The 144179-nt window shown below is 42.7% G+C and overlaps 1 protein-coding gene across 9 annotated transcripts; it reads left to right on the top strand.

Moving 5' to 3' along the window:
- Positions 1–31265: 31265 nt before the first annotated feature.
- LOC118391082 (G protein-activated inward rectifier potassium channel 2-like) lies at positions 31266–134492 on the top strand. 9 transcript variants are annotated; one of them, XR_004827080.1, is made up of 5 exons: positions 31266–31607; positions 37803–37878; positions 38138–38245; positions 38390–38512; positions 38798–39195. XR_004827080.1 is itself a non-coding variant. In XM_035782084.2 (3 exons), exons 1-3 carry the CDS (start codon positions 31580–31582, stop codon positions 131959–131961), a joined length of 1311 nt encoding a protein of 436 aa, XP_035637977.1. In that variant the 5' UTR covers positions 31266–31579; the 3' UTR covers positions 131962–134491. The 9 variants fall into 9 exon arrangements, 2 of the variants coding, with proteins under 2 accessions (XP_035637977.1, XP_035637978.1); XR_004827079.1 differs by having other exon boundaries at positions 38138–38240; positions 38390–39195; XR_004827078.1 differs by having other exon boundaries at positions 38390–39195.
- The last annotated feature ends 9687 nt before the right edge of the window (positions 134493–144179 follow it).

Genomic DNA, 144179 nt, shown 5'->3' with positions numbered 1-144179 from the left:
ACCTTCCCACAAAGAAAGGGAAAAAGGGCTACCTAAGTATGGTTCCCAATCAGTGACAACGATAGACAGCTGTCCCTGATTGAGAACCATACCCGGCCAAAACATAGAAACACCAAATCATAGAAAACAAAACATAGAATAGAATGCCCACCCCAAATCACACCCTGACCAAACCAAATAGAGACATTAAAAGGCTCTCTACGGTCAGGGCGTGACAGTCTATATACAGTGTGTGCAAATGGTGTGAGGAGGTAAGGCAATAAATAGGCCATAGTAGAAAGTAATTACAATTTAACAAAATTAACACTGGAGTGAAAGATGTGCAGATGATGATGTGCAAGTAGACATGCTGGTGTGCAAAAGAGCAGAAAAGTAAAATAAAAACAATATGGGGATGAGGTAGGTAGATTGGATGGGCTATTTACAGATGGGCTATGTACAGCTGCAGAGATCGCTTAGCTCTCGGATAGCTGATGTTTAAAGTTAGTGAGGGAAATATATGTCTCCAGCTTCAGCCATTTTTGCAATTCGTTCTAGTCATTGGCAGCAGAGAACTGGAAGGAAAGGTGGCCAAAGGGGGTGTTGGCTTTGGGGATGACCAGTGAGATATACCTGCTGGAGCGTGTGCTACGGGTGGGTGTTATCATGACCAGTGATCTGAGATAAGGCAGAGCTTTACCTAGCAAAGACTTATAGATGACCTGGAGCCAGTGGGTCTGGCGATTAATATGTAGTGAGAGGCCAGCCAATTAGAGCATACAGATCGCAGTGGTGGGTGGTATATGGGGCTTTGGTGACAAAACAGATGGCACTGTGATAGACTGCGTCCAGTTTGCTGAGTAGAGTGTTGGAGGCTATTTTGTAAATGACATCGCTGAAGTTGAGGATCAGTAGGATGGTCAGTTTTACTAGGGTATGTTTGGCGATGTGAGTGAAGGAGGCTTTGTTGCAGATTAGAAAGCCGATTCTAGATTTAATTTTGGATTGGAGATGTTTAATTTGAGTCTGGAAGGAGAATTTACAGTCTAGCCAGACACCTAGGTATTTGTAGCTGTCCACATATACAAGTCAGAACCGTCCAGAGTAGTGATGCTAGTCAGGCGGGCGGATGGGGGCAGCGAACGGTTGAAGAGCATGCATTTAGCTTAACTAGCATTTAAGAGCAGTTGGAGGCCACGGAAGAAGTGTTGTATGGGATTGAAGCTCGTTTGGAGGTTTGTTAACACAGTGTCCAAAGAAGGGCCAGATGTATACAGAATGGTGTCATCTGCATAGAGGTGGATCAGGGAATCACCCGCAGCAAGAGCAACTTCGTTAATATATACAGAGAAAAGAGCCGGCCCGAGAATTGAACCCTGTGGCAACCCCATAGAGACTGCCAGAGGTCCGGACAACAGGCCCTCCGATTTGACACACTGAACTCTGTCTGAGAAGTAGTTGGTGAACCAAGCGAGGCAGTCATTTGAGAAACCAAGGCTGTTGAGTCTGCCGATAAGAATACGGTAATTGACAGAGTCGAAAGCCTTAGCCAGGTCCATGAAGACGGCTGCACAGTACAATCTTTTATCGATGGCGGTATAATATCATTTAGTACCTTGAGTGTGGCTGAGGTGCACCCGTTACCAGCTCGGAAACCGGATTTCACAGTGGAGAAGGTATGGTGGGATTCGAAACGGTCAGTGATCTGTTTATTAACCTCTTGCTCCTACCTGACACGCAGGCGTCCCATCTAGACATCTGGAAATGCAAATGCGCTACGCTAAATGCTAATAGCACTCGTTAAAACTCAAACGTTCATTAAAATACACATGCAGGGTACTGAATTAAAGCTACACTCGTTATGAATCCAGGCAACAAGTCAGATTTTTAAAATGCTTTTCGGCGAAAGCATGAGAAGCTATTATCTGATAGCATGTAACACCCCAAAAGACCCGCAGGGGACGTAAACAAAATAATTGGCATAGTCGGCGCTACACAAAACGCACAAATAAAATATAAAACATTCATTACCTTTGACCATCTTCTTTGTTGGCACTCCTAGATGTCCCATAAACATCACTATTGGGTCTTTTTTTCGATTAAATCGGTCCATATATAGCCTAGATATCGATCTATGAAGACAGTGTGATCAACGGAAAAAATAGCGTTTTATAACGTAACGTCATTTTTTTAAATTAAAAAAGTCGACGATAAACTTTCACAAAACACTTCGAAATACTTTTGTAATGCAATTTTAGGTATTAGTAAACGTTAATAAGCGATCAAATTGATCACGAGGCGATGTATATTCGATAGCTGTACGTCTGGAAATAATGTCCGGGTAAATCTCAACCAAAATATCCGGTCGGAGACCGGAAGAACTGCGCTGCCTTGTGTCTGTTTGACCAAGAAACAAATCGTAGGCAAATGACAAGACTGTTGACATCGTGTGGAAGCTGTAGGTATTGCAACCTCGGCCCCATTTAATGTGGATCACGTTTAACAATGGGTTGAAGTGGCGCATGGATATATTTTCCCATTTTCAGTGATCAGGGTAGGAGTAACAGGTTAACTTGGCTTTCGAAGACTTTAGAAAGGCAGGGCAGGATAGATATAGGTCTTTAACAGTTTGTGTCTAGAGTATCACCCCCTTTGAAGAGGGGGATGACCGTGACAGCTTTCCAATCTTTCGGGATCTCGGACTATACGAAAGAGAGGTTGAACAGGCTGGTAATAAGGTTTGCAACAACAGCGGCGGATAATTTTAGATAGAGAGAGTCCAGATTATCTAGCCCAGCTGATTTGTTTGGGTCCAGGTTTTGCAGCTCTTTCAGAACATCTGCTATTTGGATTTGGGTGAAGGAGAAATGGGGAGACTTTGGCAAGTAGCTGCGGGGGGTACGGAGCTGTCCGGGGTTGAGGTAGCTAGGAGGAAAGCATGACCAGCCGTAGAGAAATGCTTATTGAAATGATCTATTTTCGTGGATTTATCAATGGTGACAGTGTTACCTCGCCTCAGTGCAGTGGGCAGCTGGGAGGAGGTGCTCTTGTTATCCATGGACTTTACAGTGTCCCAAAACTTTTTGGAGTTAGAGCTATAGGATGCAAATTACTGTTTGAAAAAGCTAGCCTTTGCTTTCCTGACTAACTGCGTGTATTGGTTCCTGACTTCCCTGAACAGTTGCATATTGTGGGGACTATTCGATGCTATTGCAGTCTGCCACAGGATGTTTTTGTGCTGGTCAAGGGCAGTCAGGTCTGGAGTGAACCAAGGGCTATATTTGTTCTTAGTTCTACAGTTTTTGAAAGGGGCATGCTTAATTAAGATGGTGAGGAAATTACTTTTAAAGAATGACCAGGCATCCTCGACTGACGGGATGAGGTCAATATCCTTCCAGGATACCCGGGCCAGGTTGATTAGACAGGCCTGCTCACAGAAGTGTTTTAGGGAGCCTTTGACAATGATGAGGGGTGGTCGTTTGACAGCGGACCCATAGCGGATGCAGGCAATAAGGCAGTGATCGCTGAGATTGTGATTGAAAACAGCAGAGGTGTATTTGGAGGGCAAGTTGGTCAGGATAATATCTATGAGGATTTTGGGTTGTACCTGGTGGGTTCCTTGATAATTTGTGTGAGATTTTGGGCATCGAGCTAAGATTTTAGGACTTCCAGGGTGTTAAGCATATCCCAGTTTAGGTCACCTAACAGAACGAACTATGATGATAGATGAGGGACAATCAATTCACCTATGGTGTCCAGGGCACAGCTGGGAGCTGAGAAAGAAAGTCTATAACAGGCGGCAACAGTGACAGATTTATTTCTGGAGATATTCATTTTTAAAATTAGAAGCTCAAACTGTTTGGGCATGGACCTGGAAAGTATGACAGTAGATTGCAACTCCTCCCCCTTTGGCAGTTCTATCTTGATGGAAAATGTTGTAGTTGGGGATGGAAATCTCAGAATTTTTGGTGGCCTTCCCAAGCCATGATTCAGACATGGGAAGGACATCAGGGTTGGTGGAGTGTGCTAAAGCAGTGAGTAAAACAAACTTAGGGAGGAGGCTTCTGATGTTAACATGCATGAAACCAAGGCTTTTTCGGTTACAGAAGTCAATGAGAGGGCCCGGGGACACGCAGGGCCTGGGTTAACCTCCACATCACCAGAGGAAAAGAGGAGAAGTAGGATGAGGTTACGGCTAAAGGCTATCAAAACTGGTCGTCTAGTGCGTTTGGGACAGAGAATAAAAGGAGCAGATTTCTGGGCATGGTAGAAGAGGTTCAGGGCATAATGTACAGACAGTGGTATGGTGGGGTGCGGGTACAGTGGAGATAAACCCAGGCATTGTGTGACGATAAGAGAGGTTGCATCTCTGGACGTACTAGTAATGCTGGGTGAGGACACCGCATGTATGGGAGGCGGGACAAAGGAGGTGGCTGAGGCATGTTGAGTGGGACTAGGAGCTCCGCAGTAAACTAAAACAATGATAACTATCCTAAACAACAATATACAAGGCATATTGACATTTGAGAGAGACATAAAGCGAGGCATAAAGCAATCACAGGTGTTGATTGGGAGAGCTGGCTAAGACAACGGGTAAGATAATAACAACTAATCAGCTAAGACAACAACAACAGGTAAAATGGCAATGAATGGGCAGAGAGGGTCAGTTAACTACACACAGCGCCTGAGTTCGAGGCTGGGGCCAACAGATAAACAAAAAATAAACAAATTGGAGTACCATGAATAATGAACAGTCCAGCAGGCATCAACTATGTAGCCATGTGATCATAGGGTCCAATATACATCTAGCTGGTTTTTCTTTGCATTGGCAGGACCAAACAGCAGCTTTGGGTAAGCTCAAGGGGGAGGTGTGTGTCTCTTTGTTAACAACAGCCGTTGCAGAATCTGTATATTAAGGACGTCTCGAGGTTCTGCTCGCCTGAGTTAGAATACCTCATAATAAGCTGTAAACCATATTATTTATTTACCACCGCTACTGCTTCTCCTTACATTTTTAAGAAATGAATTTGTTCAACTATTTCCTTTCTATCTCTTTGAGTCAACTACCCACCACATTTTATGCACTGCAGTGCTAGCTTGCTGTAGCTGATGCTTTCAGTACTAGATTCGTTTTCTTATCCTTTCATTGGGTGGACAACATGTCAGTTCATGCTTCAAGAGCTCTGATTGGTTGGAGGATGTCCTCCAGAAGTCGTCATGATAAGTGTGTAAGTCTATGGAAGGGAATGAGAACCATAAGCCTCCTAGGTTTTGTATTGAAGTCAATGTACCCAGAGGATGATGGAAAATAGCTATCCTCTGGCTACACCATGGTGCTACCCCAGATAGTGCTGCTGAGGCTACTGTAGACCTTCATTGGATGTTACAGTCTTCTCCCATCGCTGCAACTCCCTTACAGACTTGGGAGAGGAGAGGGTCGAGAGCCATGCGTCCTCCGAACCACGACCATGCCAAGCTGCCAGAAGCACCAATGTGTCTGTAATGACACCCTAAGCACTGTGAGGATTTGTGTGAGCACTGTTTCAATATTTTTTTCTTCCTGAAATTCACTGAGTAGGATGGTCCTCTGAGGAACCTCCACTGCTCGACACACAGAAATGCATTCAAATCTCTCCCTCGCCCTCCATTTGGCAAATCTGACCATAACTCTATCATCCTCATTCCTGCTTACAAGCAAAAACTCAGGAAGTACCAGTGAAGAACTCAATGCGGGAGTGGTCCGATTAAGTGGATGCTAAACTACAGGTTTTGTTATCAGAGACTGGAATATGATCCGGGATTCATCCGATGGCATTGGAGGAGTTTACCACCTCAGTCACCGGCTTCGTTACTAAGTACATCAACAATGTCGTCCCTACAGTGACCATACATACATATTCCATCCAGAAGCCATGCATTACAGGCAACATCCGCACTGAGCTAAAGGCTACAGCTGCCACTTTCACGGAGCGGGACCCCAATCTGGATACTTATAAGAAACGACCTCAGACAAGCCATCAAACAGTCGACGTGTCAATACAGGACTATGATCGAATCCGCTCTGATGCTTGTTGGATATGGCAGGGCTTGTAAACTATCCCGTATTACAAAAATAAATCCAGCCGCGAGCTGCCCAGTGACGCGAGCCTACTAGACAAGCTAAATTCCTTCTATGCTAACTTCGAGGCAAGCAACACTGAACCATGCAGAATGCGTGTTCCGGACGACTGTGTAATCATGCTCCTTAATCTTTCTCTGACCCAGTCTGTAATACCTTCATGTTTAAATCAGACCACCATATTCCCTGTGCACAAGAACGCCAAGGTAACCTGTCTAAATGATTATCGCCCCGTAGCACTCACATATTTAGCCATGAAATGTTTTGAAAGGCTGGTCATGGCTCACATCAGCACCATCATTCCAGACACCATGGACCAACTCCAATTCGCATACCGCCCCAATAGATAGACAGATGACGCAATCTCTATTACACTCCACACTGCCCTGAGGGTTCGTTCAATCAGTCACTTCCATGAACACAGAAAATGGTTATTAGAAAAGTACAAACATAGAACAAAGAAATGTGTAAATAGAAAATAACCAACATAACATTTTCTATCACATTCTCCAAGCTCATCACTAAGCTAAGTGCCCTGGGACTGAACACCTCCCTCTGCAACTGGATCCTGGTCTTCCTGACAGGCATCCCCCAGGTGGTGAGGGAAGGCAACAACAGATCTGCCACGCTGACCCTCAACACGGGGGCCCCTCAGGCGTGCGTGCTTAGTCTCCTCCTGTACTCCCTGTTCACCAAGATATTGTTACGCATTGTGTATTTATTATTACTTGAATTATTATTTTCTATTATTTCTCTATTTTCTTTCTCTCTGCATTGAGGGGAAGGGCCTGTAAGTAAGTATTTCACTGTTAGTCTACACCTGTTGTTTACAAAGCATGTGACGAATATATATATAAATATCTATTGCTGTGATATGGCTCTATGGCTCTCTCTAAGGGTCCATAGCCTTCCAATGCTTTATCTCTGCCTATCTCTTCACCTCTCAACCAGAAGCTCTCTCCACCGTGGCCTTGGCCCTCATCCTCTGGAGCTGGTCTGGTGGAGTCCGGCTGTTCCCTGGTTCACCCCGCTGCCTTGGCCTGGACTAGTGGTGGATAAAGAGCAGATGCAAAGAAGAGCTCATGGATCGCTCAACTGGGCCATGGCATGTTGACCCAGGGCTAAACTATGTCAAGTCGGTGTGCATGCCTGCATGTGAGTGCTTGTAAGAGTATCTCTGTGTATATGTATTAGCAAGTGTACAATAGTTGTAAACATGTACAGTTGAAGTCGGAAGTTTACATACACTTAGGTTGGAGTCATTAAAACAAATTTTTCAACCACTCCACAAATTTCTTGTTAACAAACTATAGTTTTGGCAAGTCGGTTGGGACATCTCCTTTGTGCATGACACAAAGTAATTTTTCCAACAATTGTTTACAGACAGATTATTTCACTTATAATTCACTGTATCACAATTCCAGTGGGTCAGAAGTTTACATACAGTAAGTTGACTGTGCCTTTAAACAGCATGACAATTTCAGATAATTATGTCATGGCTTTAGAAGCCATGACATCATTTGAGTCAATTGGAGGTGTAGATGTATTTCAAGGCCTACCTTCAAACTCAGTGCCTCTTTGCTTGACATCATGGGAAAATCAAACGAAATCAGCCAAGACCTCAGAAAAATAATTGTAGCCCTCCACAAGTTTGGTTCATCCTTGGGAGCATTTTTTTAACCACGTTCATCTGTACAAACAACAGTACGCAAGTATAAACACCATGGGACCAAGCAGCCATCATACCGCTCAGGAAGGAGACGTGTTCTGTCTCCTAGAGATGAACGTACTTTGGTGCGAAAAGTGCAAATCAATCCAAGAACAACAGCAAAGGACTTTGTGAAGATACTGGAGGAAACTGGTACAAAAGTATCTATATCCGCAGTAAAACAAGTTCTTTATCGACATAACCTGAAAAGCCGCTCAGCAAGAAAGAAGCCACTGCTCCAAAACCGGCCAAAAAAAACAGACTACGGTTTGCAACTGCACATGGGGACCAAGATTGTACTTTTTGGAGAAATGTCCTCTGGTCTGATGAAACAAAAATAGAACTGTTTGGCCATAATGACCATCGTCATGTTTGGAGGAAAAAGGGGGATGCTGGCAAGCCGAAGAACACCATCCCAACCGTGAAGCACGGGGGTGGCAACATCATGTTGTGGGTGTGCTTTACAGCAGGAGGGACTGGTGTACTTCACAAAATAGATGGCATCGTGAGGCAGGAAAATTATGTGGATATATTGAAGCAACATCTCAAGACATCAGTCAGGAAGTTAAAGCTTGGTCGTGAATGTGTCTTCCAAATGGACCATGACCCCAAGCATACTTCCAAAGTTGTGGCAAAATGGCTTAAGGACAACAAAGTCCATGTACTGGAGTGGCCATCACAAAGCCCTGACCTCAATCCAATAGAAATTTGTGGGCAGAACTGAAAAAGTGTGTGTGAGCATGGAGGCCTATAGACCTGACTCAGTTACACCAGCTCTGTCAGGATGAATGAGCCAAAATTCACCCAACTTATTGTGGGAATCTTGTGGAAGACTACCCGAAAAGTTTGACCCAAGTTAAGCAATTTAATGGCAATGCTACCAAATACTAATTGAGTGTATGTAAACTTCTGACCCCCTGGGAATGTGATGAAAGAAATAAAAGCTGAAATAAATAATTATCTTTAATATTAGTCTGACATTGCACATTCTTAAAATTAAGTGGTGATCCTAAACTGAGTTTAAATGTAGTTGGCTAAGGTGTATGATAACTTCCGTCTTCAACTGTATGTGTGGGAATGAGTGATTATTATTATTATTATTTTTAGATATGGACCCAAATAGCTAATTCTGCATAAAGAGCGGCCATCCTGAGACTGTAGCAGCATGAGGAGGAGGGACCACAGTTTGATATCCTGTCTGAAGTTCCGCTCCCCAATAGAAAGGAACACAGCAGCGACTTTGGCTGACTGGCACCATATGGTCTCTGTGTTCTACCAGCTGGGCTCAGTTCTGTGTGGCTGCATTTCAATGCTTAGTCCTCTGAAAACAAAACATGGAGCTACTCAACTGCAGCTAGGATGACATTACATTCTTGGGAGAGAGAACATTTGTATAATAATACAACTCCATTCCCATAAGATTTGCCTTACAGTATGTTTAATTGAGTGGTCTCGTTCTAAAATAAACATTTTACCCATTTCCAATTGGTATGATAACTGCTACAGCACTGCTATAAATGAGCACATTGCTCTAGACATATTTTACAGTACAAGTACAGTGCTCCTATCCGTTCTGTCTTAGTGTGCAGTTTCTTAGCAGTAACACCTGTCCAGTTCTCCTCCTCCCATTAATTAATTTCCACTCACCCGGGCTTCTCCTGGCAGTGACAATCATTAGATCAGTAAACGTCAGTGTTAGATTCCTTTCCTGGCACAAGCTGTCGCTCTGCTCTGCTCTGCTCAGGAAGAACAGCCGGCTGGCCTTTGGTGACGGAACCAGTCATTTCCTCCACTCTAAGTGTCTGGTTAGGGGATATATTTCAGCAGAGAGGTTCGGTGCTTCTCAGTTAGACCCATATGCAGAGATTGAAGGAAATGGAGTGGTACTTTGTGGCATAGATGTGGATGCATGCAACAAGAAGCTGCTGAGGGGAGGATAGCTCATAATATAGCAGGAATGGAGTGAATTGAATGGTATCAAAAACATGGAAACCATGTGTTTGATGTATTTGATACCATTCCACTCATTCCGCTTCAGCCATTACCACGAGCCCGTCCTCCCCAATTAAAATGCCACCAACCTCCTGTGGTATGTGCGGGCTGACACACAGATGTAGGATCTTAATTTGATCACTCACACTTTGAGTTTTAAAAAGGCTTCTAAGGTTTGTAATTTCCACATTGAATTTCAGACTTGCTATGCCTTATTAACGAAAAATGTGTCCAGTAAATTAAAATCCACAAAATAATTTACATTTACTGTTGCTATAGGATTATTTTCCTGCTGTAGAAAACTGACTCAAATTAAGATCCTACATCTGTAGTGTGGGTGTATGAGTGTGTAATGCTAAATGTGTGCAGGCCAACACTGCCTGGTGTGTTTATGTGTTTGCCAACATGGATGCATGTACATGCACTAGCATGTGTGTGTTTGTGTTTACCGGAACAGATGGGTGTTAATCGTGTGTAGGGGACAGAAATAATGGCTCAGGTTAATACTTCTGATTAAGTGCCAGCTTGACAGATGATGCCTGGCTTTGTTGAGCAGTGTTGAGTCAAGGCCCATTTTGCCAGGCAGATTTTTCCAGGGAAGGATGCACATTGACATATCTGTTACGAATATCATTATGTATTTAAGCCATTTAAAATACTGATTGACCTTCATTCAGTGGTTTCATATAATTATTCACCTATCAATGATGAGGACTGCAGTCCCATTAGAGAGCACGTGTGCCAGTAAAATTACTGCTTGAGTGACTGGTTTTAAATGTGCTGAAGTACAGTGGTGAAAAAGTACTCAATTGTCATACTTGAGTAAAAGTAAAAAGTACAAGTAAATGCTATTCATCAAATTCCTTATATTAAGCAAACCTGATGGCACAAGTTCCTTTTTTTGGGGGGGGGGGGCAACCAGGAGCACACTTGCAGAGCACACTTGCACAAAATGCAGTTTTTGTGTTTAGTAAGTCCGACAGATCAGAGGCAGTAGGGATAACAACGCATTATATTAACAGCTGCATGAATTGGACCATATTGCTGTCCTTCCTGAGCATTCAATATGTAACAAGTACTTTTAGGTGTCAAGGGAAAATGTATGGGAGTAAATAGTACATATTTTATTTTGGAATGTATTGGAGTAAAAGTAAAAGTTGTCAAAAATATAAACAGTAAAGTACAGATACCAAAAAACGACTTAAGTAGTACTTCAAAGTATTTTTACTTAATTACTTTACACCACTGGGAAATATCCATGATGTAGTTATTGAACCAATAGTTACAGTACACTTCTCATGTAAACTAAAACATAATGTCACAGACTGGATATGCTTGGATAAGAATAATAAAGTTTAGTAATCGTTGCCACTTTCTTGTCTCTTTCAATATGCATACAAAGTAAATGAGTTTTCAATTATACATGAACCCAATTCAGGTACCATTATTTATCATTGACTGCAAATATGCTGATTTTACATTTTCTCCTTGAATAGGGGAGAGTGGTGTAAGTTTAGTTAAGCCGCCCCTTGTTTCTAGGAAACCATACACTAAATTAGTCAGGTGACCAAATATTTACGAAGAGGTCATCATTTCATGGAGTCTGTGAAGGATGAAAACGTGGAAAAGGTACTTAGCAAGTTAGGTCCAAGAAACAGATTTTCAAGTAAAATGAATTAATTGTGTTATAGGTTTAATGATGCTTGTATCTAAACCAAAGTAGATTGTTTTAAGAATTTTTTATACATCAGTTGGGGTCTCTATCAGCTACAATATGAGGTTTAGCATGAAAGTGTGCTTCCTTATAACTGTGTTGGCTAATGTAGTCAAAAAGTTTTCCTTGGGGTGAATAGAGTCAATGGTCACCATACCCCATACCAAATGATGATTACAAGAGGAGAGAGAGAGGGAGATGCAGGAGAGGAGAGGAGATAGAGATCGGGTGAAAGAGAGTGCAGGAAAATGAAAGACTGAGAAAGAGGGAGAGTGCAGGAGGAGGAGAGAGAAAGAGATTTGTGCTGGATTTGAGCTACTTTGCATATAGGATTTCTCTCATCCCTGGAAGACTCCTACACAGCTGGAGTGAGAGAGTGATGAGAGGGCTTCTTCATGTGAACAACGAAACACAGACATCAACTAAATGCTGGAGAGAAAATAAATGCTTACAGCACAGCAAGTGAAACGGAAGCATACAACAACAATGAGTTTTACCATGTTTATAACCTCCGTATTTGACTGAAACATCCTACAAAATGCATCTCATAGAGGGATACCACCAAGTTGACTCACAATGGAAAGCATCATTGAGCTCTCTGACTAGTTAGTTCAACCTGAATAATAGATAAAAATACAGAGTTACATATACCACAACCTATATACCTTTAACCCTAATCCTAGAAGGAACCTGTAACCCCTTTACTCAAACAGAGAAGTGCCTGTAATCAGCAATTCGACATCAGAAAAGATAGGAAAGATAAACAAGAAACAAGCTATCGCTCTTTTACTTATAATTAGATATTAATCTGTCTGCAAACTCAAACTATTGGCTCGTACGTGATTAGCAAAGTGTAAACCTGCAAATCCAATGAAAAGTGCTAGGGAAGATACATTAACAAACTAATAAAACGTGAACAGGTCTTGGCTCCCAGAAAAGTTGTCCAAGGCAAGACATCAAGCTCCGTAACCACAAAACCTCCTCTTGTATATTCCCATCTTCCCATCTAGGAATATTTTCTCGGCCCCAGCACTGCAGGCAATGCCAGACTCCAATGAGCCACTGTGCTTGAACATTTACATTACATTTAAGTCATTTAGCAGACGCTCTTATCCAGAGCGACTTACAAATTGGTGCATACACCTTATGACATCCAGTGGAACACTGCCAATTTACAATAGTGCATCTAAATCTTTTTAGGGGGGTGAGAAGGATTACTTATCCTATCCTAGGTATTCCTTAAAGAGGTGGGGTTTCAGGTGTCTCCGGAAGGTGCTGATTGACTCCGCTGTCCTGGCGTCGTGAGGGAGTTTGTTCCACCATTGGGGGGCCAGAGCAGCGAACAGTTTTGACTGAACGAGCTCTCTCATTTCTCTCTCCAAGAACCACAAATAGAGAAACTGAAACAGATACTACACTAACTCTCTGATTGAGATGAAGGGTTAATTTCAGGGGCAATGTTTTTCAGTTCTGTAAGATGACCGGGGTTGTTTATGTATACTGTGCATACGAGGCCATTATGGTTGCAAATCACTTGGGAAGTAGGACTCGTTCCCAGTGAGCACAGAGTGTTGAATCAATGATCTGCCTGTGCTGTAATCAATTTCCATAATGGCCCTTGAAGGCCATCAAAACCAAATTGTAATTGAAAAATCCAATAAGATTTCAAGAGACACAATTACTAGAGAAACAGCAGGTGGGAGTAGGGATTAAGTGGAATATAGTACCTGTCTGTCTTTTCTCAATGTACTCTTCACAAAACAGAACTAAGTGAACACAGTAGATGGTCCCTTGGAGAGCTCCCAAGAAAGGAATGAGAAGCCTTCCATTTAAATCTTTTTGGCCACCATTTAGCTTTTGTCCAATGGGAGCAAACACCCCAACAGGACTTATAAACAAATGTTGAGCTCCAGAAGGTGTGAATTAGCCCAGCAGTGTGCCCGTCCCCCCTCCTTCACACCCCCAAACCCACCATTCACAACACACCTCCTCTGGAAACCTCTACAACCTTGGAGTGTGCTAGATCAGCTGCCCTCAGTGAGAGGGAGACACTTAAAGGTAAGACAGGGGCCACAGTGCAGGTGGCCGTGTTAAAACGCTTCTTGCAGGACACTGTCAGTATGATTAGGCTTTAGCCCTGTTGCTGCTGAGTGACAGATGTTTTTATTTTCCAGCAGAAAGCCTTTGGCTCCCGGAGGTGGGCCTCTTGGATATCACACTTCTGTGATATCCAAGAGGTCCCCTTATACATGCCCCTCCTGTCAGATAGGGGGATCATAGTGGATGAATTGTGTGCTCTAGTTAAAGTGACAGCCATCCACTCCCTAATGTTGGTAGCCTAGTGGTTAGCGTGTTGGGCCAGTAACCAAAAGGTTGCTGGAACGAATCCCTGAGCTGACAAGGTAAAAAGCTGTTGTTTTGCCCTTGAGCAAGGCTGTTCCCAGGGCATCAAAGACATGGAGGACGATTAAGGCAGCCCCCCGCACCTCTCTGACTCAGAGGAAGAAGATACATTTCAGTTGAAGGCATTCAGTTGTACAACTGACAAGGTATCCCCATTTCCCTAAGGTGATCAAGAATAGACATAAACGAGGGACAGACTTCACATCAAAAAGGCTCGCCACAGAGGATTGCAATGAAGACGATTTGTTATTGAGACAAGGATCTACGATGGGTTGCGTGCCCACCTTTAATGAAGTATGACAGTGAAGTAGATAGGACTAGAATAGAATGACTGGGGAAATAGAAAGCATTTAGTTAGGCATATAAGGATTACAGCTACAGATAATATTTTACTATGGCCGTAAGACAAACCATTTTGTTGCTGTCACAGTCAAGTTTAAGATGAGTTAGCCTTGTGTAGCCTACCAGCCATGAAAGATTGTTTTTTTAAATGAGATTTTACTGCTCGCTTGAGTTACTTGATGTGGAAGAAAGTTCCATGTAGTCATGGCTCTAGGTAGTACTGTGCATTTCTTGGGGACTGTGAAGAGACCCCTGGTGACATGTCTTGTGGGGTATGTATGGGTATCTGAGGTGTGTGTTAGCTTTAAACGTGTCAATACCTCTCACAGAGACAATAAATCTCTGTATGTCAGAAGAGACTGACATACAGTGCCTTCAGAAAGTATTCAGACCCCTCGACTTTTTCCACAATTTGTTAGGTTACAGTCTAATTTAAAAAAAAGTTTTTTGTCAAATTCCTCATCAATCAAGTATTCAGACCCTTTATTCAGTACTTTGTTGAAGTACCCTTAAGTCTTCTTGGGTATGACGCTACAATACATCCGTATTTAGGGAGTTTCTCCCATTCTTCTCTGCAGATCTTCTTGAGCTCTGTCAGGTTGGAGGGAAAGTGTTGCTACACAGCTATTTTCATGTCTCTCCAGAGATGTTTGATCGGGTTCAAGTCTGGGCTCTGACTGGACCACTCAAAGACATTCAGAGACTGTCCCGAAGCCACTCCTGCGTTGTCTTGGCTGTGTGCTTAGGGTCGTGGCCTGTTGGAAGGTGAACCTTCTCCCAAGTCTGAGGTTCTGAGCGCTCTGGAGCAGGTTTTCATCAAGGATCTCTCTGTACTTTGCTCTGTTCATCTTTCCCTCAAGCCTGACTAGTCTCCCAGTCCCTGCCACTAAAAAACATCCCCACAGCATGATGCTGCCAACAATATGCTTCACCGTAGAGATGTTGCCAGGTTTCCTCCAGATGTGACGCTTGGAATTCAGGACAAAGAGTTCAATCTTGTTTTCATCAGAGAATCCTGTTTCTCATGGTCTGAGCGTCTTTAGATACCTTTTGTCAAACTCCAAGTGGGCTGTCATGTGCCTTTTACTTCGGAGTGGCTTCCGTCTGGCCACTCTACAATAAAGGCCTGATTGGTGGAGTGCTGCGGAGATGGTTGTCCTTCTGGAAGTTTCGCCCATCTCCACAGAGAAGCTCTAGAGCTCTGTCAGAGTGACCAGGCCACTGTATTCTTGGGAACCTTCAATGCTGTAGAAATGTGTTGGCACCCTTCCCCAGATCTGTGCCTCGACACAATCTTGTCTCGGAGCTCTACGGACAATTCCTTCGACCTCTTTGCTTGGTTTTTGCTCTGACATGCACTGCCAAGTGTGGGACCTTATATAGACAGGTGTGTGACAACTCCATTGTGTCCTCCTCCCAGAGCGCTAAGAACCTTGGCGTGATCCTGGACAACATCCTGTCGTTCTCAACTAACATTAAGGCGGTGGCCCGTTCCTGTAGGTTCATGCTCTACAACATCCGCAGAGTACGACCCTGCCTCACACAGGAAGCGGCGCAGGTCCTAATCCAGGCACTTGTTATCTCCCGTCTGGATTACTGCAACTCGCTGTTGGCTGGGCTCCCTGCCTGTGCCATTAAACCCCTACAACTCATCCAGAACGCCGCAGCCCGTCTGGTGTTCAACCTTCCCAAGTTCTCTCACGTCACCCCGCTCCTCCGCTCTCTCCACTGGCTTCCAGTTGAAGCTCGCATCCGCTACAAGACCATGGTGCTTGCCTACGGAGCTGTGAGGGGAACGGCACCTCAGTACCTCCAGGCTCTGATCAGGCCCTACACCCAAACAAGGGCACTGCGTTCATCCACCTCTGGCCTGCTCGCCTCCCTACCACTGAGGAAATACAGTTCCCGCTCAGCCCAGTCAAAACTGTTCGCTGCTCTGGCTCCCCAATGGTGGAACAAACTCCCTCACGACGCCAGGACAGCGGAGTCAATCACCACCTTCCGGAGACACCTGAAACCCCACCTCGTTAAGGAATACCTAGGATAGGATAAAGTAATCCTTCTCACCCCCCTTAAAATATTTAGATGCACTATTGTAAAGTGGCTGTTCCACTGGATGTCATAAGGTGAATGCACCAATTTGTAAGTCGCTCTGGATAAGAGCGTCTGCTAAATGACTTAAATGTAATGTAAATGTGTGTGCCTTTCCAAATCATGTCCGATCAATTGAATTTACCACAGGTGGACTCCAATCAAGTTGTAGAAACATCTCAAGGATTACCAATGGAAACAGGATGCCCCTGAGCTCAATTTCGAGTCTCATAACTGAATACTTCGAGTCTGAATACTTATGTGCCACATTTCATTTGCCTATGTCCTTTCTTTGTGGCAGACCTCTCCCCATCTTAGCTACCGTTGCATCAATATGTTACAATCCAGAGTTACACCAAGCAGTTTAGTTTGTTTACTGTGAAATAGCATTTTATCTGGTCAAAACGGAGGCTGATTGCTCAAATGTTCAACCAGTAAAGGTGCTTTGCTATTCTTGGGTAGCAAAATGACACACTGGGCACACACTTTGGATAGGGTACAGAAAAGGGCAAGCAAGATAGCAACAAAAACCAGATACTCCCCACTGACCCTTCCGCCACTAGAGTCGCGAAGAGAGCAAGCAGCAGTAAGATTGATAACTGGGATGCACCAACCTGACCACCCTCTATGATCTCCTACCACAGAGAAGGGGAGACAGTACTTGCATAGTCCCCCGAAACAAGAACCAACTGCCCAGCATCAACACAAGGACTAATAAACTGAGCAATTCCACCATAGCCACTTCCATCAGACTTTTTAATAACCAAATGTGACTTTTTTAACTGTAATTTCTTGTAAGATAGCATATTTGTTATTTACTGTAATATCTAGCGTTTTTTAACGTATTTCCTAAATGTGCATTCTGCATAATTCAGTCTTGTCGACTGCAAGCATGAAGGCAATAAATCGAATCAAATGATCTGTGTCTTCTGCAGTTGAATGACTTATGTGGTCCCCTTGTCTGGACTTTGACTTGTTTTTTTACCTTCTGGTTCAGCCTGGTCTCATAGACTAGATGTAACATAGTAAAAGTAAAGCCGGGACACTTAAATAAGTATGATATGTTACGTTTGGTATGGTTACATAAGACAGTACAGTACGGTGGTTGGTCAGGGTGGATGGGTGTATTTTATTATAATTTATTTTATTTTATTTTATTTAACCTTTATTTAACTAGGCAAGTCAGTTAAGAACAAATTCTTATTTACAATGACGGCCAACCAAAAGGCAAAAGGCCTCCTGCGGGGGCGGGGGCTGGGAATCAAAATATAAATATATTAAATAAAAATATAGGACAAAACACACATCACGACAAGAGAGACAACACAATACAACATAAAGAGAGACCTCAGACAACAACATAGCATGGCAGCAACACATGACAACACAGCATGGAAGCAACACAACATGGCAACAACATGGTAGCAACACAACATGGCAGCAGCACAACATGGTAGATGCACAAAACAGTGTACAAACATTACTGGGCACAGACAACAGCACAAAGGGCAAGAAGGTAGAGACAACAATACATCACGCAAAGCAGTCACAACTGTCAGTAAGAGTGTCCATGATTGAGTATTTTGAATGAAGAGATTGAGATAAAACTGTCCAGTTTGAGTGTTTGTTGCAGCTCGTTCCAGTCGCTAGCTGCAGATAACTGAAAAGATGAGCGACCCAAGGATGTGTGTGCTTTGGGGACCTTTAGCAGAATGTGACTGGCAGAACGGGTGTTGTATGTGAAGGATGACGGCTGCAATAGATATCTCAGATAGCCTGAAGCTTTGTTATGTGCTGAGAGAAGGACAGTGTACCATCTAGCCATACTCCCTTGTATGAGGTGACTCCTTCATGCTCTAAACCCTCAGAGGTAGGAATCACACCCGTGGGGAGAGGTGCATTCTTCTTACCAAACCACATGACCTTTGTTTTGGAGGTGTTCAGATAAAGGTTAAGGGCAGAGAAAGCTTGTTGGACACTAAGAAAGCTTTGTTGTAGAGCGTTTAACACAAAATCCGGGGAGGTGCCAGATGAGTATAAGACTGTATCATCGGCATATAAATGGATGAGAGAGCTTCCTACTGCCTGAGCTATGTTGTTGATGTAAATTGAGAAAAGCATGGGGCCTAGGATCGAGCCTTTGGGGGTACACCCTTGGTGACAGGCAGTGGCTGAGACAGCAGACTTTATACACTGCACTCTTTGAGAGAGGTAGTTAGCAAACCAGGCCAAAGACCCTTCAGAGACACCAATACTCATTAGCCGGCCCACATGAATGGAATGGTCTACCGTGTCAAAAGCTTGGGCCAAGTCAATAAAAAATAGCAGCACAACATTGCTTAGAATCAAAGGCAATGGTGACATCATTGAGGATCTTTAACCTTTTTACACGTACCAACAAACGGGTGTGATCATTCTATAGTGGTCCCTGTTGCATAAGATCAAACCAGTGTGATTAGAACGCTTGATTAGAATGCCTATTTAGAACATCCATTTTCAATTGATGCAACAATTAGCATTTGAGCTGGCAACAGAAACATTTTGCATAAACACGGTCTTTACAAAGTTATGTCCAGAATGTGATCAGTTTATTTTTGGATGCAATGTTCAGACATTCACAGAAGTAGCTACAGCATAACACAATCATCCAAACCGGAAAATGTAGGTTACATTTGTCCTTGTGCTAACTGAGGAAAGATTGACCTAACACAAAGAGTCATATGTTTATAACTCTCGCATGACAGAAACTACAATGGGAATTATCTAATAGCAATTACTATTTATAAATAATTCACATCATGGGTGAGCTCACCATTGATTGAAATAATTGAGTAAAACACTTTAAAACACTAGAAATCAAAAGTAATCCGTGCCTGGAATGTTGTTTTTTTCGCAACAACCAAAGATAATAAGAGGAGACAAGATGACTTTTGTCTGTTTATAGTATGCATGTTGAAGGGGGTGTGTCGTCTATGATCATCCACTTCCTTTCATTCACTTCTGGAAGTTTACCCGAAAGATGAGTGAACCATTTCTTCACCTCATTACAACATCTTTGGTCTGACAGATTATGCGACACCCAGAATGCATTGTATAATGCACCATGTTTGTTATCTTTGGTTGATGCGAAAAAACAACATTCCAGGCGTGGAATTACTTTTGTGTTCTAGAAAGTGTTTTACTCAATTGTTTCGATCAATGGTAAGCTAGCAAATAGCTTAGCTCATTATAATCAGTACAACCTTTAAAAAAGTATTTTACACACATCATAGGTGTCCATTACAATATATGCAATAATCAGAATTAATTATTTTTCACCAGTACTTGTGAATAAAACTGTAAATAAATTATGATACATACATACATACATACATACATACATACATACATACATTTTTTATTTCACCTTTATTTAACAGATTCTGGGGCGGCAGGGTAGCCTAGTGGTTAGACTAGTAACCGAAAGGTTGCAAGTTCAAATCCCCGAGCTGACAAGGTACAAATCTGTCGTTCTGCCCCTGAACAGGCAGTTAACCCACTGTTCCTAGGCTGTCATTGAAAAAAAGAATTTGTTCTTAACTGACTTGCCTAGTAAAATAAAGGTAAAAAATACAAATTAAATTAACTGTGACCTGGCCAAGATAAAGCATAGCAGTGTGAACAGACAACACAGAGTGAACAATTAACAAGTCAATAACACAGTAGAAAAAAAAGAGAGTCTATATACATTGTGTGCATGAGGAGGTAGGTGAATAATAATCATTGTAATAATAATTAAAATTTTGCAGATTAACACTGGAGTGATAAATGATCAGATGGTCATGTACAGGTAGAGATATTGGTGTGCAAAGGAGCAGAAAAGTAAATAAATATAAACAGTATGGGGATCAGATAGCAGATGTTTGAAGTTGGTGAGGGAGATAAAAGTCTCCAACTTCAGCGATTTTTGCAATTCGTTCCAGTCACAGGCAGCAGAGAACTGGAACGAAAGGCGGCCAAATGAGGTGTTGGCTTTAGGGATGATCAGTGAGATACACCTGCTGGAGCGCGTGCTACGGGTGGGTGTTGCCATCGTGACCAGTGAACTGAGATAAGCCGGAGCTTTACCTAGCATGGACTTGTAGATGACCTGGAGCCAGTGGGTCTGGCGACGAATGTAGCGAGGGCCAGCCGACTAGAGCATACAGGTCGCAGTGGTGGGTGGTATAAGGTGCTTTAGTAACAAAATGGATGGCACTGTGTTAAACTGCATCCAGTTTGCTGAGTAGAGTATTGGAAGCTATTTTGTAGATGACATCGCCGAAGTCGAGGATCGGTAGGATAGTCAGTTTTATGAGGGTAAGTTTGGCGGCGTGAGTGAAGGAGGCTTTGTTGCGGAATAGAAAGCCGACTCTAGATTGGAGATGCTTGATATGACTCTGGAAGGAGAGTTTACAGTCTAGCCAGACACCTAGGTACTTATAGATGTCCACATATTCTAGGTCGGAACCATCCAGGGTGGTGATGCTAGTCGGGTGTGCAGGCAGTGAACGGTTGAAAAGCATGCATTTGGTTTTACTAGCGTTTAAGAGCAGTTGGAGGCCACGGAGTGTTGTATGGCATTGAAGCTCGTTTGGAGGTTAGATAGCACAGTGTCCAAGGACGGGCCAGAAGTATACAGAATGGTGTCGTCTGCGTAGAGGTGGATCAGGGAATCGCCCGCAGCTAGAGCAACATCATTGATATATACAGAGAAAAGAGTCGGCCCGAGAATTGAACCCTGTGGCACCCCCATAGAGACTGCCAGAGGACCGGACAGCATGCCCTCCAATTTGACACTTTTTGACACTGTCTGCAAAGCAGTTGGTGAACCAGGCAAGGCAGTCATCAGAAAAACCGAGGCTACTGAGTCTGCAGATAAGAATATGGTGATTGACAGAGTCGAAAGCCTTGGCAAGGTCGATGAAGACGGCTGCACAGTACTGTCTTTTATCGATGGCGGTTATGATATCGTTTAGTACCTTGAGCGTGGCTGAGGTGCACAAGTGACTGGCTCGGAAACCAGATTGCACAGCGGAGAAGGTACGGTGGGATTCGAGATGTTCAGTGACCTGTTTGTTGACTTGGCTTTCGAAGACCTTAGGCAGGGCAGGATGGATATAGGTCTGTAACAGTTTGGGTCCAGAGTGTCTCCCCCTTTGAAGAGGGGGATGACTACGGCAGCTTTCCAATCCTTGGGGATCTCAGACAATATGAAAGAGAGGTTGAACAGGCTGGTAATAGGGGTTGCGACAATGGCGGCGGATAGTTTCAGAGATAGAGGGTCCAGACTGTCAAGCCCAGCTGATTTGTACGGGTCCAGGTTTTGCAGCTCTTTCAGAACGTCTGCTATCTGGATTTGGGTAAAGGAGAACCTGGAGAGGCTTGGTCGAGTAGCTGTGGGGGGTGGAGATGTTGGCCGAGGTTGGAGTAGCCAGGAGCAAGGCATGGCCAGCCGTTGAGAAATGCTTGTTGAAGTTTTCGATAATCATGGTTTTATCGGTGGTGACCGTGTTACCTAGCCTCAGTGCAGTGGCAGCTGGGAGGAGGTGCTCTTGTCTCCATGGACTTCACAGTGTCCCAGAACTTTTTGGAGTTAGAGCTACAGGATGCACATTTCTGCATGAAGAAGCTGGCCTTTGCTTTCCTGACTGACTGCGTGTATTGGTTCCTGACTTCCCTGAACAGTTGCATATCGCGGGGACTATTCGATGCTATTGCAGTCCGCCACAGGATGTTTTTGTGCTGGTCGAGGGCAGTCAGGTCTGGAGTGAACCAAGGGCTATATCTGTTCTTAGTTCTGCATTTTTTGAACGAAGCATGCTTATCTAAAATGGTGAGAAAGTTACTTTTAAAGAATGACCAGGAATCCTCGACTGACAGGATGAGGTCAATATCCTTCCAGGATACCCGGGCCAGGTCGATTAGAAAGGCCTACTCACAGAAGTGTTTTAGGGAGCGTTTGACAGTGATGAGGGGTGGTCGTTTGACTGCGGATCCGTAGCGGATACAGGCAAAGGGGCAGTGATCGCTGAGATCCTGGTTGAAGACAGCGGAGGTGTATTTGGAGGGCCAGTTGGTCAGGATGACGTCTATGAGGATGCCCTTGTTTACAGATTTAGGGCTGTACCTGGTGGGTTCCTTGATGATTTGTGTGAGATTGAGGGCATCTATCTTAGATTGTAGGACTGCCGGGGTGTTAAGCATATCCCAGTTTAGGTCACCTAACAGAACAAACTCTGAAGCTAGATGGGGGGCGATCAATTCACAAATGGTGTCCAGGGCACAGCTGGGAGCTGAGGGGGGTCGGTAGCAGGCGGCAACAGTGAGAGACTTATTTCAAGAGACAGTCATTTTTGGTGGCCTTCCTGAGCCAGGATTCAGACACGACAAGGACATCAGGGTTAGCAGAGTGTGCTAAAGCAGTGAGTAAAAGAAACTTAGGGAGGAGGCTTCTGATGTTGACATGCATGAAACCAAGGCTTTTTCTATCACAGAAGTCAACAAATGAGGGTGCCTGGGGACATGCAGGGCCTGGGTTTACCTCCACATCACCCGCGGAACAGAGGAGGAGTAGTATGAGGGTGCGGCTAAAGGCTATCAAAACTGGTCGCCTAGAGCGTTGGGGGACAAAGAATAAAAGGAGCAGATTTCTGGGCATGGTAGAAGAGGTTCAGGGCATAATGTACAGACAGTGGTATGGTGGGGTGCGGGTACAGCGGAGGTAAGCCCAGGCACTGGGTGATGATAAGAGAGGTTGTATCTCTGGACATGTTGGTTGTAATGGGTGAGGTCACCGCATGTGTGGGAGGTGGGACAAAGGAGGTATCAGGGGTATGAAGAGTGGAACTAGGGGCTCCATTGTAAACTAAAACAATGATAACTAACCTGAACAACAGTATACAAGGCATATTGACATTTGAGAGAGACATACAGCGAGGCACTAGGGTAGCCTAGTGGTTAGAGCGTTGGACTAGTAACCGGAAGGTTGTGAGTTCAAACCCCCGAGCAGACAAGGTACAAATCTGTCGTTCTGCCCCTGAACAGGCAGTTAACCCACTGTTCCCAGGCCGTCATTGAAAATAAGAATGTGTTCTTAACTGACTTGCCTGGTTAAATAAAGGTAAAAAAAAAAAATTAAATCACAGGTGTTGATTGGGTGAGCTAGCTAAAACAGTAGGTGAGACAACAACAGCTAATCAGCTAGCACAACAACAGCAGGTAAAATGGCGTTGACTCGGCAGAGAGGGTAAAACCTAAACAACAGAATGGAGTACCGTGATGAAAGGACAGTCCAGCAGGCATCAGCTATGTAGCCAAGTGATCACAGTGTCATACATACAGTGGGGAGAACAAGTATTTGATACACTGCCGATTTTGCAGGTTTTCCTACTTACAAAGCATGTAGAGGTCTGTCATTTTTATCATAGTTATTTTCCACCATAATAATTCATTAAAAATCCTACAATGTGATTTTCTGGATTTTTGTTCTCATTTTGTCTGTCATAGTTGAAGTGTACCTATGATGAAAATTACAGGCCTCTCTCATCTTTTTAAGTGGGAGAACATGCACAATTGGTGGCCTACTAAATACTTTTTTGCCCCACTGTATATGTCTGCCCTTCATAAAACCAGACTGGGTATCATCAATGATTTGGTCAAGACTGTTACGTAAAATATGTGAAGAGGTGTGGAGTCAGGCGCAGAGAGCAAAAGGATGTGGGAAAAACACGCTTTAATGTCCAAGAAAAAATACATGAACAAAAGTAGTAAAACAAAAATGAACAGAAATAATAACGGACAGCGCGAAAACCCGGAAATACAAACAACATACACTCTAACACAAAAACAGACGAACAAGCCCGCACGAAACAGAAGCGGGCTGAACAAACTTATATAACCCCACCCTAACAACCAAACAAGAAACAGGTGATACCAATCACACAAAACCAAAGGAACACAGAACAACGGATCGGTGATAGCTAGTAGACCGGCGACGACGACCGCCGAGCGCCACCCGAACAAGAAGGGGAGTCACCTTCGGTAATATTCGTGACAAAGACCTTTTTTAAGTCTTTCTGCAAAGATGGATGCAATTCACTGATAATGCCATCATTCCCTGGAGATGTGTTCTCTTTTAACTTGCTGATACATTTTTTTATTTCATTGATAGAAATAATTTAATCACAATACTTTTGGAAGTCTTCAACTATGAATTTTGCATAGTCTTTGACAGAGTCTAGAAAGGCAGATACGTCAGTACAGGCATTCACTGGTATAAACGTTACCATAGAATTCTGAAACATATTTTGAAATGTCTTTGGGGTTTTAATTTTCTTTTCCATTTATATTAAGCTTATGAATAGATGTAAATTCAGAATTTTTTCTTTCTAAATTGTAAAAGTATTTTGTATTTCTTTCACCTTCCTCCAACCATCTCCTTCTTGATCTTACAAATGCCCCTTTTGCTCTCTCTTCATACATTCGGTCCATTTCTAGTTGTAAAGAGAATAACTGACACTTTCCTTCTTCATCAAGGTCATTCATAGAGTTTAGAGAAAGTATTTCCTTAACAAGTTTATCTTCCCTCAATCTTTTAAGTTTAGCAATTTCTTTGCCTCTCTTCATGGCTATTTGTCTTATTTCATACTTCATTAATTCCCAATATTTCCCGTAAGACTTAAGTAGTTGGGCTTTCCTCCAATTGTCTTGTATAATGTCTTTGGCATCCATCTTGAAATTATAATCTTCCAACAGTCTACTATTGAGTTTACAATAACTCCGATTCGGTTTAACTTCAGATCCAATAATATTTAAAGATAAGAATATAACTTCATGATTAGTAATAATTGATGGTTCAATTGATACCTTGACTAAAGAATTATCTAATGAATTAGAAATCAACCAGAAGTAATTTCTTGACTGTCTGGACATGTCCTTGTTACTCCAAGTGAATTCCTTTTTATCAGGATATTTAGATCTCCAGATATCGACTAATCCAAGACCAAGACATATGTTATTAAACTCAGGATTAGCAATGCTGGATCTGTTACATTAGATACAGAATTAAAATCTCCACCTAACATAATTTTGATATCCTGAAATACACCTAGAACAAATTCTTGAAATAATATAATGTTGTTTTGTTTGTTTTTGGATGCATAAATATTCCCTAATAAAAATAAATCACTGTTGAAATTTACTGTTAAAATTAACCAACGTCCAGAGCGGTGAGTCTTACTACTGATGACCTTCCCTTTAAATGCACCTCTTAAAACTGCTACACCTGCAGAGTGGTTGTTGCCATATGATAGCCAGATATCGTTACCCCATTGATTTTTCCAAAAAGATAGATAGGAAGAACAAGCATGAGTCTCTTGTAAAAAGTAAAAGTCTGCATTAAACCGTTTGCAATACAGGAAAATAGTCTTACGCTTGAGTAAATTACGAATTCCCCTGACATTAATTGAACAAAGAGATAAAGACATAAACTTCAACCAACAACCTTGTTATGCTAATATAAGCTTTTCCTAATGATATGTAAGTCAAAAGGATTTCCATCCCATTATTAACCTCTCTAACAAAAAACAAGCAAATATTGGTCATAAAGTTACCAAAGTATTATTTTTCTCACAAGGGGGTGACATTGTGTAGACTTTACAATAAGCAGTTATTCACCTTTAGTTACTGTTTAGTTTACCAGTTCTCGGGTCAGTCTTTTCTCATTCATGTGTTTGTGTACATTTTTAAAAATAAAAGGCTGCTTTTCACCTGGCAATCAATTTTTTGGCCTGACAGTTCTGTCCGAGTTAGACTCTGGCTCTCTCTCGAATGTTATTATTTGGCCGCATTTCTTTCCCATCGATGATCACTCTTGCACAGATTAAAAAATGCAGTTTTCCCTACCTTTCGAGCTGCAGCCACCATCGACCATAGTTTCTCTCTTGTGAATTTGACCAATGAGGTCAGATCCTCCGTGAACCTCAATTTTTGCTTGATGAGGAATTCACAATTCTTCGCTCGCCTCCAGAGAAGATCCTGTGTAGATCTGTTGGTGAACCAGATGATTGTTGTCCTCGGTCTCTTGTCTTGATACTCGAGTCTCCCAAACGATAGACGATGTCTACATTTTCCATAAGTTCAGCTTTTGAATTGGGAATGATAGCTCCACAAATGTCAACAACTCTGCATTTGATGTCCGCACCCGCCTGCTCTGGAATTTCATGGAGCCTCAGGTTCCACCTGCGCTGGTATCTCTCCGCCTCATTCACCTTTTGCTCGAGTTCAGCCACCTTCTTTAAATTTTCCTGGCAGATAACTTCCACTTTCTTCATGTCAATTTTGAGGGATTTCACTTCTCCAAAGATAAAGTCAACAGATTTTTTAATGGCCCCAATTCTCATCGTATTCTCCCTAACCATGACCTCCAAGCCATTTGCCCTTTCATCTATCTTTGCTGTCAAAAGCATTACAATATTGCTTTGCATCTCAAGACAAGAAGTGACATACCCTCTTGGCCTCTCATCTTTTTCCCCTGGGGCTTGACTGGAGTGCAGGGGTCGTAACAGCCTAAGCTGGGGACTGGAGAGGCGCAGGTTGTGAGCATTGTTGTCCATGCTCACCACATTTTCATCACCCATTGCAGTATTTCCCCCCCACAGTTACATTCTGAATGTCACGTCCTGACCTTAGTTCCTTTTTTAGGTCTCTGTTTTAGTTTGGTCAAGGCGTGAGTTGGGGTGGGCATTCTATATTTTTGTTCTATGTTTTGTATTTCTGCTTTTGGCCTGGTATGGTTCCCGCTCAGCTTTCGCTGCCTCCAGCTCTGCCTTACAGAACTACCCACCAGAAAAGGACCAAGCAGCGTGGTAACCAGGAGCAGATGGTTCTGGACTCCTGGACTTGGGAGGAGATACTGGAAGGCAAGGGACCCTGGGCACAGGCTAGGGAATATCGCCGCCCCAAGGCAGAGCTGGAGGCAGCGAAAGCTGAGCGGTATGAGGTAAGGCAGCGCAACAGGCACGAGAGGCACCCCCAATTTTTTTGGGAGGGGGCACACGGGGAGATTGGCAAAGTCAGGTAGGAGACCTGAGCCGTGTTATGCGGTGAAGCGCACGGTGTCCCCAGTGTGCATGCATAGCACGGTGCGCTACATCGCAGCCCCCCGCAAGTGCCATGCAAGAGTGGGCATCCAGCCAGGGGAATGTTGTGCCGGCCCAGCGTGTTTGGTCTCCGGTACGCCGTTTCGGCCCAGGGTATACTGTGCCGGCGCTGCGTGCTGTGTCTCCAGGGCGCTGGGAGGGTGCAGTTCGCCCTATGCCTGTGCTCCGCCTGTGCCGGGCGAATGTGGGCATTGAGCCAAAGGGAGAGGTGTGAGTGGTATGCACCAGATCTCCATTGCTCACCCACACCCCGGTTCAACCTGTGCCTGCACTCTGGAGTGTCCGGGCTAAAATGGTCATCCAGCCTGGAGGAGTGGTGCCAAGGCTGTGCACCAGAGCTCCACAGCCCGGTCCATCCGGTGCCTCCTCCACGCACCAGGCCTCCTGTAGGTCTCCCCTCCTGTCAGGAGCTGCCAGAGCCGCCCGTCAGTCAGGAGCTGCCAGAGCCGCCCGTCAGTCAGGAGCTGCCAGAGCCGCCCGTCAGTCAGGAGCTGCCAGAGCCGCCCTTCACTCCGGCGCTGCCAGAGTCTCCTGCCTGTCCGGCGCTGACGGAGTCTCCCGTCTATTCTGGGCCCACTACAAGGGTCCCCAGTCCGAGGTTGGCGGCGAGGGCCGCTCTAAAGGCGGCACTTAAGTGGGCCAAGACTATGGTGGAGTGGGGTCCACGTCCCGCGCCAGAGCCGCCACCGTGGACAGATGCCCACCCAGACCCCCTCTATGGGTTTAGGTTTTGCGGTCAGAGTCCGCACCTTTGGGGGGGGGGGGGCAGGTACTGTCACGTCCTGACCTTAGTTCCTTTTTTAGGTCTCTGTTTTAGTTTGGTCAGGGCATGAGTTGGGGTGGGCATTCTATGTTTTTGTTCTATGTTTTGTATTTCTGCTTTTGGCCTGGTATGGTTCCCAATCAGAGGTAGCTGTCAATCGTTGTCTCTGATTGAGAACCATACTTAGGCAGCCTGTTTTCCCACTATGATTTGTGGGTAGTTGTTTTCTGTTTAGTGTGTTGTTTCACCAGACAGGACTGTTTCGTTTCTTTCATTCACTTTGTTATTTTGTTTTGTGTGTTCAGTTCTAATAAAATAACATGGACACTTACCACGCTGCATACTGGTCCGATTCTTCCTACTCCTCCTCAGATGAAGAAGAAAACTGTTACACTGAAGAGGAGTACCCAAAATCATACCGTCTTTTGTGATTAATTGTCCATTTGACGAACTCTCAATTTCTTTCCTTTTGGTTCTGGTCGTGGAAGTTTCCATGTACGTTCGACAAACTAGTTTGAGCTAGCTTGCTTATCTGGCTATCTAGTGTTGTCACAAACTTAGTTTTAGAGGTGAATAACTTGCAGAAAGTAATCAATCACTTTGGTAAATAAACTAAACCATATTCATACAGGGTTTTATGACCATAGAAATGATCCAATGGTCATAAATGGGTAAGGAAATCCAATAATTCCTTCAGCTACCAAAACAAATTATCTGCACTGACCGCCATCTTGCGTGCCCCCTCTGACGTTTGCATTATACACCCACTCATCCACCCCTAGTAGCCACCCTAGTTTTTTTATATATTTTTTTAAAGTTATCATCTGTCATATACAGTGGGGCAAAAAAGTATTTAGTCAGCCACCAATTGTGCAAGTTCTCCCACTTAAAAAGATGAGAGAGGTCTGTAATTTATCATAGGTACGCTTCAACTATGACAGACAAAATGAACAAAAAAATTCAGAAAATCACATTGTAGGATTTTTTATGAATTTATTTGCAAATTATGGTGGAAAATAAGTATTTGGTCAATAACAAAAGTTTATCTCAATACTTTGTTATATACCCTTTGTTGGCAATGACAGAGGTCAAACGTTTTCTGTAAGTTTTCACAAGGTTTTCACACACTGTTGCTGGTATTTTGACCCATTCCTCCATGTAGATCTCCTCTAGAGCAGTGATGTTTTGGGGCTGTTGCTGGGCAACACGAACTTTCAACTCCCTCCAAAGATTTTCTATGGGGTTGAGATCTGGAGACTGGCTAGGCCACTCCAGGACCTTGAAATGCTTCTTACGAAGCCACTCCTTCGTTGCCCGGGATCATTGTCATGCTGAAAGACCCAGCCACGTTTCATCTTCAATGCCCTTGCTGATGGAAGGAGATTTTCACTCAAAATCTCACGATACATGGCCCCATTCATTCTTTCCTTTACACGGATCAGTCGTCCTGGTCCCTTTGCAGAAATACAGCCCCAAAGCATGATGTTTCCACCCCCATGCTTCACAGTAGGTATGGTGTTCTTTGGATGCAACTCAGCATTCTTTGTCCTCCAAACACGACGAGTTGAGTTTTTACCAAAACGTTCTATTTTGGTTTGATCTGACCATATGACATTCTCCCAATCTTCTTCTGGATCATCCAAATGCTCTCTAGCACACTTCAGACGGGCCTGGACATGTACTGGCTTAAGCAGGGGGACACGTCTGGCACTGCAGGATTTGAGTCCCTGGCGGCGTAGTGTGTTACTGATGGTAGGCTTTGTTACTTTGGTCCCAGCTCTCTGCAGGTCATTCACTAGGTCCCCCCGTGTGGTTCTGGGATTTTTGCTCACCGTTCTTGTGATCATTTTGACTCCACGGGGTGAGATCTTGCGTGGAACCCCAGATCGCGGGAGATTATCAGTGGTCTTCCATTTCCTAATAATTGCTCCCACAGTTGATTTCTTCAAACCAAGCTGCTTACCTATTGCAGATTCAGTCTTCCCAGCCTGGCGCAAGTCTACAATTTTGTTTCTGTTGTCCTTTGACAGCTCTTTGGTCTTGGCCATAGTGAAGTTTGGAGTGTGACTGTTTGAGGTTGTGGACAGGTGTCTTTTATACTGATAACAAGTTCAAACAGGTGCCATTAATACAGGTAACGACTGGAGGACAGAGGAGCCTCTTAAAGAAGAAGTTACAGGTCTGTGAGAGCCAGAAACCTTGTTTGTTTGTAGGTGACCAAATACTTATTTTCCACCATAATTTGCGAATAAATTCATTAAAAATCCTACAATGTGATTTTCTGGATTTTTTTTCTCATTTTGTCTGTCATAGTTGAAGTGTACCTATGATGAACATTACAGGCCTCCCTCATCTTTTTAAGTGGGAGAACTTGCACAATTGGTGGCTGACTAAATATTTTTTTGCCCCACTGTATAACCATACAAACATAACATTTCAGACTCATTTTAGTGTTCGGATTTACATTTACTGTTACATCTAGTCTATGAGACCTTGCTGGTACAACACAAACATCTAGCAACTTATTAGCAACTTTTCAACTACTTACTATTTTTTAGTTACTTTGCAACTACTTAGCATGTTATCTAAACCTTCTCCTAACCCTGACTTTAACCATTTAAGCTAACTCTTCCCCTAACTCTAACCCTTTAACCTCCTAACTCCTAAACTTAACTTAAACTTTAACCCCAACTCCAACCCATAGCCTAGCTAATGTTAGCTAGATAGCTAACGTTAGCCATCTAGCTAGAATTTGTAACATATCATATGTTTTGCAAATTCGTAACATATTGAACCTTTTTTGCAAATTCAGAACACATATTACAAATTGTTATTCATAAAATATCATACTAAATGGAGCGTCTCGGATTTAGGTACAGAATAATACTAAATGCTCTGAGACCAGGTTGCCTGGTTGGGTTGCTTCCACAGATCCTCTGTGATTTCCTCAATACTCATACACTTCCTCATGACAGCTCTGTCCATACACAACAACCTGGATCTCAGCTATTTGAAGTCCTCCTCCCCCTCTCCCGCTCTTTCTTTCTTTCTCTCTCAACCCCTGTCCCTCCTTACACACAAATAGCCTACTCTCTCCCTCACTCAGACTTTCTCTCGCCCATTCTCTCTCTCTCTCTCTTCATACTTGGCCGAGCTCAAAAGAAGGGGACATAACAGAATGAAAGGAGATGGATTTTTCGACGAGATGTGAGGGGAAAGGTGAAATTAGCAACTCTTAGCCTACGTTGCCCCTATGTGAAACGACAATCGTAAATGTTCAACAGAATGAATGAATAAGAGCGGCGTCTATCAACAAGGTAGGTTATGTAAACTGGCTTATTTCACCCCGGACGTTAGACTGGTTTTGTGGTGACTGAGAAATTACGGATAATATAAGTGGGGGAGTGGGTGATGTTACATAACACAGTGCACCGTTTCCCCTTTTTATCTTTCGTAAATTGTACAAGTGAACAAGAGTATCCAGTTATCATTGCAATGAAAAAGCAACAAGCTTTGAGTGTGAAGTCTCGTTTATAACATGCACTTGCCGCACGTGAAAAAGGAACAGTGGAACCTTATACAGATGGTTTCCACATGATCTCTTATCTATCCTTGCATTCTCATTTGTCAGACATTATTAACAGTAATTGAATAACGTGTGTGCTTTATCAGAAAAATCTGTCAAAAGAGTATTTCCATAGATCTGTGTTGGCTACTTAGCCTATAGGCCTATGTTCCACATAATATTAATGAAGCACTTTATTTTCCTTGAGGTATGTGGGTTAATTGTGTTTTCAACCTTTCTAATAATGTTAGTATACCATAAAACAAAAACATTTAATTATCAGTTATTGCATTTTCCATTAAATTGCGTCTTGTTCTTTCAAACACAAGCCTGACATTTGTGTTCTAGAATGTTCTAGAATATGATCTTATTCTAGAATCAGCTTCTGTCTAGAGAATACTTTCTCATTAAATTAGTGATCACGACAATAAGGCATTTTTGTCGTCAAAGCAAATGCTGAAGGGGCCGGCTTGGTGACGCGTTGTTGCTAATGAAGCGATACCTATTATTTTCTGGATAAGAGCTCCCTCCATCTCCATGGCGACGTGGAGATCTTACATTCAAAACCATGGAGTGTGCGCGCAGCTTTCTCGCTTGAAGGGGATCGGTTCGATGGCAGGACAAAGCGAAAGGTAGAGCTCTCTACCTTGCGGAAGAAAAGATAAACGATAGGATCTGTTTTGGGGACGAAAAGGGGAACAATTCTGAGACACAAGTCATCTTCATAGGAAAGGAGCCGGGTGAGTGAACCGAGTAAGGTTAGACTATTGTTTAAGAACAATGCCTGTTGCTTGCTACCCTATCCTGGGAAATGTCATTTTTTTAGGCTATAGGTCTAGCCTCCAGACTGTTGCCTTTCTGCAGCAGCGCAGCAAAGTGGGCATACGATGTGATAAAGACGTATGTTACTGGTTGAAATAATGGTCGGGGAGGTCTTATTACCAGATCGCAACCAAACGTTTTTTTTGACGTCATGAAAAATACATATTATTTTGGGTGATGCCTGTTTTTTGGTTAAAATCTGATTGAACTACTGACCAGTTATCTAAATGCTACACCAATCTATATAAACATGTGCATCGTGTTTGTAATCCACCCAGTGCAAATAAGACATTAGAACCATTACAATTATTACAGTTGGAGTAATGTTTTTTTTCCAGAAGTGTTTGCATGATTCAGCTTAGCACATTTGGCAAACAACAGCTGGCAGAGGGCACAAAAGCAGGTTACGGTCTCGTGGCATACTATACCCAGTCAACATGCTGGGCTCGGCCCAATTCCGTTTTGACACTCTGCATGGACTCGGACTCGGTGGGCTTCATGCAGGCCAAGCTTTTTCAGAGTCTGGCAGAATGATATTACTCTGGGCTCCGGTTAATGGTACTCTGGCCGAGTCCACTTCAGCTTATCCAGCCCAATTCACTTTTTCAGGAGTAGGATCATTTGAAGTTTTTATTCAGCAGGTGATGAAATACCAATTTTTTTAAATAACAAAGAATTGTGATATTTCACCTCCAGGTCATCGAATTTGATAGGTCATTCATTATAAGCTAACATTAGTGACAGTCTCTGCGGTCCTATAGCTATCAGAAATTATCCCTAAATTATAGAATCTCTGATGCTATAAATGCTTTTGCTTTTACTACAGGCTATGGCAGTGTTTTTCATAGTTGCAGGCCACCCAATTGAAAAGTACACATTCACTTCCATAACATTTGTTCTTGGCTACCAGCATGGAAGATAAATATTGTAGCGACCCGCACAGACAGCTGTGTGTTATGTGTTAGGCTAGGAGGTGTTTGTGTTGTACTGACCAGTACCCGGTGTTCGCGGGGTCCGACCTGTCAATCAACCTGCTATCTGCCAATCACGGGAATGCCTGGAATGTTCTGATGCCGGGCATCCTGGTGGTTGGCGGAGTGGCGTGGAGGGGGGTTGGGCAGGGGGGTGGAGCATTGGAAGTTAAGACCAGGTTCAGCCTTTGTTCTCTCTCTCTTACGTCTGGGTTTCACAAGAGAAGGTCACGATTGGCTTGTGGGTTATCTGTCATCCATTTGGCGTGTGCTACGGCCCAAACAGTAGCCTGTGTAAAGTTGGTGTAATAAACCGTCAATTCGTAAACTCAAGCCTCTGTCTGGACAATTGTTCATTTATGATCTTGTCAGGTCATTACAATATGCACAATAATACAAACATGCGGTAAACCTGCAGTACATTGACATAATTGTTGTTTAATGAATGATATCTGGTAGCTTGCTGTGTGTGTTGGCTTCTAATGATCATCTTTTGTTGATGTTAATTGCAATATTTATTGTAGTGCACATTTTCTTCTGTTCCACTGAATGCAATTTGCTGTTCTATTATGACTAACTACATTTGCTTTCAGAATTTAACAAATAACACATAGGCCTATGTATTTTATTGCAATATCCTACTACAATCCACCAGGATTTACAAAACCCTATTGTTATCCCATTTATTTCCATCAATAATTACAAAAGCATTATTGCACCTGATTTTGACCCTGAGAATATGACAATTGTCTTTCCCCTTGAAGCTTTTAAGCAATTAACATAATGCATCCAGTCATTTTATTTTAATTTCCGTAACTAAGTAAGGACGTAGGCATATCAGTTCCAGCTAAAACTTGGATTGGAATCTGTGCCTCGCGTAGCAATAGGTCTGTGAGCGCAGGCAGCCTGCTTGCTTGAGCATATTGCTCGAGCGTCAACATTCCATACAGCATGTTGGGACAAAGTGCCCGGTAGGCTACACAACAACATCACTGGGAAACAACATCAGTTTCTCGAAATGTACACAAAAAATTGAAAAGATTAGACTGCTAAGTGGTAGTCCCTCTTCTCCTGCATTCTTGTTTTATTTTAAAGCGGCGGTTTGTTGGAGAGAAGAACATCAAGAAAAGTGTTGCTAGCTAGCTGGCTAGTTTTAGCTAGCTAATGTTAGCTCTCTGGCTAATCCTCCATGGACATGGTAAGTTTAAATTGTTACCTGTTGTAGCTAGCTAGCTAACATTTTGATATCTGTTTAGTTAAAGTGGAATTGTCAGCTTTTTAACTACTTTGCAGATATGAAACAAACAGACAATCGTAATATCATCCCAAAATTGAACATTTCCAGTTTATGCTACAAAATCAACTTTATAAAAGCTTTTAAAAATAGGTTATATTTGCCGTAACATTTCATGATGTACACTAAGGCATTGTTGGCAGAATAGATGGATGTAGTTCAATGCATGATTAATATAATTCACCAATGCATTTCTTGGTACTCCAAAAAATATTGCGATCAGGTTTAAATCACAGCTGGCCTGGTACATAGTTTGCTGCCTCCATTTGGGATGCACTGTTTCAGTTTCAATTGCTCAATATTTAGGAAAACAAATGAATGTAACTAAGGCTGGTAATGTCAATACAATCAAACTAGCAAGGGCAATGATCATAAGTCAGTCGTAATGTGGCTAATAGGCTGGCATATCTATTTACGTAGCAAGCTAAATGTTAGCTAGATAGCTAGCTTGCTAGCTGCTAGGAGGATGTCATGTCATTGGAGGAGTGGGTGAGTGTGTGACTTTTCCCCCTCATAATTTTTCGGTGACTATACTGTACACAGCTAGAGATGCAGGTGTCATTTGGTTAGCTAGCAATGACTTGAACGACTGTTATCCAGTTAGCATATCGCTTGCGTTCGCAAATTCACTCTGGCTATTTACTCTGATTTCAGAGCACTCTCGCTAAGTGTGGCAGAGCGCAGAATAACTGATGAATTTACGCAGCACAACACCCACTGAATATGACCGACCAGTGTCAGTAAACATAAGAAAATACATTAATAGTTAGTCATGAACGCTCTAGATAACATGTAAACAGCCTGACCAGCTTTGCTAGGGCGAGTAAAATGGTCAGTAAGGTGTTCTCTCGTTTGTGTCTAGAAGTAGCTAGCTAGCAAGCTAGCCAACTTTAGCCAGTTAGCTTTGGGAACTTGGTTGGGACAAGCATGTATTTTTAGCAGGCAAGCTGAAGAAGGAGGAGTAGGCTACAATTCCCCACTGTTTATCAGTGCAATTTTGACTGTCAATTAAATGAAAAAGTTTGAGAGAGTTTATCTAATGTTCCTTCGTTAGATTTTAGCTCATCTTTCTCTGGCTAGCATTAGTTGTTGATTTTTTTGTTGATGTGCATAACTGAGGGAGAGAAAGCCTAACTTTTCATGGTTGTTTGATCAATAGGACTGTTAAGTTCCCAAATGTAAGAGCACTCCCAAGTGGTATTGACATATTTGCAGAAATGTGTTTTGTGACTTTTTGAGACGCGAATGCGTTTGAAATATCTTAAGTCTTGCTGTTGCAACTGCCTGTAAACAAACAGTCCAATTCAAAGTGAATGATGGCAGGCCTGTGTGGAAAATACAGGTCTACTGTAGCTCTGATTGGCTATGGTGCACTGGTCTGCATAGACTCTGGTCCTGGACGAGACAGATGTTTTTATTAGGTTTTATTTACTGCAGTTAATTGTCCAAACGCACGGCCGCTTTCCCACTCTATATTGCTATGGAATTTTCACAAAAGCCTTAGTATACGTAATTCACAAACATTCTAAGAATGTATGAAAATTACAATATCTAAGTCCTTTATAAATAAATGTGTTTAAGTGTCATATTCTTCCTGGGGGTGTATATGAACAGATTTTAAGATTTTATGTTGCTAAAATGCTGTCAGTTCCACTTGAAATGACAGTACATTTCTGCGTCTGTGTGTATTCTCTCTCTCTGTGTGTGTGTGTATAGAAAACATTGTCATGTCAATGTTGTCATGCTATCTATGTGCGTGTGTGTGTGTTCTGTGCATAGTTTCCATTAGGCAGTATTAGCCGGCTTTTGGCAGATAAAAAATTAGAAAAGCAGATAAACAAAATTGGTACTGGCCAATTGTCTGGGAGAAGAAAAAATCCCTTTGTGAAATAATGATTTTCATCCTATTCATTGATGTTAATACCAGTCAATGTAAATACACTTGACCAGTCATGCTTATCGGTCTATAGGTTTATAGCATACAGATACAGAGCCTTAGAGCAGAAAATCTGTCAGATACAGTATCTCAAACCACTTTGTAATGAGCTGGAGGCAGTATGCATTTTGAAAACATATACTTAATGCTTGCTTCAAAGTACCTTGCTTCAATACCTTGCTTCAAAGTAACCCAGCCAAAATCAGACCATATCCGTGGAGGCAATTATTTTATATAAACTTTCTTTCATTGTCCAGTAGCCAAATGCACAATCCAAGTACCCCATGTTCGTTGTTGTATATCAGATCTCCCCTCTTCCTAAATTTAGAAATTATATTTTAATCTCTGTCACATGAAATGTCTTGTTGGCATCAGAATTCGGTAAGAAGGACCGCACATCGTTGCATCCTCAACTTGCAGGTTCTGTTAAGATGAATTACCATAATCTAAATGTGATTTCTGTCATTCTGAGTACCTTGGGTGGATGTCCTAATCAGGTTACGCATCCAATGCATACAGGTCTGGTAAATTTCTCAAAAGTTAAAATGCTGCCAGTCAAATGTTCGGAGCCCCATTTTCGTATTGGAGAGAGGGGGAGAGAGATGATCACAAAAACATATTGAAAAGATTTTCATCATGTCAACATTGTGTCATGCCAGCTGTGTGTGTGAGATAGTGTCAGAGAGAACAAGAGAGATTGTGTGTGTGTGTGTGTGAGAGAGAGAGAGAGATATTTTAAGATAGCCTAATTCTTGAAACGTGTACCCCCATATGGAAGTGAAGTTTTTCTTGATTCATCAGGGATACTGGTATTTTGTATTTGACAATGCAATACATTTTGCCTATCCCAGCTCCCCCTCAACACTCATTCTAACATTACAACTCTCAACTGCCTTTTTCAATTCTTGGTTTTCTTTTTTGCAGGAATCTTCTAGCTTGGATGGCAGGATAGAGGAGGGAACAAAAGGAAGAAGTACAGAAGTTATCCTAACTAAGAAATGTACGTAAATAGCCTGTTTTGCTGTCTCTCTCTCTCTCTCTCGAGCTCTCTCCGTATGTCTGTCTGACTGGCAGATTGCTGAGGGGCAACGTAGTCAATGTACTTTCTATGCTAAGTCTAACTTGGGCCGTCATTGAAAATAAGAATTTGTTCTTAACTGACTTGCCTAGTTAAACAAAGGTAAAATAAAACAATTCAAATAAAAACTTAGTGAAGACCTTAGGTAATGGTTAATCATGATTTGTCTCTGTCTTTACAGTTCCTGAAAAATGTCAATGACCTGATGCATGTCCTCTACAGCAGTGCTTGGCCACACACTCAGTGGAAAGGAGAGAGCAGCACCACCACTCCTTAAATCAATAGTCAAGTTTTGTGTTTTTTTTTATCTTTTTTTTTCTTCTGTTTGATACTCTGATCTTCAATGTGTATTGATTCCTACTAGCCAGCTTTGTAAGAGCTAGGTTTGTACTAGCTATGTTAATGATCATTACAGTTTTTTTCTCTGCATCAGGAGAGAAACTGGATTCCCCAAGAGAAAAAAGATGCCATCTAGAACCTAAAAGGGTTCATCAAAAAAAGTGCCATCTAGAACCTAAAAGGGTTCTCAGCTGTCACCGTGAAGAAAAGGATGGAGGTTTTTACATATTTTTACTGACCAGAATATTAAGTATTTTTCTGGCCATGATGCAATCAGTTGGTCATAATTGTGACTTCTATCTGACCAGCTGGTCATAGTTTTGACCACTATTATGTGCTATATTATGTACTGGTTAAATTAAAGTTTAAATCTGCAACATATTCTTACATTTAAAATAGATCAAGTAATGGCAAAAACAAATCATAACTCACCCACAGACATTACATGCATATAAATACTGGGAAACAGACGATATAATGGCCCATTGTATTATTTTTTAAGAGTGGTGTGATGGGGTAGATCCTCATCAATTCCACCGTCCGCAACCACAGGGCTCTCCAGACAATGGTGTGGTCAGCCCAATGCATGCCTGCCCTCCAGGACATCTACAGCATCTGGGGTCACAGAATGGCCAAGAAGATTATCAAGGACCTCAGCTACCCGAGCCACGGCCTGTTTACCCCACTTCCATCTAGAAGGCGGGAAATGTAATTAGCGACAAAACACCATTCTCAAAAGCGCACTGCATGAGAATGGGGAGATCTAAAGATGCATCAACTGGGTTACTGATTTGACTAGGATTATGCCTTTGACTGCTGGACAATAAAATAACATTGATTTGAAAACCAATAGATAATGCTGGTTTTAATGGCATATAAAGTGTTTATAAAATAATAATTCCCCCAACATGTCTATGATCGTATTTTGACTTGGCTAGGCTACTTTAAAACAAGATATGATATGCTTCATAAAATGACATGAAACATCCAGGTTTTAAACAATTAAGATTATGGTTAAATAGTTTCAAAATGCTAACCGCCTCCGCTCAGATTCAAGGTAAAATGAAACGTTATTTGTCACATGCTTCGTAAACAACAGGTGTGGACTAACAGTGAAATGCTTAATTATGGGCCCTTCCCAACAATGCAGAGAGAAAGAAAATAGATAAATTATAGAAAAGTTAAACATCTAATAATAGATCATGGGTACCAGTACCGTGTCGATGTGCAAGGGTACGGGGTACTGTAGATATGTACATATAACTAGGAATAAAGTCACAGATAGTAAACAGCAGCAGCACCGTATGTGAAAAAAAGCATGCAAAAAGGGTCAATGCAGACAGTCCGGATATCGATTTGGTTAACTATTTAACTGTTTAGCAGTCTTATGGATTTGGGGTAGAAGCTGTTCAGGGTCCTGTTGGTTCCAGACTTCTGTACTGCTTGCCATTGATGAACGTGAAGCTCTCGACCCACTCAACTACAGCCCCGTTGATGTTGCTTTTCTCGAAGCAAGGCATTTAGCTTGTCTGGAAGGCTTGTGTCATTGGGCAGCTCGCAGCTGGGTTTCCCGTTGTAATCCATGATAGTTTACAAGTCCTGCCACATCCGAGGAGCATCAAGGCCATTGTAATAGGATTCAATCTTAGTCCTGTATTGATGCTTTGGCTGTTTGGTGGTTTGTCGAAGGGCATAGCGGGATTTCTTATAAGTGTCCGGGTTAGTGTCCTGATCTAGGGTGTAATCATTAGTCAATCTACTGTGTAAGTCTATGGAAGGGGGTGACAACCACGCGCCTCCTAGGTTTTGTATTAAAGAAAATTTACCTAGAGGAGAACGGAAACTAGCTGTCCTCTGGCACGTATTAATGAGGCCGGTGACCGGCATGGTAATTTCCTCAATGCCATCGGGCGAGTCCCAGAACATATTCCAGTCTGTGCTAGCAAAACAGTCGTGTAGCTTAGCATCTGCTTCATCGGACCACTTCCGCATTGAGCTCATCACTGGTACTTCCTGTTTGAGTATTTGCTTGTAAGCAGGAATAAGATAGATGAGTTATGGTCTGATTTGCCAAACGGAGGGCGAGGGAGAGCTTTGTATGTGTCCCTGTGTGTGGAATAAATGTGTTCAATAGTTTTCGTTTCTAGTTGCAGAAGTGACTTGCTGGTAAAAATTAGGTAAGACAGTTCTGTTTCCTGCATTAACCCTTTGATGTGTACTAACCAGAACAACCTTCTAAAATGTATTTTTCACACATTATATGTGTCCATTATAATCTATGCAATAATCAGAATGCATGATATGTTACCAGTACTTAAAACAGTAAATAAAAAATGTATTACCACACAAACCAATTTCTGCTAGTAATTTATTGATACAAGTGGCCCGTGCCGGTGTTATGAAAACATTACTGAGGATTTGTCACCACAGATGGTCTGGTCTGTTTAAGTTTCTACCATTGTAGCTAGGCCAACAACAGCTCTCTTTTTTTAAATGTATTTTTTTTACCTTTATTTAACTAGGCAAGTCAGTTAAGAACAAATTCTTATTTTCAATGACAGCCTAGGAACAGTGGGTTAACTGCCTGTCAGAACAATAGATTTGGGGATTTGAACTTGCAACCTTTCAGTTACTAGTCCAACGCTCTAACCACTGGGCTATGTCGGAGACAACAGCGGACATGATAAACAGCTTTGTGACATGCACTCGGAAAACCACCAAGTGGTATAAGAAGATAGTTTTCCATCTGATCTACACTGCTGTCCTCAATGGCCACATAGTTCACCGCCATCTAACATCTAGATGATTACTGAACAACGTTTTTTGTAATTGGACATAGTTCACATACAAATCAAATGCAGTTCTATTATGCAATTATATTGACAATATCTCACCCACCTCTCCACTCCCTCAACTTCCCTACTCCCTCTCCAAACAGTATGTTGCTAGCATACAAGAGCTGACCTCAATCTTCTGCACGTGTTCAGTTCCAGTTATGATGTTGGCAAGTTTTGGTCAATACTGTGTGTACGTGGCTTCTGAAAGTACAGAATAAAGAGGAATTATTAGTAATTAGAATAACATATATTCAATAAAACAATATTACAATAACTGAAGAGCTCCACAAGGGCTTCACAAGGGGGCAGGGCAGACCTATGTAGACCAAATGAATACACAGGACAATGCAATGCTCATGATAAGGCCAAGGCAGCTTCCAAGGATACAACACAAGCTAATACTTCTTTGGAGCAATTAGCATTGTTTTACAGAACTAATATAAAAATATAACTACATAAGCACAATTGAGTATAACACCACAAAGTTTATGAAATCAATACGTCACTTGTCTGCAGTTAAATGAATACACACAATACATGCTCCATATGTAAATATGGTGTGCTACAGTAGAAATGACATAACATGTTACACAGAAACTGTGTTACGATAGGGTAATACGGCACTTACTTTGACAGGGATGCATAGTAATTATTATTAAGGAAAACGACAATGAAGGCAATGCGGGTGCCAGCCAGAAAATGCACCAGGGGGAAAAGGTTCAGGCAGGTTCTGTTTTTTATTTCTATTTATTTTTACCTTTATTTAACTAGGCAAGTCAGTTAAGAACAAATTATTATGTTCAATGACAGCCTAGGAACAGTGGGTTAACTGCCTGTTTTGACTGGAGATGTGCAAATGGCTGCATACTTGACCTGAGGAGACACTGTTGGAGTGCTTGGGCTATCATCGAAGAGAGAAGTTTCATCTAGCTAATCCTCACCTTACATTAGCATGGCATGTCTCAAACATTAGTTGAAATTGCTACTTCTGTGTGAATTAATGAGGAGGCAGGACATACCTAATTTCAAACTGCTGTTAGAAAATCATGTAAAATGTCAAAGTTTAAACATAGCCTATAGATAATTAGCAAGCCGTGCCTTGGTTTGAGGGCAGCATGGGTTAACTGTCCTGTTGCGTAACAGTCACAGAAAGTGAATTGGAACAGTGAGTGAATTCTGACATCATGGCATACGAAAACTCACGCTGGGGGGGAACGTTAGAGATATTTGGAACTCATATGTGAAAAGATTAAAATCACCGGCCACTAGGAGAGCTGCCTCTGGATAGGCATTTTCTTGTTTGTTTGTTTATGGCCCTATACGTTGAGAGCAGGCTTAGTGCCAGCATCGGCTTGTGGTGGTAAATAGATAGCTACAAAAAATATAGATGAAAACTCTCCTGGTAAATAGTATGGTCTACAGCTTATCATGAGGTAATCTAACTCAGGCGAGCAGAATCTTGATGTAACGGCTCTCTTCTATCTCCTCCTCCTCCTCCAGAACAAGGATCGGACCAAAATGCAGCGTGATGATGATTCATGATATTTTAATGAAGGAAAAAACTATACATACAGAAACTACAAAAACAACGAAATGAAATAACGAAAACCGAAACAGCCCTATCTGGTGCAAACACAAAAGACAGGAACAATCACCCACGAAACACTCACAGAATATGGCTGCCTAAATATGGCTCCCAATCAGAGACAACGATAATCACCTGACTCTGATTGAGAACCGCCTCATGCAGCCATAGACTACGTAGACACCCCACAAAACCCAAAGACAAAAAACACACCACAATAACCCATGTCACACCCTGGCCTGACCAAATAAATAAAGAAAACACAAAATACTAAGACCAAGGCGTGACACTTGAGACTTCCTGAACACTGCACCCCCTTGAACTTACCCGACGCTGATGGTCTGTCCTGCCGATTCATAGAAATAACAGCTAGATTATTATCCATGTCCTAGTTCAGCCCAGTTTCCAAGAAACATAAGATATTACAGTTCTTCAGGTTGATAGGATAGTCTCGAATGGAGCTCTTCCAGTTTGTTCTCCAGTGATTGTACATCCGCCAATAGAACAGAGTGTAGAGGCCCACGACGGCCTCTTATATCGCTCTCTTTCTCTTCCGAGTGTCAGGAATTAGGGCCTGGTCCGGGGTGAGCAGTATATCCTGTGCCGCCGGCTCATTGAAGAAGAAATCTTCATGCAAATTGAGGCTAGTGATCGCTCTTCTGATGTTCAGAAGCTCTTTTCGGTCAAAGGAAACGATGACAGAAACATTATGTACAAAAAAGGTTAAGATCAGCGCCTAAAAAAAACACAAAATAGCAGAATTGGTAAGGAGCCTGTAAAATGGCCGCTATACATTCCAACACCATTCTCCTTTATCACAGGTGAGTGTTGTGCAGTGCGCAACAGGCACTGTCCTTCACTCTCCGATTTTATAACCATTTGATCTGAATGAACCATACCTCAAGTATGTATGTCGACAGAATCAAGCCTTTAGATGTGAATGTTAATTATCCTTCATTAGATATATTTTTTTATATAGGACTCGATCTTCCCATGATGTCAAGCAAAGAGGCACTGAGTTTGGAGGTAGGCCTTGAAATATATCCACAGGTACACCTCCAATTGATGTCAAATGATGTCAATTAGCCTATCAGAAGCTTCTAAAGCCATGACATAATTTTCTGGAATTTTCCAAGCTTTTTAAAGGCACAGTCAACTTAGTGTGTGTAAACTTCTTACCCACTGGAATTGTGATAAAGTGAATTATAAGTGAAATAATCTGTCTGTAAACAATTGTTTGAAGAATGACTTGTGTCATGCACAAAGTAGATGTCCTAACCGACTTACCAAAACTATAGTTTGTTAACAAGAAATGTAAGAGTTTGATTGAGTTTGAGTGAGTGACAGGGAGAATGAGCAAGAGAGAAATAGGATAAACTACATGACTCACCAAGGGAGGTGTCTGTTGAATTATATATTATAATTATAAATGTGTCTCACCTTATAAATTTTGTCTCGCCTTCTCGTAAGCCTATTATATGGACAATGTCGCTTTTATTGATCTGTTTGTCAGAGTCAACAGTGTAGGCTACCCTGTAATTTGACGTATTAAAAAAGATTCTGATAACGTCTCCAGCCATACAGTGCATTCGAAAAGTAAATAGGTGACTCCGGCATGCTGGCCTTCTAGTCAGAGCTGCAAAGAAAAAGCCATATCTCAGACTGGCCAATAAAAATAAAAGATTAAGATTGGCAAAAGAACACAGACACTGGACAGGGGAACTCTGCCTAGAAGGCCAGCATTCCAGAGTCACCTCTTCACTTTTGATGTTGAGACTGGTGTTTTGCAGGTACTATTTAATGAAGCTGCCAGTTAAGGACTTGTGAGGTGTCTGTTTCTCAAACTAGACACTATAATATACTTGTCCTTTTGCTCAGTTGTGCACCGGGGCCTCCAACTCCTCGTTATATTCTGGTTAGAACCAGTTTGCACTGTTTTGTGAAGGGAGTAGTATACAGCGTTGTACGAGATCTTCAGTTTCTTGGCAATTTCTTGCATGGAACAGCCTTCATTTCTCAGAACAAGAATAGACTGATACGTTTCAGAAAAAAGTTATTTTTTTCTGCCATTTCGAGCCTGTAATCAAACCCACAAATGCTAATGCTCCATATACTCAACTAGTCTAAAGAAGGCCATTTTTGTTGCTTCTTTAATCAGAACAACAGTTTTCAGCTGTGCTAACATCATTGCAAAAGGGTTTTCTAATGATCAATTAGCCTTTTAAAACAACAAACTTGGATTAGCTAACAACTTGCCATGGCAACACATGAGTGATGGTTGCTGATAATGGGCCTCTGTACGCCTATGTAGATATTCCATTACAAATCATTTCCAGCTACAATAGTCATTTACAACATTAACAATGTCTACACTGCATTTCTGATCAATTTTAGGTTATTTTTATGGTCAAAAATGTAGCTTTACTTTCAAAAACAAGGACATTTCTAAGTGACCCCAAACTTTTGACCGGTAGTGTACGTCTCGTGTTTAAGCCATTGAATTGCGACTCCACTTTGTCTCTATACTAACACTTTGCTTGTTTGATTGCCTTGTGGAGGGAATAACTACACTGTTAGTATTCGGTCATTTTTCCAGTCACCTTTCCATGATTAAATGCGGTGGTACGTACTTTCAGTTTTGCCCGAATGCTGCCATCAATCCACGGTTTCTGGTTAGGGAAGGTTTTAATAGTCACAGTGGGTACAATATCTCCTATACACTTCCTTATAAACTCCCTCACTGAGTCAGCGTATACATCAATGTTATTGTCTGAGGCTACCAGGAACATATCCCAGGCCACGTGATCGAAGCAATCTTGAAGCGTGGAATCCAATTGGTCAGACCAGAGTTGGATAGACCTAAGCACGGGCACTTCCTGTTTTAGTTTTTGGAGCAACAAGATGGAGTCATAGTCAGACTTGCCAAAAGGAGGGCGGGGGAGGACCTTGAATGCATCGTGGAAGTTAGAGTAGCAGTGGTCGAGTGTGTTACTCACTCGTGTACTGCAATTGATATGCTGATTGATATCAGATTAGTTTGTAGTATCCCCAGCTACAATAAATGAAAACCTCAGGATATATGGTTTCCAGTTTGCATAAAGTCCAGTGAAGTTCCTTGATGGCCATGTTGGTATCCGCTTGCGGGGGGTCTGCTAACTGCTAAACTGCCGGGCCCTGGTCTACTAACTGTTAGCTTGCCTGCCCGGTCTGCTAACTGCTAGCCCTTGCTAACTGCTTGCTTGCTAACCAGGTCTGCTAACTGCTAGCTTGCCTGCCCGGTCTGCTAACTGCTAGCCCTTGCTAACTGCTTGCTTGCTAACCCGGTCTGCTAACTGCTAGCTTGCCCTGGTCTACGAACTGCTAGCCCATGCTAACTGCTTGCTTGCTAACCCGGCCTGCTAACTGCTAGCTTGCCCTGGTCTACTAGCTGCTAGCTTGTTTAGCTCCAGCCTACTAACTGTTAGCTTGTTAGCCTGCTAACTGTCTGAATCGCCGTGTCCTCAGCCAGCCCAACCACTCACTGGACCCATATGTTCACTTGGCTACGCATGCCTCTCTCTAATATCAATATGCCTTGTCCATTACTGTCCTGGTTAGTGATTACTGTCTTATTTCACTGTAGAGCCTCTAGCCCTGCTCAATATGCCTTAACCAACCATGTTGTTCCACCTCCTACATATGTGATGACATCACCTGGTTTAAACATCTCTAGAGACTATACAGTGCCTTGCGAAAGTATTCGGCCCCCTTGAACTTTGCGATCTTTTGCCACATTTCAGGCTTCAAACATAAAGATATAAAACTGTATTTTTTGTGAAGAATCAACAACAAGTGGGACACAATCATGAAGTGGAACGACATTTATTGGATATTTCAAACTTTTTTAACAAATCAAAAACTGAAAAAATAGGCGTGCAAAATTATTCAGCCCCCTTAAGTTAATACTTTGTAGCGCCACCTTTTGCTGCGATTACAGCTGTAAGTCGCTTGGGGTATGTCTCTATCAGTTTTGCACATCGAGAGACTGAAATTCTTTCCCATTCCTCCTTGCAAAACAGCTCGAGCTCAGTGAGGTTGGATGGAGAGCATTTGTGAACAGCAGTTTTCAGTTCTTTCCACAGATTCTCGATTGGATTCAGGTCTGGACTTTGACTTGGCCATTCTAAAACCTGGATATGTTTATTTTTGAACCATTCCATTGTAGATTTTGCTTTATGTTTGGATCATTGTCTTGTTGGAAGACAAATCTCCATCCCAGTCTCAGGTCTTTTGCAGACTCCCATCAGGTTTTCTTCCAGAATTGTCCTGTATTTGGCTCCATCCATCTTCCCATCAATTTTAACCATCTTCCCTGTCCCTGCTGAAGAAAAGCAGGCCCAAACCATGATGCTGCCACCACGATGTTTGACAGTGGGGATGGTGTGTTCACAGTGATGAGCTGTGTTGCTTGTTGACTTCTGTAACCGTAAAAGCCTTGGTTTCATGCATGTTAACATTAGAAGCCTACTCCCTAAGTTTGTTTTACTCACTGCTTTAGCACACTCTGCCAACCCAGATGTCTTAGCCGTGTCTGAATCCTGGCTTAGCAAAAACCACCAAAAACCCTGAAATCTCCATTGCTAACTATAACGTTTTCCGCAAAGATATAACTGCCAAAGGGGGCGGTGTTGCGATCTACTGCAAAGATAACCTGCAGAGTTCTGTATTACTTTCTAAGTCTGTACCCAAACAATTTGAGCCTCGACTTCTAAAAATTCACCTTTCCAGAAACAAGTCTCTCACTGTTGCCGCTTGCTATAGACCTCCCTCTGCCCCCAGCTGTGCCCTCGATACTATATGTGAACTGATTGCCCCCCATCTATCTTCTGAGCTCGTGCTACTAGGTGACCTAAACTGGGACATGCTTAACACCCCGACCATCCTACAAACTAAGATTGATAATTTGTGTGAGATTGAGGGCATCAATGAACCTACCAGGTACAACCCCAAATCAGTAAACACGGGCACCCTCATAGATGTCATCCTAACTAATTCGCCCTCCAAATACACCTCTGCTGTTTTCAATCAAGATCTCAGCGATCACTGCCTCATTGCCTGCATCCGTAATGGGTCTGCGACCAAATGACCACCCCTCATCACTGTCAAATGCTCCCTGAAATACTTCTGCGAGCAGGCCTTTCTATTCGACCTGGCCCGGGTATCCTGGAATGCATTGACCTCATCCCGTCAGTAGATGATGCCTGGCTATTTTTTTAAAGTGCTTTCAGCACCATCTTAAATAAACATGCCCCTCTCAAAAAATGTAGACCTGGGAATAGATATAGTCCTTGGTTCACGCCAGACCTGTCTGCCCTTGACCAGCACAAAAACATCCTGTGGCGTTCTGCATTAGCATCGAATATCCCCCGTGATATGCAACTTTTCAGGAAAGTTAGGAACAAATATACACAGGCAGTTAGAAAAGCTAGGACAAGCTTTTTCAAACAGAAATTTGCATCCTGTAGTACTAACTCAAAAAAGTTCTGGGACACTGTAAAGTCCATGGAGAATAAGAGCACCTCACCTCCTCCCAGCTTCCCACTATTCTGAGGCTAGGAAACATTGTCACCACCGACAAATCCACTATAATTGAGAATTTCAAGAAGCGTTTCTCTACGGCTGGCCATGCTTTCCACATGGCTACCCCCTACCCCGGTCAGCTGCCCGGCACCCTCCACAGCAACCCGCCAAAGCCCCCACCATTTCTCCTTTACCCAAATCCAGATAGCCGATGTTCTGAAAGAGCTGCAAAATCTGGACCCCTACAAATCAGCCGGGCTAGACAATCTGGACCCTCTCTTTCTAAAATTAACCACCAAAATTGTTGCAATCCCTATTACTAGCCTGTTCAACCGCTCTTTCGTATCGTCTGAGATTCCCAAAGATTGGAAAGCTGCCGCGGTCATTCCCCTCTTCAAAGGGGGTGACATTCTAGATGCAAACTGCTACAGACCTATATCTATCCTACCCTGTCTTTCGAAGGTCTTCGAAAGCCAAGTTAACAAACAGATTACTGACCATTTCAAATCCCACCATACCTTCTCCGCTATGCAATCTGGTTTCAGAGCTGGTCATGGGTGCACCTCAGCCACGCTCAAGGTTCTAAATGACATCATAACCGCCATTGATAAGACATTACTGTGCAGCCGTATTCATCGACCTGGCCAAGGCTTTCGACTCTGTCAATCACAACATTCTTATTGGCAGACTCGACAGCCTTGGTTTCTCAAATAATTGCCTCGCCTGGTTTACAAACTACTTCTCTGATAGAGTTCAGTGTGTCAAATCGGAGGGCCTGTTGTCTGGACCTCTGACAGTCTCTATAGGTGTGCCACAGGGTTCAATTCTAAGGCCGACTCTCTTTTCTGTATACATCAATGATGTTGCTCTTGCTGCTGGTGATTCTCTGATCCACCTCTACGCAGACGACACCATTCTGTATACCCCTCCTTGGACACTGTGTTAACTAACCTCCAGACGAGCTTCAATGCCATACAACTCTCCATCCGTGGCCTCCAGCTGCTCTTAAACACAAGTAAAACTAAATTAATGCTTTTCAATCGATCACTGCCTGCACCTGCTCGCCCGTCCAGCATCACTACTCTGGACGGCTCTGACCTAGAATATGTGGACAACTACAAATACCTGGGTGTCTAGTTAGACTGTAAACTCTCCTTCCAGACTCACATTAAGCATCTCCAACCCAAAATTAAATCTAGAATCGGCTTCCTATATCGCAACAAAGCATCCTTCACTCATGCTGCCAAACATACCCTCGTAAAACTGACCATCCTACCGATCCTCGACTTCGGTGATGTCATCTATAAAATAGCCTCCAACACTCTACTCAACAAACTGGATGCAGTCTATCACAGTGCCATCCGTTTTGTCACCAAAGCCCCATACACTACCCACCATTGCAACCTGTACGCTCTTGTTGGTTGGCCCTCGCTTCATACTCGTCGCCAAACCCACTGGTTACAGGTTATCTACAAGTCTCTGCTAGGTAAAGCCCCGCCTTATCTCAGCTCTCTGGTCACCATAGCAGCACCCACTCGTAGCACGCGCTCCAGCAGGTATATCTCACTGGTCACCCCCAAAGCCAATTCCTCCTTTGGTCATCTTTCCTTCCAGTTCTCTGCTGCCCATGACTGGAACGAATTGCAAACATCTCTGAAGCTGGAGACTCACATCTCCCTCACTAGCTTTAAGCACCAGCTGTCAGAGCAGTTTACAGATCACTGCACCTGTACTTAGCCTATCTGTAAACAGCCCATCTATCCACCTACCTCATCCCCATACTGGTATTTATTTATTTATTTTGCTCCTTTGCACCCCAGTATCGCTACCTGCACATTCATCTTCTGCCGATCTACCATTCCAGTGTTTAATTGCTATATTGTAATTACTTCGCCACCATGACCTATTTATTTCCTTAACTTACCTCATTTGCACTCACTGTATATATACTTTTTGTTTTCTTTTGTTCTACTGTATTATTGAATGTATGTTTTGTTTATTCCATGTGTAACTCTGTGTTGTTGTATGTGTCGAATTGCTACGCTTTATCTTGGCCAGGTCACAGTTGCAAATGAGAACTTGTTCTCAACTAGCCTACCTGGTTAAATAAAGGTGAGAAAAAAACATGGCTTTCACTATAACTGAGGAGAGTTCTCTTGGGAGATAATACGGTCGGCATTTGATTGTGAGGAATTCTGGGTCAGGTGAACAAAAGGACTTGAGTTCTTGTATGCTGTTACAATTACACCATGAGTCGTTACTCATGAAACATACACCCTCACCCTTCTTCTTACTAGAGAGATGTTTGTTCCTGTCGGCACAATGCACTGAAATCCCGTTGGCTGTACGGACTCCGACAGCATGTCGCCAGCTAGCAATGTCTCCGTGAAACAGAGTATGTTACAATCCCGGATATCTATTTGGAAAGCAACTCAATGTCAACTGATGTCAATTAGATTGAAGCATTCATGGATTTATGACATTTTTCTGGTGAGCAAGGGTTTATTTAGTCTTATAGGGCAGAAGAGAAGCTACATATATTTAATTATAGACAAGTTGTCACACCCTGACCATAGTTTGCTTTGTATGTTTCTATGTTTTAGTTGGTCAGGGTGTGATCTGAGTGGGCATTCTATGTTGGATGTCTTGTTTGTCTATTTCTATGTCTGGCCTGATATGGTTCTCAATCAGAGGCAGGTGTTAGTCATTGTTTCTGATTGGGAACCAAATTTAGGTAGCCTTGGTTTCACTGTGTGTTTGTGGGTGATTGTTTCCTGTCTCTGTGTTTTGCACCAGATAGGGCTGTTTTAGGTTTTCTCACGTTTATTGTTTTTGTAGTGTTCGTGTTTATCTTTAGTTATTAAACATGAATCAAAGAAACCACGCTGCATTTTGGTCCGCCTCTACTTCACCTAAAGAAAACCGTTACAGAATCACCCACCACAACAGGACCAAGCGGCGTGGTAACAGGCAGCAGCAGGAGCAGCGTAAGAAATCCTCGATGAGAGAGGACCCTGGGCAAAGGGAGTGTCGCCGCCCCAAGGTGCAGCAGGAGAAACGGCAGCAGGAGCAGTGAGAGGAATGGACATGGGAGGACGAATTGGACAGAGAAGGACCCTGGGCTCAGCCTGGAGAATATCGACGCCCCAAAGAAGAACTGGAGGCGGAGAAAGCGGAGAGGCGCATGTATGAGGAGGCAGCACGGCGGCGTGGATGGAAGCCCGAGAGTCAGCCCCAAAAATGTCTTGGGGGGGGGGCTCACAGGAAGTGTGGTGAAGCCAGGTAGGAGACCTGCACCAACTTCCTGTGCTTACCGGGGGGCTGGAGAGACCGGGCAGGCACCGTGTTATGCTGTGAAGCGCATGGTGTCCCCAGTGCGGGTGCATAGCCCGGTGCGGTACATTCCAGCTCCGCGTATCGGCCGGGCTAGAGTGGGCATCGAGCCAAGTGCCATGAAGCCGGCTCTATGCATCTGGTCTCCAGTGCATCTCCTTGGGCCGGCTTACATGGCACCAGCCTTGCGCACGGTGTCCCCGGTTCGTCTGCATAGCCCAGTGCGGGCTATTCCACCTCGCCGCACTGGCAGGGTGACCGGGACCATTCAACCGGGGAAGGTTGGGCAGGCTCGGTGCTCAAGAGCTCCAGTGCGCCTGCACGGTCCGGTCTATCCGTCACCACCTCCACGCACCAGCCCTCCAGTGGCAGCCCCCCGCACCAGGCTGTCTCTCCGGCTCATCCTTACAGAGGCTCCCGTCTGCCCAGCGTTGCCTGGAGCTTCCCGTCTGCCCAGCGCCATCTGAGCTTCCCGTCTGCCCAGCGCCATCTGAGCTTCCCGCCTGTCCGGCGCTGCTGCCGGAGTCTCCCGCCTGTCCTGCGCTGCATTTTGGTCCGCCTCTACTTCACCTAAAGAAAACCGTTACACAAGTTGACTAACCAAAGTGTCAGAAGTTTTAAGCAGATACGTATCTAAATTAAGCTTAAAAAAAGATATCCCCACCCCCTGTCAAAAAATTATCCTGCCGTCTCTGGCTGTACAGCGAATTTTTAGATTTATCACATATAATCTGGCAGCTGCGGATGGATTAATAGAAATTGTGGGCAGGTGCGTTGAACAAACAGCTGACCCCCACATCACTGATCTGCATGTGTCTTAATGTGTGCATCTGCGTATGCATGCGTGTGTGTGTTGCGCAAGTGCATGAGTTTGTGCTTGTGTGTTATAGTCCTACATTTGTGAGAACACGTGTGTGTACCAGGCTAAAGGAAGATGTTGCCTCACCACGGCATGATTGGTTCTGGGGCTCCTCGCCTAGTGGCTACAGCTGATTAATGGCTTTGTGGCACACTATAGAATTAGTGAGGGACCGTGGAAATGAATTTAATGTAAAAAGTGAGCGAGTGGAAAGAAAGAGCTTGGGTCAGAGACGAGAGCTCTTAGCTGGACATTATTATTGTTTTTTTAACCCTTTTTCTCCACAATTGGTAGTTACAGTGTTGCCGCATCGCTGCAACTCCTGTACGGACTCAGGAGAGGCGGAGGTCGAGAGCTATGCATTCTCCAAAACACACTTCTTGACACAGTGGCCACTTAACCCGAAAGCCAACCACACCAATGTGTTGGAGGAAACACTGTATACCTGGCGACCATGTCAGGGTGCATGTGCCCAGCCCAACACAGGAGTAGCTAAAGCATGATAGGACAAGGACATCCCTGCTAGCCAAACCTTCCCCTAACCAGGAACTCTAATGGCACAGCTAGCTGCAATGCAGTGACTTAGACCACTGCGCCACTCAGGAGGCCCTTAAATGGACAGTTATAACTGCTGTCATGATTTAAGGTCATAATTTTTGGGGTAATTTGTTTTGCTCCCTTGGGCGTGAATCATGCTGCCTATGGCCCCAGAGCCAGCAGGTTATCAAAAAGATATGCACAACATCAGCTGGCTTCTCACAGGGTGTTAACCCAAGGACATTTCATTACGAAAACTCACGGTTTAAGAAGTGTTTGCGATGGAAAGGGGGGTTAGGACTAGGTGTTTCAGGTAAATAGACATTGTGTCTCGCCTGGGAGGAAGTGAGAAGTACATGCACTGTCTACTAGATGGCCCCTTATATTAGACCGCAGCCTCAGCATCGCATCTCTCTGGCTGTCCCTGACACATTATTACTGGCAGGCTCATTTCCTTATGAGCGAGGATGATATACTGTTAAACAAGCACAGTACCATCCATCACACATGCAACAAATATGATTTAGCGCTAGTTCTAACAGTGTGAACACAGTGAGCTAGAATTATAATCTAGTTTGTTAATTTCTATGTGAAAAGGCTGCGTGATTTTGTTCCCTTGTTGTAATTTTACAGATCTGCCTTTACTTGCTATTGTGCTACGGTTTCATTTGGTGAAAATGCAGCTCTGGTTTTGTTGACTCAGCCACCGAAGGAAGAATATTGCATTTTTTTTATTTAACCTTTATTTAACCAGGTAGGCTGGTTGAGAGCAAGTTCTCATTTGCAACTGCGACCTGGCCACGGTAAAGCAAAGCAGTGTGACACAGACAACAACGCAGAGTTACACATGGAGTAAACAATAAACAAGCCAATAACACAATAAACAAGTCAATGACACAGTGGAAAAAAAGAAAGTCTATATACAGTGTGTGCAAAAGGCATGAGGAGGTAGGCAATAAATAGGCCATAGGAGCGAATAATTACAATTTAGCAGATTAACACTGGAGTGATAAATGAGCAGATGATGATGTGCAAGTAGAGATACTGGTGTGCAAAAGAGCAGAAAAGTAAATCAAATAAAAACAGTATGAGGATGAGGTAGGTAGATTGGGTGGGCTATTTACAGATGGACTATGTACAGCTGCAGCGATCGGTTAGCTGCTCAGATAGTTGATGTTGAAAGTTGGTGAGGGAAATAAAAGTCTCCAACTTCAGCGATTTTTGCAATTCGTTCCAGGGACTGGCAGCAGAGAACTGGAAGGAAAGGCGGTCAAATGAGGTATTGGCTTTGGGGATGATAAGTGAGATATACCTGCTGGAATGTGTAATACGGGTGGGTGTTGTTATCGTGACCAGTGAACTGAGATAAGGCGGAGCTTTACCTAGCATAGACTTATAGATGACCTGGGGCCAGTGGGTCTGGCGATGAATATGTAGCGAGGGCCAGCCGACTAGAGCATACAGGTCGCAGTGGTTGGTGGTATAAGGTGATTTGGTAACAAAATGGATGGCACTGTGATAGACTGCATCCAGTTTGCTGAGTAGAGTGTTGGAAGCTATTTTGCAGATGACATCGCCGAAGTCGAGGATCGGTAGGATAGTCAGTTTTACGAGGGTAAGTTTGGCGGCGTGAGTGAAGGAGGCTTTGTTGCGAAATAGAAAGCTGATTCTAGATTTGATTTTGGATTGGAGATGTTTAATATGAGTCTGGAAGGAGAGTTTACAGTCAAGCCAGACACCAAGGTATTTATAGCTGTCCACATATTCTAGGTCGGAACCGTCCAGGGTGGTGATGCTAGTCGGGCGGGCGGATGCGGGCAGCGAACGGTTGAAAAGCATGCATTTGGTTTTACTAGCGTTTAAGAGCAATTGGAGGCCACGAAAGGAGTGTTGTATGGCAGTGAAGCTCGTTTGGAGATTAGTTAGCACAGTGTCCAAGGAAGGGCCAGATGTATACAGAATGGTGTCATCTGCGTAGAGGTGGATCAGGGAATCACCCGCAGCAAGAGCAACATCGATGATATATACAGAGAAAAGAGTCGGCCCTAGAATTGAACCATGTGGTACCCCCATAGAGACCGCCAGAGGTCCGGACAACATGTCCTCCGATTTGACACACTGAACTCTGTCTGCAAAGTAGTTGGTGAACCAGGCAAGGCAGTCATTAGAAAAACCAGGCTATTGAGTCTGCCGATAAGAATACGGTGATTGACAGAGTCAAAAGCCTTGGCCAGGTCGATGAAGACGGCTGCACAGTACTGTCTTTGGTGGTGGTTATGATATCGTTTAGTACCTTGAGCGTGGCTGAGTTGCACTCGTGACCGGCTAGGAAGCCAGATTGCACAGCGGAAGAGGTACGGTGGGATTCAAAATGGTCAGTGAGCTGTTTATTAACTTGGCTTTCGAAGACTTTCGATAGGCAGGGAAGGATGGATATAGGTCTGTAACAGTTTGGGTCTAGGGTGTCACCCCCTTTGAAGAGGGGGATGACCACGGCAGCTTTCCAATCTTTATGGATCTCAGACTATATGAAAGTTAGGTTGAACAGGATGGTAATAGGGGTTGCAACAATGGTGGTGGATAGTTTTAGAAAGAGAGGGTCCAGATTGTCTAGCCCAGCTGATTTGTACGGGTCCAGGTTTTGCAGCTCTTTCAGAACATCCGCTGTCTGGATTTGGGTGAAGGAGAAGCCGGGGAGGCTTGGGCGAGTAGCTGCGTGGGAGGAGGTGCTGTTGGCCGGGTTTGGAGTAGCCAGGAGGAAGGCATGGCCAGCTGTTGAGAAATGCTTATTGAAATGTTCAATTATCATGGATTTATCAGTGGTGACCGTGTTACCTCTGGCTTCAGTGCAGTGGGCAGCTGGGAGGAGGAGCTCTTGTTCTCCATGGACTTTACAGTGTCCCAAAACTTTTTGGAGTTACAGCTACAATATGCGAATTTCTGCTTGAAAAAGCTAGCCTTTGCTTTCCTGACTGACTGCATGTATTGGTTCCTGACTTCCCTGAACAGTTGCATATCGTGGAGACTATTCGATGCTATTGCAGTTCGCCACAGGGTGTTTTTGTGCTGGTCGAGTGCAGTCAGGTCTGGAGTGAACCAAGGGCTATATCTGTTCTTAGTTCTGCATTTTTTGAACGGAGCATGCTTATCTAAGATGGTGAGGAAATTACTTTTAAAGAATGACCAGGCATCCTCGACTGACGGGATGAGGTCAATATCCTTCCAGGATACCCGGGCCAGGTCGATTAGAAAGGCCTGCTCGGAGAAGTGTTTTAGGGAGCGTTTGACAGAGATGAGGGGTGGTTGTTTAACCGCGGACCCATAGCGGATACAGGCAATGAGGCAGTGATCGCTGAGATCCTGATTGAAAACAGCGGAGGTGTATTTGGAGGTCAAGTTGGTCAGGATAATGTCTATGAGGGTGCCCATGTTTACGGATTTAGGGTTGTACCTGGTGGGTTCCTTGATGATTTGTGTGAGATTGAGGTCATCTAGCTTAGATTGTAGGACTGCCGGGGTGTTAAGCATATCCCAGTTTTGGCCTAACAGAACAAAAACTGCAGCTAGATGGTGGGCGATCAATTCACAAATGGTGTCCAGGACACAGCTGGGAGCAGAGGGGGGCCGATAGCAGGCGGCAACAGTGAGAGACTTATTTCTGGAGAGGTTCATTTTTTAAATTAGAAGTTCAAACTGTTTGGGTATAGAACTGGAAAGTATGACAGAACTTTGCAGGTTATCTCTGCAGTAGATTGCAATTCCTCCCCCTTTGGCAGTTCTACCTTGACGGAAAATGTTGTAGCTGGGTATGGAAATCTCAGAATTGTTGGTGGCCTTCCTAAGCCAGGATTCAGACATGGCAAGGACATCAGGGTTGGCGGAGTGTGCTAAAGCAGTGAGTAAAACAAACTTAGGGAAGAGGCTTCTGATGTTGACATGCATGAAACCAAGGTTTTTTCGATCACAGAAGTCAACAAATGAGGGTGCCTGGGGACACGCAGTGATGATAAGAGAGGTTGTATCTCTGGATAAGCTGGTTATAATGGGTGAGGTCACCGCATGTGTGGGAAGTGGGACAAAGGAGGTATCAGAGGTATAATGAGTGGAACTAGGGGCTCCATTGTAAAACAATGATAACTAACCTAAACAACAGTATGTATACAAGGCATATTGACATATGAGAGAGACATACAGCGAGGCATAAAGTAATCACAGGTGTTGATTTGGAGAGCTAGCTAAGACAACAACGGGTGACACAACAACAGCTAATCAGCTAAAACAACAACAGGTAAAATGGCGATGAATGGGCAGAGAGGGTCAGTTAACTACACACAGAGCCTGAGTTTGCGGCTGGAGTCGACAGATAAAAAATTAATAAATACAAATAAATAAACAGAATGGAGTACCGTGATTAATGGACAGTCCAGCGGTTATCAGCTATGTAGCCAAGTGATCATAGGGTCCAGGGGGCAGCAATAGATGGAACGGGGAAGTCGCCGGGTAGTCACTACCACGCTAGCACGCGGGCGACACAGCATTTAAAGTTAGTAGCCCGGGGCTAGTAGAAGCGTCTGCTCCGACGTCCGACAGAGGCCGGTTGAAGGCATAGCGGATGGCGTATTCGGCGGCAGACCTTTCTTGGTGGTGCGGCCGGGCGCCGTGTCGACTAAGGATCCAAGCCAGATGGCGAAAGAGTTATTGTAGTTGTATTAATTTAGTTTGCTAGCCGGGAGATGCGCCTGGCTCACGGCTAACTGGTGCTAGCTTCGGGGCAGGGGCATTAGCCACTATAGCCACTCGGTAGCAGCGGTGATCCGGTTGCCAAGGTCCAGAGCTTATGCTAAGGATCCGGTGGAGTAGTGTGTTCTAGCCGTGTTTGGGTGGAGTCCGGGTGAACAACTGAGTAGGCCAGGAGGTGGGCCTCAGGGATAGTTTCGGTACTGGGTAACTCAGTGGGTGCTAGCTAGCTGTGAAGATCAGGAGAATGGTCCAGGGATTACGGCAGGAATCCGGCGTTGTGGTGGAGAGACAGTCCGTTACTGGTAGGCTGGCGAGTATTATCCAAGCTAAAAAAAAAAGGGCTGGTACCTGTGCAGAAGGCAAAGGCCGCTAGCAGTGGCTAACAATGACTAAATAGCTTGTAGCTAATTAGCTGGTTAGCTTCTGATGGCTAGGTGGTTCTAGAAAGGGTCTAAAAATTACAAATATTAGTTCCGTATCACATTGGGTGAGGCAGGTTACCGGAAGGGATAATTGAACTATAATGGAGAAGAGATTGAAAATAAAATTGAAATATATATAAAAAAGACTAAAAAATACAAAAGTACACAAGAGGACGAACAAAACACGTCTGCACTGCTATGCCATCTTGGAGGAAAGGAATCATCGCTTGTGAGCCTTCTTTTGGCACCAGGTTTGGGGGAAGTCTATGTACACTGTTTAGCTAACTCTGTGTTGATTCGTCTTGAATACTCCACTGAATAGTCCACAGTCTATGGTTTGATAAAAAGTCTGTTTCAAAAATACTTTAAATGTGCAACATACTGCGCCTTAGCTTTGTGCCTCCCATCAGTGTCAATCGCAAACCTACCTACCTCTGTCTGTGGGTCTCTCTTTGTGTGTCTGTGATTGTAGACGCAGCCACAGGATACTTTGGAACATGAACATTAAACATTATCTCCCATCAGTGGCAGTCAGTGCCGTTTAAGATGAGGCAGGACATTTTTTTTATTGAGCATTGCCTTATTTCTATTGTATGACTCTCATTCATATTCCATTCACCCAGTTCAATGTAACCGGGATATATTTAGGCTACTACATTATACTCTACTTTTCCTTGTACCCATCATGAGGTTGCTACAACCTAGCTTATGAATGAAAGTTTACAACGTAGGTGCACACAGGTCGAGAGACAAATTTGAGGTGACAGACAGTGACATTCAATACCGACTTGCACACTCTTGCTTGCATCTAGCTGATATAGGGTGCTGCCGTTTAAGAAACGTTTTTCAACAGAATCAGCGGAATGAATAAACCTCTGATCACACATACACAGTTCACTTTCATAGCAGCCTCTCACCTCTTCCCTTCGCTAGTGGACTTCAATGCACAACAGATCAGCTGTACGTGACCAGGCCAAAAAAACTTTCCAAGCCAAACCACTGCCCACAGTATACATCGTTGTATTAGCTAAAGCAACGTTATAGTCAGCATAGCTAATAGAACTAACGCGTTAGTAAACCCGCTACAATCATGCAGTAACATCAGTAAACAGTTACACCGGTGGGCCCCGGTGGCAATAAGCAAGTACAGGGGGCTTTACTTTTCTTAGGTAGGGGAATAACTTTTGCTTCCCTCCAGGTGTGAGGGCACATACTTTCTAGTAGGCTTAAATTGAAGATATGGCAAATATGATTATCCTCAGTAATTTTCCATCCAAGTTCTCAGACCCAGGTGAGAACGTTTTTTTTTTTTTTTCTTACTTTACAGAATTCAAAATTACAATACCTGTCTTTTCATAATTTGGTCAGAATCAGTACCAGTCAAAAGATTGGACACACCAACTCATTCAAGGGTTTTTCTTTATTTGTACTAATTTTACATTGTAGAATAATAGTGAAGACATCAAAACTATGAAATAACACATATGGAATCATGTAGTAACCAAAAGAGTGTTAAACAAATCAAAATATATTTTATATTTGAGATTCTTTAAAGTAGCCACCCTTTGCCTTAACAGATTTGCACATTCTTGGCATTCTCTCAACCAGCTTTATGGGGTAGTCACCTGGAATTTGAGCCAATTGATTGTGTTGTGACAAGGTAGGGGTGGTATACAGAAGATAGCCCTATTTGGTAAAAGACCAAGTCCATATTATGGCAAGAACAGCTCAAACAAGCAAAGATAAATGACAGTCCATCATTACTTTAAGACATGAAGGTCAGTCAATCTGGAAAATTTTAAGAACTTTGAAAGTTTCTTCAAGTGCAGTCGCAAAAACCATCAAGCGCTATGATGTAACTAGCTCACTTGAGGACCGCCACAAGAAAGGAAGACCCATAGTTACCTCTGCTGCAGAGGATAAGTTCATTAGCGTTACCAACCGCAGAAATGTCAGCCCAAATAAATGCGTCACAGAGTTCAAGTAACAGACACATCTCAACATCAACTGTTCAGTTGCAAAGAAACCACTACTAAAGGAAACCAATAAGAAGAAGAGACTTGTTGGGGCAATGGACATTAGACCTGTGGAAATCTGTCCTTTGGACTGACGAGTCCAAATTTGCAATTTATTGTTTCAACTGCATGTGTGGTTCCCACCGTGAAGCATGGAGGAGGAGGTGTGATGGTGTGGGGTTGCTTTGCTGGTGACATTGTCAGTGATTTATTTAGAATTCAAGGCACACTTAACCAGCATGTCGACTACAGCATTCTGCAGCGATACACCATCTCATCTATTTGCGCTTTGTGAGATTATCATTTGTTTTTCAACAGGAGAATGACCCAACACAACTCTGGGCTGTGTATGGACTATTTGACCAAGAAGGAGACTGCTGCATCAGATGACCTTGCTTCGACAATCACCCAAACTCAACCCAATTGAGATGGTTGGAGATGAGTTGGACTGCAGAGTGAAGGAAAAGCAGCCAACAAGTGCTCAGAATATGTGGGAACTCCTTCAAGACTGTTGGGAAAGCATTCCAGGTGAAGTTGGTTGAGCGAATGCAAAGAGTGTGCAAAGCTGTCATCAAGACAAAGGATGGCTACTTTGAAGAATCTCAAATATAAAATATATTTAGATTTGTTTAACACTTTTTTGGTTACTACATGATTCAATATGTGTTATTTCACAGTTTTGATGTCTTCACTATTATTCTGTAGAAATTTAGAAAATAGTCAAAATAAAGAAAAACCCTTGAATGCGTAGGTGTGTCCAAACTTTTGACTGGTACTGTACCTGGATGTGTAGTGTCAGCATTTGTTGCTGGCATTTGAATGTACTTTTCTTGCCAATTAAAAAACCATTAAAGTAGTTGGCAATATCAGTGTGTTTTGTGATGAAGGAGCCATCGGATTCAATAAATGATGGAGTGGAGTTCAATTTTTTTGCCCAAAATTTCATTGAAGGTGCTCCAAAGCTTTTTCTTATCATTCTTTGTGTAGTTTCTTCTTCTTTTTATTCAATTTAGTCATGTGATTTCTCAATTTGCATTACATTTTCCAATAGGTTGTAAAGCCAAACCTATTTGCCATCTCTTTTGCCTCATCCCTCTCAACCATACAATTTTTTAATTCCTCATCAATCCACTGGGGTTCATGCTTGTTAGTAACTGGCATATGCAATTTCATAAATGTGTCAAGTGCAGCGTCATTACACACCACGGACCAATAAATATTCTTTACATTAACAACATAGTTTATTGTATGACCTCTTATACATTACATTATAACTTTGGTTTTCCTAGATATGGCTACTACAATGTGATCACAATGTGATCACTACATCCAATGGATTTGGATACTGCTTTCAAACTAATTTCGATACTAATTTGGAATCTGCTTTCACTTAGAAATTTCCTCGTCTTTGGAAGAAAAGCAAAAACATTTGTCCATTAAAATAACAGAACATTTATCAGAAATACAGTGTTGATATTGTTAAGGTTGTAAATTAATATTGCAGCTGGAAACGGCAGATTTTGTTTTTAAATACAGAGGCCCATTATCAGCAAACACATTAGAGTGTCTAGTTTGAGAAACAGACGCCTCACAAGTCCTCAACTGGCAGCTTCATTAAATAGTACCCGCAAAACACCAGTCTCAACGTCAACAGTGAAGAGGCGACTCCGGCATGCTGGTCTTCTAGGTAGAGTTGCAAAGAAAATGCCATATCTCAGACTGGCCAATAAAAATAAAATATTAAGATGGGCAAAGAACACCGACCCTGGACAGAGGAACTCTGCCTAGAAGGCTATCATCCTGGATTCGCCTCTTCACTGTAGACGTTGAGACTGGTGTCTTGCGGGTGCTATTTAATTTTAATAGACTAAAAAAAATGCTTTTCTTTCAAAAACAAAGACATTTCTAAGTGACCCCAAACTTTCGAACAGTAGTGTAGATGAAGATAAGATCACATATTTTATGATAGATTTTTGTAGAAATCCAGGTAATTCCAAAGGGTTCACATGCTTTCTCTTGCCACTGTATGTCGTTAATCAGTATAAAGGAGGACATATTTCTTACTTGTTGAGCAAAATCAAAGCTGTAATGCATCCTATGTCTTTGCTTGCTGGTTCAGTAGGGCCCCCCAGAGACAGCTGCAGGTCTTGACAGATGGTCTTGCAGTCAGCAACCATCCTCTGGTAGACAGACCGCTCACTCTGAACAAGTGCTTGCATGGACCAGCTCTTTTGATGGGGGGCATTAGACCGTTCTCCTTGTATGACTGGTGGAAGAGAGTCAGGCGTGTTCTACTGATGCTGAAAGACAAATTCCAGACACAAATATTTTTGCATTATTATACAATAGATAGCAGTAATCACCGTCGGACACACCTGGCTAACTTGATGGGTCATGTAATCATCTGGCGAAGTGGAGTCTTTTGTTTATTCCAGTCTTGTGGTATGACATTGTGGTCCCAGATCTTGCGAGAGAGGTCAGTCAGCACCTTGGTAGCCTGCAGAGAGTCAATACCTGGTGCTTTGCCACTCTTCATAGCCTTGATGGCTGCTTGGACCTCTGTTTCAACTGGTGTGCCAGTGTCAATACCATCAATCTCATCCGAGGGTGGTGCTTCTGCTGGATCATTAGGCTTTGGCCAGTTGAGGACTTCTTCAAAGTGCTGGACACATCTTCAAATCAAATTGTAGTCACATGCGCCGAATACAACAGTGAAATGCTTACTTACGAGCCCCTAACCAACAATGCAGAACAAATAAGAATAAGAAATAAAAGTAACAAGTAATTAAAGAGCAGCAGAAAAATAACAATAGCAAGACTATATACAGGGGGTACCGGTACAGAGTCAATGTGCGGGGAAACCGGTTAGTCGAGGTAATTGAGGTAATATGTACAGTGGGGAGAACAAGTATTTGATACACTGCCGATTTTGCAGGTTTTCCTACTTAGGTTTTCCTACTTTTGGCATGGGCCCTTGAGGATCTGAGGGCCCATGCCAAATCTTTTCAGTCTCTTGAGGGGGAATAGGTTTTGTCATGCCCTCTTCACAACTGTCTTGGTGTGCTTGAACCATGTTAGTTTGTTGGTGATGTGGACACCAAGGAACTTGAAGCTCTCAACCTGCTCCACTACAGCCCCATCGATGAGAATGGGGGTGTGCTCGGTCCTCTTTTTTCAGTAGACCACAATCATCTCCTTTGTCTTGATCACGTTGAGGGAGGGGTTATTGTCCTGGCACCACACGGCCAGGTCTCTAACATCCTCTCTATAGGCTGTCTCGTCGTTGTCGGTGATCAGGCCTACCACTGTTGTGTCATTGGCAAACTTAATGATGGTGTTTGAGTCGTGCCTGGCCGTGCAGTCATGAGTGAACAGGGAGTACAGGAGGGGACCAAGCATGCACCCCTGAGGGGCCCCTGTGTTGAGGATCAGAGTGGCGGATGTGTTGTTTCCTACCCTTACCACCTGGGGGCGGCCCGTCAGGAAGTCCAGGATCATTGTAGAGGGCGGTGTTTACTCCCAGGTTCCTTAGCTTATTGATGAGCTTTGAGGGCACTATGGTGTTGAACGCTGAGCTGTGGTCAATTAACTTCTTAGTATATAGGGGACGCTTGCGTCCCACTTGGCCAAAAGCCAGGGAAAATGCAGCGAGGAAAATTCAAATAAAATGATATAAAAATCCAACTTTCATTAAATCACACATGTAAGATACTAAATTAAAGCTACACTCGTTGTGAATCCAGCCAACATGTCAGATTTTAAAAAGGCTTTTCGGCGAAAGCATAAGAAGCTATTATCTGATGATAGCACAACAGTAAACAAAGACAGTAGCATATTTCAACCCTGTAGGCGCTACACAAAACGCAGAAATAAAATATAAAACATGCCTTACCTTTGATGAGCTTCTTTTGTTGGCACTCCAATATGTCCCATAAACATCACAATTGGTCCTTTTGTTCGATTAATTCCGTCCAAATATATCCAAAATGTCAATTTATTTGGCGCGTTTGATCCAGAAAAAAATTACTTCCAATTTGCGCAACGTCGCTACAAAATATCTCAAAAGTTGCCTGTAAACTTTGCCAAAACATTTCAAACTACTTTTGCAATATAACTTTAGGTATTTTTAAACGTTAATAATCGATCAAATTGAAGACGGGTCTATCTGTGTTCAATACAGGAAGACAACAAACCAACGCTACTTTTCAAGTCTTGCGCAACTCTCAACAGTGTTACTTCTTCATTGAACAAAGGAATAACCTCAACCAAATTCCAAAGACTGGTGACATCCAGTGGAAGCGGTAGGAACTGAAAATAAGTGCCTAAGACATATAATTTCCCAATGAGAACTCACTGAACAGAGGCCTAAAAAAAAAATCTGAACGGTGAGTCCTCTGGGTTTTGCCTGCTACATAAGTTCTGTTATACTCACATACATGATTCAAACAGTTTTAGAAAATTCAGAGTGTTTTCTATCCAAATCTATTAATAATATGCATATCTTATATTCTTGGCATGAGTAGCAGGAAGTTGAAATTGGGCACGTTATTTATCCATTGGTGAAAATGCTGCCCCCTATACCGTAAGAAGTTAATATCAAAAATAAACATATCCAGGTGTTAGAATGGCCAAGTCAAAGTCCAGACCTGAATCCAATCGAGATTCTGTGGAAAGAACTGAAAACTGCTGTTCACAAATGCTCTCCATCCAACCTCACTGAGCTCGAGCTGTTTTGCAAGGAGGAATGGGAAAAAAATTCAGTCTCTCGGTGTGCAAAACTGATAGAGACATACCCCAAGCGACTTACAGCTGTAATCGCAGCAAAAGGTGGCGCTACAAAGTATTAACTTAAGGGGGCTGAATAATTTTGCACGCCCAATTTTTCAGTTTTTGATTCGTTAAAAAAGTTTGAAATATCCAATAAATGTCTTTTCACTTCATGATTGTGTCCCACTTGTTGTTGATTCTTCACAAAAAAATACAGTTTTATATCTTTATGTTTGAAGCCTGAAATGTGGCAAAAGGTCGCAAAGTTCAAGGGGGCCGAATACTTTCGCAAGGCACTGTACATACGTGAGTGCTACGGGTCAGTAATCATTTAGGCAGGTTACATTAGTGTTCTTGGGCACAGACACTATGGTGGTCTGCTTAAAACAGGTTGGTATTACAGACTCGGACAGGGAGAGGTTGAAAATGTCAGTGAAGACACTTGCCAGTTGGTCAGCGCATGCTCGCAGTACATGTCCTGTTAATCCGTCTGGCCCTGCGGCCTTGTGAATGTTGACCTGTTTAAAGGTCTTACTCACATTAGCTGCGGAGAGTGCGATCACACAGTCTTCTGGAACAGCTGGTCCTCTCATGCATGTTTCAGTGTTATTTTCCTCGAAGATAGTGTAGAAGTAGTTTAGCTGGTCTAGTAGGCTCGTGTCACTGGGCAGCTCTCGGCTGTGCTTCACTTTGTAGTCTGTAAAAACCCTACGAGCGTCAGGGCTGGTGGAGTACGATTCAATCTTAGTCCTGTATTGACACTTTGCCTGTTTGATAGTTCGTCGGACACCATAGCAGGATTTCTTATAAGCTTCCGAGTTAGAGTCCCGCTCCTTGAAAGAGGCTGCACTACCCTTTAGCTCTCTGTGTATGTTGCCTGTAATCCATGGCTTCTGGTTGGGGTATGTAGGTACGCTCACTGTGGGGATGACGTCGTCGATGCACTTATTGATGAAGCCCATCACTGATGTGGTGAACTCCTCAATGCCATCAGAGGAATCACAGAATAGAGGAATCTTGTAGTTTAGCATCTGCTTCCTCTTGCCACTTTTTTTATTGATGAGTCACTGGTGCTTCCTGCTTCAATTTTTGCTTGTAAGCAGGAATCAGGAGGTTAGAATTATGGTCAGATTTGCCAAATGGATGGCGAGGGAGAGCTTTGTATGCGTCTCTGTGTGTGGAGTAAAGGTGGTCTAGAGTTTTTTTCACTCTGGTTGCACATTTACCATGCTGATAGAAATTTGGTAAGACCGATTTAAGTTTCCCTGCATTAAAGTCCACAGGCCACTAGGAGCGCTGCATCTGGGTGAGCATTTTCCTGTTTGCTTATGGCGGAATACAGCTCATTGAGTGTGGTCTTAGTGCCAGCCTTAGTCTATGGTGGTATGTAGACAGCTACGAAAAATACAGATGAAAACTCTCTAGGTAGATAGTGTGGTCTACAGCGTATCATGAGATACTCTACCTCAGGCAAGCAAAATCTAGAGACTTCCTTAGATATAGTGCACCAGCTGTTAATTACAAAAATACATAGTGGGCCTCCCCTTGTCTTACCAGACGCCGCTGTTCTATCCTGCCGATTCAGCGTTTAACCAGCATGTTGATGTTGATAATGTCCTTGTTCAGCCATGACGTGATGCATAATATATTACAGTTTTGAATGTCCTGTTGGTAGTTTAATCTTCTGCGTAGGTCATCAATTTTATCTTTCAAAGATTGAACGTTTGCTAGCAGAATGGAAGGCAGTGGGAGTTTATTCAATCGCTTTCGAATGTTAATTCTTACAGCTTGTTTTTTGATTGTTTTTGACTGGCTCTGTGAGGTTGCTAACTTGGCTGTATTGCTGTCTCGTGATTTTATATACAGTGGTTATTTCTGCTCTTGCTGCAGCTTGTTCTGCCCAGTGGTGGGAAAATTACCCAATCGTCATACTTGAGTAAAGGTAAAGATACTTTAAAAGAAAAGTAAAAGTCACCCAGTGAAATGCTACTTGAGTAAAAGTCTAAAAGTATTTGTTTTTAAATATACCTAAGTATCAAAAGTAAAAGTATAAATAATTCCAAATTCCTTTTATTAAGCAAACCAGATTGCACTATGTTCATGTTTTTTTAATTTACGTATAGCCAGGGGCACACTCCAACACAGAATTTACAAACAAAGCATTTGTGTCTAGGGAGTACGCCAGATCAGATGCAGCAGGGATGACCATTTAACTTATTAAATTTAATGAGACGATGACATTTTATCAATTGAGATTAGCTGGATTATCAGATGTGTAAACAGTATTTTAAATGTTAGGGTACTGTAATGCTCGTCGGAAGAAGTGGACCAAGGTGCAGCGTGGTAAGTGTTCATACTTTAATTACAACTGAACACTAAACAGAACAACAAAAGAACACCGAACATCACATTCTGAAGGCTACACAGAGCTAACAAAAAACAACATCCCACAACCTAAGGTGGCAAACAGGCTGCCTAAGTATGATTCCCAATCAGAGACAACGATAGACAGCTGTCCCTGATTGAGAACCATACCTGGGCAAAACATAGAAACACAAAACCTAGAAATAAAGAACATAGAATGCCCACCCAAATCACACCCTGACCGAAACCAAAATAGAGACATAAAAAGCTCTATGGTCATTTGGGAATTAAACTTTATTTAACCTGAAAGCGTAGCTGTATCAAGGTTAATGTGGAAACGTTTCAATTGTCTCATTTGTACAAACCAATCAATTTGAATATTATTTCAAATGTCCATTTGAAAAAGGTAATTCTTGCAATTTGACCTCTTAGTTAAATTTAATGAGGCAACGATATCCAGTCAGTTGAGATTGGCTGGATATCATAAGTAACCACTAGTTAAATGTGATACACGTTGGGTGTCACATAAATAATATATATTTTTAGATTACTGACGATTCTTCAACACCAGGGGTCACTGATCACAGAAAGCTGAAATCAATCGGAAGTACAAAGGGTGGGACTTCAGTTGCCCAAGACCGAGGAATTTCAACATGACATAGGAAAAACTAAATGGCTGCTCTCCCTTTGTTAGCTCTAGCATCTCGTGCAAGCCAATCCTACACTTTGTACACTTTCAAGCATAACATAGGATCCCCTTAATCAAGGGAAAGGTTTTACTAGTAATCGTCTTACATTCAAACCTTTTCTGTGTTATTTTTTGTGATGTATTACCGGAACTCGCAGTAAACAAAGAAATATAATGTGGCCTACTCACGCTACTGAAAACGCGAGGGACAGAGATGATTATCGCTTGGTTAGCTAATATCTCAAATTTCATTTGGCTGGCCCTATGTACTGGGTAGTTTTTAATAGTCACAGTGGGAACAACATCGTCAATGTTATTCTCGGATGCTACCCGGAACATATCCCAGTCTGTGTGATCCCAGTCCGCTCAATCTAGAAGCATGGATTCCGGTTGGTCAGCCCAGCATTGAATAGACCTTAGCACAGGTACTTTCTGTTTGAGTTTCTGCCTATAGGAAGGGAGTTGGATGGAGTTGTGATCTGATTTGCCAAAGGGATGGCAATATTTTTACTTTTACTCAATTATGACAATTAGGTACTTTTTCCCACCACTGAGGAGTACTTTAAAGTATTTTTACTTAAGAAATTTAAACCAATAGTTCTGCCTCACTGGCCAATTCCTAGAGAAAGGCTCTCTTATCCCTTAGAGCAGGTATTCCCAAACTGGGGCACGCGCAATGCCGTCGGGGGTATGCCAAATAAAAATGTGATTCACATTTTTTTTAATAAATACAAGTAATAATAATTTTCTTCTCATTTTCAAACAGTCTCCCCTGAGTAGCCTCGTTTCACTGCCAAAAATAACATTAAACCAACTAGTGTTCAGCGAAATAACAACACAATGTCAAATACAGGTAGCCTGGTCAAAAAATGAATATCCAATCACATTAACCATTACTCTCTCGTGGGAACTCCACTAACGGTCTGTATGTAGCCAAACGTAGCTGCTGCTCATTCCGTTTGCTCTAAAATGGATAAATGGTTAAAGAAAAGTAAGGCCCATAGAGACACATACCAGTTCTACAGGTAGTACTGCTACTACCAGCAGTAGTGCACCTGGTGACTACACAAGTTGTTCTGCTTCCACGAGCACATCCAATGCATCAGTAATTCTACATTTGTTGTTAGCCCAGCTAGCATGGACACTGACAGTTGAGAATCTGATGCAGCAGAAGAGCTACTGCCCCCTTACCTGGGAAAGCACCAAAAACAGTCAGGGACGTTGGACCATCAAAGAGGTGCAAATGTGATGAGAACTACATTGATTTAGGGTTCACTTATATTGGGAGTAGTGCCTTTCCTCAGCCACAGTGTGTTATATGTGCAAAAGTACTATCTCACAACTCAATGAAACCTTCACACCTGCTCATACATTTAGAAACAAAACATGTACATTTGAAAAATAAGCCACAGGTGTTTTTTGAGCGAGAACTAAGATGACTTTCGAGTAGTAAGACATGTATAAAAGCAACAGATATAATTAATAAGACATTGCTATTCTGCAAACCGCTGGAAACCAGGACAACAGGAGAGGATGTTTTTAAAGTACTGGAGAGCTTTGTAAATGGACTTTGGTGGTCAAGATGTGTTGGTATCTGTACTGATGGCGCAAAAGCCATGAAAGGGAGACATAGTGGAGTGGTAATGTGCGTGAAAGCAGTTGCTCCCTACACCACTTGGGTACACTGCAGCATCCACCGAGAGGCTCTTGCTGCCAAAGGAATGCCTGACAGCTTGAAAGACATTTTGGACACTACAGTGAAAATGGTTAACTTTGTTAACTTCTTGCGGCGACCCATCCCGGATCCGGTATCGTGACTATGGCTCAAGCTCATTACCATAACGCAAAATGCAAAAAAATATTCTTAGAAATATTTAACCTCCACACATTAACAAGTCCAATAGCTCAAATGAAAGATAAACACCTTGTTCATCTACCCAGCAAGTCAGATTTCTAAAATGTTTTACGGCGAAAACTTAGCACATATTTATATTAGACCACCACCGAAACAAAAGACGAGAGGCAGCCATTTTGTCCCAGAAAATATAAAATTATAAAAGCAGGATTAAAAAATAAATCATTCACTAACCATCAGATGACAATAATAGTACATGTTACACAATACATTTTTTTTTTCAATAATATGCCATTTATATCCATAAATCTCTGTTTACAATGACGACATTTCAAAAAATGCTACTCAACTGTCCGGAGAAATGATGATAGCTCCAACAGATAACGTCAGATAACAAGCAATAAACATGACTAAATATACATGTTCTACATATAGTTACAAAGATACACTTCTTCTTAATGTAACCGCTGTATTACATTTATTTTTAAGGTTACAGAATTCGTTCACTGGCAATACAATGAGACGGCGCTCAGATATTAGCAGTATGTCTCCTCTACGTTTGGAGTCCACAGAAACCCAAAATAACCACATAAATATTCCCTTACCTTTGATGTTCTTCGATCAGAAGACGTAGAAGGAGTCATACTTACCCAATACATCGTTTGGTTTCACGTTGTGTGTCTCTGTATTAGCATATGCTAACAGCTTCAGCTGAAATGCACCCAAAATTACTTCTGGTCCCGCACTCTTGCGCATCAAAACTTCAAATTTACATATTATATGTCGACTAAACTGGTCAAACTATGTGCAGAATCGAGCTTTATGATGTTTTTAACATGTAAAACAATGATCAGCGCGAACAGACAAACCGCCTTCAATTGCTACTTGTTACTTGGAAAAGAACGTGCCCCAAATCGGCCGTGCGCAATAGAGTGCATGTATTTGAGAGTGACACTAACATTTTCGCCCGCCAAACGAAGAGGGCTCGCGCGATTCTCACAATGAACGCGCCATTTGAAAGCAGGCATCGCGCTGAACACATACATACTGTTCCCAGATCGGTAGCTGCCTGGGAAGGGTGGGGGCGATGACGTCAAAGTTGACCCAACTTTTCTCTTGACAAGAGAGAGTTTGGGAGAAACGCTGCCCTGAGAGTTCTGCTTTACATACAGACATAATTTAAACGGTTTTAGAAACTTTAGAGTGTTTTCTATTCAATAATAATTATTATATGCATATATTAGCAATTTTGGGAAAAAATATTTTCAGTTTACTATGGGCACGCACTTCCTCCAAAGGGGGCAGTATTCAGCCCTAGTCTTAACTGGTTAAAGCAAGGCCCCTGAACTCTCGTGTATTTTATGCACTATGCAATGATATGGGCAGCGATCGTGTAACGCTTTTACAACATACAGAACTGCGTTGGTAATCAAGGGGCAAAGTATTGACACATTTTTTTAAATTGAGAGACGAGCTTCAAGTTTTATTTAATGACCATAATTTTCACTTGTCTGACCGTTTGCATGATGACGAGTTTCTCACCCGACTGGCCTATCTGGGTGATGTCTTGCCTGAATGATCTGAATCTAGGATTACAGGGACTCTCCGCAACTGTATTCAATGTGCGGGACAAAACTAAGGCTATGATTAAGAAGTCGGAGCTCTTCTCTGTCATCATTAACAAGGACAACACACAGGTCTTTCCATCATTGCATGATTTTTTGTGTGCAAATTAACTCAAGCTTATGGGCAATGTCAAATGTGATATAACGAAGCACCAGAGTGAGCTGGGTGCGCATTTACGCAGGTACTTTCCCAAAATAGATGACACAAACAACTGGATTCGTTATCCCTTTCATGCCCTGCCTCCAGTCTACTTACCGATATCTGAACAAGAGAGCCTCATCGAAATTGCAACAAGCAGTTCTGTGAAAATGTCATTGAATCAGATGCCACTGCCAGATTTCTGCATTGTACTGCGCTCAGAGTATCCTGCCTTGGCAAATCCCTCACTTGCATGAAAACTAAATACAGGCACAGACTGTGTGTGGAAAATGATGTAAGACTGAGACTCTCCAACACAACCCAACATTGCAGAGTTATGTGTATCCTTTCACGCACACCCTTCTCATTAAGCTGTGGTGAGTTATTCACAATTATTAATTATTATTATATTATTATTTGTGTCCTGGTCCTATACAAGCTCTTATTAGAGCTCTTCCCACGAGCCGGGTTGTGACAAAAAACTCACACTCGTTCTCATGTTTAATAAATGTATGGTATATTGTGTGTGTGGCAGGCAGGCTTACAATAATGGCAAAAACAACATTTGAGAGTGCGCTGACCCTGATGCTAGAGGGGGTACACAGCTGATGGTTGAATGTTTGAAGAGGTTTCAGGGCAGGACTATAAACATTTTGGATCCACTGCCTTAGAGCACTCTTTTTTACCTTTTTGTCCTTGGTCTTATATTCTTGCTGTGATCACTCAATCATTTTGCGCTCGGCAGTTTATCTTTGGCCAGCTTTCTCTCATCTAGTTTCTTCCATGTATCTTGTGTTAACCACTTCTTGCCCTTTTTCTTACAAATGCCAATAACTTTCTTTGTGGTTTCTGTGTACTCATTCTTGATGTTACTCCATGTGGTTTCAACTGTGCCCTGGTCTTCTTCCTCTGCACTGGCTAATGGACTGAAGCCATTTCTTCACTCAACGGTTAAAGCTTTTATTTATTTCAGGAGCTTGTTGATGTCAAACACTTTAATTCGGGCCAGTAGCTTTCAGTTGGTACTGGCCCGGTGTGCCACTGGCAAATTTACCTGAATGTCAAGCTCTGGCTTTTACACTCTTCGGGAAAAAAAGGTGCTATCTAGAACCTTAAATGGTTCTTCGGCTGTTCCCATAGGAGAACCCTTTGAAGAACCCTTTTTTGTTCCAGGTAGAACCCTTTTGGGTTCCATGTAGAACCTTTTTCTACAGATGGTTCTACATGAAACCCAAAAGGGTTCTACCCGGAACAAAAACAGGTTCTGCCTGGAACCAAAAAGGGTTCTCCTATGTGGACAGCCGAATAACCCTTTTTTATAAGTGTGCATCTTTTTTTGAAAAGCTTTATGAATATGAGTTATTTTTGGGTTGTATTTTTCCATTTCTGTCTGTGACAGGACATTGACACCCAACCACATAGCATAAAAGAGGTTAATCATTTGAGCATTTGGATAAAAATTAGCTGGATGTGAAATGCTTATAACAAACCTTAAAAGGTCAGTGTTAGGGTGTAAGAAGAGGAAAAGAGGAAATGCAGCTACAGAACGAGTGTTACGCAGCGAACATTATACACACACACACATTAAATAACTCCCTTATGCATGGCATGATGACATCATCCCTCTTCAGCTCCTCTTCAACGGAAACCAATCGAGTCAGTGTGTCCAAACTTCAATTGCCTCCTATTGATAGGAACATAATTACAAAACCTTTCTGTAAGCCCCTCTTTAGAGAGATAGACAGAGGCAGGAGGCTAACAGGAGAGTGACAGGAGCTAACAGATCAGATCTGAGCTGAGGAAAGACAAACAGTTAGCAGGAAAGAAGGAGTAGAGGGTTGTGCCTCAGCATTCATTTCAATCTTCACTGAGAAAGAGGGTGAGAGACAGGGAGAGATGGAAGGAGGGAGTGAGAGAGGGAGCTAATTAATCACAACAAATGTTTACACATCTGCTGCTGTGCTGTGACCATATGCCCTCTATTCAATTAGGAGAATGAGACTTACTTCATGGCTCCACTACAGAGAATATAGGCCTACTTTGCTGGTTCATAATGAAACTAATAGTAGTCAATGCGGATACAAAATCAATATGACAATGTAGGTACTTAAGGTTAGAGCTTACCACAACTGGCATAGCTGTTAGATATGAGTACATTTTGCATGATGTTATATAAGGCTAAATTTTCCAGGATTATCTACAGAATAAAACAAAATCCTTGCCACTCGTGCCCACGATGCTGAATCATGCATGCGTTAACCTTTGACGGCGTTGCTATTTTTGGGTCCGTCTCCGATGCTAGCTTTAGTGTTTTTAGCATAGATTTGATTACTGCTTTAAATCATCTACTCTTTTGGCTCGTTGGAACATCACGATGTCATCCATTGTGGAAGACTAGGGAAACAATCTACAAAAGAAACCTCCATAGGATTATTGACAATCTCAAAGTTTGATTTGATTGGTTGACCTCACACAATCTAACACAAAACAGCCCAACACATGAGGACCAAAGATAAGAGGATGTTTCTTCAGCTTCATCTCCGCCTCTTGCAGTGCAGAAAAGCAGCCAAGGACACAGACTCAATGTGGTGGATTGTTGCTCCTAATCCTTGGAGTGACGATTGAAAAAGTATACACCTGATACAGGCTATATTGGGTTTCTGAATTCTTCATATCTGAAGTCTTTGCTTTATTGGATTTAGCCAAGTCGGTGCCGACTGTCATTCATATTCCATCTACCCAGCTCAATGTAAAATTGATAGACTCAAATTTTGCCTATGCCCATCATGAGGTTGCTACAACCTAGCCTACATAGGAACGTTTATAACATAAGTGCACAGTTTGAGAGATAAATTGGAGTCATCAAGGTGACACATTAAGGATTTTGGGAAAGCCAGTGAATTTATTGAAAGTTCCCAGAATTGTGCAACTGTACTCTTGCCTGCATCTAGCTGATCTGGGATCTGGGATGTAATCATTAGACCAAACAGTTGCAAAAACGTTCCGTTCTGAAACTAAAATAATAGCTTCTATTGGACAAATTCCCTCCCCTTTTCATTCCGCTTGCTTCCATTTTAGAAATGTTTTCAAATCAGCAGATGGAATACACCCCTGATCACCTGCACACACAGTTCATTTTCATAGTAACCACATACTGCATCATCACTTTGTTTGTTATATAATTCCTTCTCACATCTACGTGCTCTCTTCCTCTCACCTTTTCCATTCGCATGTGGACTTCAGTGCACAACACAACAGCTGTCTGTGACCAGGCGCAAAAACCTCTGAAGCCAAATCTTCATACCATACCCTCTAACCGCTACACAGCCTACGTCGTAAACCCATAATCCAATCCATGTGTACAACAGCAAGCAGGTCATCAGTTACACCGGCGGGCCCCGGTGGCAATACATTAGTAAAAACCAAAAGCTTACCTTGACTTGGAAGAGTTGCTGTGTTGGATAGCCTTAGCTAGCTAGCTATCATAAATAACATTCCTCTCTGTTTATTGAGTGGCTACAGTTGCTGCATTAGCTACTAAAGTGAAAGGTAAACTGAGATTAAACAAATACAACAAAATATAGCTAGCTAGCTCTCTCTCTTTCTCTCTCTCGTTCTGCTACTTCACCTTCATTTTTGAAGAAATACATTTGTTCAAGACTGTTAAACTATTGTCTTTCTCTCTCTTTGTGTCAACTACTCACCTCACTTTATGCTAAAGTGCTAGCTAGCTTTCGCTCATGCTTTCAGTATTAGATTCATTCTCTTATCATTTGATTGGATGGACAACATGTCAGTTCATATTGCAAGATCTCTGACAGACATCCTCCAGAAGTTGTCATAAATGCTGTGTAAGTCTATGGAAGGGTTGAGAACCATGAGCCTTCTAGGTTTTGAATTGAAGTCAATGTACCCAGAGGAGGATGGAAAATAGCTCTCCTCCAGCTACATCATGGTGCTACCCTACAGGGTGCTGTTAAAACTACTGTAGACCATTGCATAACAGCGTGTTTTAATCAGTTATTTGGTAAAGTGAATATGTTTAGTATAGTTTTATCCAGTTTAATTAGTTTTATTTTTATGAAATTCACTAAGTTGGATGGTCCTCCCCTTTGTACTCTGAGGAGTCTCCACTGCTGCAGAAGACTTAGGGAAATTCTAAGACTCATTACTTGAAATGTAATGATGCGATTTCCAGTTTTTTGAATGATGTTTTCACACTATGAGGTTGAAATAACACTCTGAAACTGTGAAAATTAAGATAATGGTCTTTTAGTGTAAGAGGTTTTGGAGAGACAAAACAGCCTGTTCAGGTGGGATAGAGTTTTTGGCCCAGAGCATGACATCACAATCTGATCTGAATATTCTGACCAGTCATGTTTTATTTGCATATGCATCCTCCTGTTTTGAAGGGGTAAGCAGGATAGGTTTAGGAGTCCAGATGATCCTATCTGCCAATCTGGGCTGTGTATGTAAATATATTTCAATTTGTATCAACATGCCACACGATCAGATTGAGCATTTCAATGGCAATACCTGGCTCTGGGAAATAAATAATAAAAATATATTTAGAGTTATTTTCATGAAATAAACACACACAGAGATTGATGAGACATACAGTGATGATTGAGACATTTAAAAGACTGCATGGGGGCTTTAAATGTTACTTTAATTGCGATTTCCAGTTAATTCTATGTTTATTTATTCCATACAGTTTACTTTGAGTCAGAGTGAGCACTGCAAAGGGAGACATGACCTGATCCTTGCAGGTTCACACGATTAGATATATCACCTCATTTGCCTGTGTGCTGCTTAGCATGAATGGTGTGACACCGATAAGGACATCTCTTTCTTTGGATGTCTCACCAAGCTTTCCCCACTAATCACAAATGTATTTAATACACCATTGCCTGCACCCTTCAAACAGGATTCTCTCTTGGCCTCACTCTCACAAGGGCAATAGGGAGGTTGAAAGGGCTCTAGATGGAACCCAAAAGGGTTCTGCAATAAGGACAGCCAAATAACACTTTTAGGAGTCGAGATAGCACCGTTTTTTCTAAGAGTGTACAAACAGTAATTGTTTGTCATTTTTCAATCCACTTTGTTAATGCACAGAAGCTAATTGACACTTGTGTAAATGCATGTTATTAACACTATTTGAAAATCAAAGCATGTAAATCAGTAAAGAGAAGGTATACTGTATAAGCTCAATGTGCTAACTGGTAATATTGTTAAAGGAAAGTTCACCTTTTTTAATTAATCAAATGTCTTTTTTTATGTAAATTGGAGTTTCACTTAGTTTTGAGAAACTTACCACACCAGTGATAAAAATAGAGATTTTTTTATTTATTTTTATTTAGTTGACCTTTAAGCTTTATAACATAACTACACTATACACAAATATAAACACAACATGCAACAATTCCAGCGATTTTACTGAATTACAGTTCATTTAAGGAAATCAGTCAATTGAAATAAATTCATTAGGTCCTCATCTATGGATTTCACATGACTGGGAATACAGATATGCATCTGTTGGTCACAGATACCTTTAAAAAAGGTAGGGGCATGGATCAGAAAACCAGTCAGTATCTGGTGTGACCATGAGGTGATGGCGGTGGATGAATAGCACGACAATGGGCCTCGGGATCTCGTCACGGTATCTCTGTTCAATCAAATTGCCATTGGTAAAATGCAATTGTGTTCCTTGTCCTTATGCCTTCCCATAACCCCACCGCCAACATGGGGCGCTCTGTTCACAACGTTGACATCAGCAAACCACTTGCCTACACGACACCATACACGCTGTCTGCCATTTGCACAGTACAGTTGAAACCAGAATTGATACGTGAAGAGCACACTTTTCCAGCATGCCAGTGGTCATCGAAGGTGAGAATTTGCCCACTGAAGTCAGTTCCGACACCGAACTGCAGTCAGGTCAAGACCCTGGTGAGGAAGAAAAGCACACAGATCAGCTTCCCGAGATGTTTCTGACAGTTGGTGCAGAAATGTGTCAGTTGTGCAAACCCACAGTTTCATCAGCTGTTTGGGTGGCTGGTCTCAGACGATTCCGGAGGTGAACATGCCAGATGTGGAGGCCCTGGGCTGGCGTGTTAACACATGGTCTGCGGTTGTGAGGCCGTTTGGAAGTACTGACAAATTCTCTAAAACGACGTTGGAGGCGGCTTGTGCTAGAGAAATGAACATTCAGTTATCTGGCAACAGCTCTGGTGGACAGTCCTGCATTCAGCATGCCAATTGCTCGCTCCCTAAAAACTATGTCGCACATCCGCATCTGCGGTGAAAGGTGACAGAGCTAGAGCGATGTTTGTCAGACCATGAAACATCTTGAAAATGTTTTTTCTCATAAAAACGTCTGTAGTGTCTTAACGGTTTGGCTTACTGTCATGAACGCGATGGTGTTCTCCGTTTTGCCCTACGAGTGTCTTGGACCTCATCTGAATTTGGTACAGCTGTTCTGCCAACTTCTGTCTGTAGCGTCCAAACAGTTTGGGATACACACTAATATGACCACTTTGTGGAAAAGTGAGACTCTCATGAACACGTATGTCGATTGTTTTGCCCACACAGCCTCACAAGACTTGTCTGAAGGTTTTCCTGGTGCCAGTTGAAAAAATGCATGGAGACTGTTTAGCGCCAAAAAAAATTAAGGGGTTGTGGCTCAGTGGTCTAAGGAACTGCATTGCAGTGCTAGCTGTGCCACTAGAGATTCTGGGTTGGAGTCCAGGCTCTGCCGCAGCCGGGCCGCGATCATGCTTTACCAGTTGTGTGATATAGTCATTTTCTTCAGAAAGGAGAGTGTCGCTAGCAACTGCATTGTGACAGCCAATGTAGCATTTGACTAGGCGTAAATTTACTTGATATCCATAATATCATCAGCATCATCATTATTATATCACTCGCCATCAATGTGGGATGTGTCTTCTCTGTCAGCCATGATAAGCCAGGCATTCGGTGTTAGTCCCCATCATCACCTTGTTTGTCACTCAACAATTCCACCATTAAACCGTCCTCATGCCTTCTCTCAGATTCTCTCTCTCTTTCTCTCTCTCCCCTTTCCATTTATCATGCACTCACTATTAATTTGTTCTCTATCTCTTTATTTTTCACACACACAACCATACAGTGCCTTCGGAAAGTATTCATACCCTTTGACTTGTTCCACATTTTGTTGTTAGAGCCTTATTCTAAAATGGATTAAATAAATCCTCATCAACCTCCTCATCAATCTACACACAATACCACATGATGACTAAGTGAAGAGTTTTTATTTTATTTTAGCAAATGTATTAAAAAAACAAAAACAGAAATACCTTATTTACATAAGTATTCAGATCATTTCTTATGAGACTCAAAATTGAGCTCAGGTGCATCCTGTTTCGATTGATCATCCTTGAGACGTTTCTACAACTTGGAGTCCACCTGTGGTAAATTAAATTGATTGGACATGTGGAAAGGCACACACCCGTCTATCTAAGGTCCTACGGGTTGACAGTACATATCAGAGCAAAAACCAAGCCATGAGGTCGAAGGAATTGTCCGTAGAGCTCCAAGACAGGTTTATGTTGAGGTACAGATCTAGGGAAGGGTACAAAAAAGATTATGCAGCATTGAAGGTCCCCAAGAACACAGCGGCCTCCATCTGGATATCAAATGGAGTAAGTTTGGAACCACCAAGACTCTTCCTAGAGCGCTCAGGACCTCAGCCTGGGGCGAAGGTTCACCTTCCAACAGGACAACGACCCTAAGCACACAGCCAAGACAACACAGGGGTAGCTTCGGGACAAGTCTCTGAATGTCCTTGAGTGGCCCAGCCAGAGCCCGGACTCGATCAAACATCTCTGGAGAGTTGTGCATCTCTGAAAATTACTGTGCTGTAACGCTCCCCATCCAACCTGACAGAGGTTGAGAGGATCGGCAGAGAAGAAATGGAAGGAACTCCCCAAATACAGGTGTGCTAAGCTTGTAGCGTCATACTCAAGAAGACTCGATGCTGTAATCACTGCCAAAGCTGCCTCAACAAAGTACTGCGTAAAGGGTCTGAATACTTTTGTAAATGTGACTTTTATAAATTAGCCTACATTTCTAAAAAATAGTTTATGCTTTGTCATTATGGGGTATTCTGTGTAGATTAATGAGGAAAAATAATACTTTTATGGGGTATTATGTGTAGATTGATGAGGAGCCAAAAATCTCAAGTGTGGACTCATCAGACCATAGGACAGATTGTCCACTGGTCTAATGTCCGTTGACCGTGTTTCTTGGCCCAAGCAAGTCTCTTCTTCTTAGTGCCCTTTAGTAGTGGTTTCTTTGCAGCAAATCGACCATGAAGGCCTGAATAACAGTCTCTGGACAGTTGATGTTGAACTCTGTGAAGCATTTATTTGGGCTGCAATCTGAGGTGCAGTTAACTCTAATGAACTTATCCTCTGCAGCAGAAGTAACTCTGCGCCTTCCTTTTCTGTGTGGTCTTCATGAGAGCCAGTTTCAACATATTGCTTAATGTTTTTTGCGACTGCACTTAAAGAAACTTTAAAAGTTCTTGACATTTTCCATAATGACTGACCTTCATGTCTTAAAGTAAAGTTGGACTGTCGTTTCTTTTTGCTTATTTGAGCTGTTCTTGCCATAATATAGACTTAGCCTTATTTGGTAAAAGACCATCTTCTGTATTCCACCCCTACCTTGTCACAGCACAACTCATTGGCTCAAACGCATTAAGAAGGAAAAAAATTCCACAAATGAACTTTTAACAAGGCACACCTGTTAATTGAAAAGCATTGCAGGTGACTACCTCATGAAGGTGGTTGAGAGAATGCCAAGAGTGTGCAAAGCTGTCATCAAGGGTGGCTACTTTGAAGAATCTCAAATGTAAAATATATTTAGATTTATTTAACACGTTTTTAGTTATTACATGATTACATATGTGTTTTTTCATAGTGTTTATGTCTTCATTATTATTCGACAATGTAGAAAATAGTAAAAATAAAGAAAAACCCTGCAATGAGTAGGTGTCCAAACTTTTGACTGGTACTGTATATGGAGTTTTTTTTTATCCATTAGGTAGCTGTCTTTACTCTTGTTACCACTACTGATTCAAAACCCCAGCAGTGCCTTTATAATGACTTATTTTCAGTGACTTTTATGTGGAAAAATAGCATATATCTAGAGGTTACAGTAATTAATCCTCAATCCATGATTAAAGTGAACTTCTTAAATAGTATTGAGTACTTGGACGTTGGATGTAAAACATGGCTGGTGTCACCTAACTGTTCTAACATTAATCATTCGTTCACACTCTGGCTGCAACGGAGTCATGTAAGGAGAATGAAAGGCTTGTCACATGTCACCATAGCTGACACATTGCTACAGTCACCTTTGTACACAGACTGCAGGAAGCCTTTACTGTGGGAGAGGTGGAGCAGACATGGCTGGCATTGCACTGAGTAGCCCAGAGTGAAATGTCAGTAGAAATGTCAGTAGTTTTTGTACTTTCTGTACAATCAAAATGATTGATTTGCACTTTTCGCACCAAAATACGTTCATCTCTAGGAGACAGAACGTGTCCCCTTCCTGAGCGGTATGACGGCTGCGTGGTCCCATGGTGTTTATACTTGCATACTATTGTTTGTACAGATGAACGTGGTACCTTCAGGTGTTTGGAAATTGTTCAATACTGAATGAACACTTATTTTAACTTAATATAATACATCAATAAAATCAATTTAGCCTCAAGTAGATAATGAAACATGTTCAATTTGGTTTAAATAATGTAAAAAAAAGGGTTGGAGAAGAACGTAAAAGTGTAATATGTGCTATGTAAGAAAGCTAACGTTTCAGTTCCTTGCTCAGAACATGAGAACATATGAAAGCTGGTGGTTCCTTTTAACATGAGTCTTCAATATTCCCAGGTAAGAAGTTTTAGGTTGTAGTTAATTATAGGACTATTTCCCTCCTTACCATTTGTATTTCATTAACCTTTGACTATTGGATGTTCTTATAGGCACTTTAGTATTGCCAATGTAACAGTATAGCTTCCGTCCCTCTCCTCGCTCCTCCCTGGGCTCGAACCAGCAACACAACGACAACAACCACCCCAAGGCTCAGAGCGAGTGAAGTTTGAGACGCTATTAGCGCGCGCTAACTAGCCAGCCATTTCACTTTGGTCACACCAGCCTCATCTCAGGAGTTGATAGGTTTGAAGTCATAAACAGAGCAATGCTTGACGCACAACGAAGAGCTGCTGGCAAAACGCATGAAAGTGCTGTTTGAATTAATGTTTACGCGCCTGCTTCTGCCTACCACCGCTCAGTCAGATACTTAGATACTTGTATGCTTGTATGCTCAGATTATGATTGATTGTTTTTTATAAGATAAGTTTAATGCTAGCTAGCAACTTACCTTGGCTTACTACATTTGCGTAACAGGCAGTCTCCTTGTGGAGTGCAACGAGATAGAGGCAGGTCTTTATTGCGTTGGACTAGTTAACTGTAAGGTTGCAAGATTGGATCCCCCGAGCTGACAATGTGAAAATCTGTCTTTCTGCCCCTGAACGAGGCAGTTAACCCACCGTTCCTAGGCCGTCCTTGAAAATAAGAATGTGTTCTTAACTGACTTGCCTAGTTAAATGAAGATTAAATAAAGGTGTAAGAAAAAAAAAAATAATTGGCGCCCTAAAATACCGATTTCCGATTGTTATGAAAACTTGATATCGGCCCTAATTAATCGGCCATTCCGATTAATCGGTCGACCTCTAATACACAGGTACACCTCCAATTGACTCAAATGATGTCAATTAGCCTATCAGAAGCTTCTAAAGCCATGACATAATTATCTGGAATTTTCCAAGCTGTTTGAAGGCACAGTCAACTTCTGACCCGCTGGAATTGTGATACAGTGAATTATAAGTGAAATAATCTGTCTGTAAACAATTGTTGGAAAAATTACTTTGTGTCATGCACAAAGTAGATGTCCTAACCGACTTGCCAAAACTATAGTTTGTTAACTAGACATTTGTGGAGTGGTTGAAAAACAAGTTTTAATTACTCCAACCTAAGTGTATGTAAACCTCCGACTTCAACTGTATATAGAAAACACATCAAAGCCTGGGATAAATAGTCAACAAATAGAGGATGTCTGCATTTTGAAGAGTTGAGGGCTTTGCTTCATAATGTTTTGTCCCTCGTCTCTGAACGGTACCTGGGGGCTGACATCACTTGACAGGATGTGTGGGTGTTGGAATGTTGGCTGTTCCCTTGGGCAGAAACAGAACACATTTGGCCACCATTCTGTTAAAACTAGACTGCAGCGGTGCGGCAAGCCACCGAAACGAATCATCATCATAATGCAAAGGCAGTTTCGTATGTGCAATGGATGGTATAGTGGTCATTTGTTGGCATTGATGTTGCTGCTGCCTGAGCTGTTGTGTAGGTTTGCATCGTTTTGAGCCAAGCTAGAAGTTCTTTGGTGTATGGTATAAACAAGCATGAGGGGAATCTATTAAACATGGCACAGACATATTTTAACTTCTCATATTATACTGTATATTCAAAGTTGTCTGAGATTTTCCAAGCAGATTGTGTGATTGTGTATATACTTTGACTCTAACATGGTCTGGTGTCAGTGACTCAATGCATGCAGCTTTGTCCTCAGCCACTCTGCCTATACAATACTATATTTGTCCAGTTGCCTCAGTGTCATTTAGATCTTCCAGGGCCAAATTGTATTATATATATGTCACAAGCTGTGCCTGAGCTGGAGCACTGTAGACATGGATTGGTCCAGCTATGATGACCAAGATCAATAGCCTCTAGTACCTAAAAGTGTTGCAGTGGTCTTTTTCCCCGGCTGAGGGGCACGGGACGTGATTGTATTTTCTGGTAGGAAAGCACACTGAACCAGCTTTTCCTCTAGGAATTTGCCTGTGCTTAGCTCTATTCCGTTTCTTTTTATCAAAGAAAATCCTTAGTCCTTGCCGATGACAAGCATACCCATAACATGATGCAGCCACCACTATGCTTGAAAATATGTGTGAGTGGTACTCAGGGATGTGTTTTGTTGGGTTTTATTCTGGATATAAAGTTAATTTCGTTGCCACATTTTTTGCAGTTTTAATTTAGTGCCATATTGCAAACAGGATGCATGTTTAGAAATGTTTGTATTCTGTACAGGCTTCCTTCTTTTCACTGTCAATTAGGTTTGTATTGTGGAGTAACTACAATGTTGTTGACCCTTAGTTTTCTCCTATCACAGCCAATAAACTCTGTAACTGTTTTAAAGTCACCATTGGCCTCATGGTCAAATTCCTGAGTGATTTCCTTCCTCTCTGGCAACTGAGTTAGAAAGGACTGTATCTTTGTAGTGACTGGGTGTATTGATACACCATCCAAAGTATAATTAATAACTTCAACATGCTCAAAGGGATATTCAATGTCTGCTTTTTAATTTCTACCTATCTACCAATTCTTTGCAAGACATTGGAAAACCTCCCTGGTCTTTGTGGTTGAATCTGTGTTTGAAATTCACTGTTTTTGACTGAGGGAGCTTACAGATAATTGTATGTGTGTTGTACAGAGATGAGACAGTTATTCAAAAATCATGTTAAGCACATTTTTACTCCTGAACTTATTTAGGCTTGCCAAAACAAAGAGGTTGAATACCTATTGAACCAAGCCATTTTAACTTTTCCTTTTAATTAATTTGTAAAAATTTCGAACATGGGGTATTGTGACAAAAAAATCTAAATTCTGATTGTAACACAACAAAATGTGGAATAAGTCAAGGGGTGTGAATTCTTTCTGAAGCCACTGCATAACAACACTGTATATCACTGTAGGTCAAAATTCACAACAGACTGGAATATGCTCCCGGGATTCCTCCGATTGCATTGAGGAGTACACCACATCAGTCATTGGCATCATCCATAAGTGCATCGATGACATCATCCCCGCAGTGACCGTACGTACATACCCCAACCAGAAGCCATGGATTACAGGCAACATCCGCACTGAGCTAAAGGCTAGAGCTGCCGCTTTCAAGGAGCGGGACTCTAACCCGGAAGCTTATAAGAAATCCCGCTATGCCCTCCGACAAACCATCACACAGGTAAAGCGTCAATACAGGACTAAGATTGAATCATACTACACTGGCTCTGACGCTCGCCGGATGTGGCAGGGCTTGCAAACCATTACAGACTACAAAGGGAAGCACAGCCGAGACCTTCCTAGTGACACAAGCCTACCAGACCAGCTAAACTACTTCTATGCTTGCTTCAAAGCAAATAACACTGAAACATGCATGAGAGCATCAGCTGTTCCGGAAGACTGTGTGATCACGCTCTCCGCAGCCGATGTGAGTAAGACCTTTAAACAGGTCAACATTCCCAAGGCCGCAGGGCCAGATGGATTACCAGGACGTGTACTGAGAGCATGCTCTGACCAACTGGCAAGTGTCTTCACTGACATTTTCAACCTCTCCCTGTCCGAGTCTGTAATACCAACATGTTTAAAGCAGACCACCATAGTGCCTGTGCCCAAAAACACTAAGGTAACCTGCTTAAATGACTACCGACCCATAGCACTCACATCTGTAGCCATGAAGTGCTTTGAAAGGCTGGTCACAGCTCACATCAACACCATTATCCCAGAAACCCTAGACCCTCTCCAATTTGCATATCGCCCCAACAGATCCACAGATGATACAATCTCTATTGCACTCCACACCGCCCTTTCCTACCTGGACAAAAGGAACACCTATGTGAGAATGCTATTCATTGACATCCGTCATGCTGATCCTCAACACAGGGGCCCCTCAGGGGTGCATGCTCAGTCCCCTCCTGTACTCCCTGTTCACTCATGACTGTACAGCCAGGCATGACTCAAACACCATCATTAAGTTTGCCAAGGACACAAGAGTGGTAGGCCCGATCACCAACCACAACAAGACAGCCTATAGGGAGGAGGTCAGAGACCTGGCCGTGTGGTGCCAGGACAACAACCTCTCCCTCAACGTGATCAAGACAAAGGAGATGATTGTGGACTACAGGAAAGAGAGGACTGAGCATACCCCCATTGTCATCGACGGGGCTGCAGTGGGGCAGGTTGAGAGCTTCAAGTTCCTTGGTGTCCACATCACCAACAAACTAACATGGTCCAAGTACACCACGACAGTCGTGAAGAGGGCACGACAAAACCTATTCTCCCTCAGTATACTGAAAAGATTTGGCATTGGTCCTTAGATCCTCAAGTTCTACAGCTGCACCATCAAGAGCAACCTAACTGGTTGCATCACCGCCTGGTATGGCAACTGCTCGGCCTTCCGACCGCAAGGCACTACAGAGGGTAGTGCATACGGCCCAGTACATCACTGGGGCCAAGCTTCCAGCCATCCAGGACCTGTATACTAGGAGGTGTCAGAGGAAGGCCATAGAAATTGTCAAAGACTCCAGCCACCCTCGTCATAGACTGTTCTCTTTGTTACCACACAGCAAGCGGTTCCGGAGCGCCAAATCTAGGTCCAAGAGGCTATTAAACAGCTTCTACCCCCAAGCCATAAGACTCCTGAACACCTAATGAAATAGCTACTCAGACTATTTGCATTGCCCCTCCCCCCTATCTCCCCCTCTTTTACACCGCTGCTACTCTCTGTTGTTATCGTCTATGCATAGTCCCTTTAATAACTCTACCTTCATGTACATATTACCTCAACCGGTGCCCCTGCACATTGACTCTGTACCGGTACCCGCCTGTATATAGTCTCGCTATTATTATTTTATTGCTGCTCTGTAATTACTTGTTTCTTTTATTTCTTATACAGTGGGGCAGTCAGCCACCAATTGTGCAAGTTCTCCCACTTAAAAAGATGAGAGAGGCCTGTAATTTTCTTCATAGGTACACTTCAACTATGACAGACAAAATTAGATAAAAAATCCAGAAAATCACATTGTATGATTTTTTATGGATTTATTTGCAAATTATGGTGGAAAATAAGTATTTGGTCAATAACAAACCACTTTTTCCCCATTTTGTTCCAGCCTTATTTTTAAAACATTTAAAAGGGTAAATTGTTTGTTTTCCTCAGCAATCTACACACAATATTCCATAATGACAAAGCAAAAACTGTTTTTTAGAAATATTTGCTAATTTATAAAAAAAATTATATTAATAACTGAAATATCACATTTAGAGTCACAGGCTTGATGTAGTCATTGCATGCTATGAATATGTGGCAGAATGCTAAACTTTAGACTACTTTAGTACACTTAAGTGAATTTGTCCAAATACGTATGACACCTTGAAATGGGGGGACTTTCCGATGGCACTGGATATACCTCTATCACTCCAGTATCCCTGTACAATGTAAATATGCTATTGGAACTGACCCTGTTCTTCTTTTTTCTTGTGTTTTTACTTATTTATTTATAGTGTGTTTTTGTTCTACCTTATGTTATTTCTAGTGCTACATTGATATTGATTACGGCTTTGTTGGGTTTGGAGCTTGCACTGTACTTGTGCACATAATATTAAAACTTAAAACTATATCACCAATCACATCTCAAATCTAATCTGCCCGGGGATGAAAGAGGGGGACATTTGGAAAAGCTTGGATCAGATTGCCTTGGGTTGATTTGCCAGATAAAATTATCCAGTTAAAGTAAGATTCTAACAGTAATCAGCACCACTTATTGGCTCCCAAGACAGGGCCTCCATCACACTGTTGGAGTCTGGGCCAGAGATACCCTGAGTTGGTTCAGTTATCCTGCTCCTTGGATATCTGTCGATGCATATATATTCATTTATCCTAGCATTCAAACCTCTTGAGATGCAAGCAATATAAGAAATGTAAAGACTTAGTGTCGTGATGGGCAGGTCCATCTTAGGAGATTGGCTGACGGATGAAGAACGAGAGCGAGAGAAAGAAGAGAGTTTGTATGGAGATCTGGAGGAGTTCTTCCACAAGGGAGTCATGGTAACCCATCTGTCTCAGTCAGTGTGCCGTTACTGTGGAGGTAGAAACTCTGGGACCGGGGCAATAGAGTGGTCATATCTCCTAACTCGTGACTGCATTGGCGAAGAAAATGCAAGGAAGATGATTAGGTGGGTGAGTGAAGTGCAAGCACATCCGCAGGCAGGTGGGCTGCCCCGAGGTCGGACCTCTTTGACAGCTCGGTGGGAGTTAACAAACATGGCATCTGTTGTGACATAAACCTTTGGCCCGGCAGCTTTACAGATGTAGCACAAAGGTGCCATCATAATGTCCCTCAACAGAAAACCCTGCGCCACTAATATTATTTGATTGCCACGTGAAATGGCATGACCTTTAAGAAGAGCGATTGTTTTCGGAGCGTTTCTCCCTCCTCTGAAGCCGAGCTTGAACACAGCCAGCCTCCACACTTGTTCTTTTAAAAAAAAGGAAATAACCTTGACATTTTTGTAGAGTTTATTATTACAAAACTCCCACATGTACACAACACACACACACATTTACACTCATAATTTATTTTATCATTATCTATCCTGATGCCTGGTCACTTTACCCTGCCTTCATGTGCATATCTACCTCAAATACCTTGTACCTCTGCAATTTTATTCCTCGTGTTACTATTTCATTTTTTAACTCTGTATTGTTGAGAAGGGCTCGTGAGCAAACATTTCACAGTCAAGTCTACACCAGTTGTATTCGGTGCATGTGACAAATATAATATATTTTGATTTGATTACAGAGGGAGAGATACTCTCTATGGGGTGGGTGCGGGATGTGAGTATGAGCAGCGGCGGTGGCTGATTGACTAAATAAACTGGGTGCAAGAGGATTGAAGATGTCAACAAAGCAGCATCACAGAAATATGATGCCAAGTTTTCAAACTACCGGTAGTTTATTTGAGAAGATATATAAAGCAACCTGTGCATCTCAACAACAGCATAAATGCACCTATTGCACTTTTGTATATCAAAAACGGAATGACCACTGCTGCACATGCTGCCACTGTTTTGAACAGATTAGATTATACTATTTAGAATGAGCAAGTCAGCTCATGAACGAGCGAACAAGGAAGAACGCAACAGGCACACGCAGATGCAAAGGGCTCCAGGGTATCTGGGATTAGGGAGTTTGTGTGTGTCATTACCAGCCTTTCAAAGCACTTTTTGATTTCAGATGTGAGTGCTACGGGGTGTTAGTCATTGAGGCAGGTTACCTGTTCTTGGGAACAGGAACAATGGTGGTCAGCTTGAAACATGTTGTGATTAGACTGGGAGTTAAAAAATGTCAGTGAAGACGCTTGCCAGCTGGTCTGTGCATGCTCTGAGGAAACGCGCCCGGGTATTCCTTCTAGTCCTGCGGCCTTGCTAGTATTAACCCTTTTAAAAGTCTTACTCATGTCAGCCACAGAGAAGGAGATGTATACACTGAGTGTACAAAGCATTAAGAACACCTTCCTAATATTGAGTTGCACCCCCCTTTTCCCTCAGAACATCCTCAATTCATCGGGGAATGGGCTCTACAATTTGTCGAAAGCATTCCATGTGAATGCTAGTCCATGTTGACTCCAATGCTTCCCACAGTTGTGTCAAGTTGGCTGGATGTTGTTTAGGTGGTGGACCATTCTTGTTACACACGGGAAACTGTTGAGCGTGAAAAACCCAGCAGCGTTGCAGTTCCTGACACAAACCAATGCACCTGGAACCTACTACCTCAATCTTTTGTCTTGCCCATTCACCCTCTGAATGGCACACACACACAATCCATGTCTCAATTATCTCAAGGCTCAAAAATCCTTCTTTAACCTGTCTGTTCCACTTCATCTACACTGATTGAAATGGATATAACAAGTGACATCAATAAGGGATTATTGCTTTCACCTGTATTCACCAGGTCAGTCTGTCATGTAAAGAGCAGATGTCCTTAATGTTTTGTACACTCAGTGTATCTATCTATCTTTAAGCTACCTCTGGGTGAAACTATTTGCATCACACCTGAAAAAGGCTGCATTTGGCTGTGTTGCAGTTGGCACTTCCAGTGTGTGATGTAGTCTAAGCAGCGCTGTATGGATTTTCCTGTTGTGTTTGTGCTGTGGAGAGGGTATTTGATATTTATCGAAGACAGCGGGGTCTCACTCGAGGGCAGTGCCAGCGGGAGGGCGTTAAGGTAGGGTGAGGGTGGTGAGTCTAGAGTTGAGAAGCAGTTTGGGAGTGAAGGGAGTATAAAAGTGAGGGAGACGATAGTTCACGGAATGTGTGGGCCATCAGTGGTTAGGCTTTTCTGTGAGTTGACACACTATGTCCTGTCTTATTATACTCAAGCTGGCTTACATACAGTCGGCATCTCAGATACACTGCAGGCTTCGCCTCTCACACCTTCCCTGTAGCACACACACACACACACACACACACACACACACACACACACACACACACACACACACACACACACACACACACACACACACACACACACACACACACAGACAGACAGACAGACAGACAGACAGACAGACAGACAGACAGACAGACAGACAGACAGACAGACAGACAGACAGACAGACAGACAGACAGACAGACAGACAGACAGACAGACAGACAGACAGACAGACAGACAGACAGACAGACAGACAGACAGACAGACAGACATGATTGTCACTTCCTTCTGTTACATATATGATGGAAGCCTTGAGTATGTTGCTGCGAAGATTAGTTAAATAGCAGAGTTACCTTTTCCACTGTCATCTATATCCCATTTCAGAGTTGTCAACTGCATGGTCTCAAGTGCCTCTCATCCTTAAATCCTGTATTGTGGGTTGCTGTAGAAATGGAGTGGCACACAATAGGTAGAAGGTCAGGGGTGGGTTATTTGATTTGACATTGATTGAAACTGGTGGTCTCTTCTTCAGCTGAATAATAAATGTTAGTAATAAATGTTTGCCCAGGGCCGGTCCTGGACGTTCTGCCAACCTAGGTGAGATAAAAATACATTCTCAGCTAAAAGTCAGAGGAACATAATAGCAGCCCAATTAATAGGCCTATGCTACAAATTAAACACAATTTTTAACACATCTGGTTAGTAGGCTATATAAACAGTTCAATGTCAATAACTTAACCTAATATTTTCAATCTGATTACATTGATAAAATCACCAATGCCCTGGACTGCTGCTGCCATAGGCAAGACAAAAATTATTACATCTTAGACATCCTTATGAATCTAAGCATGGCATTTTCAAAAGTTACCTTTCCACCCAGACAGACTCTACTGATGTAGAAAACTGTAAGCTTCAATTGCTGGCTACTCGTCCGTTGTATAACACAATAACAGAAGTGCTTCCCTAAAAGCTGCCTGGGTTTAAACAGACATATTATCTTTTCAGAAAGAGAAAAGCTCAAGTAATAGGAACAAATTTGCAAACTCAATGTTTTTATCTCCTTGAATATTATAGGCTGCAGTTTAGCTTCAGATCGTCATAAAGAGGAATCAATATCCCCATATGCATCGGAGTCACGTCTTTCGCGGGCATTTAACCGTTTCTTTCTACCATAAAGGCATCACCGAGTTAAGCATTGTTGTAGAACGCTTGATGTAATCTGGATACGTTTTATGTATTTATTTCAAAATATAAAGCAAAAGATTTGACATCATTTTTGCCCTTTTCTTTAAAACAAAGGGTATGTGATACCCTCACTTAATTAGAGCCCTGGTTTTAGTCAAGCACACCAAGCCCTTCCCAGACACCAAAGTATTTAATCAGTGCATGTGACAGTATTGGAGTATTTGGCTATACTGTACCGACATCTATGGATTGGATAATTGTGTCTGTCAAACAGGTAGGCTTGACCACTTATTTTTTGGAAGATGGAGAAATAAGCTCCAAGTATATATGTAATTCTATGTTTATGCCCATAAAAATGTTTGGTGCACATATAGGAGGTCCCTTACCAGGCAGGTCCCTTACCTGTCGACCGTTGTTGATAGTCCTCATGACGCTGGACTGTCTCTCAAGACTCGGCAGCGCCATGGACAGCGTGCTGGCAACCATTCTGCGTTTGGAACTGTATGAGCAGCAGTACCGGGGGATTTGTAACACATCAACTTTCCCACATTAAAGTTCATTCCATTATGCAGATTTGAAATTGTACATCATTTTAACTTGCAGGGATGGGCACTCTTGAATGTCTTAATTATAGGCTACACCGGCTTTAAAACAGTTACAGAGATTATTGGTTGTGATAGGAGAACTGAAGATGGATCAACATTTTAGTTACTCCACAATACTAACCTAATTGATAGAGTGAAAAGAAGGAAGCCTTTCAAGAATAAAAAATATTCCAAAACATGCATCATGTTTGCAACAAGACTCTAAAGTAACACTGCAAAGAAATGTGACAGAGAAATGTAGTTTTTGTCCTGAATACAAAGTGTTATGTTTGGGGTAAATCCAACACAACACATTACTGCGTACCACTCTCCATATGTTCAAGCATAGTGGTAGCTGCAGCATGTTATGTGTATGCTTGTAATCATTAAGAACTGGAGAGTTTTTCAGGATAAAAAATAAACAAAATGGAGCTAAGCAACTGCCAAATTCCCGAGAGGAAAACCTGGTTCAGTCGGCTTTCCAACAGACACTGGGAGATGAATTCACCTTTCAGTAGGACAATAACCTAATACACAAGGCCAAATCTACACTGAAGTTGCTTACCAAGAAGACAGTGAATGTTATTGACTGGCCAATTTACAGTTTAGACTCAAATCTACTTAAATCAATGCAAGACCTGAAAATGGTTGTCGAGCAACAACCAAATCTTTTGAAAGAATAATGGTCAAATGTTGCACAATCCAGATGTAGAAAGCTCTTAGAGATTTACTCAGAAAAACTCACAGATGTATTCGCTGCCAAAGGTGATTTTACAAAGTACTGACTCAGGGGTGTGAATACTTATGTAAATTCCATATTTCTGTATTTCATTTTCAATAAATTAGCAAAAATGTCTAAAAACATGTTTTCACTTTGTCATTATTGGGTATTGTCTATAGATGGGTGAAATTGTTGAGATTCTTTAACGCAACATCATTTGGTCAAGTCAAGGAGTTTGAATACTTTCTGAAGGAAGTGTATTCAACTGCCAATGTACTAATAGTTCCATTCCGTTGGTATAGCCTACATTATAATTCCATTTACGTTGTTTGGTTCATTTGTTTCCTCTCAATGCCGTCCTGGCGTGTGGTTGTTGATGAGGACCATAAGTAAGTGTTGACAATATTTTAAAAAAGACATGTAGGTTAATTAAATCGTTATGGAGCAGAGCACAGGCCAAGCCGTAACATTTTGAAAGCTACGCATGGTGTAGCCATGTCATCACACAGTTCCATGGTTAGTGCAAGCAATAGACCAGGGTATAGCCTACTATTGCACACTATTCTCTACATTATAATTATATGTACACTAATCTTCCAATATTACCATGGTTTAAAGAACTGAATGTGGCAATTTGCAGAATGAATCGAACCACCATTTTCTTTCTTTTGTGAGTAAAGGCTCTCTAAACCTGTTTTTTGAGATTCATAGAGTAAATACTTCCATAAACCTAAATAATTTACAAGAACAGAGTATTGATGCTGAAACTGAGACAAATATGCATATATTTAGATGGATTTTTCATTGATCCTTAATATTCTGAACCTGTTCTCTCAATACATTCTCATGATTCTGTCAACAAAAGTCATACTTGCACCACGAATGGCTTAAGACAAATATACTGAAAACCATATTGAATGAAAACTCCACGAGAATATCTGTTGACCAGCAACTGGTAGGACTTTCAGCGGTTGAGTTAAATTTATTCAGAGTGTGCAAGGTAGCCACACCTGCAGAGTGCTTTACGCCACTGAATAAGATGGGTCTGAATACTAAATACTGAGGTGTGCGTAGGAAAGTCACAAATTCCTACGTCTGAGGCTTAATGGTCTTTGAGGAAGTTCTCACTTGTATGGAGTGAGAAAACTAGTCTTATAAACTATCAAACCAAACATTACTGACCACAACATGGCTTCTTCCCTAATTGACACACCCACTTCCTTTTTCTTCTCCTTCATTGGGGTTTAACTGTGGTTGGCATCCAATATTAATGTTGCATTACCGGAACCAACTGTACCTCCACTTCTTCTACTCTTCTGGTAGCTAGAAATCATCCAAACCCATACAATCCACCCAAACTACATACACTACACTGCCCACTAGTCATACTACAGTGATCAGGTAAATGAATCCCTCCTCTGCCCATGGGCCGGGGAGGGTAGCACTTCTTCTTCTAACATCTTCTGTAGATCCTATAATAATGGACATTTTTATAATATGCACAATTCACGACCATCGCAATGAAGGCCAAGAACCTGGATTTGTCAACACACAGATTATGCACCCACTTTCTAATTCATTCAAACCAGGAAGTGACTATGGGTGTGGCTAGGGAGTGACTGGGGCTAAGGCCACAGCCTATACACATCTCAAGGAACCATGGAACCTTGTGGGGTACATACAGTATGTGTGGGGAATAATGAACATCAAGGCTATATGAATGATTTTATCACTGTATTCAAGCCCATTTGTGTGATAAAATAGCCTAGATTCAGTGTGTTCAACATTGTCGTCTGGTGTTCTCTATTGACTATATATACACTGCTCAAAAAAATAAAGGGAACACTAAAATAACACATCCTAGATCTGAATGAATGAAATATTCTTATTAAATACTTTTTTCTTTACATAGTTGAATGTGCTGATACCAAAATCACACAAAAGTTATCAATGGAAATCAAATGGAAATCAAATGTATCAACCCATGGAGGTCTGGATTTGGAGTCACACTCAAAATTAAAGTGGAAAACCACACTACAGGCTGATCCAACTTTGATGTAATGTCCTTAAAACAAGTAAAAATGAGGCTCAGTAGTGTGTGTGGCCTCCACGTGCCTGTATGACCTCCCTACAACACCTGGGCATGCTCCTGATGAGGTTGCGGATGGTCTCCTGAGGGATCTCCTCCCAGACCTGGACTAAAGCAGCCGCCAACTCCTGGACAGTCTGTGGTGCAACGTGGCGTTGGTGGATGGAGCGAGACATGATGTCCCAGATGTGCTCAATTGGATTCAGGTCTGGGGTACGGGCGGGCCAGTCCATAGAATCAATGCCTTCCTCTTGCAGGAACTGCTGACACACTCCAGCAACATGAGGTCTAGCATTGTCTTGCATTAGGAGGAACCCAGGGCCAACCGCACCATCATATGGTCTCACAAGGGGTCTGAGGATCTAATCTCGGTACCTAATGGCAGTCAGGCTACCTCTGGTGAGCACATGGAGGGCTGTGCGGCCCCGCAAAGAAATGCCACCCCACACCATGACTGACCCACCGCCAAACCGGTCATGCTGGAGGATGTTGAAGGCAGCAGAACGTTCTCCACAGTGTCTCCAGACTCTGTCACGTCTGTCACATGTGCTCAGTGTGAACCTGCTTTCATCTGTGAAGAGCACAGGGCGCCAGTGGCGAATTTGCCAATCTTGGTGTTCTCTGGCAAATGCCAAACGTCCTGCACGGTGTTGGGCTGTAAGCACAACCCCCACCTGTGGACGTCGGGCCCTCATTACCACCCTCATGGAGTCTGTTTCTGACTGTTTGAGCAGACACATGCACATTTGTGGCCTGCTGGGGGTCGTTTTGCAGGGCTCTGGCAGTGCTCCTCCTGCTCCTCCTTGCACAAAGGCGGTGGTAGCGGTCCTGCTGCTGGGTTGTTGCCCTCCTACGGCCTCCTCCACATCTCCTGATATACTGGCCTGTCTCCTGGTAGTGCCTCCATGCTCTGGACGCTACGCTGACAGACACAGCAAACCTTCTTGCCACAGCTCGCATTGATGTTCCATCCTGGATGAGCTGCACTACCTGAGCCACTTGTGTGGGTTGTAGACTCCGTCTCATGCTACCACTAGAGTGAAAGCACCGCCAGCATTCAAAAGTGACCAAAACATCAGCCAGGAAGCATAGGAGCTGAGAAGTGGTCTGTGGTCATCACCTGCAGAACCACTCCTTTATTGGGGGTGTCTTGCTAATTGCCTATAATTTCCACCTGTTGTCTATACCATTTGCACAACAGCATGTGACATTTATTGTCAATCAGTGTTGCTTCCTAAGTGGACAGTTTGATTTCACAGAAGTGTGATTGACTTGGAGTTACATTGTGTTGTTTAAGTGTTCCCTTTATTTTTTTGGGCTGTGTATATATGAATGTAGGTGCTACAATAAAATAAAACAATTGTAATCATGTTAAGGTGGGTCAGTCACTGCATTGCTGGGTGTAAAAGAAATGTGTGTCACATTAGATAACAGTCAGTAGGTCATTTCATTGACCCATATACTCTTTTGGTGGACGGCTGTAAAAGACCATCATAAACGATACTTGGTGTCTGAAACATGATGAGTGTTGTTCCACAAGGCCACATCCACTGGATCCCCTTATCTTTGGCAGTTTGAATCACTTCAACTGTCGCTGTGAAAGGGAGATTACCCAGTTCTATGGATTTAGAGTGATGGCGACCCAGAGATTGTTTGAAGTCGTTTGAAATAGAAGACATGGCTACGAGTAGCAACAGACGCTGGTCAATCAGGATAAGGGCAGGAAAGAGCATACATAGATTCTCTCTATGCAGCCTACTAACAATGCTGAAAATAATGGAGGGGAGAAGAAGCACTGTAAAGCGGTTGTAATTAAATTGGGTCCGGCCAATTAAAGCTAAATATAGCATACATTTCTAGGACAAAAATAACAACGAAGTTACAGCAACAAAATTAAATCTGTCCATCAAGACAATACCATTACGCTGAATGTGTTTATTTGTGTCTTTTGAAGAGAAAAATGTAAGGACACACTCCATGTTGTGTATTGTACTCATCTCCACAAAGAACTGTTGCTCAACATCCATCTCCATTTTGCCCTAGCTGGAGCTCTGATGCAGATGACAAATCTGGGGGATGTGAGGAGGGCCTAGTGAAGCTGGAGTAATTGAATTACCTGCCTCTAGTCTGTATGACTGCCGGCAGCCAGTGACATAGGGATAATTCATGGGCACAGAAGCCTCCCTGCCCCTCACTCTCTATGAGCCAGGGCCACAGCTTTGTTTGCCAAGGCATATCTGCATTTTGCTTTCTAGTCTTTCATCAGATCTGTGACGCATCCTAAGCCTTTGCTGACCTGAGCAGTTTGACACTCATGGAGGCCCAGGGGCAGTAAAGGTGAATTGCCCTCTGAAAAGACTCAATTTGTTGTGGCATGGATTCTACAAGATGTCAAAGGCATTCCACAGGGATGCTGGCCCATGTTGACACCAATGCTTCCCACAGTTGTGTCAAGTTGGCTGGATGTCCTTTGGCTGGTGGACCATTCTGATACACAGGGGAAACTGTTGGGCATGTAAAACCCAGCAATGTTGCGGTTCTTTACACAAACCAGTGTGCCTGGCACCTATTACTATACCCCATTCAAAGCTACTTCAAACTTTTGTCTTGCCCATTCACCCTCCGAATGGCACACATACACAATCCATGTTTCAACTGTCTCAATGTTTAAAATCCTTCTTTAACCTGTCTCCTCCCCATCATCTACATTTACATTTAACATTTAAGTCATTTAGCAGACGCTCTTATCCAGAGCGACTTACAAATTGGTGCATACACCTTATGACAACCAGTGGAACAGCCACTTGCATCTAAATCTTGTTGGGGGAGAAGGGGGGTGAGAAGGATTACTTACCCTTACTTACCCTATCCTAGGTATTCCTTGAAGAGGTGGGGTTTCAGGTGTCTCCGGAAGGTGGTGATTGACTCCGCTGTCCTGGCGTCGTGAGGGAGTTTGTTCCACCATTGGGGGCCAGAGCAGCGAACAGTTTTGACTGGGCTGAGCGGGAACTGTACTTCCTCAGTGGTAGGGAGGCGAGCAGGCCAGAGGTGGATGAACGCAGTGCCCTTGTTTGGGTGTAGGGCCTGATCAGAGCCTGGAGGTACTGAGGTGCCGTTCCCCTCACAGCTCCGTAGGCAAGCACCATGGTCTTGTAGCGGATGCGAGCTTCAACTGGAAGCCAGTGGAGAGAGCGGAGGAGCGGGGTGACGTGAGAGAACTTGGGAAGGTTGAACACCAGACGGGCTGCGGCGTTCTGGATGAGTTGTAGGGGTTTAATGGCACAGGCAGGGAGCCCAGCCAACAGCGAGTTGCAGTAATCAAGACGGGAGATGACAAGTGCCTGGATTAGGACCTGCGCCGCTTCCTGTGTGAGGCAGGGTCGTACTCTGCGGATGTTGTAGAGCATGAACCTACAGGAACGGGACACCGCCTTGATGTTAGTTGAGAACGTCAGGGTGTTGTCCAGGATCACGCCAAGGTTCTTAGCGCTCTGGGAGGAGGACACAATGGAGTTGTCAACCGTGATGGCGAGATCATGGAATGGGCAGTCCTTCCCCGGGAGGAAGAGGAGCTCCGTCTTGCTGAGGTTCAGCTTGAGGTGGTGATCCGTCATCCACACTGATATGTCTGCCAGACATGCAGAGATGCGATTCGCCACCTGGTCATCAGAAGGGGGAAAGGAGAAGATTAATTGTGTGTCGTCTGCATAGCAATGATAGGAGAGACCATGTGAGGTTATGACAGAGCCAAGTGACTTGGTGTATAGCGAGAATAAGAGAGGGCCTAGAACAGAGCCCTGGGGACACCAGTAGTGAGAGCGCGTGGTGAGGAGACAGATTCTCGCCACGCCACCTGGTAGGAGCGACCTGTCAGGTAGGACGCAATCCAAGCGTGGGCCGCGCCGGAGATGCCCAACTCGGAGAGGGTGGAGAGGAGGATCTGATGGTTCACAGTATCGAAGGCAGCCGATAGGTCTAGAAGGATGAGAGCAGAGGAGAGAGAGTTAGCTTTAGCAGTGCGGAGCGCCTCCGTGATACAGAGAAGAGCAGTCTCAGTTGAATGACTAGTCTTGAAACCTGACTGATTTGGATCAAGAAGGTCATTCTGAGAGAGATAGCGGTAGAGCTGGCCAAGGACGGCACGCTCAAGAGTTTTGGAGAGAAAAGAGAGAAGGGATACTGGTCTGTAGTTGTTGACATCGGAGGGATCGAGTGTACACTGATCCAGTGAATCCACTGAATCCACACTGATTGAAGTGGATTTAACAAGTGACATCAATAAGGGATCATAGTTTTCACTTGGATTCACCTGGTCAGTCTATGTCATGGAAAGAGCAGGTGTCCTTAATGTTTTGTACACTCAGTGTATGTCTATATTTTCAACAAAACACTTGCTTAGCGACCTTTAATAAAAACTTTGGAGAGAAAATAATCCTGCGATGACAGCTTAAAGTTGGTGGAATTTAATAGATATCTCTTCAAAAATATTGTGGAAAAGCAACAAAGGGCCGAGACCCTGGTTGAATTCTTGATTCATCCGGCTAAGTGGAATAGAGTAGTTTTAATTTCAACATAGTGAGCATTTATTTGCTTCTTGGCAGTTCTCTCAGAGACAGAATGGACTGTGACCGGTCTCTAATCTGGTGGTATCCAGAAGCGCAGACGAGGGAGATGTGTTCATGGTTTAACTGGACGACCGTCCATCTGCCCAAGACCTCAAAGGACCCCATGTGGAGAGAGTTAGAGGGTTGGTTGGGGATTGAGCAGAAGCCTCGCTATAACCTTTACTCATCACTCCTCTCAGCCCACGATGACCTAACCACTACCAGTTCCATAGTTCTATTTTTAGCTGGTGAAAAAATCCCTATAACACTCTCTGCCAGCCTCTTCAAAGTTGAAGCACGACAGAAAATGTTGTAAATTGAAGAGGATCTTCAAAAGTGCTGTGGGGATACTGTTTTTGGTAAATATCATGGAATTTAGAGAGTAGCATTGGAGAGCCAGTATATTATCCTTTTGACCTTGACAGATTATCTATTTTTTAGGCCCCTCATGATCAAAATCTGTCTGAGATTGTCAGCAGTAAAACATTTGTCAAATAAACATTATATTTACTGTGTTGTGTCTTGCACTGTATGAAGACTAGGAATTTAGAGCACAGATTTTCAAAGATAAATAAAGTGCTAACAGTCAGTATCTGGATAATATGTGTGAAATGCTTGATAATGTATAGGATATCAACAGAGAAGTATATTTTCTGGGTGATTTAAATATTGACTGGCTATCATCAAGCTGCCCACTCACGAAAAAACTTCAAACTGTAACGAGTGCCTGCATCCTGGATCAGGTTGTCAGTCAACCTACCAGGGTAGTTACAAACAGCACAGGAATTCAAATGTATTGATCACATTTTTACTCAGGCTGCAGATATTTTCTTTAAAGCAGTATCCAAATCCATAGGATGTAGTGATCACAATATAATAGCTATATCTAGGAAAACCAAAGTTCCCAAGGCTGGGCCTAATATAGTGTATCAGAGGTCATACAATAAGTTTTTTAGTGATTCATATGTTGATGATGTAAAGAATATTTGCTGGTCTGTGTTGTGCAATGAGGAGCAACCAGATGCTGTACTTGACGCATTTATGAAACTACTTATTCCAGTTAGTAATAAGCTCACACCCATTAAGAAAATGACTGTAAAACTGTTAAATCCACTTGGATTGATGAGGAATTGAAAAATTGTATGGTTGAGAGGGATGAGGCAAAAGGTATGGCAATTAGGTTTGGCAGCCCAACTGCAAATTAAGAAATCATGAGACAAAACTAAATAAAAAATAAAATAAACTACACTATGAAACAAAGATAAAGTATATCAAGAATTATAGTAAAAAGCTTTGGGGCAGCTTACATTAAATTTTGGGAAAAAAAGCCAACTCGACTCTTTATTGAATCAGATAGCTCATTCATCACAAAGCCCACTGATATTGCAAACCTCTTTAATTACTTTTTCATTGGCAAGTTAGCAAACTTAGGGATGACATGTCAGCAACAAACACTGACACAACACATCCAAGTATATTTGACCAAATTATGAAAGACAAGAATTGTACTTTTGAATTCTGTAAAGTCAGTGTGGAAGAGGTGAAAAAATTATTGTTGTCTATCAACAATGACAAGCCACCATGGTCTGACAATCTAGATGGAAAATTACTGAGGATAATAGCAGACAATTTTACCACTCCTATTTGCCACATCTTCAATTTAAGCCTACTAGAGAGCGTGTGCCCTCATGCCTGGAGGGAAGCTAAAGTCATTCCTCTACCCAAGAATAGTAAAGCCCCCTTTACTGGCTCAAATAGCCGACCAACCATCCTGTTACAAACCCTTAGTAAACTTCTGGAAGAAAATTGTGTTCGACCAGATACAATGCTATTTTACAGTAAACAAATTGACAACAGAATTTCAGCATGCTTTATAGGGAAGGACACTCAACAAGCACAGCGCTAACACAAATGACTGAAAATTGTCTGAGAGAAATTGATGATAAAAATGATCGTGGGGGCTGTCTTGTTAGACTCCAGTGAAGCATTTGACATTATTGATCATAGTTTGCTGCTGGAAAAACGTATGTGTTATGGCTTTACAACCCCTGCTTTAATGTGGATAAAGAGTTACTTGTCTAACAGAACAGAGAGGGTGTTCTTTAATGTAATCCTATCAAACATAACACAGTTAGGAATCAGGAATTCCCCAGGGTAGTTGTTTAGGCCCCTTGCTTTTTTCCATTTTTACTAACGACATGCCACTGACTTTGAGTACAGCCAGAGTTTCTATGTATGTGGATGACTCAACTACTCAACTACTACTACACCTCAGCTACTACAGTGACTGAAATGACTGCAACACTCAACAAAGAGCTGCAGTTAGTTTCAGAGTGGGTGGCAAGGAATAACTTAGCCCTAAATATTTCTGAAACTAAAAGCATTGTATTTGGAACAAAACACTCAAGTTGAGATGACTAAACTGCTTGGAGTAACACTATATTGTAAACTGTCATGGTCAAAACATATTGATGCAGTAGTAGCTAAGATGGAGAGAAGTCTGTCTTTAATAAAGTGATTCTCTGCCTTCCTAACAACACTATCAACAAGGCTACATGGAACTTTATCCACATCAAGTAACTGACACAAGAAGTACAATTTGATTTAAAGAAACAGATTAAAAAAACACCTTATGGAACAGCAGGGACTGTGAAACAACACAAACATTCGCACACACACACACACACACACACACACGATAACATACACACTATACATACACGTGGATTTAGTACTGTAGATATGTGGTAGTGGTGGAGTAGGGGCCTGGGGGCACACAGTGTGTTGTGAATCCATAATAAATAGAAAATACAAATGGCACGACAATGGGCCTCAGGATCTCATCACGGTGTCTCTGTGCATTCAAATTGCCATCGATAAAGTGAAATTGTGTTCATTATCCGCAGCTTATGCCTGCCCATACTATAACCCCACCGCCACCATGGGGCACTGTTCACAATGTTGACATCAGAAAACCGCTAGCCCACACAACGACATATACGTAATCTGCCTGGTGCAGTTGAAACTGGGATTCATCTGTGAAGAGCACACTTCTCCAGCATCGAAGGTGAGCATTTGCCCACTGAAGTTGGATACAACGCCGAACTGCAGTCAGGTCAAGACCCTGGTGAGGACAGCGAGCATGCAGATGAACGAGCATGCAGATGAGCTTCCCTGAGACGGTTTCTGACAGTTTGTGCAGAAATTCTTCTGTTGTGCAAACCCACAGTTTCATCAGCTGTTCGGTTGGCTGGTCTCAGATGATCCCGCAGGTGAAGAGGCCGTATGTGGAGGTCCTGGACTGGCGTGTTTACACGTGGTCTGCGGTTGTGAGGCTGTTTGGACATACTGCCAAATATTCTAAAACTACGTTGGAGGCAGCTTATGGTAGAGAAATTAACATTACATTCTCTGGCAACAGCTCTGGTGGACATTCTTGCAGTCAGTCAACCAATTGCAAGCTCCCTTAAAACTTGAGACATCTGTAGCATTATGTTGTGTGACAAAATATTAGATTTTTTATTTTATTATTATAATTTTTTTTACCCCTTTTTTCTCTTCAATTTTGTGGTATCCAATTGGTAGTAGTTAGTCTTGTCTCATCGCTGCAACTCCCGTACAGACTCGGGAGAGGTGAAGGTCGGGAACAATGCGTCCTCCAAAACACAACCCAACATAGACACACTGCTTTTTGACACAACACACATCCAACCCAGAAGCCAGCTGTGCGTCATGGACCTATGCGGGCGCGGCCAGGATTCTATTCTGGGCTTTGGCTGGTCCACTCAAGCACTTTCACATTCCAGCATTCCAGCATTGCTTTGGCTGTATGCTTGGGGTCATTGTCCTGTTGGAACCTAAATCTTCGCCCCATTCTGAGGTCGTTTGCACTCTGAAGCAGGTTCGGGACGTGAGCGTCCCACCTCTCAACAGCCAGTGAAACTGCAGGGCGCCAAATTCAAAACAACAGAAATCCCATAATTAAAATTCCTCAAACATAGAAGTATTTTACACCATTTTATAGATAAATTTCTCGTTAATCCAACCACATTGTCCGATTTCAAAAATGCGTAGGTCATCAACTAGTCACAGAAAGCATTCAGCCATTTTCCAACCAAAGAGAGGAGTCACAAAAAGCAGAAATATAGATCAAATTCATCACTAACCTTTGATGATCTTCATCAGATGGCACTCATAGGACTTCATGTTACACAATACATGTATGTTTTGTTCGGTAAAGTTCATATTTATATCTAAAAATCTGAGTTTACATTGGCGCCTTACGTTCAGTAGTGCCAAATACTTCCAGTGATTTTGCAGAGAGCCACATCAATTTGACAGAAATACTCGTAATAAACATTGATAAAAGATACAAGTGTTATGCATGGAATTTTAGATCAACTTTTCCTTAATGCAACCACTGTGTCAGATTTTTTAAAAACTTTACCAAAAAAGCACACCATGCTATAATCTGAGTAGAGCGCTCAGAGCCTATACATATATCCGCCATGTTGTGGAGTCAACATTAGTCAGAATAGCATTATAAATATTCACTTACCTTTGATGATCTTCATCAGAATGCATTCCCAGGAATCCCAGTTCCACAATAACTGTTTGTTTTGTTCGATAATGTCCATCATTTATGTCAAAATAGCTCCTTTTGTTAGCGCGTTCAGTCCAGTAATCCATATTCATAAAGCGCGTTCACTAGTTTCAGATGAAAACTCAAAAAAGCTCTGTTACAGTTAGTAGAAACACGTCAAACGATGTATAGAATCAATCTTTAGGATGTTTTTAACATAAATCTTCAATAATGTTCCAACCGGACAATTCCTTTGACTTCAGAAATGAAGTGGAACGTAGCTACCTTTCACGTGAGCGAGCGAGACTGAGCTTGTGGCACTCTGCCAGACCACTCACTCAAAGAGCTCTTATGAGCCCCTCCTTTAGAGTAGAAGCATCAAATAAGTTTCTAAAGACTGTTGACATCTAGTGGAAGCCATAGGAAGTGCAAAATTACCAATATCCCACTGTGTATTTGATAGGGGCTGAGTTCAAAAACTACAAACCTCAGATTTCCCACTTCCTGGTTGGATTTTTTCTCAGGTTTTTGCCTGCCATATGAGTTCTGTTATACTCACAGACATCATTCAAACAGTTTCAGAAACTTCAGTTTTTTCTATCCAGAACAACTAATTATATGCATATTCTAGCTTTTATGGCTGAGTAGCAGGCAGCTTCATTTGAGCACGCTTTTCATCCAAAATTCCCAATACTGCCCTCTACCCCAAAGAAGTTAAGGATTTTCTGTATTTGGCTTCATTCATTATTCCCTCTTATCTTTACTGGTCTCCCAGTCCCTGCCGCTGAAAAGCATCCCCATAGCATGATGATGCCACCACCATGTTTTAGACAGATGATGGATGAGCTGTACCTGTACCTTTTCTCCAGACAAAGCAATTTGCATTCAGACCAAATAGATATATTTTTGTCTCATCAGACCATAGACTCTTTTGCCTTATGCTCTCAGAGTTATTCACATACCCTTTTGCAAACTCTAGGTATGCTGTCATGTGTCTTTTTCTCAGGAGTGGCATCCATCTGGCCACTCTCACATGAAGCCCAGATTGGTGAATTGCTGTATAGACCTTCTGGCAGATTCTCCTATGGCCTCCCTGTTTCTCAGTTTGGTCGGACAGCCAGCTCTAGTCAATGTCTGGGTAGATCCATATTTTATTTTTTTTCCCAATGATGGAGACCAATGTGCTCTTGGAAACTTTCAACACTCTAGAAATTGTGTTATACCCTTCCCAAGATAATTACATTTTCCACAGTTGTAGTGACATCTCAAGGATGATCAAAGGAAATTGGATGCACATAGGCTCAAGTACCAGTCAAACGTTTGGACACACCTACTCATTCAAGGGTTTTTCTATATTTTTATTTTTTCTACATTGTAGAATAATACTGAAGACATTAAAAGTATGAAATAACACATATGGAATCATGTAATAACCAAAAAAGTGTTAAACAAATCTAAATATATGTGAGATTCTTCAAAGTATCCACCCTTTGACTTGATGACAGCTTTGCACACTCTTGGAATTATCTCAACCAGCTTCACCTAGAATGCTTTTCCAACAGTCTTGAAGGAGTTCCCACATATGCTGAGCACTTGTTGGCTGCTTTTCCTTCAATCTGCGGTCCAACTCATCCCAAACATTCTTAATTGAGTTATGGTTGGGTGATTGTGGAGGCCAGGTCATCTCATGCAGCACTCCATCACACTCCTTCTTGGTCAAATAGCTCTTACACAGCCTGGAGATGTGTTAGGTCATTGTCCTGTTGAACTTCTAAAAACATGGTTTTCCTTTGTCATTATGGGTTATTGTGTGTATATCGGTGGAAAAAATATATATTGAATACATTTTGAACTCAGGCTGTAACACAACAAAATGTAGAATAAGTCAATGGGTATGAATACTTTCTGAAGGCACTGTAGGTAGATGTTTCCTGCAGTCAAATGACCAAATTGCCCTGTAGTGGCCTCTTGGGTGAAATGTTATTCATATTTTTCATAATTTCATAACCTGCCGAAAATCCAGTGTTTCTATGTCAAACGGTTTGGTTATATTTCAGTGATGTATATAGAGTGTAATATTGGGATGCAAACTCAAAATGTAATACATATCCACGCTATATATGCCAAGTATTATTTTTGTAAACCCATAGCCATGTGTGTGAGGTGTATTCTTTTGTTTCAAAGTCGATCTGTTTGAGTACCAATAAACACTTTTTGTGACTGTCACGTATACTCCCTCTCTGGCCTCTAGGTCACCAGGCTGCTTATTATGGCGCACACCTGTCACCATCCTTATGCGCACCAGCACGTCATCACACTCACCTGGACTCCATCACCTCCCTGATTACCTTCCCTATATATGTCACTCCCTTTGGTTCCTTCCCCAGGCGTTATTGTTTCTGTGTGAGTTTCCTGTCTGTACGTTGTTTGTGTTTCTTGTTTTGTATTATGTTCAATTTATTTATAAAATTATTCACTCCCTGAACTTGCTTCCTGACTCCCAGCGCACACGTTACAGTGACCCTGATTTAGACCACTGCAGTAAAAGTTTAACGTACAAAATATATAAGCAAGCAAAAACACAGACACAATAAAAAATAAACAAGCATAGAAAAAATGCACTTTAAATAAAGGTTTATTAGATTTAGTCCTCTTCTTTACTTGAGATTTTTGTTTGAGATGGAGACGTTAATCCAACATATCAATTAATTTATTGACACACTGAAATGGCACAGATGGAACTATCGAAGCAGAAGATACATGTCCTGGTACATGTAGGATATTTGGTTGCGTTGGAATTAAACACAATTCAGTATCACTCAATATCATTACATTTGAAATTCACCAGAGCTTGAAACCCTGTTAAATTGTTTATTTTTTGTTGAATTCCGAGTTGAATTAAAAAATATATATCTCTTAATGACAAATGTTATATAGCCCTAAATATCATTATTGATCAAATACAGTTGAAGGCGGAGGTTTATATACACCTTAGCCAAATACATTTAAACTCCGTTTTTCACAATGCCTGACATTTGATCCTAATCCCTGTTTTAGGTCAGTTAGGATCACCACCACACCCCAGTATCTCTACTTGCACAGTCATCTTCTGCACATCTACCATTCCAGTGTTTAATTGCTATATTGTAATTACTTGGCCACCATGGCCTATTTATTGCCTTACCTCCTTACCTCATTTGCACTCACTGTATATAGACTTTTTGTTATCTTTTTTTCTACTGTATTATTGACTGTATGTTTTGTTTATTCCATGTGTAATGCTGTGTTGTTGTATATGTATGTGTTGCTATGCTTTATCTTGGTCAGGTCGCAGTTGCAAATGAGAACTTGTTCTCAACTAGCCTACCTGGTTAAATAAAGGTGAAATAAATAAAAAATAAAAATAAATCCTGTGGTTAAAATTTCAACCACAGGATTATTTTTCACATAGATTCTACGTCACAATAGGTAGACAAATTACATGGAAACAACATTGATTCAACCAGTTCATGCCCAGTAGGGTTGTGCAGTACATTAGCTGAACAGCAATCTAACCTGCCCTTTTTGTTTCTCTCTCTCCCTGTAGGCTTGACTCCTTCTAAAGCCCCAATGGAGCAGGATGTGGAGAGTCCGGCAATCACCATTCGAAAGGCCAAGCTCCCCAAGCAAGCCTGTGAGGACCTCCCCAAGCAGCTGGGGGACCAGGTGCGAGCAAAGAGGAAGATTCAGCGGTATGTCCGTAAGGACGGCAAGTGTAATGTCCACCATGGCAATGTCCAGGAGACCTATCGGTACCTAACGGATATCTTCACCACACTGGTGGACCTCAAGTGGAGGTTCAACCTCTTCATCTTCGTCTTGGTGTACACAGTGACGTGGCTTTTATTCGGCTTCGCGTGGTGGCTCATCGCCTATGTTCGTGGTGACCTGGAACACATAGGGGACAACCAGTGGACTCCCTGTGTCAATAACCTCAATGGGTTTGTCTCAGCCTTTCTCTTCTCCATAGAGACAGAGACCACCATAGGTTATGGCTATAGGGTTATAACAGACCAATGCCCAGAGGGGATCCTTCTGCTGTTGATTCAGTCGGTGCTGGGGTCCATAGTTAATGCCTTCATGGTGGGCTGCATGTTTGTTAAGATCTCGCAGCCCAAGAAGCGGGCGGAGACGTTGGTATTCTCTACCAACACTGTCATCTCCATGAGGGATGGCCGGCTGTGCCTGATGTTCAGGGTGGGGGACCTTCGGAACTCGCACATCGTGGAGGCCTCCATCAGGGCCAAGCTGATCAAGTCCAAGCAGACCAAGGAAGGGGAGTTCATACCCCTCAACCAGACAGACATGAATGTGGGTTATGACACAGGGGACGACAGGCTCTTCCTGGTGTCCCCGCTCATCATCTGTCATGAGATCAACCAGAACAGCCCCTTCTGGGAGATCTCCCAGGCCCACCTGGACAAAGAGGACCTGGAGATCGTGGTCATTCTGGAGGGCATGGTGGAGGCTACAGGTAAGCAGCATCAAACATATAAATTACAGGTTTAATTAACCAATTTTTCTTTCACTTTGTTTCCTTATTAGCAGATTTCACCTAGTTAAACTGAAACTTTTCTGCAGTTTGATAATATATATTTAATTTGTGTGTGGGTGTTGTATTAGCTATGACAATAATTCTAGTAATTTTATACAGTAGCAAAGACCATGCTCATCGTCCAGTCATATGTTACCACTGATTTGCATTAGTAGTTCATGGATTATGCAGAAGTGAACAAGGATGTTTCATCTCTTATTATAATAATGAATTCATGTGTACTTGTCTCCTCTCCTTTTCTTCTTACCTTGTTTTCCACTGAGGTTTGAGAGGGAGTCATTGAAAGGCATGAGGGAAAACAGACAATGTGATATAATTAAAATAATCTAGATTCAGCCCTTATGTGCACAGGGCCAGATGGTGAAATCATAGGCCTGGGGCTTTTTTTATATAGTAAATTCGCTGTTGAAGAAGAACAACTTTTATAATAAAGCCATAATAATATTTGCGATGTGGCATAGGCTACAGCTGAGCAGAGGGATTTGTAGGATTTCCACACATGTGGAACATTTGTTAGCAGGGTCTCCCCCCCAAAAATGTGCCTTTTAAAAAACGCATTTCACGCAATTCTATGTCATTTATATGACAGAAGACATTAGCTGAATCTTTTTTAATACCACACAAATGACCGGAATTAGTGACTACTCTGACAAACTGAGATCAAACTGGTCTTGAATTCTAACAAACAATAGCCCAGGCCATTGAAGCAACACACAGCGGAAACCATAGGCAATATATTACTCATGGTAATGGCAGATGCGCTCCTCTTGGCAATAGCCTATCTCAAGATGAGCTACTTTGAAAAACAGTGCTGCTGTTTGCAAAAAATTGGGAGTTGTTGAGAAAAATAAATGATATTAGTTCTACAGACAGATTACTCTTCTCTTTTCAACGGTATAGGCCTTTGCTTTCCAAACTATGTTTTTCCAGCAATGGTATTTTGAAATTTGAAAAGGGTAAACAGACAGCCGCAACCAACCATAGAAATATATTCCATAGATGGCAGTTCCCAGACAGTCAGAACTGGCAGCCGTTGCTAGTGTACCCATGACTTTAACACCAGGGTAAGTGGCCCCAAAACCCTTCTATGGATTATATGTCTATTCCCACAATGCAACAAGCTGTATATTTGGCGCGAATGCTGCCCAAATTGCGGGCCTTCCCGACTGTAGGCTAAATAAAGGAAACACTTGAGTAAATGAGGGATACAAAGTTTATGTTGTGGTGTGTGGGGTGCATTTTTCTGGCATGGTTTAGGTACACTTGCTGTTCTGGCAGCTCATTGTGGCCCAACACCCTTTAAAGACACTTTATGTTAGTGTTTCCTTTATTCTGGTAGTTACCTGTACGCTTGTCATCATTTTATCCAGTTATTTTTCAGAAACTATTGATCCTCTGTGGCTAAATTATGCTATCTGGTGTATTTTGAACATTGAGAGGGAGCTTCTATAGTTGGATAAAAAATTATATTAATAATAAAACAAATATTTAAAAATATACTTTTATCACATTTATTGTGCAGTTTATTTGTTTTATATTTATTAATCAGTTACAAAATCAAGGCAGTGCCCCCCGGTTACGCATTTGGGCCCCCTACCTCCTCTCCACCCATCTACCAGAACGGCAGCAGGCTGTATATATTCATTGAGAGCCGGCTCCTGAATCCTCCTGTGATTTGTGGTTGCAGTAAAAAGAAATATATATATATACTACATATCCAATATATACTGTATATACTGTATTAAAAAATATATATATATATATATATATATATATATATATATACATATACTACATATCCAATATACACTGTATATACTGTATAATATATACTGTCTATGTGTTTTATTTCTTAATTTCTTTGCTGCCTCTTGGGCCCCCCACGGGACTGACCCCAGGGTCTTCAGCCCCAGTAAACCCCTGCATTAATCCGGTCCTGTATGTGCACCATGGGGTTGCCCCACAAACTTTTGTTAGGTTATCAGCTGCACAATAAGCTTATTGTGCGGGAGATGCAAAAAAGATCAGACGTTATTACCAATAGGAAAAGGCTGGTGCATCCCTGGTTGTGTAACCACATGGACCATCGTAAGCACTGTCTGCAGACACTTTTGCCTGATTACACAAGCAGTAAAGAGTGTTCAGTGTGGAATAAAACTAAGAGGCACAGTGCAGCCAGCCAGGTGTTACAGGTTAGAGAGCACAGATTTCTTTCCTTTGGCATTTATATGAAAAAACATACACTTATTACACACACAAACTATTTAACACAAACATACACACAAGACAGGTATTCATTGTATCCATTGTGAGGTGAATATGTTTTTCTTGCCTCAAATTGCTATTTGTTGGTTGGTCTAGCTGTGCAGCATTTGATTTGGCTTGACCTCCGTGCATGTCCATGCCTTGTCTTTACTATCATTAAATTGAAGACTTAGTTTTTATCAAAGATTCTCTGTAATTAGTATTAAGGCGATCAAACTGATTAATCATGTAACTGTAATTAACTAGGAAGTCGGGGCACCAAGGAAAATATTCAGATTACAAAGTTATAATTTCCTAATATAACCTTTCAGATATTTTCATATCTGATCCATAGTCTTCTGATTAATGAATTATTTACTTTACCTCACGTTAATCTCATTCCAAATGTCGTAAATTGTTGGTTATCTGCACAAACCCAGTCTTCACTATGAGTCAACCATACATAAATTGTCTTAAATCATTTATTTATTACTAACTAAGTAATTCACAGAAATGCATAAACAAAACAAACAAAGTAAATATGGTTACAAGAAATGATAGGAGAATCCGGCTAAACCGGCATGGCGGCTAAGTTGTTCTTATTCTTTCAGTATCAATAGTCTATGGTTTGTGGTATGGTTCAAAGATTCAGCAATGGTCTGCAACATTTGTCCTACCATGATTGAGAGAAACATGGTCTACTGAGAATTTCTCAAAGTTGGGTTTTATTCGGTATTGCAGAAAAGGGCTGTCAGGATGCCTGATCCTAACTGGGCTCATGGGAGGTCCTCTGATTTAGTTAAACTCAAAAGGGAATTGGAGTTTCCTTCATTGAACAGTCCAAAATCACATTACACAATTTTACAAACAGTATCATACTCACTCATTCATCTTATACAACAATTAGATGTAAACCTCATATCTGAGGCTACCATGTGGCGTGGCGAGAATCTGTCTCCTCACCACGCGCTCTCACCACTGGTGTCCCCCAGGGCTCTGTTCTAGGCCCTCTCCTATTCTCGCTATACACCAAGTCACTTGGCTCTGTCATAAGCTCACATGGTCTCTCCTATCATTGCTATGCAGACGACACACAATTAATCTTCTCCTTTCCCCCTTCTGATGACCAGGTGGCGAATCGCATCTCTGCATGTCTGGCAGACATATCAGTGTGGATGACGGATCACCACCTCAAGCTGAACCTCGGCAAGACGGAGCTGCTCTTCCTCCCGGGGAAGGACTGCCCGTTCCATGATCTCGCCATCACGGTTGACAACTCCATTGTGTCCTCCTCCCAGAGCGCTAAGAACCTTGGCGTGATCCTGGACAACACCCTGTCGTTCTCAACTAACATCAAGGCGGTGGCCCGTTCCTGTAGGTTCATGCTCTACAACATCCGCAGAGTACGACCCTGCCTCACACAGGAAGCGGCGCAGGTCCTAATCCAGGCACTGGATTACTGCAACTCGCTGTTGGCTGGGCTCCCTGCCTGTGCCATTAAACCCCTACAACTCATTCAGAACGCCGCAGCCCGTCTGGTGTTCAACCTTCCCAAGTTCTCCCACGTCACCCCGCTCCTCCGCTCTCTCCACTGGCTTCCAGTTGAAGCTTGCATCCGCTACAAGACCATGGTGCTTGCCTACGGAGCTGTGAGGGGAACGGCACCTCAGTACCTCCAGGCTCTGATCAGGCCCTACACTCAAACAAGGGCACTGCGTTCATCCACCTCTGGCCTGCTCGCCTCCCTACCACTGAGGAAGTACAGTTCCCGCTCAGCCCAGTCAAAACTGTTCGCTGCTCTGGCCCCCCAATGGTGGAACAAACTCCCTCACGACGCCAGGACAGCGGAGTCAATCACCACCTTCCGGAGACACCTGAAACCCCACCTCTTTAAGGAATACCTAGGATAGGATAAGTAATCCTTCTCACCCCCCTTTAAGATTTAGATGCACTATTGTAAAGTGACTGTTCCACTGGATGTTATAAGGTGAATGCACCAATTTGTAAGTCGCTCTGGATAAGAGCGTCTGCTAAATGACTTAAATGTAATGTAAATGCTATTATATGAACAACGTTATGGTAATGTGGCCACACCGTCTCCCATGAGTTTCCCCAAGTTGTAACAAACGGACCAGTTCGTAGCTGGATTCTTCACCGATCTTTTATACCTTCTCCAGAACATGAAATTTGTTCGGACCTCAAGTTCTGTGAGGTGGAAGAAATTCCTTTGTTTTCTATGAAACTTCACTCTATCTCTATACTGTGTGGCCATGAGGCAGGGTCTTCCCTAGGAATTTACGACCTCACTCTGACCACAGCAGTCTGGTTGTAGAAGCAGAGAGCGGGGGATGGTGCTTGCTGTACCCAAATAGGGCAACGCCATGACATCCGTGTGTTACTGAAATAAAGTGCAATGCCTTTCCAGAATTCCAGACTAATTATTTCCAGTCCAGATACCAGATGTATTGTGCATCTTGTTAGAAGACCATTTTATCCTGTTGTTGGGAGGAATTCAATTTATTTTTCTTTGAAGGTTATGTTTCCCTTGAGTTTCCTTGACTTTCACTCAGACAAAACAAAACCTTGGAAGCAAGACATGGTTGTCAGAATAAACAGAGTAAACACAAACACACACTTCATAAATTTAAACTGTTTCAAATGAGCTCCAGCGAGGATTTGCTAAGGCTGAGTGACTTTATCTTTTCAGAGGCAGCAGAAAAGCAGCTAAGTGACTTGATGGGGTGAGAAGCAGGTCTCCACGTGTGGTTCGGCCTGTGAATTCTCATGTTGAGTTAGTGAGGTAACATTAATGTGAGTGAGTCACTCTCTATCAGGCACAGAGTGCCTTTCACTGCACAGCTCCAACGCAAAACATCACACAGGGATCTACTGTAACAGGGAAGCCCTGAAGAGGGATAGACACGATTGAATTTGGCAGCTTGTCAGAGGCTGTGCACACACATTCAAAACACAGGGCCTTGTTTCACATTTTTGCCAACAAAATGCTAACACACTAAGGACATTTGCATTCAAGATTTTTTCTGGAACAATATTTCTGTAGATGGTATCCCTGAAAAGCGGTTCTAAAGGTACCTAAGCGTTGCAGGGTGTAGGATGTCGTACTGTATGGCGTGTAACTGCGCTTGTGTGATTTGAGCTGAAGAGTAAGACAATTGAGCTAAGAGTAAGGTCTGTTTGTTGCACATTATTATGCAAAGCAGGAAGTGTGCTTGTTTGTCTGTAAATCACATTCGATTTTTGTATTGTGTTCCAGGGAAGGTCTGACTGCAACTTTCTATTTTAAATCGCACAGGCTGCAGTGAGAGTTTATCTGGCCTTGCTGTAATGTGAGAAATCATTGCACTGCAGTTTCTGGGCTGATACTGTTTTTTTTTTTGTAGAACAGAAGGAAAATCCTAAGAAAAAGGGCATTTGATAATGGGAGCTTGAATGCATCCATTCAAAACAGGCCCATTTAAAGGTTGGGTCAAAGAGTAAACTAGAAATGATCCTGCTAGGAAACTGCTCTGAGAGTTATCTGTCCCCAGCTTCTTGACTCATCCTGTAGCTCTCTGGCTTGTTTCTGGAGCGCAGGCCAAACAAATCAATTCCTTTCCTCCGTCTTCCAATTTCCTCCTTTCTTGTCTTTGTGGCCGATATGAGCAGATACATGTCAATTAGTCAAATGAGCGAAGCTGTTTTGAAAGCAGGTTGGCATATTGGGATGACTCATGTACTGGAGGCAGCTCTGATGGCACAGCCACAAAGTCATAAAATCAGATTTTAAACCTAACCCTTACCTTAACCCTAACATTAACCACACTACTAACCTTATAAACATTTATGTTCATACATTTTTATGATACAGTGGCTTGCGAAAGTATTCACCCCCCTTGGCAATTTTCCCATTTTGTTGCCTTACAACTTTGAATTAAAAAATATTTTTTTGGGGGGGTTGAATCATTTGATTTACACAACATGCCTACCACTTTGGTGGTAACATGTCTACCAACAATCTTTAAGTCATACCACAGATTCTCAATTGGATTGAGATCTGGGCTTTGACTAGGCCCTTCCAAAACATTTAAATGCTTCCCCTTAAACCACTGGAGTGTTGCTTTAGCAGTATGCTTAGGGTCATTGTCCTGCTGGAAGGTGAACCTCCATTCCAGTCTCAAATCTCTGGAAGACTGAAACAGGTTCCCCTCAAGAATATTCCTGTATTTAGCACCATCCATCATTCCTTCAATTCTGACCAGTTTCCCAGTCCCTGCCAATGTGTTCTGGGTGTGATGAGAGGTGGGTTTGCACCTGACATAGCATTTTAGTCTCATCTGACCAGAATACCTTCTTCCATATGTTTGGGGAGTCTCCCACATGCCTTTTGGCGAACACCAAACGTGTTTGCTTATGTTTTTCTTTAAGCAATGGCTTTTTTTCTGGCCACTCTTCCGTAAAGCCCAGCTCTGTGGAGTGTATGGCTTAAAGTGATCCTATGGACAGATACTCCAATCTCCGCTGTGGAGCTTTGCAGCTCCTTAAAGGTTATCTTTGGTATCTTTGTTGACTCTCTGATTAATGCCCTCCTTTCCTTGTCCTTGAGTTTTCATGGGTGGCCCTCTCTTGGCAGGTTTGTTGTGTTGCCATATTCTTTCAATTTTTTAATAATGGATTTCATGGTGCTCTGTTGGATGTTCAAAGTTTCTGATATTTTTTTATAAACCAATCCCGATCTGTACTTCTCCATAACTTTGTCCCTGATCTGTTTGGAGAGCTCCTTGGTCTTCTTGATGCCACTTGCTTGGTGGTGCCCCTTGCTTAGTGGTGTTGCAGACTCTGGGGCCTTTCAGAACAGGTGTATATATACTGAGATCATGCGACAGATCATGTGACACTTAGATTGCACACATGTGGACTTTATTTAACTAATTATGTGACTTCTGAAGGTAATTTGTTGCACTAGATCTTATTTAGGGGCTTCAGAGCAAAGGGGGTGAATACATATGCACGCACCATTTTTACGTTTTTAATTTTGTAAAATATTTTGAAACAAGTATTTATTTTTATTTCACTTAACCAATTTTGACTATTTTGCATATGTCCATTACATGAAATATAAATTAAATTAAATTAAATTACAGGTTGTAATGCAAGGGGGATGAATACTTTTGCAGGGCACTGTATACTATATAGCTAGCTACATAGCCGTCTTTGTATCAAGATAATTGCGTAATTATCGTATTTCGTCGTCCTAACGTAGTCTACACTGCTATCTGCCCAGCAGCTAGCCAGCTAGCAAACGTCCACCGTCTACCGAATAGCAGCACTGTAGAAACTATTACACTCAACTGAACGACTTGATTAGTGTAGTGTTAGCTAGCTACATAGTTGTCTTTGCTGTCTTCGTATCCAAGATAATTGTGTAGTTTAGAGTGTGTAGTCTTAGAGCGATTATCTTAATTTACCGAGGTTAGCTAGCCAGCTATTTGTCGTCCTTAACGTAGGAGACACTGCTAGCTAGCCAACAGCTAGCCAACGTCTACCGAATATAACTTCCGCACTCAACAACCCGGTCGCATTCCGCTTCGCTCCACAGGTAGTATCACATTTTCATTTCATTTCATTACAGCACAACGGTTTGATTTGTTTGATCGTAGCTAGCTACATAGCTAGCTACATAGCCGTCTTTGTATCAAAGATAATTGTGTAGTCTAGAGCGATTTTCTAGGTTAGCTAGCCAGCTATTGTCGTTCTTTTAACGCAACGTAACGTAATCAACACTGCTAGCTAGCCAGCTAGCCCCCGAATAGCAGCACTGTAGAAACTATTACACTCAACGGAATGACTTGATTAGTGTAGTGTCAACAACGCAGCCACTGCCAGCTAGCCTACAAAGTCAACAACGCAGCCACTGCCAGCTAGCCTACTTCAGCAGTACTGTATCATTTTAATCATTTTAGTCAATAAGATTCTTGCTACGTAAGCTTAACTTTCTGAATATTCGAGACGTGTAGTCCACTTGTCATTCCAATCTCCTTGCATTAGCGTAGCCTCTTCTATAGCCTGTCAACTATGTGTCTGTCTATCCCTGTTCTCTCCTCTCTGCACAGACCATACAAACGCTCCACACCGCGTGGCCGCGGCCACCCTAATCTGGTGGTCCCAGCGCGCACGACCCACGTGGAGTTCCAGGTAGCCTCTGGAACTGCCGATCTGCGGCCAACAAGGCAGAGTTCATCTCAGCCTATGCCTCCCTCCAGTCCCTCGACTTCTTGGCACTGATGGAAACATGGATCACCACAGATAACACTGCTACTCCTACTGCTCTCTCTTCGTCCGCCCACGTGTTCTCGCACACCCCGAGAGCTTCTGGTCAGCGGGGTGGTGGCACCGGGATCCTCATCTCTCCCAAGTGGTCATTCTCTCTTTCTCCCCTTACCCATCTGTCTATCGCCTCCTTTGAAATCCATGCTGTCACAGTTACTAGCCCTTTCAAGCTTAACATCCTTATCATTTATCGCCCTCCAGGTTCCTCGGAGAGTTCATCAATGAGCTTGATGCCTTGATAAGCTCCTTTCCTGAGGACGGCTCACCTCTCACAGTTCTGGGCGACTTTAACCTCCCCACGTCTACCTTTGACTCATTCCTCTCTGCCTCCTTCTTTCCACTCCTCTCCTCTTTTGACCTCACCCTCTCACCTTCCCCCCCTACTCACAAGGCAGGCAATACGCTCGACCTCATCTTTACTAGATGCTGTTCTTCCACTAACCTCATTGCAACTCCCCTCCAAGTCTCCGACCACTACCTTGTATCCTTTTCCCTCTCGCTCTCATCCAACACTTCCCACACTGCCCCTACTCGGATGGTATCGCGCCATCCCAACCTTCGCTCTCTCTCCCCCGCTACTCTCTCCTCTTCCATCCTATCATCTCTTCCCTCTGCTCAAACCTTCTCCAACCTATCTCCTGATTCTGCCTCCTCAACCCTCCTCTCCTCCCTTTCTGCATCCTTTGACTCTCTATGTCCCCTATCCTCCAGGCCGGCTCGGTCCTCCCCTCCCGCTCCGTGGCTCGACGACTCATTGCGAGCTCACAGAACAGGGCTCCGGGCAGCCGAGCGGAAATGGAGGAAAACTCGCCTCCCTGCGGACCTGGCATCCTTTCACTCCCTCCTCTCTACATTTTCCTCCTCTGTCTCTGCTGCTAAAGCCACTTTCTACCACTCTAAATTCCAAGCATCTGCCTCTAACCCTAGGAAGCTCTTTGCCACCTTCTCCTCCCTCCTGAATCCTCCTCCCCCCCTCCCTCTCTGCAGATGACTTCGTCAACCATTTTGAAAAGAAGGTCGACGACATCCGATCCTCGTTTGCTAAGTCAAACGACACCGCTGGTTCTGCTCACACTGCCCTACCCTGTGCTCTGACCTCTTTCTTCCCTCTCTCTCCAGATGAAATCTCGCGTCTTGTGACGGCCGGCCGCCCAACAACCTGCCCACTTGACCCTATCCCCTCCTCTCTTCTCCAGACCATTTCCGGAGACCTTCTCCCTTACCTCACCTCGTTCATCAACTCATCCCTGACCGCTGGCTACGTCCCTTCCGTCTTCAAGAGAGCGAGAGTTGCACCCCTTCTGAAAAAACCTACACTCGATCCCTCCGATGTCAACAACTACAGACCAGTATCCCTTCTTTCTTTTCTCTCCAAAACTCTTGAACGTGCCGTCCTCGGCCAGCTCTCCCGCTATCTCTCTCAGAATGACCTTCTTGATCCAAATCAGTCAGGTTTCAAGACTAGTCATTCAACTGAGACTGCTCTTCTTTGTATCACGGAGGCGCTCCGCACTGCTAAAGCTAATTCTCTCTCCTCTGCTCTCATCCTTCTAGACCTATCGGCTGCCTTCGATACTGTGAACCATCAGATCCTCCTCTCCACCCTCTCCGAGTTGGGCATCTCCGGCGCGGCCCACGCTTGGATTGCGTCCTACCTGACAGGTCGCTCCTACCAGGTGGCGTGGCGAGAATCTGTCTCCTCACCACGCGCTCTCACCACTGGTGTCCCCCAGGGCTCTGTTCTAGGCCCTCTCCTATTCTCGCTATACACCAAGTCACTTGGCTCTGTCATAACCTCACATGGTCTCTCCTATCATTGCTATGCAGACGACACACAATTAATCTTCTCCTTTCCCCTTCTGATGACCAGGTGGCGAATCGCATCTCTGCATGTCTGGCAGACATATCAGTGTGGATGACGGATCACCACCTCAAGCTGAACCTCGGCAAGACGGAGCTGCTCTTCCTCCCGGGGAAGGACTGTCCGTTCCATGATCTCGCCATCACGGTTGACAACTCCATTGTGTCCTCCTCCCAGAGCGCTAAGAACCTTACCGTGATCCTGGACAACACCCTGTCGTTCTCAACTAACATCAAGGCGGTGGCCCGTTCCTGTAGGTTCATGCTCTACAACATCCGCAGAGTACGACCCTGCCTCACACAGGAAGCGGCGCAGGTCCTAATCCAGGCACTTGTCATCTCCCGTCTGGATTACTGCAACTCGCTGTTGGCTGGGCTCCCTGCCTGTGCCATTAAACCCCTACAACTCATCCAGAACGCCGCAGCCCGTCTGGAGTTCAACCTTCCCAAGTTCTCTCACGTCACCCCGCTCCTCCGCTCTCTCCACTGGCTTCCAGTTGAAGCCCGCATCCGCTACAAGACCATGGTGCTTGCCTACGGAGCTGTGAGGGGAACGGCACCTCAGTACCTCCAGGCTCTGATCAGGCCCTACACCCAAACAAGGGCACTGCATTCATCCACCTCTGGCCTGCTCGCCTCCCTACCACTGAGGAAGTACAGTTCCCGCTCAGCCCAGTCAAAACTGTTCGCTGCTCTGGCCCCCCAATGGTGGAACAAACTCCCTCACGACGCCAGGACAGCAGAGTCAATCACCACCTTCCGGAGACACCTGAAACCCCACCTCTTTAAGGAATACCTAGGATAGGATAAAGTAATCCTTCTCACCCCCCTTAAAATATTTAGATGCACTATTGTAAAGTGGCTGTTCCACTCGATGTCATAAGGTGAATGCACCAATTTGTAAGTCGCTCTGGATAAGAGCGTCTGCTAAATGACTTAAATGTAAATGTAAATGTCACGGTTGTCGTAAGAACGGGACCAAGGCGTAGCGGATATTGAGTTCCACATATTTATTCCAAAGTGAAACTTTAGCCAAAAACAAATAAATCAAATAAACAATCAATGGAACGTGACTAATACTATGCACAAACACAAAATAATATCCCACAAACACAAGTGGGAAAAATAGCTACATAGATATGATCCCCAATTATAGACAACGATTACCAGCGGTGTCTAATTAGGAATCATACAAAACATCAACATAGAAAAAATAAACTAGAACACAACATAGAAATAATTAACTAGAATAGCCCCTAGTCACGCCCTAACCTATTACACCATAGAGAAACAATGGCTCTCTATGGTCAGGGCGCGACAGTACCCCCCCCAAAGGTGCGGACTCCGACCACAAAACAGCTCCGATGTAGGTCGTAGCCCCCACCCAGGCCCCGGATCCGGCCATCGCCGTCGCTGGAGTTTCCGGACTGTGGACCGTCTCTGGAGGTTCCGGACCGTGGACCGTCGCGAGAGGTTCCGGACCGTGGACCGTTGTGGTAGGTTCCGGGCCGTGTACCGTCGCTGGAGGTTCTGGACCGTGGACCGTCGCTGGAGGTTCCGGAACGTGGCCCGCGGACAGTCGCGGGAGGTTCCGGACCGGGGACCGTCGCGGGAAGCTCCGGACCGGGGACCATCGTGGGGAGCTCTGGACTGTGAATGCGCACTGGAGGCCTAATGCGTGGAGCCGGTACAGGTAGCACCGGACTGGTGACACACAATTCAGGACGAGTGCGGGGAGCAGGCACAGGACGTACCGGACTGGGGAGGCGCACTGGAGGCCTGATGCGTGGAGCCGGCACAGGTTGCACCAGACTGCTAACCGGATCCTCTGGTCGGATGTTGAGCAGAACACACTTGCACAACATCTCTCTCATCTCTCCCAACTTCCCCATTGCCTCCCTGACGGTCTCTGGCTCTTCAGGGCGAGTGCAGGGAGCAAACACATGACGTACCGGGCTGGGGAGGCGCACTGGAGATCTGGTACGTGGAGCCGGCACAGATGGCACCGGACTGATGACCTGATCTTCAGCCCGCCTGCGCTGCAGCCTACTCTTTGCCAACATCATTCTCCGATATCCGTCTTCACACTGCTCCATCGACTCCCAGGCGGGCTCTGGCTCTCTCCTTGGGTTGACCGACCACCTCTCTATCACCTGTTCCATGTGCTCTGGCTCTTCCCGAAAAAATCTTGGGGATGTCCTTGGGATTTCTGTGGCCGCGAACCCTGGCGTCATCGCTGTCCTCCATTATTACCTTCCGTCTGCCGCCAAGGAAGGGTTTTGCATCCACCCATCACTTCTTCTCATGTCCAAAACTCCTGTACCTCGTGGATACGCTGCTTGATTCTCTTTTGGTGGGATATTCTGTCACAGTTGTCGTACGAACGGGACCAAGGCGCAGCGGATATTGAGATCCACATATTTATTCCAAAGTGAAACTTAAGCCAAAATCAAATAAACGAACAACGGACCGTGACTATGTGGTGCACATGCACAAACACAAAATAATATCCCACAAACACAGGTGGGATAAATAGCTACTTAAATATGATCCCCAATTAGAGACAATGGTTACCAGCTGCATTTAATTGGGAATCATACAAAAACACCAACAAAGAAAAAATAAACTAGAACACAACATAAAAATAACAATAATTGCTGAGGGTGGGCCAGGGAGAGTTCGAATATGCAAAAATAACATCTCCAATTCTGAAATGTGTATAATACACACTTGTTTGAAATAGGACAAATATAAGCACACACCAAATGATTATACAGGTAATAATTTAGAGCAGTGCTCTCTGTATCCTATTCTACAGTATATGTGTCTACGGTCCTGTGAATATTCCAGTTAGACATGAACACAGGGCTGCAGACATGGCTAATTCCCCATCTTGTTGTTGGAACATAAGGAGAAGACAGTCCTCCCTCCTCCTGCTTCTATTGCTCTCTCTAAGCAACCATACAATCATCTGCGGTGGTTTGTGATGTTGCCATGGCAACTGAAGTGTGCCCATGTAAGATGAACAGAGAGAGAGTGAGAGAGAGAGAGAGAGAGAGAGAGAGAGAGAGGGTGAAACTTGAATGATCTCTCTGCATTTTGCATAATCATGATGACATGGCCGGAGACACTTAGCTTTTTAAATCCAATATCTTAAAAACTCGACTGCCGGCATACTTGACAATATCTTAAAAACTTCACTGCCGGTACTAATAAACAAAATACTAATGAACAACATACCACAAATATCGTTTTTTTTATGATACAAGGCGAGACCCAGATGCAGACACAGGAGGCAGATGGTTGGAGTCTTACAATATTCATTAATCCAATAGGGTAAAGCAAGAGAATGGTTGTGGACAGGTAAAAAGGTCAAAACCAGTTCAGAGTCCAAAAGGTACCGAAGGGCAGGCAGGCGGGGAAATAGTCCAGAGTCAGGCAGGGGTCAAAACCGGGAAGGCTATCAAAAAGAGAAAAGCAAAAGGTGAAACGGGAAAAACGCACTGCTTGACTTGACTAACATACAAGACAAACTGGCACAGAGAGACAGGAAACACAGGGATAAATACACTGGGGAAAATAAGTCACACCTGGACAATCAACAATGTTTTTAATAGCTTGCCCAGGGACTGCGGTTGAAAATTAGCCGGCTGGCTAAAACAGGCACTTTTACTGAAACGTTGATTAATGTGCGCTGTCCCTGTAAAAATGTAAATAAACGAAAAGAAAGAAAATCACAGGAACAGGTGAAACAGATTAGGGTGTGACAGCTTTTGAGTGTGGTTTCCCTTTAAGCAGTATTATCCAAACAGCAGGCCACACCAGCCAATAGCTATTAGATATTATGTTCCACCAACTCTGCACATGGGTGGTTGCTTTATTTTAGGCGAGGACTTTGTTCTTACAGACAAAGATTTATTGTACTGCACAAGTTCTACTTTAATTGTTTTTGATATGGCCATGGTACATGGTTGTCTCAAATTCTGTCACTCAATATATAAACCCTCTAATGACAATGCAGGTGGAGATACAGGCTGTGTGTGCCTTGTGCTGCTTTGTGTTAAGGTAGAGAACAGTGGTTGTCAACTCTCTCTTGAAATGTTGTCATGACTGGTGTCAAAGAATAACAAAGGGTAAAATAATGTATTTGAACTGGGGGAGGGGGCTGGCCCCTTTGTCCTCGTCAAGGGTCATCTGTGGTATCACCTGTACATGTTGGTAAACTAATCTTGCATGTAGACTAAAAAATAACTACAGCTACTCCCCTCCAATACTACTTTCCCAAAGCAATTACTGCCTTTTGTCTGACCCTTGTAATTAGCTCAACATTTAGAAAAAGGTGATGCACTTTTCACCCTGACCCAAACCCCCCAGCTGTGAAGGGCTTTGGGCAGAAGGGGGCACACATTATTCTGCCATTTTGTCTAATTCGATAATGACTGTTTGCGAAAGGGGCAGGCTGCATTTGTAAATTTAGGGGGACGAAAGGGTTTTTGAGGGTTGACTGACTGCCGTAACTACTTTCTGGCAGACTCAACATGCATAGAAAAGTCAGTGGTCATAAGCACATCCTTAAAAACATAGGTGCTGGGCTAATAAAGAATACTATTAAAGAACAAGAAGGCCCGCACACTGTTAAAGCTACAAATTCACTGATTTATTGACAACGTTTCGATCTGAAACGGATCTGCATCAGGTCAAACAAATTGAGTGCTCACATCCCAAAACACATTTCACCTCACATGACCATTGAGGACATGACGCATGGTGGGTGCAAAAGCTATTTGTGTACCTCTAATCATTTAATAACAATGAGATGGGTACATGTAGTAGTTCCAGAAAATAATAAATATTTACAAAATGACCAAGTGGGTTACCTGGAAGGCAAGACAAATCAAAGTGAAATATTCATGTAAGAAATGGTCTGATATCAAACTCTTGGTTCAGACCTCTAGGAGACATGGTACACAAACGGTGAATCCAATACAATTCTCTTCTCAATAATAGATGATCAGTATCTCTCCCCCTCCTAGGAGTCTTAACATGTTCGATGCCGATGTATCTCAAAGAGCTAATGGTGTGACAAGCCTCTATGAAATGCGCAGCCATCGGGTTTCTCTGGTCAAGTGTCCTGATATGTTCTGCTATCCTTGTTTTCAGGGCTCGTTTTGTTTTTCCTACATAGCATAGACCACAAATACACTTGATCAGGTATAGCACATTTTTGGTGGAACATGATGCCCTTAATCTTAATGGCCTTGCCCGTAATAGGGTGAGAGTGACACCACAATGGGTTTTTAGAAATAAATCTACAAAAGCAGAAATATTTTCAGTCAATGAGCCAATGGAGGCCACAATAGGTCTCCCTGGTGGCTTATCCAGTAGTTTGTGTATTTTGGTAAGGCATGAATAAAGGTAATGACTGGATAGTCTACTTTCATGAACTCATATTATTTTTGCATAATGTCTCCACTTTCCACAAGAGACTTCAGCTTGCAGTGAATCTCTTCTTTGAACAGTGGTGTGGGGTCACGTGACAATTTCTGATAGAACGTGGTGGTGTTCAATAGTCCCCAGATCTCATTCACATAGTCATCACGGTTTAACAACACCACAGCTCCGCCCTTGTCAGCAATTACGTACTATCAAAGTGGAATCATTTTTTAAACATCCAATGCTTGTCTCTGTTTAGGGAGATTATTGCAGACTCTGTATTCTCACTTTAATATTCAAAATCTGAGAATTTTTTTCCACCAATCTGCAGTATGTTTCTAGGGAGGGATTTCTGTATCTGGCCGAAAAAAGGTGGATTTGGCTTAAAACGGGGTATTCGTTCTGGTAGAAATGTAATTCTCTATTGTGTCACCCATAGTCTGAACACTCGTCTCACCCATACTTGACACATCCACATTTGGAAATAATTTCTGAAATTCTATTGTGGTGTGAAAGTCATTACATGATGCAGTGGGGATGAAAGATAAACCCTTACTCAACGCCAACTCACATGAAGTGATGATGGGACGTGAAGAAAGGTTAATCACACTCAGGCATTCTGACTGTGTCCAATTGCAGCCTTGCTCCTCTGTTCTTCTTGCCCCTCCTACACTTCTTCCACATCTGTGGTGCTGCTGACCCCTGTCGGGCCATTGAGGGTATCCTCTTCCCCCTCGCTTGCGTCCTAAAAAAGATCCACTCCCATGGGAATCATAGCTGTAATCTGAATCTGCATCAAGAGAAGATGCACTTAAGTGTGGAGGTAGGGTAACCTGTTTTGGGTAGTCTCTGACATCACTGCATGTCCTCGATGTGGAATCCCTCTCTACAGATACACCTCATTTTGTTCATAGTCATTGGAGTGCTGCTCAAACTTCTTCATCTTCATCGCTGTGATGTCCTGCTCCTGGTAATTTTTGAATTTCAATAGTGTGCTCTCCATATTTGTGCAACCAGTTTACTGTGTCCCCCAATGCCCGACAGATGGGGACACGCACCAGGCATGAGTGCACAGGGCATCCGTCTTTCTAATCTCTATATGTTGAGGTAACTACAGGTGTCAGGCAATCGATCAACCACATGTATTTATAAAGCCCTTTTTACATCAGCAGATGTCACAAAGTGCTTATACAGAAACCCAGCCTAAACCCCAAAACAGCACAAATGCAGATGTACTGTAGAAGCACGATGGCTAGGAGAAAATCCCTAGAAAAGCAGGAAGCGAAGAAAAAACCTAGAGGATCCAGGCTTTGAGGGGTGGCCAGTCCTATTTTGACTGTGCCGGGTGAAGATTATAAGAGTAAATGGCCATTAAAGCCAGATCGTTCTTCAAGATGTTCAAACGCTCATAGATGACCTGCAGGGTCAAATAATAATCACTGTGGTTGTAGAAGGTGCAACAGGTCAGCACCTCAGGAGTAAATGTCAGTTGGGTTTTCATAGCTGAGCATTCAGAGGTCAAGACAGCAGTTGCGGTAGAGAAAGAGAGAGAGAGGGAGAGAGAGCGAGATAGAGGGAGAGAGACGAAAACAGCAGGTCCGGGACAATGTAGCATATCCGGTGAGGCCAGAGTTCCATAGCTGCAGGCAGAACAGTTGAAACTGGAGCAGCAGCACGACAAGGTAGCACATCTGGTGAACAGGTCAGGGTTTCATAGCCACAGGAAAAACATCAGAAACTGGATCAGCAGCACGAACCGGTGGACAGGTAGTCCTGACGCATGGTCCTTAGGCTCAGGTACTCCAGGAGGGGAGAGAAAGAGAGACAGAGAGCACGAGAGAGAGAGATGGTAGAATTAGAGGGAGCATATTTAAGTTCAAACAGGACAACAGATAAGACAGGGGAATTTTACCAGATAGGACAGACTGACCCTAGCCTCCTGGCACATAGACTATTGCAGCATATATTCTATTTTTTTAAATTTTATTTTACCTTTATTTAACCAGGCAAGTCAGTTAAGAACAAATTCTTATTTTCAATGATGGCCTAGGAACAGTGGGTTAACTGCCTGTTCAGGGGCAGAACGACAGATTTGTACCTTGTCAGCTCGGGGGTTTGAACTTGCAACCTTGCGGTTACTAGTCCAACGCTCTAACCACTAGGCTACCCTGAGACAGGGGGGTCGGTACGCTGTGTCACTGTCAGACGATACCCCCGGACAACACTAGAGGGATATCAACAGACCACCAACTTACTACCCTGAGACAAGGCTGACTGTAGCACACAAAGATCTCCTCCACCGCACGAGCATGAGGGGGGCGCAAAATCGGAAAAAGAACGTCAGTGACTCAACCCACTCAAGTTGAGTATAGCGGGGGAAAAAGCCTGGCAGATGTGAAGCACCCCTCCTAGGGACGGCATGGAAGAGAACTAGTACTAGTTTGATTTTATTTTATTTGTAAGCCAGTGACTCAGCCCCCGTAATAGGGTCAGAGGCAGAAAATCCCAGTGGAGAGAGGGGAGCCGGCCAGGCAGAGACAGCAAGGGCAGTTCATCACTCCAGTGCCTTGCCATTCACCTTCGCACCCCTGGGCCAGATTGTACTCAATCATAGGATCTACTGAAGAAATTAGTCTTCAGTTGAGATTTAAAGGTTGAGACAGAGTCTGCGTCTCTCACATGAATAGGCAGACCATTCCATAAAAATGTTGCTCCAGAGGAGAAAACTCTGCCTCCAGCTGTTTGCTTAGGAATTCTAAGGACAATAAGGAGGCTTGTGAACGTAGGGTACGTGTAGGTATGTAAGGCAGGACAAAAGTATAGAGATAGGCAGGAGCTAGTCCATGTAATGCTTTGTAGGATAGCAGTAAAATCTTGAAATCAGCCATAGCCTTAACAGGAAGCCAGTGTATAGGCTAGCACTGGAGTAATATGATAACATTTTGGGGTTCTAGTCAAGATTCTAGCAGCCGTACTTAGCACTAACTGAAGTTTATTTAGTGCTTTATCCGGGTAGTCAAAGTGTAGAGTACTGCAGTAGTCTAATCTAGAAGTATTCGCTTTTCTGCATAACTTTTGGACAAAATGTTATGATTTTTGCAATATTACTGTCAAGGCTCAGGAGAAGACCCAGAAGCAGACAGTTTAAAAGTAACAAAAGTTATTACAAAAACAGGGGGGACAGGCAAACAACAGGTCAAGGGCAGGCAGAGGTCAGAATTCCATAGCAGAGTCCGAAATGTACAGAACGGCAGGCAGGCTCAGGTTCAAGGCAGGGCAGGGCAGGCACAAGTCAGAATACGATGGTGAGTTTGAAGAAAAACAAAACGAACTGGCAACAGACAAACAGAGAACACATAAATACACTGGGAATAATGGGGAAGATGCGAGACACCTGGAAGGGGTGGAGACAATCACAAAGACAGGTGAAACAGATCAGAGTGTGACAGTTATGAAAAAAGCTGCCCTTGAAATATTTTTGATATGTTCGTCAGATGAGAGATCAGAGGTCCTTCACAGTTTATTCAAGATGAATTGCCAGATCAAACAACAGATCACTTTGTTTCTTGGGACCTAGAACTAGGATCTCTGTTTTGTCTGAGGTTAAAAGTTTTAAAAATGCCCCATCCACTTCCTTATGTCTGAAACACAGGCTCCCAGGGTAGCAATTTTTGTGGCTTTACCATGTTTAACCAGAATGTACAGCTGTGTATCGTCTGCATAGCAGTGATAGTTGACATTGCATTCCCTAATGACATCACCAAGAGGTAGAATATATGGTGAATATATAGAATATATAGTGAAAACAATAGCGGTCCTAAAACGGACCTTTGAGGACAAACCATCCACAGAGATATCTTTCCGAAAGATAAGATGTAAACCAGGCAAAAACTTGGCCGTGTAGGCCAATTAGGGTTTCCAATCTCTTCAAACGAATGTGGTGATCGATCGTGTCAAAAGCGGCACTTAAAATCTGGGAGCACGAGGACAGATACACAGCCTTGGTCTGACACCATTATAAGGTAATTCATCACATTCACAAGTGCCGTCTCAGTACTATGACGGAGTCTAAAACCAGACTGGAGCGTTTCATGTACGTAATTTATGTCTTCAGGAAGGCAGTGAGTTGCTACAGCTTTTTCTAAAATGTTTGAGAGAAATGGGAGATTCAAGGGAAGTCATTGTTTTGGGAAAGTTGAAGGTGAGCAGTTGATATTGTGTAGACTAAATACAAGACCAGATTTACCAACGTGGACAGGTGGTACCACAGGTGACATTTGAAACCATCAATTCTCTCCCTCCCCCCATAATTTAAAGGTACTATACTTTGGAAAAAGAGGTGAGATGTGAACTTTGTGAGGCCAGACTCAAAGTTGAATAATTGTTTGAGTGTACCATGCACTGTGTGTTATTGGGTCAATGGCCTGTTTTGCATGCTCGGCTGAAGTAATAGTAGACGGACAGTCGGAGCGGTGCCCTGTCATTCAGCCCAATGGCCTGTATAAGCCGAAGCGGCAGTGGCATAAAGGAGAATGTTCTGGGTGAAAGGGGAGAGGTCGAAAGGTTGTGGAAGGCATGATGCGAATCAGGAACAGCTTGTGGCCATTGTCACGGCTGACCTGTTCCGTCATATGAGGGCTGTTAGTGTGCAGTACGCAACACAAACACATATACACATGTATCCACAGCAGGATGAGCAAACTGTGTGGTTATGTATCTGCCAGACATTCATGTTCCAGGTTTGTCTTTCACCCCCCCTCTTTGTCCGCATGTGCAGGTGCAAACCGTAGTCTGGCTTTTTTATGGCGGTGTTAGAGCAGTGGCTTCTTCCTTGCTGAACGGCCTTTCAGGTTATGTCGATATATTACGCGTTTTACTGTGGATATAGATATTTTTGTGCCTGTTTCCTCCAGCATCATCACAAGGTTGATTTGAACATTTTGCATCAAAGTTCGTTCATCTCTAGGAGACAGAACACGTCTCCTTCCTGAGCGGTATGATGGCTGTGTGGTCCCATTGTTGGTGGCAAGGAAGTCAGGCGCAGGAGAACGAACTTGGTATAAACTGAGTTGTTTAATAAATTCTGACAAAACTCCAAAACAACCAAAATGTACAAAATAACAAAGTGGGTACAAAACCCGTCGCACATCACATACAATCAAAACAATCTCCGACAAGGACATGAGGGGAAACAGAGGGTTAAATACACAACATGTAATTGATGGGATTGGAACCAGGTATGAAGGAGGACAAGACATAACCAATGGAAAATGAAAAATTGATCAGTGATGGCTAGAAGGCCGGTGACGTCGACCGCCGAACACCGCCCGAACAAGGAGAGAGAGGGACGGACTTCGGCGGAAGTCGTGACACCCATGGGGTTTATACTTGCGTATTATTGTTTGTACAGATGTACCTTCAGGCATTTTGAAAATTCAAGGATGACCCAAACTTGTGGAGGTCTTGGCTGATTTCTTTAGATTTTCTCATGATGTCAAGCAAAGAGGCACTGAAGGTAGGCCTTGAAATACATCCACAGGTACACCTCCAATTGACTCAAATTATGTCAATTAGCCTATCAGAAGCTTCTGCAGCCATGACATCGTTTTCTGGATTCTCCAAGCTGTTTAAAGGAACAGTCAACTTGTGTATGTAAACCTCTGACCCACTGGAATTGTGATACAGTGAATTATAAGTGAAATAACCTGTCTGTAAACAATTGTTGTAAAAATGTCTTGTGTCATGCACAAAGTAGATGTCATAACCGATTTGCCAAAACTATAGTTTGTTAACAAGAACTTTGTGGAGTGGTTGAAAAACTAGTTCTAATGACTCAAACCTAAGTGTATGTAAACTTCCGACTTCAACATTATGTATATCCAATTCCACCCCCTGGATGTATTCAATGAAAACATTATTGAAATGTTTTAGCCCATGAAATGCGTGTGTTGTACTGTGCGGCCTGGAATTTAGGGTCTGACATGAAAGAAAACAACATTTTGTAATGGTTTCTTTCCAAGCAGGATAATTATATCACTTCTTTGACATTTTCTGTAAATTCATACTTTTTTGGGCTGGCTTGTAGTTTTAGAAACCTATGTGTTAGATCTCATAGCAGAAGGCTTTCTTCAGCATCCATGCTGCCGGAGCCCTGAAGGTAACGCCATATCCTTTCTGCAGTGCACCAGCTGCTCATTGGAGCTGCACATTTTCAGCATCATCAGCCAAATGAAACTGCAGTACGAGATGTACCAGTCCTTCCTCCCCTACCATGATACAGACACACACACACACACACTTGATATAGTCCTTTATACCGTCTCTTCGCTTTACTCAATATCCTGTTGATGGATTTGCTCCAAAACACCAATTATTTTTTTAATCGCATGTTCATTGCCTTGTTGACCTCCCTCCACTTTCTAAATATTTTTAAGTCTCAATAATTGTGCCATTTTGATGCCCTGCAGCATTGCACGTGTCAAAGGGACATTGCTTGTCATTCAGTGTTAGTTTAACGGTTTCTTATTAGGATGTCTTGTGAAACCTGACGGATCAGAAAAAAAACTTAACTCACAGCTGTAGGCAAAAGAAGTTTAATGATTAATGGCTCTTCTTCTTGTGTAAGAATTACTGTTTAAAGTCTTTCATCTAATGTTTTAGAAGTTCCCCTTCTAAAACAGTTCTCCTTATACGTGAAACAATATTTTTAACTGCCAACTTGAAATTTCTCTAATTCTGTTCTCTAAGAATGTAGCTTTCTGTTGTAATGAGGCAAGGAATTCAGACACTTTCTAGAGTAATTATTAACATGTCATTATATTTGACCCAACAAATTATTAAGTAGTGAGAAAGCTGTTTTCCTTGAGAAATATATTAGAGGACGGCTTCACTTACCCTACACACAGAGCCTAGCAGCACCATTCATTCTAATGTGACAATAAAATCTTGGCAAAGTGCTTGAGGTACAATTACAATGTACTGCTGCATGAAAGGTAAAATGGTTAGTGGCTATGTTCATAATTAAGAGTTATTAATAGTCTCTGTACAGTATGTTCAATACACCAACCCTTCCTGAGTGTTGGGTGGACTGGATAGGGCTGTATATATTACTGAGTGCTCAGTTTTCCACAGCTATAGTGTCCAACTGTATTGACAATTAATAACTTACTCACTCCCAACACATACGGCCTTAGCCAGAGATCACCGATACTAACACCTAACAATGACATGATAACATGATATAACATTATTTCTCATAAAGTGCTAGTAGACCTGTGTCATTATGTTGTAATGACTCTGACATTGAATGAGTCATATCCACAACTAGACAGTGTTTTTTTGTTAACTCTAGAGGAGGCTAAGTTCCGTCTTCTCTCTGTCCCCACAGGGATGACTTGCCAGGCCAGGAGTTCGTATGTGACCAGCGAGATAAAGTGGGGCTACCGCTTCATGCCGGTGCTCACCCTGGAGGATGGCTTTTACGAGGTGGACTACAACAGCTTTCACGACATCCACGAGACCAACACCCCCAGCTGCAGCGCCAGAGAGCTGGCTGAGATTAATTGCCGCATCCACCTGCCCTTCACCTGGTCTGTAGCCAGCAAGCTCAGCCAGCAGGGGGTGCTGGAGCCCGAGGGCCGCGAGAAGAAGCATACTACACTGGTAACCCAGGAAGAAGGGCTAGAGGAGCAGACAGAGAGGAACGGTGACATTGCTAATATAGAGAGTGAGTCCAAAGTGTAGAGGGAAGAGAACTTAGGCCAGAGGGGCTGTGTGGGGCTTACTGTGGTGTCTCTACTCCTCATGGCTGTCTGACCAGGTGAGCTGGTCCCAGGTCAAAGGTCAGAGCCAAGGCAGAAAAATGGGGAACCTGAGTTCAAGGATGGTCTGGTCCTAGGAACCCTGCAACAAGGACAGCTTTAGCCCTAAACAGGTCATTTGCCCCCCAAAGATAGATGGTACATGACAATGGCTGGACTGAAAAGCTCTGTAATTGCATGTTTTGATAACATCGTTTTTTTCTTGAAGATATCAATTAATATTATTTCGTTTTTTTTATTCAAAGATTAAAACCTATACATATAAACATATATATTCTAGGATATTTGTATTTGTATTTTTTGTATATACTATCTGTTATGTTGCCAAAGTGTGAATATTTGACAAGAAGATGTTTGATACTGATTAATTTAGACCAGGTCTGTACATATTCTATGCCTTATGTACAAAGCTTTCCTTACATTAGAGTTTTAAGAAATATATAAGCATGTACAAAAACTCACTGTAGTTCATTTATAATATATTGTGTACATATGAGAATAATGGCGATTGTAATAGGCATGACAATATAACTCTTATTAACAATTCTGGATGAAAGCCCTATAGAATATTCAGCCTGGCCTAATGGACTAGTTACTTTAGACAGAAAGTAGGGAGGTTGGTCGGGGAGGATGGGTAGGCATAATGCGCATCCTTCTAGCAATCCACAGGTTGCGTGTTCAGGTTGCGTCTGGGACAACTGTAGCATTTTAGCTAAAACATCTCCTAACCATTTTCTAAGCTTATGCCAATTCACCTGACCTGCTACGTAAAGTTGCCTAACCCTTGTTGTTTTAGTTCTCCTAACCTTTTAACGTAAATGTCATAACCTTTGTTAGTTCCCTTAACTGCCAGCATAAATTCTCTTTATAATTATCCTACTGGTGCAACAAGCAACCTGGTCTCAGAGGAGGACGTCATCCAAGATACGTTATCCAAGCAGCAGAACATTTATTTTATACTAATACAATTGCTCAGAGAAATATTTTATTTATAAGTAATACAAAAAATATAAAAAAGAAAGGAGTAAAAATTGGCACGACGCTGAGCATTTCTCTAAAATGTTTTATGAGATTGGAGAACATAATGGGAGGGATCTTAGACCATTCCTCCTTACAGAATCTTACCAAATCCTTGATATCCTTCATCTGCTCCTATGGACTGACCTCTTCAATTCAAACCACAGGGTTTTCAAGTCCTGGCAGAGGCATCCGGGTTTTAGGCTAAAATGTCCTGGTACTTGGTAAAGTTCATGATGCCTTTAACCATAACAAGGGCCACAGGACCAGTGGAAGCAAAATAGCCCCATAAGATGAAGCACTTTTCTCCATATGCTTCCGTTTTTCGACGCCAAATCCACCGCTGGTGTGCATGGCCAAAGAGCTCTATTTTCATGTCATCTGACTATAGCACTGCCTGGAGTTTGCTAAACGGAATTGGCACTTGGATTGGAACCGGTGAGAAACATGCTCACTTTTCTAATATGAAGGATAGGCTTCCATCTTTCAATGTGTCTCTGAAGTGAACCCCACTGTAGTGTCCGGCCCATAGCGGACAAATGAAAGCACACTGGTACTACGAAAGAAGCCATGTGAGGGGAGCTTGGGGAAGAGCATCAAGGCCTACTCTAGCACCTTTAATTTAACTAAGTGCAGCCCGAGGGTGTTCATTTTCTTCTTTTTACATATTAGACCTCTTTATTTCTGCTGCAAAACTAAGTTTCTAAAAGCAATTTCTTTGTGTTTCCGGCAAAATGTTTGATTTGAAATAAAACAGTGTAACGTAACCTTACAATGTTATCACTTTACAAAATGGTTCTATTGCTTGTGCTGAAGAGCCATATACAGGTCTCAGATAGCAACAGTGTGTAATTTTGTTACTGCAGAACGTTCTAGCTCTGCATGTCACTGATAGCACACCTGTATAACTATGGCTTCTATGTGTCAATAAAAAACATTTGGGTAACACTTAAGTTACCCATATACAACGCAGTTAGTCTATAGCTAATTAAATGTTTTTATTTGTGATCCATGTTTGTTACAGGTGTAGGTACTGTGAAGTTATTGGTAATTAATCAGATGTTATCAAAGGGGTAGATATTTCAGCTATGTGGTATTTCAGCAGCTTAATGTAAAGCGTTATAAACATGCAGGCATCATTGTTTAATCTGACTTCTGTCCAATCGCTGAACAAAGATTGAACGAAACAGACATGTTTATTATATCGACTCTTTTATTTGACTGTTTGTATTCATTTGTAATTATTAATTGTATTAGGTTATATTTTCAACATTACACTGAATTGCAAAATACTGGTTCATAAATCATCTTCGATAATACTTTAACTAATACTTCTCACTCTCTTTTATTGATACAAATCTTATTTTACCTTGTGTTGATTTAATGAAATTGAGAAATATATTCACTCTGTGGTCAATAATTGATTGAAATGGACAATCATATTCGATCTAAAGGGCACTTTATGAAACAATGTGGTACAGGACCAAGAAATGGTGGTAGAGCTAGAGTTTGGGAGGACACAATGTTTTGGGTTGGGGTGTCATACTCAAACCCTGAAGGTTGCACAGTATACCACAGTATACCAACCCATAATTTATGGGAACTCAAGTCCTTTTGTTCTCCCAATTTGGAATACCTCACTATCAAATGCCAACCTCATTACCTCCTGAGAGAATTCTCTTCGGTCGTGTGTATATTCCCCCTCAAGCCGACACCGCAACGGCTCTCAAGGAACTACACTGGACTATGTGCAAAATGGAAATGGACTACCAAAGTTTTATCAATACATCGCCTGCAATACTCGCTCATCAAGAATTATTGACCATAGCTGGTACCCCTTCTGGGACAGCTACAAGAATATTTAAAAAACATGGGTAGATGGCAGCATTTTTGCAAAAAAGAAAGTGCAAACCACCACATTACCACAACAAGGTGACTGGGAACATGGATGAGTACAAACAGTAAGGCAATCAAACAGTCAAAATGTTAGTACTGAGACACAGTGGAGTAGCAATTCAACGGCTTAGAACCGAGATGTATGTGGCAGGGACTCCAGACAATCACGGATTATAAAGGTAAAACCAGCCACATTGCAGACACCGACGCCTTGCTCCCGGACAAGCTAAATACTTTCTTCGCCCACTTTGAGGAAAACACAGTGCCGCCGACGTGGGCCACCGCCGCTCAATAAGACATTTCAGCATGTTAACCCTCGCAAAGGCTGCTGACTCAGACCGCATCCCTAGCCGCATCCTCAGAGCATGTGCAGACAGGCTGGCTGAAGTATTTATGGACATATTGAATGTCTCCCTATCATTCAATCAATCAAATTTATTGATAAAGTATTTTTTACATCAGCCGATGTCACAAAGTGCTATACAGAAACCCAGCCTAAAACCCCAAACAGCAAGCAATGCAGACATAGAAGCACGGAGGCAAGGAGAAACTCCCCGGAAAGGCAGGAACCTAGGAAGAAATAGAACCAAGAAAATGCATATTCTTGCTTCAGGGCCTGAGCTACAGGCAGTTAGATTTGGGTATGTAATTTTAGGCAAAAATTTGAAAAAAAAGTGTCCGATCCTTTAAATAGTCACCACTAGCCGGCCTCCACCCAGTATCCTGCCCTGAACTTTAGTCACTGTTCCTAGCCAGCTATCACCCGGAACTCAACCCTGCACCTTAGAGACTGATGCCCCATGTACAGTGAGGGAAAAAAGTATTTGATCCCCTGCTGATTTTGTATGTTTGCCCACTAACAAAGAAAAGATCTGTCTATAATTTTAATGGTAGGTTTATTTGAACAGTGAGACAGTATAACAACAAAAAAATCCAGAAAACGCATGTCAAAAATGTTATAAATTGATTTGCATTTTAATGAGGGAAATAAGTATTTGACCCCCTCTCAATCAGAAAGATTTCTGGCTCCCAGGTGTCTTTTATGCAGGTAACGAGCTGAAATTAGGAGCACACTCTTAAAGGGAGTACTCCTAATCTCAGCTTGTTACCTGTATAAAAGACACCTGTCCACAGAAGCAATCAATCAGATTCCTAACTCTCCACCATGGCCAAGACCAAAGAGCTCTCCAAGGATGTCAGGGACAAGATTGTAGACCTACACTAGGCTGGAATGGGCTACAAGACCATCGGCAAGCAGCTTGGTGAGGTGATAACAGTTGGTGCGATTATTCGCAAATGGAAGAAACACAAAAGAACTGTCAATCTCCCTCGGCCTGGGGCTCCATGCAAGATCTCACCTTATGGAGTTGCAATGATCATGAGAACGGGGAGGAATCAGCCCAGAACTACACGGGAGGATCTTGTCAATGATCTCAAGGCAGCTGGGACCATGGTCACCAAGAAAACAATTGGTAACACACTACGCTGTGAAGGACTGAAATCCTGCAGCACCAGCAAGGTCCCCCTGCTCAAGAAAGCACATATACATGCCCGTCTAAAGTTTGCCAATGAACATCTGAATGATTCAGAGGACAACTGGGTGAAAGTGTTGTGACCTCTGTTTGCCAACAAGGGTTTTGCAACCAAGTACTAAGTCATGTTTTGCAGAGGGGTCAAATACTTATTTCCCTCATTAAAATGCAAATCAATTTATAACATTTTTGACATGCGTTTTTCTGGATTTTTTGTTATTCTGTCTCTCACTGTTCAAATAAACCTACCATTAAAATTATAGACTGATCATTTCTTTGTCAGTGGGCAAACGTACAAAATCAGCAGGGGATCAAATACTTTTTTCCCCTCACTGAACATACTCATTGAAAACTGGTCACTTTAATAATGTTTAAATACCATTTTAGCCACATCATATGTACAGTTGAAGTCAAAAGTTTACATTTACTTAGGTTGGAGTCATTAAAACTAGTTTTTCAACCACTCCACAAATGCCTTATAAATAAACTGTAGTTTTTGCAAGTTGTTTAGGACATCTACTTTGTGAATGACACAAATAATCTTTCCAACAATTGTTTACAGACAGGTTATTTCACTTATAATTCACTGTGTCACAATTCCAGTGGGTCAGAAGTTAACATACACTACATTGACTGTGCCTTTAAACAGCTTGGAAAACCCCAGAAAACGATGTCATGGCTTTAGAAGGTTCTGATAGGCTAATTTACATCATTTGAGTCAATTGGAGGTTTACCTGTGGATGTATTTCAAGGCCTACCTTCGAAATCAGTGCCTCTTTGCTTGACATCATGGGAAAATCAAAAGAAATCAGCCAAGACCTCAGAAAATAAATTGTAGACCTCCACAAGTCTGGTTCATCCTTGGGAGCAATTTCCAAATTGCTCCCACGTTCATCTGTACAAACTATAGTACGCACGTATAAACACCATGGGACCATACAGCCATCATACCGCTCAGGAAAGAGATGTGTTCTGTCTCCTAGAGATGAACGAGCTTTGGTGCGAACTGAGTTTACATGTATTTGGCTAAGGTGTATGTAAACTTACGACTTCAGCTGTAAATACTGTATTCTAGTCAAGGCTCATCCTATATAACTACTGCTCTACACACCTTTTCTATTAATATACAGTGCATTTGGAAAGTTTTTAGACCCTTCCCTTTTTCCACATTTTGTTACGTTACACCCTTATTCTAAAATTGATTAAATAAACATTTTTCCTCATCAATCTGCATACAATACCCAATAATAACAAAGTGAAAACAAGTTTTTAGAATTTGTTGCAAATTTATTAAAAATAAAAAACTGAAATACCTTATTTACATAAGTATTCAGACCCTTTAGTATGTGACTCGAGGTGCATCCTGTTTCCATTGATCATCCTTGAGATGTTTCTACAACTTGATTGGAGTCCACTTCAATTGATTGGACATCATTTGGAAAGGCACATGCCTGTCTATTTGTATGTATTATGGATCCCCATTAGCTGCTGCCAAGGCAGACGCTAATCTTCCTGGGGTCCAGCAAAATTAAGGCAGTTATACAATTTTAAAAATATTACAATACATCCATAACAGATTTCACAACACACTGAGTGTGTGCCCTCAGGCCCCTACTCCACTACTACATATCTACTACACAAAATCCATGTGTTTGTGTGTGTTTAGTGCATTTGTTATCATGTGTGTGTCTGCACCTATGTTTGTGTTGCTTCACAGTCCCCGCTGTTCCATAAGGTGTATTTTTATCTGTTTTTTTAAATCTGATTCTACTGCTTGCATCAATTACCTAATGTGGAATAAAGTTAAATGTAGTCATGGCTCTTACTTAGGGACTGTGAAGAGACCTCTGATGGCATGTCTTGTGGGGTATGCATGGGTGTCCGAGCTGTATGCTAGTCGTTTAAACAGACAGCTCGGTGCTTTAAACATGTCAATACCTCTCATAAATCCAAGTAGTGATGAAGTCAATCTCTCCTTCACTTTGAGCCAGGAAAGATTGACATGCATATTATTAATGTTTGCTCTCTGTGCACATCCAAGGACCAGCTGTGCTGCCCTGTTCTGAGCCAATTGCAATTTTCCTACGTCCCTCTTTGTGGCACCTGACCACATGACTGAACAGTAGTCAAGGTGCGACAAAACGAGAGCCTCTAGGACCTGCCTTGTTGATAGTGCTGTTAAGAAGGACTACTCCCCATCTTAGCTTCTATCAATATATTTTGACCATGACAGTTTACAATCCAGGGTTACTCCAAGAAGTTTATTCACCTCAACTTGCTCAATTTCCAAATTATTTATTACAATATTTAGTTGAGGTTTAGGGTTAAGTGAATGATTTGTCCAAAATACACTTTTCGTTTTGTGAAATATTCAGGACTAACTTATTCCTTGCCTGCAGCTCTTTCTTAAGTGTTGCAATCATTTCAGTCGCTGTCGGAGCTGACGTGTATAGTGTTGAGTCATCTGCATACATAGACACACTGGTTTTACTCAAAGCCAGTGACATGTCATTAGGAAAGATTGAAAAAGGGTTAGTAACAGAATGATTGGTTGGTTATTTGAGCCAGTAAAGGGGGATTTACTATTCTTAGGTTGCGGAATGACTTTTTCTTCCCTCCAGGCCTGAGGGCACACTAGTAGACTTAAATTGAAGATATGGCAAATAGGAGTGGCAATATCGTCTGATATTATCCTCAGTAATCCTCATCAGTCCACTGGGATTTAACAGTTTTACAGTAATGGGTGCATGCTTATTAAGCAATTTTATAAATGTGATAGGCAATTTTATAAATGTGTAAAGTGCAACGTCTGTTTGCTCCTCATTACACACCATGGACCAACAAATATTATTTACATCAACAACATAGGAATCAAAAACCTTTGTGTATGACCTCTTGTACACTATATTAGGCCCTTCGGAACTTTGGTTTTCCTAGATATGGCTACTATATTATGATCACTACATCCGATGGATCTGGATACTGCTTTCAATAACATTTCTGCTGTAATTAGTAATTAGTAATTAATACATATTGATGATTTCATTCCTGTGCTGTGTCGTGACGTTTTTTTTATTTTTTTTTTTTATTTCACCTTTATTTAACCAGGTAGGCTAGTTGAGAACAAGTTCTCATTTGCAACTGCGACCTGGCCAAGATAAAGCATAGCAGTGTGAACAGACAACACAGAGTTACACATGGAGTAAACAATTAGCAAGTCAATAACACAGTAGAAAAAAATGGGCAGTCTATATATAATGTGTGCAAAAGGCATGAGGAGGTAGGCGAATAATACAATTTTGCATATTAACACTGGAGTGATAAATGATCAGATGGTCATGTACAGGTAGAGAGAGATATTGGTGTGCAAAAGAGCAGAAAAGTAAATAAATAAAAACAGTATAAAAACAGTATGGGAATGAGGTAGGTGAAAATGGGTGAGCTATTTACCTATAGACTATGTACAGCTGCAGCGATCGGTTAGCTGCTCGGATAGCTGATGTTTGAAGTTGGTGAGGGAGATAAAAGTCTCCAACTTCAGCGATTTTTGCAATTCGTTCCAGTCACAGGCAGCAGAGTACTGGAATGAAAGGCGGCCAAATGAGGTGTTGGCTTTAGGGATGATCAGTGAGATACACCTGCTGGAGCGCGTGCTACGGATGGGTGTTGCCATCGTGACCAGTGAACTGAGATAAGGCGGAGCTTTACCTAGCATGGACTTGTAGATGACCTGCACTGTTCAACAAATCCAGTAAATGGAGATATGTATATAATGAGGATATGCTCATGTCTCTGCCCTAACAATGGATTGTCCCAAAGGCAGGAAGGCAGGCGACAAGCTTAGGTCCAAAATAATCATATAGAAACGTATTGGGCTTATTTTGCACATATTTTGGAGGAAGTGAAACCTCTTCGCCTCTTCCTCTCTGATGTCACCTTATTAATTAACAACCAAAAGTGGAAGTTGTGTCACAGGCTCTCCTTCCACGTGTCACAGGCTCTCTTTCCATTTCCCCTGAAAAGTGGAACATCCGGTTGGTGGCAGATAGCCTTTTCCAACACCTCCATGTGAAGATTCATGTTGCCTCACAATATGACTTCAATAGCTAGGTTTTCCATCCAATAGGCAACAGATTTTCATGCAAATATTCAAAAATATGCATTAAAACAATGTGTGCATTTTCCCATCCAATTGACTTGTTGCAGATAAAAGGCTGTGCATGATGACGTAGAGCACATAAAAATACCTTAAATTAAATTCCCATATACCGAATAAAGATACAAGCATTTTAAGGTCCACCACATTCAGACACTTGTCCCGAAGCCACTCCTGCGCTGTCTTGGCTGTGTGCTCTATGTCGTTGTCCTGTTGGAAGGTCAACCTTCGCCCCCAGTCTGAGGTCCATAGCTCTGTGGAGCAGGTTTTCATCAAGGACCTCTCTGTACTTTGCTCTGTTCATCTTTCCCTTGATCCTGACTAGTCTCCCAGTCCCTGCTGCTGAAAAACATCTCCACAGCATTCCTACAGACGTGATGCTTAGCATTCAGGCCAAAAAGTTCAATCAGTTTCATCAGACCAGAGAATGTGCCTTTTGACAAACTCCAAGCGATGTGTCATGTGCCTTTTACTGAGGAGTTGCTTCCGTCTGGCCACTCTACCATAAAGGCCTGATTGGTGGACTGCTGCAGAGATGGTTGTCCATCTGGAAGGTTCTCCATCTCCACAGAGGAACTCTGGAGCTCTTTCAGAGTGACCATCGGTTGTTGGTCACCTCCCTGACAAGGCCCTTCTCCCTCGATTGATATGTTTGGCCGGGGGGCCAGCTCTAGGCAGACTTGGTGGTTCCAAACTTCTTCCATTTAAGAATGATGGAAGCCACTGTGTTCTCTGGGACCTTCAATGCTGCTGACATTTTGTGTACCCTTCCACAGATCTGTGCCTCGACACAATTCTGTCTTGGAGCTCATACGGACAATTCCTTCGACCTCCTGGCTTGGTTTTTGCTCTGACATGCAGTGTCAACTGTTTGAACTTTTATAGACAGGTGTGTGCATTTCCAAATCATGTACAATCAATTTGAATTGACCACAGGTGGACTCCAAACAAGTTGTAAAAACATCTCAAGGATGATCAATGGATCAATCTCGACCCTCAGAATAAGGCTGTAACGTAACAAAATGTGAAAAAGTTAAGGGATCTGAATACTTTCCGAAAGCACTGTAAGTGATATGGATCAGCATACTTGTCATGGGGCTATGGGTTAGATGTTGTTAGGGACTGAGAAGCCATGAGACATACACAAGGAACATAAACATAGTTAATATCCATTAAACAAAAAACAAGCAAGGAAATATAATTCCTCAACTGCATATCCATTTTACTGGTGAGATGTTCTCCACATTTGTGTTAGACTACCCTCTTGTGACTGAAATATGTACTGCACTTTAAGGAATGGTTACAATATTTTGGTCGATTGCAAATACTTTCAGGAGCATGATATAGTAGTGATCAATGTCATTAAGTTGAGAGGGAAGACATTTAAATACATAGGCACAAGAGAATGTTGACAGTAACAGTTAAAGCTATGCAATTGGTGACAATTGTACATAGTTTAGCTACTGTAAATCAAATCAAAACAAATTTCATTGATCACATGCACATATTTAGCAGATGTTATTGCGGGTGTAGCGAAATGCTTGTATTCCTAGCTCCGACAGTGCAGTAGTATCTAACAGTGCAGAATTATCTAAAACAATTCACAACAATACACACAAATCTAAGAATGGAATTAATAGATATATAAATATTAGATTGAGCAATGTCGGAGTGGCATTCACTAAAATACAGTAGAATAGAATACAGTATATACATATGAATTGAGTAAAGCAGTATGTTAACATTATTTAAACATTATTAAAGTGGCCAGTAATTCCAAGGGCAGCAGCCTCTAACGGGCATGCTTGAGTAACCGGGTGGAAGCCGGCTAGTGATAGCTATTTAACAGTCCGATGGCCTTGAGGAAGAAGCTGTTTTTCAGTCTCTCGGTCCCAGCTTTGATGTACCTGTACTGACCTCACCTTCTGGATGATAGCGGGGTGAACAGGCCGGATGGTTGATGTCCTTGATTATCTTTTTGGCCTTCCTGTGACATTGGGTGCTGTAGATGTCCTGGAGGGCAGGTAGTTTGTCCACAGTGATGCGTTGGGCAGACCACACTCCCCAATGGAGAGCCCTGCGGTTGCGGGTCGTGCAGTTGCCGTACCCAGCCCGATAGGATGCTCTCAATTGGGCATCTGTAAAAGTTTGTGAGGGTCTTAGGGGCCAATCCAAATTTCTTCAGCCTCCTGAGGTACTGTTGAGGCACTGTTGCGCCTTCTTCCACCACTCTGTGTAGGTGACTATTTCAGATTGTCAGTGATGTATATGCCGAGGAACTTGAAGCTTTCCACCTTCTCCACTGCAGTCCTGTCGATGTGGATACAGGCGTGCTCCCTCTGCTGTTTCCTGAAGTCAATGATCAGCTCCTTGGTTTTGTTGACGTTGAGTGAGAGGTTATTTTCCTGGCATCACTCTCCCAGGTCCCCCACCTCGTCATTGTTGGTAATCAGGCCTACTACTGTTGTGTTTTGTCTGCAAACTTTATGATTGAGTTGGAGGCGTGCATGGCCACGCCATCATGGGTGAACAGGAGGGTGCTGAGCACATACGTATGAACCTTTATTTAACCAGGCAAGTCAGTTAAGAACAAATTCTTATTTACAATGACGGCCTACCCCGGCCAAACCCTCCCCCAACCCAGACGATGCAGTGCGCCGCCCTATGGGACTCCTGATCACGGCCGGGTGTGATACAGCCCGGGATTGAACCAGGGCTGATTGAACCAGGGTCTGTAGTGACGCATCTAACACTGAGATGCAGTGCCTTAGACCGCTGCGCCACTCGGGGGCCCCTGTGTTGAGGATCAGTGAAGAGGTGTTGTTTCCTACCTTCACCACCTGAGGGCGGCCCGTCAGGAAGTCCAGGACCCAGTGGCACAGGGCAGGGTTCAGACCCAGGGCCCCGGGCTTAATGACGAGCTTGGAGGATACTATGGTGTTGAATTCTGAGCAATAGTCAATGAACGGCAGTCTTACATAGCTATTCCTCTTATCCAGATGGTATAGGGCAGTGTGCAGTGCGATGGCGATTTTGTCTGCGGATCTATTGGGGCGGTAAGCAAATTGAAGAGGGTCTAGGGTGTCAGGTAAGGTAGAGGTGATATGATCCTTACTAGACTCTCAAAGCACTTGATGACATTTAGTTCAGTTACCTTTGCCGTGTTGGGTACAGGAACAGTGGTGGACATCTTGAAGCAAGTGGGGACAGCAGACTGGGATAGGGCGAGATTGAATATGTTGGTAACTGTCCAGCCAGCTGGTCTGCACATGCTCTGAGGACGCGGCTAGGGATGCCGCCTGGGCCGGCAGCCTTGCAAGGGTTAACGCGCTTAAACGTCTTACGTCAGCCACGGCGAAGGAAAGTCCATAGTCCTTGGTAGCGGGCCATATGGTACTGTGTTATCCTAAAAGTGGGCTAAGAAGGGGTTTATCTTGTCCGGAGCAGAGTTCAGGGGGTAGACCAAACAAGTCCCTCTCAGGCCAACACCAAGGTCTGAACCGGTTGATGAGATCTTTGGTGTTGATTAGATTTCTGATG

This window comes from Oncorhynchus keta, chromosome 12, assembly GCF_023373465.1.
Source record: "Oncorhynchus keta strain PuntledgeMale-10-30-2019 chromosome 12, Oket_V2, whole genome shotgun sequence".
NCBI lineage: Eukaryota > Metazoa > Chordata > Actinopteri > Salmoniformes > Salmonidae > Oncorhynchus > Oncorhynchus keta.
Note: the sequence above shows the minus strand (reverse complement) of the source record. Positions and strands in the feature narration are given on the sequence as shown.

Coding starts and splice junctions, on each gene's coding strand:
- LOC118391082 (XM_035782084.2), top strand. CDS start 31,580: ATGAATAAGAGCGGCGTCTATCAACAAG. Junction 31,608..107,346: donor GAGCGGCGTCTATCAACAAG/GTAGGTTATGTA, acceptor CTCTCCCTGTAG/GCTTGACTCCTTCTAAAGCC. Junction 108,274..131,605: donor GGGCATGGTGGAGGCTACAG/GTAAGCAGCATC, acceptor CTGTCCCCACAG/GGATGACTTGCCAGGCCAGG.